Source organism: Empidonax traillii, unplaced genomic scaffold, assembly GCF_003031625.1.
Source record: "Empidonax traillii isolate 1590-97213 ecotype Southwest subspecies unplaced genomic scaffold, ASM303162v1 scaffold475:size860808, whole genome shotgun sequence".
NCBI lineage: Eukaryota > Metazoa > Chordata > Aves > Passeriformes > Tyrannidae > Empidonax > Empidonax traillii.
In genome coordinates this window covers 725,122-860,896 of record NW_020955668.1, presented here as the reverse complement: position 1 = coordinate 860,896, position 135,775 = coordinate 725,122, and the positions used below count along the sequence as shown (strand labels likewise).

At 41.2% G+C, this 135,775-nt stretch overlaps 6 protein-coding genes across 6 annotated transcripts; 4 read left to right on the top strand and 2 right to left on the bottom strand.

Annotated features, from left to right (window-relative positions):
• Positions 1–534: 534 nt before the first annotated feature.
• On the top strand, positions 535–7,329 carry GHITM (growth hormone inducible transmembrane protein). The gene is made up of 6 exons (XM_027895928.1): positions 535–764; positions 2,069–2,210; positions 3,300–3,408; positions 4,417–4,605; positions 5,166–5,337; positions 6,105–7,329. Exons 1-6 carry the CDS (start codon positions 550–552, stop codon positions 6,190–6,192), a joined length of 915 nt encoding a protein of 304 aa, XP_027751729.1. The 5' UTR covers positions 535–549; the 3' UTR covers positions 6,193–7,329.
• An 8,012-nt stretch (positions 7,330–15,341) lies between these two features.
• Positions 15,342–20,817, top strand: LOC114063575 (protein GPR15L-like). Its single transcript, XM_027895931.1, has 3 exons — positions 15,342–15,538; positions 17,691–17,753; positions 20,312–20,817. Exons 1-3 carry the CDS (start codon positions 15,469–15,471, stop codon positions 20,407–20,409), a joined length of 231 nt encoding a protein of 76 aa, XP_027751732.1. The 5' UTR covers positions 15,342–15,468; the 3' UTR covers positions 20,410–20,817.
• A 12,938-nt stretch (positions 20,818–33,755) lies between these two features.
• On the top strand, positions 33,756–75,863 carry CDHR1 (cadherin related family member 1). Its single transcript, XM_027895930.1, has 17 exons — positions 33,756–33,927; positions 34,702–34,797; positions 43,043–43,188; positions 44,054–44,104; positions 45,129–45,218; positions 45,702–45,788; positions 47,479–47,595; positions 49,190–49,333; positions 51,743–51,821; positions 54,689–54,789; positions 56,139–56,342; positions 59,190–59,342; positions 62,499–62,663; positions 64,853–64,920; positions 67,490–67,718; positions 68,617–68,871; positions 75,000–75,863. Exons 1-17 carry the CDS (start codon positions 33,867–33,869, stop codon positions 75,555–75,557), a joined length of 2,604 nt encoding a protein of 867 aa, XP_027751731.1. The 5' UTR covers positions 33,756–33,866; the 3' UTR covers positions 75,558–75,863.
• A 3,926-nt stretch (positions 75,864–79,789) lies between these two features.
• LRIT2 (leucine rich repeat, Ig-like and transmembrane domains 2) lies at positions 79,790–84,009 on the bottom strand. The gene is made up of 3 exons (XM_027895965.1): positions 83,761–84,009; positions 82,592–83,373; positions 79,790–81,118 (listed from the first exon to the last, which is right to left on the bottom strand). Exons 1-3 carry the CDS (start codon positions 83,868–83,870, stop codon positions 80,307–80,309), a joined length of 1,704 nt encoding a protein of 567 aa, XP_027751766.1. The 5' UTR covers positions 83,871–84,009; the 3' UTR covers positions 79,790–80,306.
• Positions 84,010–91,358: 7,349 nt separating this feature from the next.
• On the bottom strand, positions 91,359–102,337 carry LRIT1 (leucine rich repeat, Ig-like and transmembrane domains 1). The gene is made up of 4 exons (XM_027895964.1): positions 102,216–102,337; positions 99,260–99,726; positions 95,358–95,663; positions 91,359–92,895 (listed from the first exon to the last, which is right to left on the bottom strand). The coding sequence occupies exons 1-4, from the start codon at positions 102,335–102,337 to the stop codon at positions 91,910–91,912; spliced, it is 1,881 nt and encodes a 626-aa protein (XP_027751765.1). The 3' UTR covers positions 91,359–91,909.
• A 13,686-nt stretch (positions 102,338–116,023) lies between these two features.
• Positions 116,024–132,534, top strand: RGR (retinal G protein coupled receptor). The gene is made up of 7 exons (XM_027895933.1): positions 116,024–116,198; positions 118,536–118,692; positions 120,331–120,452; positions 128,975–129,128; positions 129,656–129,773; positions 131,204–131,317; positions 132,191–132,534. Exons 1-7 carry the CDS (start codon positions 116,120–116,122, stop codon positions 132,332–132,334), a joined length of 888 nt encoding a protein of 295 aa, XP_027751734.1. The 5' UTR covers positions 116,024–116,119; the 3' UTR covers positions 132,335–132,534.
• The last annotated feature ends 3,241 nt before the right edge of the window (positions 132,535–135,775 follow it).

The following is a 135,775-nucleotide window of genomic DNA, read 5'->3' as shown; positions in this document are numbered from 1 at the left end:
GTCTGGAGTTACACAACTGAAGGTCTTTAGTCACAACTGTTCTTCAGTTATAAGAGTGTCTATGACTGAGGCTTACACTTGTACCAGTAATTGACGCGTGGCACAAATCAGGCAGTAGAAAGCAATGGTAAATCAAGTGGTGGAGTTACCCATGAGCTTTGGAAATCCCTTTTTTAACTGGTGTGGATATAATTGCTACCAAAAATCCCTTGAGGGAGCAAGCATTAAGGGCAGATGAATGAGAGGAAAGGACTCAATATCTAGATTTTTTACTGTTTTTTAGCAAGTTGAATTGTGAAATCATATACAAAAGCAGCTGACAGTTGAACTCTTCTGTTAGAGATCCTGTAAACTTGTTTTGTGTTGGAAATCCTGTCACTGTAATGAAGGTCAGTAAACCTTGGCACACTATGAGCTGGACTCTTCTTACTCTTTTGTGAAGCTGCATTGTGTTGGTGAGGTGAATCTCAAGTTTTTCTCACGTAGCTCATTGAGAACTGGTAATGCACTGACCTGAAGTTAAGTGGAGCTTTAAGGAGGAAGACTAACATGGATCAGCTATTGCAGATACAGCAAAACTCATGTGAGGATGTTGTTTACTATCCAAGAAAAAGCATTCATGAGAGTGTGGGTTTTTTATTTCTTTATACAGCTGATCGCCTGGGGAAAATTATTGTTGCTGGAGGGGCTGCTGTTGGCCTGGGGGCCCTCTGTTACTATGGAATGGGCATGTCCAGTGAGATTGGAGCTATTGAAAGGGCTGCGTAAGTAAGATGGCTTATTCCTTTAATAAAGAGTGCATTAAGCAAATCTCCCTCCTCTTCATATCTGCTCACCCAGTGTGCACACAGCTTACACTTTTTTAAGCTCTGAACAGAAAGCTCTCGCCTCTGTCTCTGCAGGTTTTTAAAGCGTAAAACTGAAAGCAAAACTAGAATTATCCAATATCCTTAAATGGATATTGATCTGACTTCCTTTGTTTTGCTAAATCTGAAATTTATTTTTGAAGGGCATATAAACTTGTCTTATGAGGTGTGCCCCAGGTAACTTTGTAAGAGTGGCCTTCTGAAAAGCATATTGCTAAGACCCCTTTGCCTGGTGTTCCTGTGAGACTGCTCATTAAACTGTAATACAGCTGTTGGAAAGGGAGTCTCCATTAAACACAGTGTCTTAGCATGAGCCTTGCTCTAATAAACATTTTGCTTAAAACTTTGGTGTGTTGCTTTTTTGATCAGCCAAAACCTGAATGATGGCAAAACTGTGCAGTCAAACTTAAAAGATGGTTAGTGATAAGCATGGGCTTGGTAAAAGTGTGTGCTGGAGACATTTTGCTTTACTTTGTATTTGAAAGTGGCTGTCTGCAGTTATTCTGAATGCTTACTGGTTTTATCTGTGAGAGGCTTTTCATATGTAAGCTGTGTCTGTTTTTTTTCTCTATGAGCCTTGAAGTAATGGATCAGCAGTGTGAAATGGGAAAAAATGTGTGCACTGTGTTTAAGTTTAGTATTACCAGGGAAAGTTTTCTGTCCATGGTGTGAGCAAATGATAGTGCAGAAACTCATTCATGTCTAGGTCTGTTGCTATTGTTAGAGCTCTCAAAATGACGTTTGTGTCCTGTGGTGTCAGATAATCATGTGCACTGTGACTCAGCAGTTTGTGAGCTGCTCAGGAGGCAGTGTGCTCCCTGGTGTGTACGCAGTACACATTCCATAGGCCTTTTTCCTGGAACCAGTTTGTTATATATGCGCCATTCTCTATTTTTCTGTAGTTAAAGGCATTCAGTTTCCCCTATATGCTTCCTCCTTAGAACTGAATTACAGTTAGCATTATTTGTAACTTGTATTTGTGTTTCTTCAGAGTTACATCAGACTATACCAGCAAGACTGAAAAGTTCAGCCCCCCTTGTAAAGTAGACTCACGGCAGAAGTTGCTAGACCACATTACTTTTATGAAACCTCTCTTATACCCATATAGCTATGAATATACTTAAAAACTTGAATGTGTTTTTAGTTATTCTCCATTTGGAAACTGGTAACTGCACAATTGTGTATGGCTGGTTATTTTCCAGTATTTGGCCAGACTACGTGAAGGAGAGAATTCAGTCCACGTACATGTACTTTGCGGGAAGCATTGGCATGACGGCATTGTCTGCTGTAGCAGTAAGCAGAACTCCAGCACTTATGAGCCTTATGATGCGGGGCTCCTGGCTGGTAAGTTCATGTTATAAAAATAAAAGCATTTACTGAGAAATGCCCCCAAATGTGACAGTTGGTGTAAAAAAAAAAAAAAAAAAAAAGAGAGATGTAAACTACTTGGTGAAAAGTAAGGCAAAACACTTACACTGATGTCCTTATCCACAAAGACTCTTCAGGTATCCTAATGATATTTTGTGATTAAAGATTTGGTGATCCTAATTACATGCTAATGTGGACTTTCTGTACTCTTTTGATAGTTTGTCAGAGACAAACTACATGAGCAAAAAAAAAATGCTATGTCATCCTTACCAGCTGTATGTATGCAAGTAAGAAACTCTTACAAATAGCTATCTGAAGCTCATGAAGCTGTTTCTGTTGCTGTCTGTAAATGGAAATGGAGGTCCCTTTGCATTCTTACACCTCCCTGTGCTGTCCTCCTCTTTGAAAGCAGTCTCCTGTTTGCCAAGGCTGAAACAATACTGGTGGGCAAACACTAACAAAATCTGTCTGCTTAGTACATATTCAGTGGGTTAAGTGGAGTGAAATGATAATAGGTAAATGCCAACACCTACATAACTTAAGGAGATTAATTTAATAATTCATCCTTGGTGATAAACCAGAGTTGTATATTTCTGACCAGTTTGGGAGGTGCTGGATAGTTCTGCTTGGAATCCATCGGTAAGAGGAGGTAATGAGGTTAAAAAGTCGTTGGTAGCAAAAGGTGTGAATTGAGTATTGGCTTGGGGTGGAGAAATGTACAAGAAAAAAAGTGAGGCTAATACGTTTTAGGTACTTCATTTAGAATTAGAGTAAGGGATAGAACCATGTGTTTTCCTTCTTTTACTTTACACAGCTGAGATTGTTGCCAACTTAACCAATAAACTTGTATTCTTAGAAGAATGAGTAAAAATAAAATGAAAATTACTGTAAACTAAGACCTACAAAGATTTGACTGTAACCTTACAGGAGTAAAATTGATGAACACTCCATTTATGAATTAGGTTGCTGTTTTCAAAGTTACACTGTTGACTTCTAGCTTAGGAGGTTAGAACAGAGACCACACGTCCTAATACTAACCTGAACTCTGTAATTTTGTTTCTACAGGCAATTGGTGCGACTTTTGCAGCTATGATTGGTGCTGGAATGTTGGTCAGGTCCATATCCTATCAAGACAGTCCAGTAGCTAAACATGCGGCTTGGATGATGCATTCAGGTTTGTGATTTTAGTGTTTTTTGTAGAGATGTCTGTGCTTCAGTGTGACCAGATTCTTACTTTAAGAAAACTTTGACACAGCTGTAGGAGAGTTAAGATTTTTCAGAGACCGGAGAGAACTCCTGAATGTCGGGGAACAGTTCTTACGTGTCCTTAACAGAACTCTAGTGTTTTTCATAATCTTCTAGAAGTCATGCTCAAGTTAAACTTGAGATACGTATATGTCATATGGGATAGAACGAATTAATTTTGTAGCTCTTTGGTTTTGTGACTGCTTTCTGACACTATAGCTTCTGTAAGCACTCTTGTCTATGCTAACCATTTTAGTATTAGTTTACTTCTGAGGTATGTGCCATCAGGTATTTAAGCTGTGAGTACAGATCAGTTTCTCACTAAGAAAACCTACTTCAAATAACAATGGCTATCATTTTTCAAAACTGTTTTGACAGAAATATTTTATGGTTCAGTAAAACCATGTGGATGCTGGTCACTGGAATCATATTTGCCTCTTCCAAGAAGAAATTATGTTTATTGTAGCAATTGTTACTAAGTTGAACAGCCTAATATGATAATAATTAACTAGATAAAAGTTTCATAGAAGACTAGCAAAAAATCTGACTTATTTGCCTAACTGATTATTTTACCAGACATCTGTCCTGCTTTTCAGTGTCACAAGTTGCTAATGCTATTATGTAGTTGATTAGTGTATGCCCGGTATCTCCTACCAGCTCTGTTTCTGAACTGATCAGTATGTTGACTTTTGTTAGTCTTTTTTCCAAAGACCAGCTCCCTGAAGTACTCTCCAGAGCTAGATAAAGATAGGTCATGAAATTTAAGGTTGCTAATTTATTGTGCTCCCTTCTAGATAAGAGCACAGTTGAGTGCATTGATATTTTGTTGTGTGAGTGGATTAGGTTGAGCCATGCCATCTGAATGGAGGGGGGGAAAAATCAAATTGAGACGTGCTGTTCCAAACCTTGCATGTGGGTTTTTTTTTCCTTTGGGTAGGTGTCATGGGAGCAGTGGTGGCTCCTCTAGCCTTCCTGGGTGGTCCCTTGCTGATCAGAGCTGCCTGGTACACCGCTGGAATCGTCGGAGGGCTCTCAACTGTGGCCATGTGTGCTCCAAGTGAAAAATTCCTGAACATGGGAGGACCACTTGGCATAGGCTTAGGCTTTGTTCTTGCCTCTTCCATCGGTAAAATACTGTTTTAGTACTGTAATATAAAGTAGGTTATAAATTTAAGCTACAAAGGTGCAGCTCACATTGAGTTGCAGGCTGGTCTGTCCAGTTAACGTTTGCCTTATATAGCCCTAGCAACGCTAGCACAGCAGAAAATACTGTTATATTTGTTCTTGAAAACGAATGTGAAGTTATAGTTCTGGGAAATGTTACTCTGACAAACACCCACTAGTGGTGGCTTGTATTTTTAGTTACTGCCAGTGAGTAGGAAAGACAGTAATTGTGATCTTAGTTCTCAATCCACTTGTTCTTTGTGTTTCCAGGCATTATTGTAGTCATAGAGACAAGTGCTTTCACATGAGAAAAATACACAGTTCCGTAGGGTGCTCAAAATTACTGGGTCAGTTTGTATATGAGGCATCTTTAGTGTGTGTATTAAAGGTCTTGGTATCAAAACTGCACCACAATTTGAGAATTGAATACTTGCTGAAAAACCTGTGCTACAGTAACTAAAGTTTGACCTAAGAGTAGCAGATAGACAGTTTTCTTTGACACTATTGTACATTCCTCTCCAGGATCCATGTTCTTGCCTCCTACTTCTGCTTTTGGTGCCAGCTTGTATTCAGTAGCTGTTTACGGTGGATTGGTGCTCTTTAGCATGTTCCTGCTCTACGATACACAGCTTGTTGTCAAACGTGCGGAAACTCTTCCCTACTACGGAGTGACCAAATACGACCCAATCAATGCGTAAGTATTCTGTGTTAGCAGAGCTGATCTTGGTGTCTGTGTAAGAATTTACCCCAAGCTATATTGAAGTGTACTGTAAAAATAGCCTTTTGTTGATTGTTCAAGTGTATAGTTGTTAAATGTGAAGGATCACAGGTTTTAAAAATAACAATGAGAAAATAAGTAGTGAAGTTAAAGCTGAAAGCATCTGTCTGAGTTGTGAGAAACAGCATTGAATGTGTGATGTCACATGCCTCCAGCACTACATTCTAAAAAGTATTTTTGTTTTCTAAAGCATTGCTGAGAGAATTTATAGCTGCTTTCTGAAATTACCTGTCAGCATGTGCTGATAAAAAAAAATGTTAACCTTTCCATAGTCATTAAATACTTTATAGTCTGTCACTAAATAAAAAAGCTGCAATGGTGTGATAGTTAGGAAAGAAAGGATTAAATGACTCAGTAAAGAACAAGTGTGACTAATAAGTAACTTCCTTGTAAATGTCTGTCTGGTTCTTTACCTCCTTAGTTCTGTTTTCTTCTAATTAAAGTACAGTATGAAAGCATAGGGCTCCTATATGAGAACAGTATACTGTCTGTTAGGACTTCTGTAAATAGTTCTTGCTGGCAGACGTGGTAGAGCAAAAGCTCTATCAAGCATTGAGGACAATCATAGTTGGGTTTTGTTATAGATGCTTCATGAAGGCTTTTTAAATTAAGTATAATGGTGTGAAACAGCAAATAATACTATTTCTGTTCAGCAATATTAACTTTGATTTCTTGTTTCCTAGATGCATGGGTATCTACACCGATACACTGAACATCTTTATTCGAGTGGCCACCATGCTTGCGGGTGGTGGAGGTGTGAGGAAAAAGTAAACTGAGACTCCTCTTTACAACTGTCTTGAGAGCCTACCTAGTGCACATATTGAATAAAAATTCATGGTTTAAAGCAGTATTGCTCCAAGTGAGAATTTTAAAGCATTTCAGCATATTGTTTCAGTGCAATGTGATTCAGACTTAATAGGTTTTCTTCAAACACTTTCCAGCTCTGTGTTTAAAGTAGTGCAAACTGCTTCTAAATTGTACATTACTTTGGGAAAGTAAATTATTTTTAATATATAAACAGTCTTACCTGATTTTAATGGGTTTCATGGCAGTTCAGCCTTTACCTTCTTTTTTTCTATTACTGTATAGTAAAGAAAGTAATTTCTGAACTGGGATCCCATATGCAGGTAGGGACACAATGTACTTCATGAAATGCAGCTTAGACGCATCAGTTTTCAGTTAAGATTGCATAATTTTATTTCAGTGACATCTTAAGAAAAACTGAATAAATTATATATGGCAGTAAATGCAGTAATGACTTCAGTCTGGGCAGAAATATCAGAAAGGTTTAAGCAGTTGTCAGAAATGTGTTGAATTTGACAGGTGAGTTGACCAAAAAGTGTAAAGGAGACAAGATGTGAAAACTATGCAACATTTGTCCCATACGAACTTCAGTCTCTTTCTGGAGTACACATGAGAATTCCTTGCTTTAATGTTAACAGGATATAATAGCTAGGTTATTTTGATACTAGATTTATAAAATCACTGAATGGCAGTATTTCTTCTGGTGACTGTATTTCTGTACTGCAGATGAAGGTTGTCCTTCGTGCTTATCTCTTGGAACCTTGTACAGTTGGCATAGAAAGAGGGAATTGGGATGGCATGCTGGAAACCCCAGTATCATAAGTTTGCCATACTGATGTGTGCTTTCATCTGTTACCTCTTCTCCAAACTGGGGTGTATAACTTGGTCTAAAAGAAATGTTCCCTAATAGTAAAATGGATTTAATAATAAGATTTAATAAGAAGAAATTTATATTTCACAAACTCTATATGTTGGAATAAAAGGTGAGTTCTTGGGCCAAGAAAGTTTTGACCTAATGTCAACAACTCAGATTTTCAGTTTCTAGTAAATATGCTATGTTTATGTATTGACCTATGAACAATAAACTCTAGCCTCACAAGTTGACTACTCTCACTGTGTTAACAAATATTTTAGTACCCCTGCGCTAATAATTTGGTAGGTTTGTTTGTTTGGGGAATTTTGTTTGGTTTTGGGGTGGGTTTTTTGTGGTTTTATTTTGTTATGGTTACAATTTCCTTGGTAAAAGTGCATATTACTCTGTATAAAAATGTGCAAAGATGGTTTTCAGTTTCGCTGGCTTAGATCTTTTGGGGATGTTTCCCAGACGTCTTCTGAAATGGTGTGACTTGACTTCTGTGGATGGGATTACAGCACTAACAGTATTTTCCTACCAATGCCTAATGTGGGTCTCCAAAAAGGGAAAACGAAGATTAAGAGTTGTTCCTTTACATTTGAAGTCCTAAGTCAAAAACTAAGATTTACCTTTTAAGGCAACTCTGATTTTACGGGGGAAGAAAATCTAAAATCATTGCTACAGCCAGAGCTTCTGTGTTGTTACTTATATGTGTATGAAATAACTGGCACCACCTGCTTATGATCATAAAATTCTGTGGGAGTTTTGGCAGGTCTAGTCATGACTCAATGATATGTAAACAGAGTTTGGTTAAAAATTCCCCACCTTTTACAGGAATACCTTATTATTTGTGCCAAAGAACATTAAAGACGTAAGCATTATGTTTAGCCCGCAATTAAGTTACAATCTGATCCTAAATATTGATTATAGCGAGTTTCTAAGGATTTTTATGATGTTTCAAGTAATTCTGCTTTAAATCATTATCTGTATAACCAGCTGCATAATTTTTAATCATTTACTTTGACTTTAACAAGCATATAAACTGGATATTTTGCTAAGAAAGTGTTCTTCAGTCAGCTAGTATAGGTAAGAAGGCCAGATCTGACTGACGTATGTATTTTCAGTTTGCACAGTAGAATGCAAGATGAAATTTAGATCTCACCTTATGAAAATATGTAATGTAATTAGCTTTGCAATTTTCATCCAGCTTGCGCCACCTCTAATGCTGCTGGCAGCTGTGAGGTAATGTGCACTGATCTTGAAACCTGTATAATAGTTCACCTATAACACAATAACACAGCTTGCCTGGTGTCTTTATACAGTTTGAATTGGACTCAGAAGACAAAGATGTTTCCTCCCTTTACCTGCTGTCATTAAAGAGCAGAACAAATTTTTACCTCTTCATTATTTGAAAATAATGAAGTCGTGCAGCATATTTTTGATTTGAACTTCAGTTTATAGTGGACAAAGAATTTAGAAATGGTTGCCATAAGTTCACTTCAAATTTTGAAATAGACCATTTAGGGGGAAAAAAAGAGGAATGCATTTAAATGTATCTACATTGTAAGTAGGTAAGAATTGGATTTCTGTTTCATTTTTCAACCATCTCAGTGACCTTTGGTCATTGTAATGAAGTAGAGACAGGCTCTTACAACACAGGAAACAGTTTATCAGTCTGTGGCAACCTGTGATGAGGATGCTGTTCAGACCTGTAATCTGGCACTGGAAGGGCAGCTGCTGCAAAGGCTCCTAACCTGGCACAAGCTCTGAGATCAGGCACTAACCCAACATTTGCCCACCTCCGTTCTACCAAGCAAGAAAGCCTCTGAGCACATCACATGGAACTGACATGCTCTAGAAACACAAACGTGTCCTTTACGCTGCCTAATGCGTCTGAGAGTGATGACTTTTAGATCTAACAATCTCTCTTTTGCCAGTGATGAGTAGGTCCAGATAGACGTGCTGTCATCATTAATTCCTTCACTCAGTTTTGACACCATGTGGTCTGTTCTTGCAGAGATCATTAAGCTTCTGAACAAATCTTTAGTACTGCTGTGAGGCATTTCTTCTATGAACTTGTACCTAGGAGCTAAGCCTTCACTGAAAGGTAGTGGTGGTGCTAGGGTTTTTTTGTGCGAATGAGCAATCTTGTAATAAGTTTTGTGTTACATAATTACATTCTTCTTGCTGCTGGTTGTAACACTGAAAAGAATGTCTGAAACTGGAATTTTAGTTACCACAGTTTCATTTAGAGAAAGCTGGCACAAGTAGCTGACACTACATCAAGAATGGAATTTTCTCCTCAAATGCCTCTCTCTGGGAGGTGGCAGGAAGAAGAGAAGTTGAAATTCATACCATTATAGAAATGAAAACGTCTTTAGCCTCTGAATGCCTTAGTCCAAGTTCTGGACTTCATATTACCAACCAATTTTGGTTGGTATGATCAGCATATCCACAGTGTACAGAAGAACTGGGAAAAGGTGACTGTGGCCAACTAACAGCATCTGTGCCCACTCAGGACAAAATTGCTCTGCTATCTCTGCAACCACTTCCTGTCAGATCAGCAGAGATTGGGTGTAATCTATGTTTTTAAGAAAGAGATCAATATGCAGATCAATCACAAAATCTTTCCAAAAGCCCTAGAGGCTGACAGCTGCACAGTGTTTTCTGTTTTGGAGGCTTGCCAGCTGAATTAAACATATTAACCTATTTGGGAAAAAGAAGACTGAGATGCCTGCCCAGACATTTGTTGTTTTACCACCTCGTTTCCTCTTACTAAGTTTTCTGGAACTGAGCATTGGGCAACCAGAGTAGTTACTTTGTACAAAAGACCCAACAGTCTTCATATTCTTCTACTGTGTTTCAGAGAAATAAACGAACAAAAAAGTGCAGAGGGAAATAAGGACAAGTCTTCTAGAACCATGGTAAATTGAAAGAGGGATAACCCTGTTTAGGTGCCTGTTTTTTCCCTTCTCTGGGGGAAGATGTGACACAGAGTGGGAACAAATCTGCCTCCATAACAAGAAGTTTACACAGCTCCTCTCATCGCTCCATCACAGAGGTGTGAGCTCTGGCAGATGAGCTATCGAAAACAGTCTCTTAATCACATCTCGCTTGGACTAGAGAGGACTGGGCTACCACAAGAGGAAAATGTTCCCATCATGTGTTCACACTGAGCAGTGCATCCAATGTAGATGTGGTACTGAACGCCTGGCTCGTTTCAGTGTGCTGTTCAGAAGCCTACAACTACCAGGTAAACCATTCACATCTAAGGCCTTGAAAACCTAGAGAGAACGCGTTAAGAAAATGGGGAAAGGGGAAGCATCTCTTGTTCCATCTTCACCACATTGCCTGCAGGAGGAAAGTTAAAACCAAGCAAGATAAATAGAGCTACAAATTGCAGCTGTGAAGTGACGGGAGTGAACATGGGGACTCGCAGACACACCAGCTGGCAGCTCTGCAGAGGCTTCACCTCAAGGACACAAGCTGAGGAGTAGCAGGACGCTGGTTGAAAAAGCTCTGTCAGAGATGCTTTAAACCCTGCTCCAGGACAGTCTCTGAAGTGATTACCAGCTCAACACAAACTGCTAGGAGAAATGCTAACTGCAGTTTTGCTCTTCGTTCTGATCTTTGTTAGCTGCTGTATCCCAGACACTGTCATACAACCTGTCATACATTCCACTGTGTTCCCTTCTTCAAAAACAGAGGGCTGCGCATACTGTGTTGCTTCACCATAACTTGTCTTTGCTGAATTAAATTAATTAACTTCATATCCTGAAAGTTCTTAATTGCTCCCTGCCTTCTCACAGCTCCAAAGTTAGTTTCATTTATCTCTAACAAGACCATTTGCTCCGTTTTATTCTCCTTATGTCACAAACAGCTGCTTCAGCCACCTTAGAAGAAATTTTCATATACAAAATGCAAATTCTTCTTAGAACGGCATGACCTTGAAAAAATATTAATGAATCTTATATTAGCATACCACTTCTAGAAGTAATGACTCTATGACGATTGCAAATTTAAGAGCTTATCTAGTTTCTCTTTGGTGAGCACAGAGGGACACTCTGGATCATGCCTGAATTTAATGTTAAGAACTCAAACTACTTCAAGATTTTGAGAGAAATCCTTTGTGGCTTTTGAATATGATGTATTAATGGGCACATAATGCAAATCTCAGAATGCATCATCCCTCATGTCCCTGGATTATTCAGAAATACCTCTGCACTCAATTTTCTTCCCACCTCACCTGGAACAGCAGTAACAGCCTTTTTTCAACCGCAAGATGTACAACTGCTGCTTCTCCTTTCATGAAATTAGTGACTTAAAGGAGACTATTGTACAAATGCCTCAAACTGCCAGCTGACAAACTCTAAAGTCACAGGTGGCAGGCTACATAGTAATCTGGGTTTTCATTCCATCTCTCTCCACCAATATCTTGACACAGTTCTGTCCTATTTTTTTGTCTATTCTGTGACCTTATTTGCTAAAGACTTGTATCTGGACAAGTCTGAAGATAGTGCTGGTTTATTGCTTCTAGTCTTCCATTTTCAGTTTGCTTAACATTTCCTGTAACATTAACATTCACAGAAGAACATGAAACAGGGCATTAAGAATTAGAAGGTTTAACCACAGCATTGATCAGCTTTTACAGTCTGAAATTTAAGATATAAAGCACCTAAATTCCTTCTGAAAATATTCAGTTTAGGAGAAAAAACACTCTCTCAACTCTCAACTGTATTTGCTCACAAAACAGCTAAGCAAGACATACTGCATGGATCCTAATACCTACTCAAAAGAATCTCTCAAGGTTTACAATTGGACCTCTCTATTGATGAAAAAAAATGTTTACAATATCACCACCCCAGTAAGATCTGTTGATAAATCTATACAGTACTTCAGTTGTAGAAAGTTTTGAAGTTTTCTTTTTGCATTCCAAGAGAAGCCTGACAGCAAGCCAGCACAAGCTCCCAAAGAGATGCTCTCCTTGAAAAAAATGGGTACCTGTTCTTATGCCTGTCAAACCCTTCTGTGGGGATTTCGGGTGTGCAGTGATGAGTGTACAGGTTTGCCTCATTTCCCATCATAGTAGGTGGAATACTTGGATTGTTCTAACAGAGGAGACCAAGTAGCAGCCTGTCTCTTCCAGCAAGTGGGGTATTCAGGTAGCACGTGCTGCTCTCTTGGGATTTTTGGTAAAGTTGCAATGCAGATATGTACCTTTATAAAAATGAGTCTTTGTAAACACTTCTGTTGCCAATATTATGTTGCAAATACTTCAGAAGAAACATGTTTTGTTTTTTGAGGTAGGTGTTGGCCGCACCTGTAGAGCATTTAACGTTCCAGCATTTTTTTGTTTAAATGAGCACAGTTGGAAATGTCAGTAGCCACCATGTGATGAGGTTCTGTTACGCAAGTCATCTCCCATCTTACCTGGTTACCTTTGTCTTCTGTATTCATTTTTTATTTTTATGCACCAAGGAAGAGGAGTTGATGGTTCTAGTCAGTGCTAAAAAGACATAAAAAATTATCTGGGTATCGTTGTGGTTTAACCCCAGTTGGCAATTAAGCCCCACGCAGCTGTGTCATTCGTGAAGGCTTTAACCATTTATCACTGGAGAGACTGTGAATTTGATTACAAATCAGGTTTTTAGTTCTGAGTTACCATTAAAACATTCCATTTACATGGTTGCTATTTAAATATGGTTACATGAAGCCGCAAAATAGACTTGTCAGTAAAGCAACACCCGAATTCCCCACATAATGAAGAATTTGGCTTAGAGTTAACTTGGTAGAAAAAGGCTGACTTTACAATATCCTGAATTTTGGTCTTCTTAATTTCTTAATTGCTAAAATATGTAGAACAATTAAAGACTTCAACATTTAAGTGATATTTGTTTCAAGATTTAAGTGTGCAGTGGGTTGAGCTCTATGGAATTAGGAATATATAATTTTTTACTATCTTAATTATCACAGCCATACTGAGAATCTCTATTAACTGCTTATATCTAGACACCCTTTGCAACGATAATTATAGTCTTGTGTAGTGTCATCAGGTGTACACGAGCTTGCCTACAACATTCTCAGAAGGTATAACGGAGATAAAATACTTTAGTCACCAAGATACTTGCTTCAGTGCTACCACTACTCAAGACACCCTGATGGAATGCTGCAGAAAAATGACTCTCCAACCAACCCTTCATGTGCCTTATTGACATTGGAGGTCTTCTGCAGACTTTTGTGAGTGGGCTGAGTAGCCATGGAATTTTCCAGCTCCATTTTACACAGTTTAAGTTGGAGTTCTGTTTTTGTTTTTTTTTTTTTTCCTGAGAAAGATCATGTCTACTTATTCTCCCCTGTCTGTGCATTGCTCAAAATCTCTCACTAGCTATTTTGGGAAAAAAAAAAATGTAACAAAACCAGCAGAAAACCGTCTTCTATCTTTTTTAGTCACCAGTAAGAAGAGGATATCAAGGGCTACATGCTGTACTAGTCATTCAGCGCAACTTGCCTGCCTATACCTTTCCTTCTTGTGTTTTGTAGTAGCTTTGCTGACACTGAATTACCATTTAGCCTGTGCCATGTACCTGGTACAATTGCAAGTTTTAAATTCTTCAGTAAATTTTAGCCATGGTCTGCTAATACAGAAAGTGTTGGTGATGGAATGGAAAAGATTTTTTCGGGCAAGCCAGACTGAAGAGGTTCTGCTGTTACCAGCTTAGATTTCATCCTGTGCTCAAAGCTCTTTGGGCCAAACTTTCTTCTCCATTTAGAGTTCATCCAAAGCAATACAATGTTGCTGTTGATTCACTGAAGCTGTAAATTTGGTTCAGTTAACATCACTTCAAGTCCCTTTAATTTTAATGTCAAATATTATGCTTCTAGTTAACTAGTTCTAGTTTATATATTTTATGTTACTAGATTTTTTATTTTAAAAAAAGCAAAATCTAGTTGGGTAATACTAATGATTGTTTTCCTTTTTAAGGGGAATATAGAAATTCTCTCCAAATTAAAGTATTGATTGGATGTTAACCAGCAAAAATGTTGATTTTAAAAGTACAAGATGAGGCCTTACATCCATGTTTCAATATTCAAAAGAAGCCTGAGATTATAAAAACAGACATCATCGTTGCTCTGTTCCATTCATTTTTCTGAACTGTGGAAGTCCTCCCTGAGACGCTTAGCGGTGATGTGAACTGAAAGCCTTGCTACAGTCTTAACAGCTGAGGTGTGCTGGTGGTGAGGCAGGGCTTTCATAAAACACTTCGAAGATAATACTGTTTGTAGCAAGTGCTGTTAGTCATCTGATTCTTGAACCTTGTTAATGTCAGCCTTGGCAAACAAGAGGCTGTCAGGCGTTAGCAAGCTTCACAGTATTTGGATATTGCTAGGTAGGAATGTAGAAATAAGCCTTCAAGGTTAAATTTGGTAGATAAAGGGGTGACCCAATTTAGAAGGCTGCTGATCCAGTGCAAGAAACAAGCCAAATCCCGAACGTGAAATATGAACCCTTGGAAATTGCGGGGCAATATACAAGCATCAGAGTGAAGCCTTTTGTCCTTCTGTAATTCCAGTCTGGGTGGCTTGTAGATACTGCTTCCACCTTTTAAGGCCAGGTAGGTCAGAGCACAGTCTGTTGTTTGAGACCCAACTTTTATTAGATTAAGCTGTGAGAATCAGATGTTGCCAAACCTGAACTTTTACCTTTTTTTAAGAGATTCAACTCTGCAGTTGATCCCTGCTTGAAGGACCTTTTTTTTTTTTTTTTTAAAGCACATTCTGTGAACCTGATACCACATTGAATTTGATGACTTCTTAATCTCGATTGTAATCTGAAGTCTCTGTAACTTAATTATATAGATATAACAGATACTGAGAAGTTAATAATAAACTCAGAAATCTCCTCCTTAACCAGCTGTCTTGTTAATTATGTTAACAACGTGCTGGTAAATTGCTTTGATTAAAACACGCTGGGTTTGGCTTGCCTTTTCAGGTCCAGTTCACTGTCTGTGCACATTCATTTCAGCTGTGCTCTCTGCCTTTCCAAGCACGCGGAGGAGCACACCAGGTCACCTAAAGAGGCTGCTGTGAAGCACAGGACGAGCACTGCATTGGAGCATCCCTGTATACTCCAATACTCATGGCAGCTGCTCCTGTTTAACTGGTAGGACACTTTGTGCAGCCAATTGCTGCCTGATTTTGAGTAAACTGCTTCTCGTGATAGGAAGTGCTGATTTTTTTCATCTGTTGAAGTGCAATACAAAGGCCAAATCTCCACCCATTCTGAACAGAGCATTCCTTCCACTGTACCTTATAAAAAGGTATGGTTGTGCCGAAGGAGACCAGAACACACCTTCAGCCTCCTTGAAAACATCTTGTGACCAGTTGGAAGGATGAAGCTCCTGGCACTTTGTGGCTTTTTGTTTGTCTGTCTCTTGTGCCTCAGTGCCTTTGCTGCAGAAGGTACAGTATATATTCTTCTAACACAACTTTCTCTTTTCCCGTTCTTTCCTTTTGTGATATAAAATGCTTATTCTCTAAATGGTTTTTGATTAAAGGAAACAAACAGAGCTTGACAACTGAAAAGGGGGATTGAATTTAGGAAAGGGCTTAGACTGCAGAATGTGGTTGCATATCAGTGCTTTGGTTTGTACCATAGTGTTTCCTCTGTTATTGCCTATTGCCTGTAGTATAGCACAATTAACCTTTACCTTAATCTGTGTTCCGAAACCCACTCCTGTGGAAAAAAATCCTGTTATATTTTTCCTGTAGATAACCATCTGCCAATGTAAAAATAATGTATTTTCTGAATAGTGGGAAATATGTTAATAGAAAAAGTTTCTACCCTTATGAAACAAGGGAACATGCATTAGTCAGCTCACTAGAACTGGAAGAAATAAGAAGTTTTTTATAAAACAGTGAAATAGGTGAGAGTAGCTCTTTTGACCTGCAATCTGTCTTTTTTTTCCCTTTGTTTTTTTTGTTGGTTGGGGGTTTTTTTTGCCACTGATATTCCACACTTAAATTGTATTATATTGTGGCACCTAGTTACCATTTTGCGATATTCCAAATTTAGAGAGCAGTTGAAATCTTAAGAACAGATGATTTTCCATCTTTCTGTAGCCACATTTCTGGAGATGTCATTCTGTGTTTGCAGGAGGACAGCTCAGTAGAATTTCTAAATTGAAAGGGGTAAATTCTAGAGCTACCTGTGCAGATTTGATGTTTGACGTTGTAAATCTCTCAGACCTGCTGTGATTTTTCGGTGTGTATTTTATACAAGATGTAGAGAATTAATATGAGATAAGGAAAAACAAATAAGCTAAATGTTCAAAGGTCAGGAACAGCAGACTTGTTAGGCCTGATATTTTCCACTTTATGTGGAAAAATGAGCATGGAGAAACATATAGAAGTTGTCTTTCAAATTGTTCAAGTCAGCTGCCCAGTTTTCTCATTTACTGGGGTCTGCTCTGAATGGTAGAGCTATTTGCCAGAATGGTGGTAACTGAAGTCCTTCTGCTCCCTTAGCCTTTTCTACTTCTGTTAATTCAGGTTTTCCATGCCCCTTGAGGAAAACTTAAGGGACAGTGCAAAGGAAGTTGAAGAATTTCTAGATGTGTATTCAGGACCACAACAGAACCTGTCCAGGAAGGACAGGAGAGAGAGCAATGCCAATAAAAGGCAAATGAATACTTGCAAGATCCTGTGATAACGTTCCCCTTTTGTTGATGCGCACCCTAAGGGTTTGGTGGTTCATTAAGGCAGAGGGTGGGGAGGAAGTGTACAAAGGACACTGTTCCTTATCTGTAAGTCCAGATGAGCAAGTAGAAGTACCTGGGTGTGAAAGATAAATGTATTTTTCATATAGAACTGAATTATGGTGGCAAGACACCTCAAGTCTCTTTGATGCTAGATCAACCACCATCACTAGCCATGACTGTAGAACTGTGCCACAGGGATTTCCAGAAACATTGAGCATTTGTCAGATTTTGCTGATGACGAATCATCTACCTCTATCCTTTCTGTTCCCCCTCAGCTCCAGAGTCAACCCTTCTTTTCTCTTTACTGTGCCCAGCAAATATTGTGTTAAGTGCAATCAATAGCTCAATTATTTAGGTCTAGTAGGGAGGGAATAATTAAATGGCTTTGCTCACCCAAAGCAATTTAAACTACATTCCTCTGCATCTGGACACAGAGATGCTCTTTTTTCCTCTTGGTAGTCTTTTTTATTTTCATTAAGTGATGTGACTATAAAAAGAGTGCAGAATCTTTTCCCTAGGTTGAAATGGCTGGAATTTGCTGCTTATATTGCCTGCCAATGTGATATTTCAAAGGATAAATAAATCTTGGCAAAGTGTGTGTGTACATATATAAATATATATGTGAGCAGTGATGGAAAGGAACAAATTAGTTCCTGTTCCACACTAGGGACAAAGCTATGTACAGATTTAAAGATCAGTCATGACAATCCTTTGTTTTACAGATCTCTTCATACAGGGATTTTAGTGGTAAATAAAGTAATCAAAATGTCTGTGGACTCTAACACATTTAGTATATATGTACAGTTATTTGTATTGTCTGTCTCCACTGGTAACAAATTGTTTTTCACCCTTAGGTCAGAAGGCTAGAAAAGTCTGCTGCTCAATAGTACCCAAGCGCAATAAAAAAGCTCATAAAGGTAAAAAGGTTTACAGCTTTGTTACATTAATTAATTAATCATTATAGGTAAATCACCAGCTCTTTCCATCTGCAGACTTTGCAGAATTTTCCATCCAGGTAGAATTACCTTCATTGTACCACCAAGAAATTGTTCTCTTTTCTCCTGCAACTGACTGAGTGTTTGGATTGGGAAGAAATAAGATCAGAAGAGAACCCATTTAATGCTCCCATTGTAAAGCAATCAAGAGAAATATGATCTAGTCTGATTAAAGGAGAGGAGTATCATGACATAGTTCCGCATTGATAAGAACAGAGGTTGCAAAAGTGAAGTATTATGGTGACTTTGCCCTGCTGCATTCCATCACCATCTATATATACCTGCATCCATCTTCATGTTTTTAGAGGTGAACCAAAGTGTGATTCTGTAAATTCCTAAAAATCCAATTTTTGAACCCACAGCTCTACCAGGAACAGGAATTAACTGAGAATTAATTTGTCCTAAATATGTGTGTGTAAAGACTGTCCAAGTGAAAATCCACAGTATCCCTGGTTTCAGTGAGACCCCAGTGAAAAAAAAAAAAAAAGCTAAACCATGAACAAGTCTAGGATAGAAGAATTAGGTATGCTCTTTAGAATAATAGTATCTTAAATCTTAATGCTTCTAAATTCAGCAAAAATGTCTAGCTGATAACTTTTGTTAAATTCTAAAGATACAGAATTTGATTTAAAATAGTCTATTTCCTATTTCTTATCTTTTCATCTTAAAATTACTAATTTGGAATTCCAAGCAAATTCATTCTAGCTGATAAAATACCTTAAATGCTTTATTCTTTTTGCATTTTGATAACCTAGGTGGAAATCCTTGTGTTTCTCTACAGTTTTCCATTAGCTGGTGCCTTTTCTTCCTTCCCAGTCTACCAGTGCTGAATCACGGGCTCTGTTTTACAGGCAGAGTCTCACTGGTATCAGAAGCAGTGAACACATTGCAGAGTTATTGTGGGTCAGGGGTTTATTGCTGCCTGGGGCTCCTTCTTATTTAATTGGCAGGTGTAGTACCAACTGAGGACTTCAGCTATAAAGGATCCACAATACTAGCAGGTTCCCAGTCCATCCACAAGGACTGTGGAGTGCAATGCTGGAGGCACAGAGGTGGCTCCTGACACTCCTGGCCTGAGGGGGATCACATGTGCTACCTGGTTGAACCTATACCCTTTCCACGGTACTGACACTTCATGCAATGAGCAGAGCTGTTATTTTTCAATCTGAGATACCTCATGCTATCTGACAAAAAAGCAGGTGTTTCAGGCTTCTTTACATGCAACAGGCATGAAATCTCTCTGGAAAAAGTACTTCCAAAGAGAATGTTCCACTGAAAGCAGGCTGCTGTTTGCTGTGGATAAAGTACAGTGATGCTGGTCTCATGGAGCAATGGGAAGTACTCTACTTAAGGGGAGAAAGGAGCACAAAAGAAGCACTCAGTTAAAACACGTGAATTCACCACAAAGATCTCCTACAAAGGGAATCTGAAATGCCTTTCTCTGTTGCAAACCCAATAATACTTTATGATCTTTGCATGCCCCCTGTTAGACTCTGCCGTGGTTCTCTGAGCGCTCCAACATCTTACTGTAACCTTCTCCTGTCCTTACCTGCAGCCAAGCCTTTTTTAGGTCAGGGATTGCTGTTTATTTGCTTCTTCATAGGGTGCACCTGTCTGCTGCAAATCACTTCATCAGATCTGCTTGTATGACAATCCTTGATGTGAACTGGTTTTTACTCTTACTGAGAGGCAGACGTAAAATCTTGCACCAAATGCAGCAACTGTGAAACTGCACCACTAAACAGTGTTTTGTTTCATGTGCAGTTCTGGACCTGAACTGTACAATCTTTGTATTGCTGCTCTGGGATTTCTGGGTGACTTGTGCTTCTATGTCACTGTCCTTTCCAGGAGGATGTCACTTGCTTTATTCTGTCTGCTGGCAAAGTGCATAGACTGTTTTTCAGCGCTGCTCTGCACTGTTCTTTGTGCTGGGCATGTGCCATGGGGAAGCTGCAAAGCCACTCAGAGGATAACTCAGTGTACCTTAAGGAGGGAGTCAATTTAACCATGCTGGCTACTTCTTCTGAAGTAAAACCACCAATTTCCTAGAATGCTGTTCTTCCATCAGAAATAATTACTGTCCTAGAAAGCAAATGTTTCAAGCCAATGTCAGCCTGTGGCTTCTGTCCAGGAAAGATGGAGAATGTGACGATAGTAAGGGGACGATACCGTTATATGTGTCAGTTGTGGAATTTGAGCTCTGGAGAGACAGCAGTACCATCCCTGTTTTTAGGAAGACCTCTCTGTCTGACTGTGGAAATGTCCAGCAGCAGCAGCCTAACTTTCAGTGACTGTGTATCCTCAGCAACCTAATGAAAGGAAAACAAATTGTTGTCACATTTTTATTTCAGATCACTGCTAATCTAAGTTTGCCCATACAAACTTGACTGAGCTTCAGGTATTAAAGTTTTGTGCCGTTTTCCACACTCCCAATTAAACAAATCTCTCCGTTTTCTCTCTTTTCCATCTTTGTTTTATAGGTGTAAGTTTCAAAATGACTCCAAAGAACATAAAGAAATACTGCAGGCCTTGTCCTGAGGTTCTGGTGGCTCCTGGACCCCTTCCACAGCTAAAATGAGAACACTGAGAGGAGGGGGGAAGGCATCTGCCCATCAACACATCTCACAGTGCTTCACTTGATGGAGGGCCCTCCTTTCACAGACAGCACATGAGTGTATATTCGTTTTGTTTTGGGAAAGGCTTTAGTACTGTTTATTCCTTTTTCTTGTTAATACTGACCTGGCAGCTAAAGTCAGGCAAAGTTTTCTGGCTGCCACCAGACTTTGTGCCAGTTGCATATTCCTCCACACCAAACAGGGATTTACCTCCTCAAGTACAAGGAGGAGAAGAACTGGTTGAAGAGGTGGCTAAATCGTGTTGGTTTGCATTTCTGGGTTATCTAAAAGATGGTAAAGGGCTGATGCTATTGTTTCTAGTTATGAGTGTACATGTATACTTTTTCTATGAATTATTTATGTTATATTATCAAAGGGGTTTTCTTGTATCTGGGCACATGATGATTTTTCAGCCAGCCTTTGCATGTGGTGCTTGCAATCCAGTTAGTAGTAGATTTCTACAAATGAGAAAGATCTCATCACTTAAAAAGAGCTGAGAAACTAGATAAGCAGGTTGCTAAAATAATGGTAACAGACCAGATTGAAGTAAGCTGTTCAGTACATCTTCTGAGGCTAAATCTGACTTGAAAATCAAAGTGCCTTGTTCTTTATCTTCCTATAGAGTGTCATCAGGTGGTTATTAAACAGCATACTGAAAAGGTGTTAAAGCTAAACAGATTTCATCTCTTCTTCTGAAGCCAGAAGGCAGCTGTTCTTTTAAGACACCTGAGTTGTGTGATCAACTCAATAAACAAAAGTTACTGGAGCATGAAATAAGTGCTAAGAATAATACCAAAGGGCTGAATAACAGAGAAACTGAAGCATCCTCTGACACTTCACTCATGTATCTTTTGTCCTTTCCTAACTGTTCTCTGCATATGCTGCTATTTCTCTGCCCGGGGGAGAGTCCTTAAAACAGAATTACTTGGTTGTTCATAAATTCTGTCTTCCTTCTGGTGAATATGAGGAGGAGTAGAAAGCTTTTCTGCTGCTGGGCAAATTGCAAATAGTAATTTTCCCCTCAGTACTCATAGTACTACTCTTTCTCTTAACATAATTGCCAGTATTATAGAAATGGTCTCAGTGCCCTTCACAATTTGGGGGAGTTGAATGGGAACAGTCAGAGTTCTGTTGTAACACACACAGACAAATGCAATTCCCATGGGTCAAGTTTATGGGCACTTACTCATGGTCCTGCTCTTGTTGGTGATGTTTCTATTGTACTAAGCAATTGAGCCTATTTCTGGGTCTTCTGTGAGCTTGTTATTACTTTATTTTTGTATTGGTTTTGAGATTAGATAGATCTGACACTCAGCTTCCTGTTTTTGAAGAGCTGACCATGCATAGCATTTTTATATCAACGATAAAGGAGCTGCCAGTCCTCCTCACAAGATCTCTGAATCAGGAGTTTGGAAGAAGGAACTGTTTCATTGTTCTGTTGCTGGTCATGGGGCCAACATATTTTATTTCTATAGTCTTCTATACTCGCAGAAGGATCTCTAGAATATAAATGACAAGTAAATGTAAAAGCATTTTTTGTATTAAATGTGTTTGCAGCAGGGTTTAACTCTGTCAAATATGGCTATGTGTTTACAGCTCTGTATAAAGCATTGCTAACAGGTTTGAAGCTTTTTTTTTTTTTTCTCTAATGTGAACTTAAGCCCTTCTCTTTTATATCTGAAAGTGCTGGATGATTTTTTTTCTCTCTGTCCTACACCCTCCAACCAATGTTTCACGCTCTCCAATCCTCCTTCAGGCAAAATAATCCCTCTGATAATAGAAATGTAAACTACAAAGACCATTAACACTGTTACAGAAATACTCTGGGTGTCTGCAGAGATCCCAGGACATAATTTAATGCACTTAGAGAAATACTTAAGTTACCAGACTGGCCTAGTCTTGGCTGAACAAACTAAAGCAGGAATCTCCAAATTATTTCAACATGGATTGTGACTGCTGCCCAAATGCTTTTTCATTTCATCTAGGAGATATCAGGATGTTGTGTGAAGTAGTTCCTCAGCAGAGTTTGACTCTTGTGTACCAGGCCATTTCCCCATGTGGTAGAACAGAGCTACATCTGATCATGGTTTCACTTGTAGGCATCTGTTCTTCCTTTGGTTTTCCATTCACTGCTATGCATATTTGTTTGGCATTACCGTAGGAGAAACATATTTGCTCAGTGGCTTTTCAAAGTACACAAGCTGTATGCTTATATAAAGTAGTAAATTTAGCTTATCCAAGCTGACAAATGTATTTTTTGTATCTTGTGTTTTTGCATGAATTTGGCTGTCAGGCAAGAAAATTGCACAGCCCTTAAGTTCCAATAAAGATGTTTCTGAAGTATCTCTATGCCTGCCAGAACAGATGTTGAATACTGGTCTGACCTTGTCAATTAAGTGAGCCAGGTGGCTCCTCACTTTGTTTTCAGCTTAATACCACCAGCTAACACCAAATCAATCTGTCATATTTGGCACTGTGAGTTGTCAGGAGCACAGGAGAAATGATCCCTGCTGATGGGGAATGTTGCTGTAGAGGCAGGTTTGGGGATCTCTTTTTTCCTAAGTGGGTAGTAGAAGAAATAAAAATGTGTATTCTTCATACAAAATTTGATCTGAAAAGGTGGGATGGCGGCTCTTGATGTTGGCTTTTCAGCCCTCTAGACTGGTGGGCCTGATGGAAGGGCTTGGGTATCCTCTAAAAATTCAGGATTTTTGTTCTGGAGTTGTTCTGTTTATCCGAAGTATGGACAACAGGGGCAATTTCTCGTGATTCTGTTTGCTGAGAAAAACTAAAATCCTGTTCATGGACAATGTCATCTCAAATAATAAACTCAGCTGAAATATAAAAGCAGAATGATAAATACTTCCTGTTTTAGAGATAGAGCTAACTCTTGCCCAAGCTGAGTGGAAGACTCCTGATGGCTTTCGTATTCATCAGATCAAGTCTGAAGACCTGCTGCCTGATCCTGTTTTTTGTCCAAAGTTGCTGCTAATAACTCCCTCATGAGTAGCTTTAGGAAAATATTGTCAGACAGTGGAGGCAGATCAGATGCTTATGAACTTTTTACTGAAGTTTGTTCTGAGAAGAATTTATCCAAAGCTTGGCACTTTTTCCTTTTGTAGATTGAAGGTAAGGGGAAAACCGTCTTACACATTGGCCTTTTTTTGCCTCAGATCAACCAGTTCCTATTGGATGTGAGCAATTGTTTCCACCATAGCTAATTTCTCTGAAGGACTCATTTTTTTTAATTGCTGTTGGAGAGCAAAGAGAGCTCCCTTGTGCTACATTAAATGACGTGGGCAATGGTGTTGGTTCCAATCCGTGTATGTCTGGGGTTACCAGGAGCCCTTCAGTATTATTTTGGCAGCCACTGGGTAGCCTACCTTGGTTTTGAACAGCTAACTGTCCCATCATACTATGTCTTTTGATTGTAGATCAGGGCTATTGGTACAGAAGGAATCCTCCCAAATTACTTATGTTTTCAATGTCTTAATTATGGGGGTCTCTGCCAGAAAAGTTCAGTATTTGGATATGGATTTGTTTAAGTTGTCTTCAACCTTTGTTGTGTGTTTCAGATGCACTGACTGTAAATATCTTCAAGTGGTGGGGATTTAATTCCACATTTTCAGGCTGATGCTCCACAAGGGAGCTAAGGATAGAGATTTGCTGTAGGATAAGCACCTTACACTTCCAGTGCCATCTGGTCAGCTTCTGAACATGATCAGAGAAATCAGGTCAATATGTTCCTATGAGTGATCCTCAACTGAACATGACTTGTCTGGCTTCTGCAACCTGACACAATCACAACAGTCTCTGTTCTCACAGGAAGCTGTCATAGCCAGCCTAGTTACTGCCAGAGACTCAGACTGCATCTGGGATGTTGGCTCAAGAGCTGATCCCTCCCGGCTGGCAGTACAGCACAGGTGATGATTTAAACCTGGTCTGGGAGACATTCAAGTGCAAGCATTCAAAAGTTCCATGCACACAAAAATGCCTGTTCATTAACTGCCCAATGGGCACTTGTACAATTGTTTAACTATAGTGTTGGGCACGTGCATTTGTGAGAAGTGTAGTGCAGTCATAGCAACTAATATATCTTGGCTAATAGGATGTCCTAGTGCAAAAGCTACACAGCAGCAGGTTTTCCTTCACCTGACAAGCACCATCCTTAGGTCAGTGAGGAAAAGTGGTTTTCTGCTGTCATATTGTTTAGTCTTCAGCCCTCACAGGGGGCAAAAAAATGTGTTCCTGAGGCACCACTTGGTGCTTGCCTGGTCTCTGAAAATCATGTCTCTGTAGCATGCTGTTACAATTGCCTCCCAAAACTGAAGTGCACTGGAAAATGCTGTCTTTGCTAGGTGAGTTCTCCACACAAAATTTCCTGTTTGCATTGTCCCAGAGCCCTCTGTCACAGGCAGTGCCAGTTTTGTGGCATGTTGACCAAGCAATGCTAAAATCTATTTGCATCCCAGAATTTTCCTCAAGAGATCAATATGCCTGTGAAGAAAGATGTTTTCATACAGAAAAAAGCGTGAAGAAGTCCATCTGTTTACGAATGCTATCAGAGAAAGAGTGAGATGGCTGAAAACAAGATTCTCTATGAGCTGAGATAATGCAGCAGTGTCTGAAAGTCCCTCTTTGAAGCATTCTTTTAATGGCTTTCGTGTTGTTCATTTTCCTTTCTTAGGGAGCAATAAATGATAGCAATTGTCACTGAGCTCTTATCTTGAAGTTGTTTGAATGTACCAAGGTTAAACAGTTCAGCATTTTCCTTTTACTTAGTTAAGTATATACCAATACTGCTGCTTTATTCTGCAAACATCTTCAGGTGTGTGATTAAAGAAAGGAGAGATTAAAAAAAAAATCTGAGCTGAAGATTTATCTGTCAAAGCACTATGTGTGTCATTGACCTTAACCTCATAAGCTCCACCTCTGATAGTCTTTGAAAGGAACTGCTCTTAAATTTAAGTTTAAATCGACTCAGCATCTTTGAATACAGATCCTTTAGTCTGTGAAGTTGAGCTGCTCTTCATAATTTTATTTAAAATTGTGCTTTGCACTTTTTCCTGTGCATTGAACAGAACTTTCCTCTCCCATCCTCAACATTCTTTCACTGCTTTCTTTTGTTACTAGACATGATTTTACAGATTTCCATGCCATGTCTTCCTCCTTGTCTGTTTCACTGAATAGAAAAGTAATCTTTTGTCTCTTGGCTTGATGGTCCCCCACCCGTTCTTTGTCTATGTGGGATCTTATCTCAGAGAAATTCTTCTGCTGTCTGAATTCCCTCAAGATTTTCTCATTGTGGTGAACTGCTTTATCTCCATGAATTTCCACCCATGAGTATGACTGGAGTGTCTGTTGTAAAAAAAGATATGGTATAAAATGGTGCTGCGTTGCATTTGTTGTTTTCAGACATTATTTTTGTACCAAGGACAGTTACAGGATTGGAGCATCTCTGTTTCAAGGCACCATATAATCATCCTACAGTCACAGCATGAGAAGGGATTTTTCTGTCATTTAATTTGTATTTCAGCCTTCACTGCAATAAATTTGGATCATGTAATCTCAGTTAGCAAATGTGGAAGTTTCAGATATCTTATTAATTCTTCTAATTAATATCTACTGTTTAGATTCTTGCTATGTAGTTCTATTGATTTATTTTATTGACAGATTGTCGCTAAAAAAAAAAGGCAAATAAGTACAGTATTTCGAAAAAAAGTACTAGAAAGTGTTGGAGGAGGCAATAAGAGCAGGGTGCTCATAGAGCTGATCTTTGGGCTCTAGCCAGGTTAAACTACTTGTTTTGAGAACCAGCATTATGTGCAGTACTACACTACTGACAGTAGAAGTCTCTGCAGGCAAAGACTAGACAGGTGATGGAAAATTGGAAGTGGGAGTAGAGTGAGAGTTCTGCATGTTTTGGAGGTAAAATAAATTACCTCAGAGCTGCATATTTAATGCCCTTATAATAAAAAATTTGTTGAAATGTATGTTGTTTTCTAGGTTTCTAGCGCCACTTTGGTTTAAGGCTGCCTGAAAACTCAGGTTTCCTCTTGATACAGCAATCAGAGGGAAAGGCTGAGCTATGCCCTGGCCAGTTGGATATCACATATCCTAAAAAGGTAATTACCTTGGCATTTAGTCCAGTCTGAGAGTTGCTGAGCTGTGGGATTCCCTTCTGAGAATGGTTAAGGTACACCCCTGCATTTCCAAGAGAGGGGTAGTAGGAAGACCCACCTGCAACCATAGTGTCATTCATTTACCTGAGTAAAATCCAGCCCTTGTGGCCAAAGTGCTGCTGTGGTCTAGAGCTGATCCCTATCGAGGGCTTTAGTTCACCTGTAGTCTTTGCATTCATGCCATTCCTGTACATTTCTGAACAGCTGAGTTTGGTTATACATGGCAGCAAAAGGAACATGTTCAATTTGCATACTTTCCCTGGTTCAACAAGTCATTTTACTCTCTTGTGAGCAGGGTGTCTATACAGAGATGTCCACGGCACACACACCAGTCAGGAGATTTATGGGGAGAACACAAGCGTTTCTTTGCTCTGCCTAGACAAGTCTTGTCATTTTTCTCAGTCACACTGAGTAAACTATAAAATCTTGATTTATTCGTTACTCACACCCCAACTCTTGAGTTATATGTATAATTTTTACAGGCAAAACAATGAACAATACTAATTCTTTCATAAATAACTTGGACTGTCTGCCTGCTGCTAAACGGCATCCTTCACGCGGATCTCCGTCATGCTCCACGGCACCACATGCATCACAGATCATGCTGCTGAAGTGAATGTGGGCTATCTAAATATACCTGGATATTCTAGGGACTATTTGTTCATTTTCTATCCCTGTCAAAAGAAAATGAGGAGAGTGATTTGTAACTTCCAATGAAGTAAAGTTACTGAATTGCAATGGATTTTGCAGTAGTCTTTTAAAGCCTCTAAGCTAGTAAAATGGATAGCAGGAACTTTAATTACTTAGCAGCTGCAGCAAATTTTCCCCTTTTCCCAGGTACCTGCAGCATCTTTTTTGCAAATGCTATAAAACACTCTTTGGCAGACTAAAACCAAGAGAAGCCGTATCTGAGATAAGTTACTTCTCTTTCCCAGGAATTCACCAAACTGCTGCTACCACCCACAGTTAATGACAATAACTCATGATAAATCATGCAGGCAAGTGCTCTGAGATTTTTGTTTTGTAGATGAGTATTTCTGATGGGATGAAAGTGCCACCTCTTTATCTCTGTGGAAAAATTGTCCACCAGTTTGTTTGGAAAGCACTTTGTTGTCTGTTTTGAAGTCACTGTGGAAGTGCTGAAATTACTGGATATTTGGTGTCTGTTCTCCCTGGTTTTGTGCCATTGTAATTTCTTAATTCCTTTGGAGATAAGGACATCATAACTGGATGCTTCCATTCTTGTTATCCAAATGAGGACACTCCAAGGAGTTCAAATTGATGTAATGCTTGTAGTCATCTCTCTAAATCTTGGTTTTCCTTTCCATGAATGAGGTGTTTTTTTCTTCTTCTGTTTGGTGGGGTGTATCTTCCTGAATCAGTTGAGTTACAAAGTCTTCTTCATGCTCTCTGTTTTATCAGACTAGATATAAGGAAGACATTTTTTGTGATGAGGGTGGTGAAACACCAGAGAAGTCTGTGCAGAGAAGCTGTAGATGCCCCATCCCTGGAAACATTCAGGTTGAGCAGGGCTCTGAGCAACCTGATCGAAGATGTCCTGCTTATTACAAGGAGTTTGGACTAGATAAGCTTTAGAGGTCCATTCCAACACTAACCATTCTGTGATTCTCCTGCAGGCTGCTGAGGTTTAGTGGAGCTGCTCAATGGAGCTGCAATATGAAAAATTGTGTGTAGACAGCTGAGTTATAACTCATGTTTTTCTTTAAAATCCTCAAAACAAACAGTACAGTGTCACTTTCAGCTTTCTATTACTGAGCTGAGAAAGGTTTACAAATATTGACCAAGAGCATTAATGATTGCATCACTATCTTTCAATTACTTTTATGTGAACTTAATGATCTTGGGCTGATTATTTACAGACTCTTTGTGATAGATATGGAAACTGAACTTAGACCCCCGTGAGTTAGAATGGTAACAACAAGCTCATTTTCCTTTTAGATGTAGAAGTTATTCAATTAATAATAAGAGAATAACAGTGAGAGGGAGAAAGAGGTGTCTACTGGTTTGCATTTTAATCTGTCATGACTACAAAAAAATTCAAAGTAATTTTAACAGATTTGTATATCCCAAGTGATGGGATGCATAAACTCTCATATAGGAGGTGGCATATTTGTTCTGGCAACAGGGAGGATCAAAGTCTGGTGATCATGGCCAAGTATTCAAGCACACATCTTTTATTAGAGTTAACCACCAAAACACTGTTTTGGAACTGTTTCTTTTTACCATTCCTACTGTGCAATCGTACTGCAAGTCTGTTTCTCTCCCATAGCTGGTAATTCCAAACACAGAGATGGATGGTGAAGACTTCTGAGGGACTTCAGTCTTTTCTGTCCTGCCATCAGACTGGCCCAGGTTCCTGCAGATTCCTCAGCACTTCCTATAGTTTCTCTCAGCATCCAGACAGAAGGTATGGTGCTGTGCTAGGAAAATGCAAAAGATAGGTCCTGTAAAATTCTTCACCACCAAAACCAGTCATCTGAAATGGTCATCAACAGTTGTTCCTGGTTCTGTAGTAATGGAAATTACATGCCCCAAGGTAACTCATCTCACAGTCCTTGGCAGGGAGATTTTGGTGGGAAAGAATGATGTAGTTTGGGCAGTCAAGAGAGTTTTGTTTGGCTTGTGATGGAAACTGCATGTTTAACTGCTCTGCTGAGACAAAGAGCTCTATGACCCCTCCCAGGTCCCAACCAAACGCCCAGGCAAGTGTGGTTGTTACATTTATACTACCTCGCCATGTCCTGCTGCTGTCAGGGCGTTTGGAGATCAGCTTTGATAATTCTTGCTCTTGCCACTCTGTGGGACTTGCCACTGAACTGACCCTTTGGTGTGCAAGGAACAGCTGTGGTTACAGCTGTGTCACACTCAGGGTTGTTGGGGTGCCTGTCTCACCTATGGTGTATGTCGCAGCCCCATCCTGTTCCCCTTCCTTTGTTTTCAAGGTTAAATCAGAACTTCTCTATCACATTCAAAGATGTGAAAATAGAGAGAGTTGTAAGAGGGTCCTGAAAATGACCAAAGCTCCTATTCTGTCCTTCATGATATTGCATCAAGCAATTCTGACTGAATTGTGCTGTGCTTAACGCCTCCAGGTATCAATGGCAACTTCCACACCCACCTTAGCACGTGATTTACAACAGGAAGGAAAGAGTGTAATTTGGACTTGTTCTGTACATGCTGAGGTTTATGTAAAGTGTGCAGCACTTTTTCTGTTGAATTTATTTACACACAAAAAATGCACACACACAAAATGCTGAACATTCCTCTCCAAGCTAACACTTAATGTCTTATGCACCCAGAACTGGAGGATGAGCATACTAAAAGAAGTAGCTTGAGCTGTTGTCATGAGTGAGAACTTCATTGCTTATCCGTACCGTCCAGACTCAAGAACAGAGGAAAACAAACATAAAATCTGAAGATGGTACCCAGTTATTATAAAGCAAACAGGACAGTGGAAAATAATATCTGTTGTTATTTCTTTAATTTTATTTTTCTCGCTATTTTTAAATAACAAATGTGATATCAGCACACGAAAACTTATTGAAGTGCAACTCATGCAAACCTCACATTTATATGACAAGCAGGCATTTCCCAGGTGGGCAGCTCTAATGTGATCGCCCTAAGGTGGAAGGGCCACCCACCCACGATGTGGAAAGAGTAATTTATCTCTGTGCTAGCTCAGCCCGTGCCCTCTGTGCTCAGCAGGGGCAGCAGCGAGTGCCATCTGGGATGGCAGTGACACAGCAGGGCACAGCTGGTTATGCTGTGATCAGGCTGCCTCACAGCCCCACTCCTGCAGGGGGAATCCTGAGCCCACGGCAGCATTGCTGTGCTCCTGGGGAGGTTTTAGGTGCTGTTCTAGTGTTGGCATCTGTTGTCAGTTCTAGTCTGGCCAACATTTTAGGCTGTGCTTTGAGACTGGGCTCAAGAACAGCTCTCTTGGGTGGGCCCACGATTGCCCTGTTCAGAAAAAGTGCAGCTCTTGGAACTGATAGAAGCCATTTCTCGTCAGCCATACTTGGTTAAGGAAGACTACTGGTCTTAGGCTTAAGATTAAGCCTAAGGATTAGGGCTAAGAAAAGGGAACATATTGGGACCCAGGTTTTTCCAATATTCTCAAAGCTCGGAGAGATAAGAGGGCAGGAGTTGGTAGAGGATTGTGCATGGCTGGTTTTATGTCTGGGCCCTGTGTCCAAGAAGTTTCTAGTTTTGGTTTGGGGAGTGGGTTTTTGCTGGGGGGAAAGCCCCATAGTTCAGGGCATCCCCAGGGTTTCACAATGCACAATCCAGCAGTTACAACTGTGCTGCGCTGGCCCCAGTACACCCCAGCTGCTGCCAGGATGGGGGAAGTCTGCAAAAACCTTCATTGCCTTATTGTAGCAGCCTTCAACATTTAAAGTTTTACTGTGTAAAAATGCAGATTGTCTAAAAGCTTCCTGTAGACACTGCTGATCAGTGACCCAAACCTAAAACTTCTGTTCTGAAAATATTGGACCTTTCTGAATTTGTTTTTGTACTGAATAGTAAACAAACAGCACTCTGGGAAACTAAATGGTTCATATCAGATTGGTATATTTAAGATCAGATGGGTACATTTCATTCTTCTTTTATGTTTCTTTCTACTTGATATGCTAAAAATATATGAAACAGAAATTTCTTCTACATAGAGGGATCCTTCCATTCCCAAAAATTTTGGAACTGAAGATACTGCTCTCCTGAAACCCTCTGCTGCCCCTCTTCTTCCAAAGGATAAAATTCATCAAAATAAGCCTGGATCCATGAGCTGTGTTGGCTTTGATCAAAGATTATTTTCTGGCATATATATATTTCTATCTAATGTTGTTGTGTTAAGTTTGAATCTGACTGTGCATAGATGCATATTAGCTAGATTTTCAAACTGTAAGGGGATTAAGAGCTCAAACTTATTGAAATTCAGGAGTGAGATGTTTTGCTTCCTTGGAGATACAGGCCCAAGAGATTTAGATCCCCAGGGGATGCAACCAGGGGAACAGACAGCTATTAACTTTGACAAGAGCTCTCTGTCACTTATTCTAGGAAAAATATTCAGTAGAAAAACAGCGTGTTGTTAGCTGTGGATTGAGGAGAGAGGTGAGAGGACATTCAGGTGCTATTTATGTTTTCTTTTGGGCACTATGCAGGTGTATTTCTGTGATTTTATCAGTGGTTTAATATTACTTTTGACAGAGGTAGCATGATTAAATCTGTAACAGAAACTAAACTTATAACCATCTTCTAAATGTGTATCTGCTCCCACACAGTTTTCAGCTTTGGATCCCCATATAATGAATTTAAATGCACTAAAAATACATTTGTTTTTCTTAGTTGCCTGCTGCAGGTTTCCCTCAGCTTTACAGGCCCCTGCTGCAGTCACACGTTGGTTCAACGTTGAGCTTTTGCAAATGCTGCTCTACAGGAAGAGTCATACAGAGTCACACTAAAGGTCTGATCTCGTTCAAGATGACAAAGAGCTTCTGGCAGGGGTAGTGCCTCGCTGAGCCAGGGTTTGCATCTGTATCATCGCATTTGCTAGTTACCAATGAAAATAATAATCTTCATTATTTTGTCTGATTCATTTGGAGCCTTTTTTTGGTCTTTTGCTCTCTGTACCATTCTCTGGCAAGTTCTGTTATGGGTGGCAAGTTTTATTAATATTGGGTCAAGCATTTCACTTTTCCCCTCCCAGCTGATGTGTTCAGCAGGCAGAGGAGTCCTTCCAGCAGCACTGTAGATCCGTGGGGATCTGCAGGTGCAGCACGCCCTGCCCGCAGCACAGGAGCATCCCAGCACTGCACAAAGACCTCTCCCACAGTCTCCTCCACCGTTTGTTCCCCCCACAAAGGTCGGGAGTAATAATGTACACTGCAAATGTGTGACGGGATGATCTAACTGCCAGCTCCCTCTGTAGGACAGATACACGGGAACTGCCCAGCCTGTCCCTCTCCCCCCTGTATGATGAAAGCTACCCCTGGAGTGCTGCCCACCTTCGGCTCTGCACCCCACAGGCAGGGGCTGGCAGGGGAGACTCTGTGTGGGGTTGTCTCCCCTGGTGTGGGGACAGGCTGTGGGGCACCAGCGGCTGCGTCCACCGCTCCAGTGCCAAGGGCCACTGCCAGGCAGGGTGTGCAGCTTCTGCCACGTTCTAAAGCATTGCAGTGTGGAACTCTGTGGCTAATTAATTTATTAGATGTTTCTACCACGCTGGCTGTTAATTAAAAAGCAGAGAACTCCATTAACCCACCCTTAAAGAGCAAGTGCTTTACCGCAGGTCAAGTTTAAACAGCTAAGCCATGATGTAAACATATCCTTCCTTAGAAGCTACATATTTCCATGATGGAGCTCCTTTTAAGCAGGTTTATCTGTGAACGCCTTCCCAGACTGGCTGATTTTTAACCCTATAATATGTTGGATAATATATACTTTAGGTTAGTGCAAACACCTTTTATATGACAAAGAAAGCAATGAAAAAAAGCTACTTTGTTAGCTTCTCTGATGTGTTATGTTGAAACACACGTTGGTTAAAAACTGCCTACTGAAGGTAAAAGGTGCTTTCAGCAATTCATGCAGTTTAAGAATTAAATGATCAGGCCAGCTCATGAGAAGAACATTTTAATTTCTGCATTTTTAATTGCAATTTATGCAATGCTGTGTTTGTTTGGGTTTTTTTTGCTATCATAAATATGATTGTTTTCTTTAAAATGTTAACAATCACGTCTACTGTTTGTTGCTAATATTAGATTTTCTTTCTTTGTTGTTTCTCAAGATTGCCCGAGCTAAAATAAAAAGAATCCTCTTTTAACTCTCAAGAATAGATGACTGGCTTTGACAATAAAGACAGAGTTTAGCACGAAAACAAATTTCTGCTTTACCTTCTCCCTGACTTCTGTGTTTGGTCAGCACAAGTACAGTACTAACAGCAGAACCTATGCAAGTTACACTGATACCTCCAAATCTTGTGTCAGAGATGAGTCCCACAGCTCCCTGCAAAGTAATTGGTCTAATTAGGTGGTAGGAAGGAGCTTCTTTAAATTCCTCAGAAATTAAGACGTGTCATCCGCTTAACATCTTAGCATCTGTTACTGCTGCTTGCACATTTCTGCACTACATCAGGCTGAAGGACACTTTCCTGGACATTTCAGAGAGAGAAAAAAAACCCAAGCCCCTATAATAGAGGAGAAATTGGCTCTTTCTTCAGTGGGATGAAGCATGTAAGGCATTTCAACCCCTCCTTATTTCTCAGTTTGGTGCATGTTTGCCTGGGTGAGTACAACAACCACTTTGTTAAGTAAAAATATAGGAGAATACAAACAGAACCTTAAATCCTGTAGTAATCCTTACTGATGTGGTAATGTTGTCCTGAAATATTTTCCTTGCAAATGATCCCTGTGCAGATGTTATCCTCTGTGTTTATATATTTGGAGACTTGTTTCAAATGGGCTATTTTGAATCTCTAACAGTCAGTCAGTAGAATGACAACTAATTTGTTGTTTCTTGTTTTTTTTTTTTTAACTTTGCTGTTGTCTGGCAGCAAGTAAGTAACTATTTAATTATGGCTAATTGCTCATGCAGTAGGTTTAATTTTAAGACAGAATGTGCTTAGAACACTGGGTAAGAATACTGGCTAAGGTACCAAAGCACTGGAGAGTTTCAGACTTGTATGTATAGAGTAGGGGAGAGGTGTGCAGTCATGACAAGCTGAAAAGGTTCATTTTTCAGTGAAGCTGTCTGGAACTGATTGAGATTTTTTAGAGATATCTTGCTACTTATTTTATTTCTGTTGGTTTGGGGTTTTTTTAACATACACTATTTTCTGCTGTGTGAATACTGGCACAGTGGCACGTAGAAGTAATTTTATTAAAAATATCCATACAGATACAGTTCTGAGAGTCCACTGCAGCAACTGGGTGTGTTATGCACTCATAGTATTCCCAAAACAGCTCGTGTTTACTGAGAGTCAAGTAATTAACTGAGCCAGCCAAATAAGTGCCACCTATAAAATGCTTTTTTTTGGCTTCTGTTTTGTTTTAATTGCAGTTCAGGCAAACTATGCCCCCTATTTCTTTGATAATGGAGCCAGAAGCACGAACGGGAACATGGCACTTCTCAGCCTTTCAGAGGACACACCTGTTGGTCAGTATTAAAATTAGTATGTTTAATCTGTGAAACTGGAGTTGCTTGCTCTTATGATTAACACATATATTTTGCTGTAAATTGTTGTTATAACCTGTGATCCTGCATGGTTTTCTCTCAAGATTCTAATTGGCCTCAATTTAAAATTACATGTTTGAATTGTAGCTACAATTTAAAACATGAATTTTAGTTCTCCTGTTTTGGTCCACCAGTCTATTCGCAGCTTCATAGCACAGACCTTTGCGGTCACAAATAAATTCATGGTGGTGAGAGGCTTCTTACCAATCCTGTAAATGCTTACAGGAGAAAGCCTAGTTGCTGGTAATTTTATCAGCCTTGATAAAAGTAATCTGTACACTGAAAAGTAGGTTTTCTTTAACAGTCATCAAATTGTTCATGTTTACAGTACAAATGGTAGAAAATATTTCCACTTACAGTGAAAATTGCTTTGTCTAAACAACTGATGCTTTTTAAAAGGTTTAGTTTCGTTTTAGAGAAAATTCAAAAATGGATACAGCTTTCAGATTTCAGCATTTTGATGCAAGTCTATCCTCTTTAAACTGTAGTTCCATTAAGAAAAAATAAGAACAAAAGGTGATTTATAACCTCTATTTTGCATGGGAGAAGAATAATTTCCTAACATTTAAAAAATTACACGTAAAATATATTATGGTGGTGAACACCACCTTTTCTTCAAACTTTGCACTGAGGTTTTGCTTAGGATTTTCTATTGATTGTTGGTAGCTTTTACAGGCTAAATCAGAAAAATGTTTAGTTATTGCAAACTGAGTACCAGGGGACCCCTTTACTAGCTGCCTCATCCATAAAGGAGAAGGATGGCTGTGTAGGGGGTGCTCCCAGGGCTTAGGCAGGTGGGGGAGGTGAGGATGAGGGAGGGATCAGAGGGCACAGCCTCCTCTGGAAGCCTGACACTGCCACCCACACCTTTCTAAACAAAACCAAGGTCACTCACTGCTTTGGGAAGCAGCTGCCTGGGTTTGCTCAGAGTCTCCATTTCTGACCCAGTGGTGTTAATGCCAGACAAGAACCATGCTGGGGCTTCTGCAGTATGGGGAGAGGGTGACTGGGAATTCTCCTTTACCTGCTTAGCTTGAGAAGAGGAGGGAGAGAAGGCAGCACATAGCATAGAAGTGACACATCTTGCTGATGAACTTAAAAAGAGCTTGCTTATGATGCAGCAGGAATTTGCTATTGCTTAGTCAAGTTTAAGTGCAAACCTCATCTGAAGGCCAACAGTAATGTAGTGGCACTTGGAAGAGCCAGAGGCAGACCAAGGAGATGCATTTTTTGCTGTACTTCTGCCTGGATTCACATGGAAACTACACTTGCTCAGTCTTGGCAATTCCTACAGTTCTGCTGATTTCTGGGGTACGATTAGCCAGTGGAATCACTTGTCTAAGCATAGCTGAGGCTTGTAATGCCAGACAGCACAAAATGGGACCCCAGCTCAGTTTGTTTGGGGTGGTGCTTGCCAACTCCTCCACTGAAACCGCAGGCAGTGCAACTTGCTTGCCATCAAACTCCCACTCCCTGATGTGGTGCCAGCTCACAGACACTTACAGAGCATCAGCCTCTCCCTGCCACCACTGGGAGACTCCAGCCACCTGCATGGGAATGGGGAGCTAAAGATGGCACAGAGCCACAACACAGTCAAAATGTCCTTCCTGTCAGGACTGCAGTGCCACATGGTCTCTCAGATGACAGCACTCTCTGCAGCAGTGAAGTACAGCACTAATTTCCACCCACTGCTTCTGACTGGGGACTCCAGCAGCCAAAAAAGGAGAGGGTGCATGCCTCAATAGAAAACAGCAATGTGAGAGATCAGAGCTGTGTTAGTGCTCCTGTAACTAGCCCAAGTAAGAATAATGAGAAATACCTGATGGGCTTCTGCATGTGCTTTTGTAACATTAGCAACTAGACTGGGTACATAGATGTCCCTAAAGAGTTTGTGCTTTGGTTGCAGCAGTGATAAAGCTCAAGCTGCTCTGTCTTCAGTCCTGCTGTGCATCATGCCTGCTAGCTTCATCCAGAATGTGTTTACATGTGTTTAAATTATCTGGCTTGTACTTCTAATTTGATGTATAAATGTGCTTTAAAAAACAAGAGAGTAGTAGCTTCTTGCTGAAAGCTCCAAAGGGCCTGTAGAAACCCTTGAGAAAGGGAGATAAGGCCTTACTTTTGAGAAGTCCAAGTGTGGTTGCTTTGCCATGCAGCTGCCAGTGCTTCTTTGGGCTAATTGCCAGAACACCGTGACAAATAGCTATGAGTACTGCAAAGTCCTCTCTTCTGAAAGCACTTTTGGATATTCTGTGGGAGTGTGCTTGCTTCGGGTTTGCTTAATGCAAACTGCTGCTCATACCTGCTGCCTGTGCCAGCACAGCCACTCCTTGGGAATGCTTTGGCAGAGAGGCTCCCAGAGGAGGGCACAAATGGAACTGACACTTTGGTTCTGCAATGCTGGGTGTGCATTCAGCTTTGTTTAGTGTGTTCTCATGAGACCACAGTCACCTTAGTGCCAGGGCTCAGTGAGGGCTCACACACTGCCCCTGCTACCAGGCTGGCCCTTTTCTGTGGCCCCAGTGAAGGGTATCACACTGCAGAGGAGGCTGTTGTTCCTCAGCACTCTGCCCCAATCTCCTCCAGAAGCAGGAGAAGGAGTCTGGGCTCCCATGGCCATGTGCAGTCCCAGGCATCCACACTCCAGAAGTCATCTTTTATTTTGAGCAGGATGATCAGTGACAAAACAGGGGAATTAAAACTTCCACATGTTTGATTCTGGATAGCTTCACTCAGGCTTATGTTCTGCAAAAATGGGTAGGTTGCTATTAGGTCTTCCCTGTCCTTACGTAAAAATTGGAGTCATGGGCAGGATGCTTTTCTTGGCAGCAGCTGGTATCTGATCTGAGCAATCCCGTGGACAGCAGCTTTAATGAATCTCCAGAAATTTTACAGTCTTTGGCCCTGCTGAGATTGCAAGCAGTTGGCAAAGTGGTATGTGTTAGTTATATTTCCAGGCATCTGTAGGCAAGGGACAGGCAACATTCTGGAACACTGAAAGGAGATGATGGATTCCCTGTGTGACTGTAGAAAAAGAAATTGCAGTGCTGCAGCTGCATGGACACATCAAATTCATTACCATGCTCATATCATCCCTAACTTGACCTTCTTTTCCTTTTTTCCAGTTTTGTTTATTTACAGATAGTTGATATTTGTTTACCAAGTTGCGTACATTGTACCATAAATTATCATAAAACCAGCAAATACTATTTCTGTGTGAATGCTTGAAAGTATCTGCAGATTTCCAGGTCCTAGTTATTGCTGCAGAGCATGAGACCCCTTAAGGTAAAAAGGGCCAGGACAGCAGCCCTTTCCAGTGCCAGGCTTAAGAAGACTTGGAAAAGTTATGAACAGCAATAGCAGTTGTAGTCTGTGGCTGTTTGGCAGGGCAGGTGGGTAGTTAGCTCTTTGTGGAGAGTCGCCTGTATACATGCAAAATGCGTGTGCTCCTAATCAAGGTCTTAAGCCATGAGTGGGATGCTATTTCAGGTTGTTTGTTTCATCTTACCTCTTAATCCCTGTAAGACCTCATTGTGGGGACAGAGTGGGGCTGGGAACAGCTGCAGGGCAGGGGATTGAAGCATACTCAGAAGGCCTAAGTTCATTACTCTCTCAAAGCCCAAGCATCATCAGTGCTCTGGAGATTTCTGCATACCTCTTATCCTTGCATTTTCCTTTCTGTTTTTGCCCTTACCTACAAAGTGAGCACTGCCCCCCCCTCCCCCCCCCCTTAAAAGCCAGTTTGCAGTGGCAACTCTTTGATCAAAGCTACAGCTGCCAGCCACCTATCACTGGCTGACCAACCCCTTCAGTTCCCTCCATCCTTCAAGTTTCCCCTGTTCCTACATGCTCCTGATCTCATTTCTTCATGTCAGTCACAGCTGACTGTGTAGCACTCCCCTGGTCCCCTCAGGTACCTGTCATTCCTTCCTTGTTTTTATTTCCCTGATCTACCCCTAGGAAAGCTGGGAGGCTACCAGAACAGAAGTGTTAAACACAGCCTGCCTTCTGCACCACTGTGACAGAGCAAGCAGTGCACAGAGTGAAGCCCCCCCCAAAGCCGAGCACTGCACAGAGATGCAATGAGGACTTGCAGGTGTTACAGCCTCCAATTTTGTTTTAAGTCTTCTGACAGAAGCTGCAGATACATCAGAAAATTGCCCTCAAATGGCTTCTCCTTGGGCTTGGTTGCTGTGGGTGCTGCAGGAACACATTGCTGCTGTCCATGGGGTGAATGAAGTTTCAGGCCCCACGCTGAGTGTTTGCTGCTACATCTCCTCTCCCCATGGCAGGCACTTGCAGTTGCAAGGCCTGTTTCAGCTGCTGCTGTAGCAGCTGTGGATTTTGAGCTGCTGATCCTGGCCATGTCCTCGCTTTACCAGCCGGCTGGTGCATCAGGGTGCAGGGCGGAAGCAGGAGTTGCCCGGGTATGCTCTGGAAGGAGCGGTAGCTGGGAGTGAATGGGAAAGGAGATATTTTTGAGGCACCCATGGTGTGTGGTCCATGTCCTCCAGGACCTGTGCTCCCTTTTGCTTGGGGTGAGCTTGGAGTGTAAAATAGCCATCTGTAGGCTTTGTGTTAACTGTCCATTTCCTTTCCTGATGGGGAAATGACCCTTGGCTAGGACGTGGAGAGCAGGCTTGTAACCCCAGGCAAGGTGGTATTTGCTGTGACATTGGGAGGTGTCTGGTCCTGGGAACATGGCCATGGATATCCCTCTCAACATCTTGTTAACAGATGTCAGCTGTGGTGTCAAGGACAGTGGCAGGACTAAGCATGAGTCCAAAATGTGCTTGGCTTGTTTAATTGATGGGGGGGGGGGGTGGCATTTGATTGCTGAGTGTTGCACAGCAAGAAAGGAGGAGTGTATATTCAGTGAGAGGGCAAAACAAGCCCCAGAGCTTGTGGGCAGAGGCTGGCTGTGATTAAATTTGAGTTCAAATTGAAGTAAAATGGAGCAATGGCATCATGAGACAGCCATTTAGCCCGAGTGGCAGGAGCAGAGAGCAAATGACTTTTTAAGATGGAATAGGAAAACAGAGTAAAGCCTGGCATTGCTCCTGGGAAGCAGCCATAGCAGGAAGCAGTGAGTAGCTCCCCAGGACTCCCCTCTCCCAGCCTGCTGCACCATCCCATAGGTACTCAGGCCATCCTGCTCTTCCAGCTGGGGCCCTTACATGGCATTTGCCATATCCCAAATAAAGACTCTTCTATTCCTGTATCTTTCTGACAGGGAGAGGCTGTTTACTTGGTATTCACTGATTAGATTTTATCTGTCTTTTTCATTTATTTCCTTTTCAGCAAGTAGAGGCAGCACACTGAGAAGAGATTTTTAATTGGCATTAACACTGTGCTGAGAAGTGTTCCCGGGGGTGTTAATAATATGGAGAGTACTGTGCAGTGAAATTACAAATTGGAAAAAATAAGGAATTATAATGAGTTAGAAATAAATTTTGATCCACAATGAAAAGGCACACAAGTGTTCTGTACTATAAAAAATGAAGTATCAGCTTTAGCTAAAAAGCAAACGTTCCAGTGTAAAGATCAGTGATGTTCTTCATTACTTGCTCAGTAATCTGTCTGTACCAATATTAATGGTTTTTTCTCACATTTAACAGCAAGAAAATTCCTGTTTTGCTTATAAGACAATTCCTAGGTAATATAGGAAATAAAACTGTGAGGTTGGAAGAACAAGCCCTAGTTCAAATATGTTCACATAAATTTTCACAGTCTGTTTTTTCTCCAGCCCTGCAATCCCTGGGGAGTGGTCTATAGTTTGTGTACTGTCAGCATGGGTATTTCAGGGCAGCCACAGCACTAGACTTTGTGCCTGTTCATTGCCCACAGGCTCCAAGAGACCTCAAATGTGATGTCCATCCTGTTTTTCCACTGCATAGTGAGCACTGGTCAGCAGCTACCACAGCTAGCTACCTGAGGTAGAAACAGGCAGTATTAGAATGAAAGGCACAGGAAAAGCTAATAAGAAGGGCAGAAAAGCAAGTAAGAAATAGAAACAACTAATGATCAAAAAGAAGGCTACAGAAAAGCAGTGTATTGATACCAATGTTACTCAGGTGCTGACAGTTGACAGCTGAATTCTCTCTTTGGCCCTAGCTGAGAAATTAAGACAAAGCTTTTGGAAAACAAGAATAAATGAGTCAATGCTGGTGTTGCAGAACCTTTAGAAGTCTTCAAATATCTGTCTCTTATGTAGACAGCAATACCAGGAGGTAGGTGCCCTTTCAGGACACTATTTTAAACCAGCCCCAGTTTATTCCTCTCTTTGCATTTCCTTGTACTTACACAGTTCAGCTGTTGCAGTCAGAGAAGCCTCATCATACCGATCATTTTGTTTCCCTAATAATTTTTGGAGATCACCCTTACATTGTGTTGTTATTCTCTACTCTGTTTTGTGGGGAAAGTCAAAGTAAAATGGGGAAAGTGTTTTGTATTTTTGTGAACTTCTTTTGCAAGTCTTGACTATTTGTTGGCCAGCTGAACCACCTCGTAACAGGGTCTGTTGTTTGTGCTCTTGTAGGCTCATTGATCTTTGCAATGTAAACATTTTTCTGTACAAATTTGCCCAAATATTGCCCTGGTAATTATCATAAGAGAGTTTGCTCATAAGTGAGAACTGATTCCACAAGGCTTGGTATAATCTTTTGCTATGCCAAGAAAACAGCCATGTTTTCTAAATATCACCACCGATTCCTGGATGTTGCATGTCCATTAAGCCACCAAGCAGCTTCACAGTTTGCATGCCAAGGAATAAGCAAATGAGGTCTGAAACGTTACCTTGAAAAACTGAAGAAACATTTGAGAAGCTGACCTGTGAGTGCTTTGGGCACAACATCAGCCAAAGCCCTAGAGCTAAACAGAAGCTTATGGATCAGGTCAGGGGAAAAACCCACTGCCACTGCAGAGAGGAGATGAGAAAAAGATTGTGATCTTTGAGTATAGAATTAAAAATCTCTGAAACTCAGGGCCAGAGCAGTCTAAAACTAGAGTCCTGTGGTTTCCCTTTAAAGTGTTCTTCCTTAGCTTTATGCTAATTTTCTTAGCAGAGATCCTTCCATCAAATATTTGGTTTGCATGCATGAACAAAACTCACTACTAACCAGTGAGTCACTAGGCTACAGTATTTCCAATGCAGAGGACTTTGTTAGATGTAAAGCACAGTTTCTATGCTTAACCTCTACCACTTGAATATCTCAGGTAATTTATCCAAGGCGCAGCGGATTGGAAGGAAACAACAACAGTGTTTTATGTTTCAGGTTCAGTCAACTGGTATTTGTAAAGTGCTTGAAGTTATTTGAATGAAGGTATTAATGCACAGTAGGATGACAGACATGGAACTTAAAAAAAAAAAAAATAATAAAGACTCTTACCATGTTTTGAAAATATGAGTGTTATAACTCCCCCAGGAAGTATCATTTATGATACACAAAGTCAATTTACTAGAAAAATTGACACCAACTTCTCAAATGTTTAAAAATAGAAATAACAATCTCTATCCACAGGTTGTGAAGGAAATATATTGATGAGTTGAAAAAATTTTTTATTGGTATGAGCATGAGTAGAGAATTTAATGAGAAAAAACTAATGAGGGGGAGTGAAGTAGGAAAGAGGAGCTGGGCATCTATTAGTTCTGAAAGTGAGAAAGTCTGAAAATGTCCTTGCACCTCCTGAGTTCCAGAGCTTGGGTCCAGTCCTGCAGGACCACTTTACCTTCATTTGCCAGATTCTCTGCCTGCTAGTTTGCAGTTCTCTTGTTCCCACAGAGCAGAGTTGTGAGGGCCTTTTGGTACTGCTGAGATTGTCACCCAGTTGTACAACAGCACCACTTCGGCTCGCGTAGGCCAAGAGTTAGTCAAGAGCTTGCCACCTATGTAAACATTTGTATGTGAACAGTATTGATGTAGATTCAGTTCCACAGGAAAGGGCCTGAAAGGACAGAAACCAGTACTCATAAATTTGATTTAACCAGTTGGATAAAAGGTCATCAGGACTATTAAACTGGCTGCTTATCCATACTTCCCAGTAAATGGGTTTGATTCACAAAACCTTTGCCTGCCACAGGGTAGATAAAATCCTAAGGAAGAGACAAGTGAAATATTCACTGATTGAAGTAACCACAGGGAAATGCTGTTGAATGTCAATTTTTCAGGTACCCATGTGTACACTCTGAATGGAACTGATCCAGAAGGGGATCCTGTGACATATGACCTGACCTATGAAGCTGGATCAAGACGCTACTTTTCTGTTGACAAGGACCTTGGAAATGTGACGCTGATCGAGGAGCTTGACAGAGAGGTACAGTCAAATGGCATCGCTCTAGGTTTTTGTGGAATTTTTCTCAGTTTAATTGGGTCTGTGGCTCTGAGGGACAATGCCAGCTTATTTCCCCCAAATCATGTCATATGCTTTGCAATTCTAAGACATGATACTTCACTCATCACAGAGTTTTCCGGTTGACTTGTACCACTAACACTGCTTTCAAAATTTTCAGCTGCTGTCTGTCCAGCTTTTGTCAAAAGAGAAGTTTATTCTTTATTTCTATCTTCCCCCACCCACACTCCATCAAGAGCTTAGGGGCAGTTACAGTCTGCAAATCCTCAAACATGTGACTCTCCTGTCATTTTGAGGAAGTAGAGGTTTGTGTGAACAGTGTTTCAGGACACTTCTCTGGTTCATCACAGCCCTTTAATCTATGTAATCGTGGTTTAAAGATATTCCTAGAAATAGTGGCCTAAAGGCAGCCTTATTCTGGGAACACTGGCATTGAGCTCTTTACATCTCCTTCACAGAGAAAGGTACGCAGTACTTGGTAAATCCTTCAAAATACTGCATATTGAGACAGAAAAATTTTGAACCAACCATGCCTTTTTAGGGAACATTTCTTGAAAAAGATGAGTGATTTTCCTTAGCACTTTACAGAGCAACAGGGATTCCCAGACCTGTTGTGTGACAACAGGTCACGTTCTGTGACAATAGCCACAGAAAGTCCAAGGAACCTGCAGATGGAGCTTCTGAGGGGTCTTCCTAGCCTGTACTGAAATTGCTTTGTGGGATTAGTTGCTACTGTCATCTACTTACCTAGGCACATTTGAATCTGCAGTCCCTTTTCCAATCAGGGCAAACACCATCTCTCTAACAAAGGAACTATCTTGATTTACAGAAGGAAGATGAGATTGAAGTTATTGTCAGTATTTCAGATGGCCTGAGTACAGTAAGTATTTATGCTGTAGCTTGTCAAACTTCTGTCCCCACATACCTCCTCCTATTAAATTACCTTCCAGGGACTATTTCATTTTATCAGAAAACATAATCTCATTAGAGTTTTACTTCCTTTTCCAAGAGCCACTGAACTCACAGTAGCTCAAGCCTTACTCCATCTCCTTGATCATCTATTTGAGGATAATTACAATGTAATGTGAGCTGAAAGGCAAACTTAGTGGTCTGTAGAATTACTGAGGAATTGCAGCAGCTTCCTATGAGGTCTCACTGCCACTGCAGTAGGATTCGTGCCTAAGAAGGGTCCGTAGGGTTTTTGGAGGAATGCATGATATTATAGGATCTAATGCTGGGCACCCAAGAACTGACTGTCCCTCCACCCCCACAGTGTTTCTTTAGTATGACATTAAGAAGATTTGCTTAGGCTGAGGTGGTGGGAGTTTTCTTGTCTGCTGCTGGATAAAGCTTTGATAACGTCTAATCACTAGGAACTTATCTGAGGCATCGCACAAGCATCCAGTCCCACTTCCACAAATTTTCTTGGCATTTTCAATTTCTGGATTGATGCTGTTACAGTCAGGGTAGTAGTCTACCAATAGGAGAACGTGAGCTTCATCACTAGAGGTGCCACAAAAAGGGTTCCTTCTTACTATCAACAAGACTGGATAACTCTAGAGCCCCTCCTCATCTCAAACAAATTAATTGAGGTTACTACAAGAAATGTTTGCAAGGTGCCAGCATCCTACAGACAAAAACTTGAAAATCAGCCCCAATCTGTAATTTATAAAATACTCTGAGACTTCTTTATTTTGGAGGTATCTGGGTGCTGTTCATAAAGAAAATTCTTCTGGATTATAGGATTTTCTGTATTCTTTTACTTGTGCTCAGTTTTGGTAGTGCACAGATGTTCTATTGCAACATAGTTTGTCATTGCCTTTGACTACACTTGAGTAGGCAAATAAATGGGTACATGTTGAAACAGCTTGAAGTCATAATTTGTTCTTTATATTCTACTCCAGGTTTCTGAAAAAGTCAGGATCCTTGTAATGGATGCTAATGATGAGAGCCCAGAGTTCATCAATACACCTTACATAGTTGGAGTTCCAGAGGTTGGTGAAATTCCTTTGCATACTGGAAGTATATTTCTATAGGATGTAAAGAGGAGCTAGTATGTTTTCAGTAAAATAATAAGATGTGTGAGACTAACTTGTATTCTTTTGGTTTAGGGTTAGGGTAGATATTTATTATTCACTTCAAATTTAGGGAGTAAGTTCGTAGGTATTTAAGGTGTGCTGTTTTTGGAGTAAGTTCCAAGACATGAGTCACTGAGAATTTTTAGAGTGGACTACAATGGGAATAGGATACACTCTGTCTTAGCTAAGATTTTCTGTTATTTTTATTCCATAAAGTATTTCTTCCATCTACTTCTCCACCTCTTCTCTCTTTCCTTTCTGCTCTTTGTTTCCCTCAGTGCTCTTACATTTTTTCTACCATCACTCTCTTTTTCTGCCTCCTTGCATGCTTGTTTTTCACTTCGTCTAACTCACCTGATTTTCTACTTCTGTGTCACTGGTAACTCTTTCTGGTCACAGAACACTCCCTCCAGCAGCAGTATCTTTAAGATTGAGGCAGTAGACAAAGACACGGGTTCTGGAGGAAGTGTCACCTACTTCTTGCAGGTAAGGTATTGTCTGTACCTTCAAAAATCTTATTTACTGAGATCTCAGAAAGCAGATTAAAAACAGATTTTGAGGGTTGGGCCTGTGCTAGTGCCTATTGGATCACTTTTTTATTGTGCATAAGAAAACAAGCATTGACAAAACATGTGGTTTGACTGCGAGCAGCCAAGGGCAGTCCAGCAGGCAGGAGGGGGAGTTGGAGTTGCCACTGACACTCCTGTGCTTGCCATCAGGACTCCTCATGGCAGGGTCCTTCCTTTGCAGTGACAAAGAGAGAAAGATCAGCTGGTCATTTTGTATACTTATGGGATTTCTAAAGCATGAAGTGGTTATCTTTAGAAAGCAAAATGCACTGGAAAGGCAAATGTGCCCTTTAGTGTAGCAGGCTGGTGCGTAATTGATAGCTGGATCCCAGTGTGAAATATGAAGTACTAAGTGTTCTCACTGACAAAGCTGGGACTGCTTGACACCAGCTTTAAGTTATGGCCCACTGCTGAAGAATTGAAAGGGCTCCATATTTAAAGCTGATTTTTTGTATTACAGACCTGCATTCCAAAAGGGCAACTTTTTGCATTATATCCTTAATATTCCTTCTTCCTACAAGAAACTTCAACCAGATTAGCTGCAGTTCCTCTTATTCAAGATGCAACAAAAAAAACCAAAAATAAACCCAAAGCAAATTTGTTGCAATATTTATTTTGGACACCAATATGAGAGCAAATTAGAAGATATTTACATAGCACTAAAGCTAATCCTGTTAAGAGCTTGGGCATACTGTGAAAGAACACCTTGAGTGCCTTTTTGAAATTTAGCTTTGATTTCACAAATTATGATCCAATAATTATGATCTGTGCAGGATTCAGTTTAGCATAGGGCTTTTTCCAGTGAGCTGATAGACTATGAACCAAGGAACAGCAATTTCAAACTTCTATGTCTAGTTTACATATTTGTGTGGTGAAAAGGAAATACGTGTATTGGTTGAAAAATACCTTGCCATGTCTTTTGGCACAGTCTCTGAGAATTCTCAAGTTGTACAGAAAAAAACTCTCCCCAAGTCTGGTGTGGACAGATGGTGATGTCTACTGGAATGGCAAAGGTTATCTGACAGTGGCCACTGGGTATGGATACCGAACAGAGGTGTTTGTATGGATATCTGCAGTTCAGAAGAAAGGAGGGAGGCATTTTTTAGGCCTCTTTGAATATCAAATGTCTTGTAGACTTTGCTTGTATATGGCAAAAAAACACCAAACCACCACCATATTGACAATAATCTACACATTCAACCCTTCTACTTTTCTTTTAAGATTGTAGAACTTTGAAACACTAAGGGGTAACATCTTTTATTCTTTTTCCTTTTCCCTGCATCTTTTTTTCTGTTCAGCCTCCTTACCTCTCTCAATGCAATGAACTGTGTTAACCAAAGTTTAAAATTTCACAGTGAAATACTAAAAGATTAAAAATATCTACATTTGAGGTAACTGATTTATTCTGAATAATGAGAGACTTGTGGTCGGTTCATGAATTGTTCATAAACACACAGAGGTGAAATTCATCAAATACATTATTCACCCAAACCCATATCATTATTCTAGTCTTCTACCTTAGCAGATGAAATAAAAGATGAATCCCTACAGCAATCTTATTTCCATACCTGTAATCTCTTGCTATTTCTTCTTTTCTTTTCTTCTAGAACATCCATGCTAATAAGTTTACAATAGACCGTCACAGTGGAGTCCTGCGCATCAAAACAGGGGTCACCCTGGACTATGAGAAATCAAGAACACATTTTGTTGTCGTCGTAGCCAAGGTATAAGGCTTTTGTCTGAAACTAGAGGAGGGTGGGGTGTTGTGTTTCAGTAGGACTGATAAGTTCAAATACAAGAGTTGTACGCTGAGGCAGCAGAGTTACTCCCTCTGTAACACCTGGAGGTGTGGTGAGTAACATGGAAAAGTGAGGGAGGAAAGGTAACTGGTGTTTGCTGCTGAACAATGTCTGGAGGATTTGGGGGTGGATTTCCCACATTTCATTCATGTCGTCTGTGTTTTGAGAGTCACCTAGAAGTGAAGGGTTGGTGTAAGCAGCCCTGGCTTCAAGAGGTAGCAGACTTCAAGTGCAGCAAGTGCTCAGGGCTCCCTCGTGCTCCCAGGGCACGGCCCTACCACCACAAGGACAAACCCCCAGCAGGCAGATGGTGCAGGTCACAGTCATTACCCACAGTAAGACACAGGGCACAGCTGGACCCAGCACAACACAAATGATGGACTCCTTTTCTGGAAGTATCTGTGGGTGTTTCTTTCTTTCACTTCTCTTTTACCTCATGGCAACAGCTTATTCAAATCCTGCAAATACTGCTGCACATCCCCCCTTGCCACTGTTATTCACAACAGTGCTGTGCCTGTGAAAGAGGATTCATAACAGGCATTAAAAGTTTATAGATTCTGAAGTAAAGTCTTTCAGGATCCTGTGGGGATCTGTCACACAGACAGACTCACATGGGTTGAAAGAGGACAATTTTGCTGTTACTTACAAGTTTCTCATATTTTATGAAAAATGCATGAACCTTTTTATGTATTTATTTAGCCAAGGTTTGTTTGAGGAGAACTAAAAAATTTGTCTTAAATGCTGCCTTTGGGGCAGTAAGAAGGAAAAAAATGAGCTTATCTTTTCCAAAAAAATGGAATTTTTAGAATTGGTACTGCAGACATGTTGAACAAGTCTCACCCTTACACACCAGTATGACTACGGACCTCCAGCTGGTGCTCTGAGACTGAGGGTGTTACAAACTTCTGAAATTGCGAGTCATCTTCCTAATTGGCTCTGCTGTATCAGTCATGCAGAGCTGGTTGTAGTCAAGTCCCCAGAGACTGTTTATACACCGTGGCTGTCTCACAGTTCTTGGCTGCACAGCTCCTCTGTTCTTTCACTTCATCACATAAGAATCCCTAAGAGACTTTGAGCAAGTGCGCTGCTTATTTCCCCACTACCTTGCTCCTGTGCACTGTCCTGTGTTTATGACAAGACAATATATGGGATGAAAAGCTGTAGACCTTAGTCACTAACTTTTAGCACTGGTTTCTAGCATTCTTTTTTTTCCCACCAAAAAATTTGAATTCCCTCTTCCCTGTTTTGTTAATAAAATATCATGAATGACTCTATATTTTGGCCCATCCACTTTTAATATAAGAAATTACTTATGAGACACTGTAAACTGTCTTCCTAATCAGAGGGGGAACAGGACAAATAGAAAAAAGAAGGGAATAGGGCAGCATAGATCAATTGGTGTGTTGAGAGAAAGACTCCTGGAACTGAGCTTCTGAAGGCTCATGAGGTCCATGTCATGCCCTAAGCTGATTTGCAGACATGTTTCAGTAGAGGCATCTGATGATGACTTCTCTTTTAGGATGGTGGTGGGAAGCTCAGGGGAGACAACAAAGTGTTTTCAGCTACAACTACAGTTACTATCAATGTGGAGGATGTTCAGGACACTCCTCCCATGTTCATCGGGACTCCCTACTATGGATATGTCTATGAGGATACACTCGCAGTAAGTGCTGGTTTTTATCTGTGGGAGAACAAGTATAACCTTCTCCAATTCAGTGAGGATGGCCCTATGGTTTCTAGCACAGGTTTTATTGGATATGGGACCTTAACTCTGATTTGACTCCTAGGTGAAATGAGCTGACCAAATCTCAGACTTGTTATTTACTTCTACTGTAAATTTGCCATGCAAGGCTTCCTTCTGCCGTCATTAAAGTCAGAAAGGATTCTGCCCATTTATGCTGGTCTAAGCCCAGGCAGTGACTAAGAGCTCTTCCATAGCTCAGACCTCCAGAGGCACTTGGCTTAAGCAGGCTGCCAGTTGCCTCACCTGAACACATCATTCTAGAAGCCTTTGTGTGTTTGTGTGCTGTGTGGTCTCACAGTGCTTATATTTTCTGTCTGTGATCACTGTGCTACCAACAGTTGGTTGTGTAAGATGTGGGGAGAATGTATGGCCAAATGCTCCAGACTCCTTGTGTTGTCCTGTGGGCATCACCTGGGGAGAAGCAACCCTGACACCTCCAAAATGGGGGATGCTTTCTGATCAGTCATGGTTGGCGAGGCGGAATGGGCCAGGAAGTCCTTGCAAGCCTAAAAGCCACCCGATTATCAATCAAGCAAGGACATACTTAGAGGAACTAGTTACGTATGGCTTAAAAGTCCCCAATTGTTATGCTTGAAGCTGCAAACTAATGAGTTTTCTCTATATCTAAGCAGTGACATGATACTGTGTATGGATCAGCTTTTGCCCTGATACATAAATTTAATTAAAATTTTCTTCATACATAGGACAAGAAACAGTATCTACGCGTGAAATTACCCAACATTAGGCTATTGATCTGTTTGGCAGTGTGATGGCACACTGTTCAGCTGATCTTCCCTTGAGTTTCAGGAACAATCATGTCCCTACTTTCTGTTCTCAGCTCCAATATATACTGCAGCCCTTGCATGACTGTATACTGCAGTTCACTGCAGAGGCTGTTACATTTCAGCAGGGCAGAGAAGTAATGCTTGTGTACTTTGCAGGTGTTTAGAATCAATGATATTATGTATATCGATTTATTCTGCATAGTTACATATAGATCTTGAAATAACTATCAGGTGCACACAGGAGTTAGTGTTTACTATGGAAATGGGAGTCGATAAATGTTAATTACATCCAGCTTGAGCTCATAACTTACACCATTATGATATAATGATGGAAGCACCAATCGCTCCTTCCCAGTGTGAGTTTTGCTATTAGAATGAACTCCACTGAGAGAAAGGCAATAGCTGATTTTAGTGGTGTTTGCACATTTGGTATTAATTTTGTAAACTTGTTTCTTTTCTCCTTGGTGGAGTAGTCAGGATTTACAAGTACTCTGTCACCTTCAAAGGAACTGCATTGTATTTTGCCCAGTAGGCAGATTTTATTGCTGCTTCCAGCATAAATGATAATAAATACAGTTCTGTATTTCCAGTTGCTCTAACAAAACCTTGCTCTAGTTTGAAAAATTCACTCAAGGGTTGTCATGAAAATGTTCCGTGTTGCCATTTGTGATTAACTGACAGTTACTTCAATGTTCCCTGTTTTTGCAGCCCCAAACAGTAACACTTTAGTTCACAGGCCTGAATTGCACATCTCATTGCCAGTTGGGTGAGCATTTTAATGTAACAGTCATCATCACTCTGAGCTGATAGGAATAGTCGTACGAGCAAGCAGTCCCCAGTACACAAGTTCTGTACGTATGGCCCATGGCCACATTACTTGCGCAGAGAGAATGACAGTGAAGGTTTAAGGGCAGTTAAATCACCATCATTTTCATCACAATTTTATGCCCTAAATGTTCTGTGGGCCAAGTTGCTTTGTGATCTCTGTTTTCTTTTGCTGCCTGTCTGAGCTTAATTAAGTAGGACCAAAGTGACTTGATGACTCCTTGGCAGCTGCCTGTATTTCAGCACACTGTGTGCCCTGTGGGATGCAGGACCCTACACATTAGAGACCAAAGGGAATCTTGGTAGTGACCCAAACTAAACCTTGGGTTTCAGATGGGTTACTCCAAATCCCCTGTCCAAGTCTGTGGCTCAAGTCAGGTGTCCCTCTGGCCGTGGCTTCCGACTGCTCCTGAGACCGGCCAGCCCTGTGGCCACATGGGGTCTGCAGCTGTTTCACAGCTGGAACAGTCACTGGAAACAGCTTGATCTGTTGGTGTAGGAACAATGCAGTTAGTCCAAGATGCAGCATTCTGCAAAGCCAAGCACTTGGGTGGGAGTCAATGGCCCTTTTTACATTCCCCATTACAGGACAAGCACCCACTCTGCCCCCAGCACCTCACTGCAGAAAGACTTACAGAAATTCATTTCATTATTATGCAATTGCAATTTCATTGCTCTGTTCTCAGCACACAGACTGTGATTTCCCATTTCTCCCCAGGGCTCTGAGGTCCTTACTGTTGTTGCTCTTGATGGAGACAGAGGAAAGCCTAACAGTATTCACTATTCCATTGTGAACGGTGAGTAGACTTGTCGTGTATGAAATCTGAAGGGCACTCAGAAGTAGATCTGACATTAAATTAGAATAGGATATGCTAGAGCTTAATAAAACTGAGAAAAAATCTCATGAAATAATGTCAGGTACCTCAAACAACTCCAGGGCCCTGTCTACCAGAGAATAGCTAAGACACAATTCGGTGACTTTTAGTATCTGCTTCACAGAATTGTGCTTGGAGCTGTTAATGTTGCTGATTTGTTAGGCATCAATAGCCTGCTTGCCGTTTCAGAAAGCATAAAGGGAGATGCATGCATTCACTGCTACTGAGCATCTCTATCATTTAATCTGGGAGGAGTGAGACCTTTTGGGAGACCCAGACATGGAATTTAGAGGCATATTTTTATTAATACTGTGATTGAAGTGGCTAAACAGTCAAGCCTCTGATTTCTTGGGAGAAATTATATTTACTGGTGAAGCGACACTGGCGTACGCTGCAGTGGAAGAAAGCAGTGTTATCAGAAGATTAATGCTTTCCATCAGCTATTCTTAAAGTGTCTGTTGCACGTCTTTTAATAGCATAAATGTGAAACTTAGCTGAATTCATGATTCATTAGCAGGTGAAGTCAACAACTTAGCTCAACTAAACTCCAGGCTACAACTTAGGTTTTGTTTGTTCTCTCTTCCTCCAAAACAAGACTTCCATTTAGCAACTTCGCACCCCAGTTCCCAAGTGTGAGAGATCCCAGAACTTCGTAAGAGAAATCTGAGGTGTGGTTGCAGAGCTGTGGAGTAAGAGCTTCGTTGTGTTACGTGATATAAACAGCCAGGTCCAGAGAAAACAGAGAGAGTTGTGACCAAGTTTTTGTGTCGCTGTGAGATGGGACCCATGCTGAGGTTTCTTCTTAATGCAAGGGAATAGATAGGATAAAGGAAGGTAGAAACACTGAGGAAGAAAATGTTGCAGAAGACAATAGGTGGAAAAGGAGAAAAGGTGAAAAGAAAGGTGTAGAATGAGCAGTAAAAACGAACAAGTAGGATGAAAATATGATAAACGAAGGAAATTAATGAAGGAGAATAAATGAGGGTGTAAAAACTGGATAAAAGTCAAAGGGAAATAAGATTAATGTGAAGAGATATTGGATTTCCAAAGAAAATAGAAAAGGATCAAAAGGGTTCTCTGGGATAAAAAAAAGGTAAGTATTCAGGAAAGAGTGGAAAATGAAGATGGAAGGGGATGACAGATAAGTACAGAAAATATGAGGAGCAGGCTTTCCTTGTGTACATTAATGGAGGATTTTGTTTGTGCAAAATGGAAAAGAGGGGAAAGGAGTATGGCTTTAGTGCATAGAAAGTTGAAGAAGCAGAGAACAAAAGATCTCAATAGGTTTCTACCCCTGCACCTCAGACACTGGCATTATTTGTTACAAGCCATTATTCCAATACCTGCAGGCTGGGTTGTCAAAGGGCAAGAAAATACTAACAGCAAATAGGAAATTTTTTGTTCTTAATAAGCATTTCATATCCAGAGAGTGTGAGATAATAATAGAAAATGCTCCTTTCCTCTGAACGTGCTGTACAAAGGCACACACATACTGCTACATACTCCAAGTTACCAGTTCCCTGAGATAACTAGATAATAACATGAAGTATGGTGGCTTGAAACCACTATTGACTTAAGCTTCTTCTCAGTCAGAATATGCTTTCCAGTCCAATGTATCTTAATAATTGGCCACTGTATGAGTCAATATCTGTTCAATGTTGTATCTAATGTGCTTTAATGAAGTTACAGTTATTGTAGGTATTAGCAAAACCAGGATACTATCGGATGGTTTAAAAATCAGCACTGAGACAAAGAAAAATGGCTGGGCCTTTAGGTCATCATCTTTTATTTCTGAAGTCTTGATCTCCTTCATTTGAAGGGATTTTCTCTCTTTTCCTTTCAATGGTAGACTCTGCCACAACACTTTGTTGTGGTCAGTACTGTACATGAGGCAGTGTGCAGGGATGGCCGCAGCCCCTCAGCAGAGCAGGGCAGGGCACCCTGAATGGCCAGCTGGTCCCCTTCCTGGGCACCAGCCTGCATTTGGCTGTGATGGCAGGATGGGTCCTGACATCATGATGAATCACTGCTGCCTCTATTCAAGCTGGCATTTGCTTCAGCACAGATTTACCAAGTCTCAAGGGACTCTGGCCTGTGACGGATCTGTCCTTCAGATCGATGGAAATTGGGTGGTGGTAGCAAAGTCAGCCTGCAGCCCTGTCCTGCCTGTCAGACTCTGCCTCAATGCAGAAACTCTGGGGTTTACCCCAGATACTCCAAAAAACCCTTTTTGTTCAGGGCAGCCTTGCAACAGGCCGAGAGGTATTTTTAACAACTGAATGTTTAAGACCAGAAGATGCTTCTCCAGAGATGCTGTCTGCAGAAAGAGTGACTATGTTTCTTTGAGACAGATTGTCAGACTTCTCACCTTAGTTGATATTAGTGAGAGAAATGTTCTTGTTTCTCAGAGACTTAATTATGCATTTGCTAATTACAATGATAAATGTCTATTTTTGTCTAAACCAGCATATGAAAAAAGACAGCATAATAGAAAGAAATAAAAAATTTGCATGCCTGGTTGCTGAGGCTTGAAGGGAACCTGACCGGGGTGGGGAGAAGAAAGTGACGACAGCTGCCCATAGGGACAGAAGTCCAATGAGCCATTCCTGGGGGAGGAAACCCTTTTTGGCCCTCATCTGTGTTTTCATCTCACTGTGACCAGTCATAGAAATGCTTCATTTTTCAAAAGTGGCAAAGATATGCTTAATGAAGTGTATAGTTGGTTGCTCATGCTTGTTTCAGAGAAAGAGAGTGTAGCATGTTACTAGAGCATTGTGGTTTTGTTGCAGGAAGTGAAGATTCGTTTGAAATCAGCAACACAACTGGAGCCATTTCTGTGATAAAAAGCCCAAATCAGCTCAAGAAAGAAGTGTATGAGTTAAAAGTTCAGGTATGTTCTGTGACCGCTTTAAGACAGCTGACCTTCCTCTTTTAGAAACTACCTCCTGTATTTGAACAGAATGCATTGTAGTAGTATAAAGTAGTATAAAACAGAAAAAATTGCTTTTGTTCCTTGGACTATTTAGTATCTTAAATTACTTCTTTCAAATGAAGTCACCTTGTCCTAATTTCATCTCTGAGTCTAGAAAATCAACATCCTTTTCCACCTGTGGATACCTGTTCTCCGTGTTTCCAGATTTTATTGATAAACTGGGAATTAATGTCTTGTAACCTCTATATGATGAGATAGGTAACTGTCAAATCTGTTACTAATATTAGGACTGGGACAGATCATGCAATATCATATCAGCATGCGTTCCTGCATGATCAACAATGTACAAATACATGCCAACGTCTCACTGAGCTAACACCTTGATGAGCTGGTATCCCTGGGACAGGCTGCATTATTTTAAGCAATTTCTAAAGATGAAGTATTTAAAAATGTAGAGTTAAATTGTAATCCGTTTTCTTCAGCAAATGTATATTATTGTCATGGTAAGGACAATATTATCTAAAGACAGCTTTGAGAGCTCGTGCAGGCTACCAAATCTACTTCAGGAATCAAACAGGTGTTGTATTACCCAGTAAAAAGGCATGTTAGAGATAGATGTTGCTTTAAAAACGCCAGCCAGAGTCTCTGTCCTGACAGAAGAAATGTCTTAGGCTCAATCCAGTGAATCAGGCTGCATGTTGGAGTTGTTGAAACCCAGACGGATTTGATATTTTGGTTCAGAAAAACAACTTGGTATGCCTATCTGTCTAAATTATATCCAGTTTAAATTAAGCTCATCTAGAACTGTAAATCTAAAAAAAGTATGTATTTTACTTTTTTCAAATATTTACCTAAGTAGCCCAAGTACAGTTTTTCTCAAAGTATTCAACGCTTCAGTCCTTGCAACAATGTGACAATTAACTACCTGTGGTACCATAGTAAATTTAAAAATTGTCTTCCTTTTCTATTCTGTCAACACCTTAGGCAAGCAATTACCTTGCCTCTATTGGATTATTTGTTTTAAGAGAACTATTTTCACCTAGGGTGAGTTACTAAGCTCATAAAACTAGGAGGAGGTTTTTCTTTTTTCACTGGGGCTTTATTGGGACTGGTTTATTACCATAATCTTCTAATCATCATGAACTTCAGTGTGAAATGGACTGAGATTTTAGAGAAATATAAATCTGTGAGTCTTTGTACAAGATAGTGTGTTAAGGTGATGCGTGCATGTGGAACAATGCCTGAACATGTATCTGAGGAAAGAGAAAATACCCTCATCATTCCTTTCTCTCTCCTGCCTGCTGCAGGCATCAGAAGTCAGTCAGGAAGGTGACATTTCCGAGCACGTTTTTGCCGTGGTGACTATACGTGTGGTCGACCTCAACAACCACCCACCAACGTTCTACGGAGAAAATGGTCCCCAGAACAGGTTTGAACTGACCATGTATGAGCATCCCCCAGAGGGTGAAATCTTAAGGGGATTGAAGATCACAGTCAGTGATTCAGATCAGGTAAATGGAAACTATGTGGACTTTCACTTTTCCGTCTTATTTTCTCAAAGACTAGAAAGAACTGTCAGATGGGGAAATGTCATTTTAGGAATTCGACATTTTAGGAATACGACATTGTACTCCCTTTGGTGATTTACTTAGAGGTTCCAATCCCTTTAGTAACTTTAAGTACAACTGCTGTTTGTATCATCTCCAGCCCCTGCAGGAAACAGTACAGTCTGTACCCTTACGCTGTTTTCATTACTATATGTTGCCCTTCTGGCCCCTATGTTACAGTCAGGGTCTGCACTGCATGCCTTGATAAATCATTCCCACTGGACTGATATTTTTAGGCAGTCTTAAAAATTATGCCAGAGCCAAACTAACTCTATCCAGGTAAAGAAAAAGGAAAGAAGACTCTATCCATCTCAGCCTGCTGTCGAACTGACCTGTGTTGCTGGTAGATACTATGGTGATGGTTGCTATAGGGATCCCTAAATACTGTATGAATGACATTCATCTGAGTTAGCCTGAGGTTAGGTAGTGACAAGAAAAAAAGCTTAATGCATCTGAGAACTATATTACTATTGGAAAGGGCTCTCTTCTGTAACTGTGCTCAGTATTGTGCTGGTTTGATGGTTTTGTACTTTATCAAGCCCACTGGCTTCTTCCCCCTCCCTCCTGCTGCTCTGCAGCAAGCAGATAAATGACTGCTTTCAAAGCAGTGCTACGTCTATCCTGCTATTGTCACAAGGGATGCTGCTGCAGAAGGAAAGAAACAAAACCCATCTCTTCTATTTAGAGACAAAATATAGATCTAGGCTGACAAAATATTCAGGCTACAAGTTAGGCTGTAAAATAAGCAGGAAACATTGATAAATACACTGTATAGATTTCCTCAAGAAGCTTCCCAGTGCACTGTAAGGCATCGCTCTAGAGGGGCTGGGTTGCTTTTCTTTTAAGGCAGAGAATGCAATGCTTTCCCTTCCACATAAGAGTATCTAGAGAGGAAAAAAATTAAACATGTCTGTTTCTGTCACAGCTATTAGTGACTCTTCCTTTTTGGGGGAGTGGAACACAGGTGAGGAGGAGGAAGCTGTGGGCAAAATCTGGCATAGGCCAGATGGAAATGCCATGTTTACATGCAAGAAAATCAGGCAGAAATTTCTCCCCCAGACCTCTTAATCAGACAGATCTTAAGGCTCAGTGCTGCTGTTCCTTCAGTCCTTCCTGTGCCCCATGGCTGTCTGCTTGGAGACATTGTCTTGCTCTGAGCAGATCTAGGTTCAGTGGACATCACTGGCAGAAATCACTCAGCTGTTGGAAGGAGATAGTTCTCTTCCCATTCCACACCACCCTTCTTCTAGTCTTGTACAGTCTCAAGTGCAGAGGACTTTGTGTGGTCAGACTATCCACTCTTGACATCAGTAGTCCAGGAGCTCTGGCTTTCTGTGTCTGGCTTTACCGCCCAGAAAAGAGAGCCTGTTGTCATCTCTGCAGCTGGGGACTGGGTTTGTGTGACCAAACACAGACCACTGAGTTTGGATCCAAGGTCATTCTGATTCCCTTAAGGAACTGCTGCTGAAAGATTTTTCTCTTGACATGAACTGGGGCTGCATCCAGAGCTGCTCATAACAAGCCCTCCAGGGATACAGCTAAAAGTAAAGTTGTCCCATTTGCAAGTTATTATTAGAAATTTTTCATCTCAAGATTCATGCTAGGGGGAGAACATGACACCAACCAGGCAGTGAATCTGTCTGTCACGGTGTGAACATGACATTGTTTGAGAAACTGGTGAACTCAGAGTTTGGTGTGATGGGCTCAGCTCATTTTCCCATCTTCCATGTAAGGCAGAAATATGAGAATCCCCATTTCATCTTCTCTCTTCCATGCTCTAGTTTGGTTTAAAAGCATTAGTCTGGCCATCTTGCTCTGGCTCACTCTCCCCAGCTTGCACACAAGTGGTGGTAACCTTTTGGATACTGCTGCTTCCCATGTTCTCTCAGCTAGAAAGTATATAATGGGATTTGGCTTCTCACCTTTCCTGGAGCTGTCAAATGTGCGTGTAAGATTTTATCTGCACAAGTGGAGGTTCTTTCCACCCCCTAAATGCATCAACTTGCAGAAGGTTTAGTGTCTGCAACTCTGGACTAGGTTAATCTAATCAGCGCAAAATGTGGTGTATCACCTCTGTTTGGAAATTGCATGTCTCTGCCACTCTGCATCTTGATCATCCCTAAAAACAGCCTGGGGGCTGTGAGTTCTTAGGACACAGACCAAATGCTGGAAGTGTTTAGGGCCTGGTGCATGGGACTCTGAGCAAGCTGGTCTAGTGAAAGATGTCCCTACCTGTGGCAGGGGGGTTGGAATGTGGTGAATTATAAGGTCCCTTTCAGCCCAAGCTGTTCTATACAACTAGGTTTTTTGGGGTTCCACTGTCCTTACTCAAGTACTTCAGTTGTCTTTCTGTAACAGCAACCAGGAAGAGGCAGGACTTGCCTGCTGATGTGCATGTGGTGTCATCTCTGTCACCTGCACTAGTCCACAGTGTGTAGCACGAAGCCCAGGGCTGCTTGCCACAAGATCCCTCTCTCAGCCAATCCTGCTGCAGGGTTTTTCCATTATGACTGAAAGAATAACCAAGCTTGTCAATCTATTTTAAGAAAAGCTGCGTCTGTCTTGTGACCAGGGCTGGAAGGATTATACAACTAAGCTTCTTAGCAGTCTCTTGCCCAAGGGATGGAGAGCAGAGGGCTCTAAGCAGTAAGACCCATTCTCATTTTGTACAGTTTGAAGAATCAGAGCAATCTAGGCTGTAAGAAATGCATCATTCACTGAAAACCATGCTGTATCTGCTTTTGTTCACAGGGAGCCAATGCTAAATTCAACCTCCGTCTTGTTGGGCCTGGTGGCATCTTCCGAGTGGTTCCCCAAACTGTCCTGAATGAGGCTCAGGTTACAATAATAGTGGAAAATTCTGCTGCTATTGACTTTGAAAATTTCAAGGTGTTAACCTTCAAGGTACTTGTGCTTTTCAGGTCCTCTTTGTCAGTGTATACGTTGTGTGTATGATGGCTTCTGTATCTGAGGTTATTTAACTTCTTAATCCATCTGAAGCTGTCTGATGCATTGCCAGTGACATGATATTAAATGTAAGGGAAACTCATTTCTGCCTCTGGTTCATCACCTTCCCAAAGTTTAATGGATGCATCTGGGGACTGATTTAGTGTGGTCAGTGCACAGTGTTGATTTTTATCTCTCTCTGGAAACTGTACATGTTAGTGGCTCTGAGTCATTCTAGATTGAACCCCAAGGGTGTTATATCTGCTCTCACAAAAATAAATTCCCGGGATGAAATCCTGATTTTTCTGGAGCCAGAACTTTACCTGCTTAGTGCTAAGTAATTTGATGCATGATCATGCTTTTGAATGTTGGCAGGATGAAGACTCCAGCTGACTGGAAGATAATTTCCCAAAATTGCTCACTGCCTTTGTCAGAGTCTATCTATCTCTATGGCCTTTTGCAGGCTGACCTGAGGTTCACCCATGCTCTAAACCAGCCATGCAAGAACCAGCTTTCATCCAAAAGCTGGAACCTTCCATTATCACCTTCCCTGATGGATTCTCTGGCTCATCAACAAGATAACTAAGTAGTCTGGTTTTATGTCAGCTGCCTCTGAACATCACTATAGATGGTTTAGTTCTAACCACAAAGAATTGCACAGACAATCAGTTTTTAAAAAAATTGCCAAAAATATCTAGTTGAGCATTAATATATGCTAGTTTTGTAATGCACAGAAAGTGGAATTTTTTGCACAGTTCAGAAGACAAAATTCCCGAATTTAGTTTCCCCCATTCCTATATGATTCGCTTTGTGTTTCGCTGCAGTATGCTTCACATCTCCTCTTGTAATGTTCCTTAGCCATTTTGGGCGGTATAGGTTATAGATGCTACAAAAATGTGAGGCATCATTACTGTATTAAAGTGAAAGATTCTGAAAGGGCCATAAAGTACTACCAAAACTAATTATAATAAGTGCACATTTACTCAGGTTAAACTGCCAAAAGACTAGTAAAGGAGTTACACATGACCTCCTCATGAATACTAATAGAAATCAAAGTAGTTAATGTGATTGCCATGAATACCAAAAGAATTAATTACCAGGAAAAAGGATATATGTTTTTTTTGTTGCTTAAGCAGTAGTTCACTTTTTTTTTTTTTTTTAATGAAATTATTTCTACTGGAGAAAGACTTTCAGAAAATATTTCTACTGGACATCATTAGGCGTGATTCCAAATGAAGAGGGTGCAGCTGGATGATATGGTAGCAATATATGGTAGCAAATACTTTATAAAAACCTCATTGCTGTCTTCATTTTCCTGAAAAATTCAAATCACTTCCTACTCAGTTTCATTTGCCATTGTAGTAATTCTGGTTAGAATTTTGGATGAAATATTTTAATATTTCTATTTAATGTGTATCTTACAGCAGCTTTGAGAAGTTATTTTCAGGCTTTTTTTTTTCTGTAAGCAATGATCCCTCTCCTCTGATTTGTTTTTGAAGAGTAAAATGCCAGAGAGGAATTAAAGCTAATTTGACTGGGGGATGTACTGAAAAACTTCCTGACGCAAAGGCTACTAGAGAAATCTATCTTCCATTTAGGGCTGGCTCTTAAATGGAGTTGGTAGTCAGGACCTCCTTCATTTTCAGCTACCTAAGAGCTCAAGTGGGTTTCCCAAGGCATGGCAGCTACGGTAATTCAAACGCCTCCAGCCTGGCCTCTTAGATCTCAAGTTCCTCTGTCACAGGCGCCAGATATTGCTGTCCCATCTTGTCATGGGCTGACATGCTTTTAAGGACAGACCTCCTGCCTCCACCTCCTTCAGCTTAGAGTACATCATGCCTTGGCAGGAGCCTGGACGTTCTGCAGACACTCACATCTCCTGCAGAGAGGGACTAGATGAGGCTGCCGTTATCTCCAATTGACAAATCAAACTCTATTCAAAATTTTACCTTCCACTTTTAAAACTGCATCTCAGTTTGCTCCTGTGTTGCAAGTTGGTATGTAGTCCTGCAAAGAAATGCTAATTTTTTTATCTCTGCGTAAAACAAACAATACAGGTCTGCTTAAGACACTGCAGGCAAGTAAGCTGACAAAAATTCCTCCCCGAAGGAAGATGTTGTCAGCATGTTTACATAGCTGGACTGTGGCTCCTAAAAGGGGAGGAAATAAAAATTAGTGTAGAAAACAAAGTAAAAATACTAAGCTCTCATAAGGTATTCTAAGATGGACTGATTCCAGCAGCAAAGTTTATTTCACTGCATATATTATAATTTAGATATAGCTCCACATACACAATAAGCACTGAGATTTTACCTCTGTCCTGCTTTAGGAGCTGAGATTCCTCATGAGGAGATTTTTGTTGATGTGTGTATAATTGTCCCTTCAAAGATTTCTTTAGCTGTAGCACCACCTGAGACTCCCAAACACAAAAGTTAGCACAGAGATGCAGTGACCAGGCTCGCCTTTGAGAGCAGATGTGTGCTGCAGTAATAGCAAGCAATCCTTCAAGATTAATTTCTTCAAGTACCCTTTCACACTTTATTTCTAACCACTATAAATGTTCACACGGCAGGAACAGCCCTAGGAGATGATACTGAGATAGCCTTTTCCCTGTCTGCTTAAACTGCTCCCCAACCTCCCTGTCACCTCGAGGTGATACAGAGGCCTCCAAGTCTAGCAGAGCAGGGACTGGAGCACAGTGTGTACCCCCAGGCCAGTTATCAGTGCCACTGCTGTTGAGCATCACATGGAGCTGTGCCGTGGTGAGAGAGAGGCTGAGCGCCTGGTGAGCCATTAAAACCCATGCAGCCAGATTTTTCAGCTGAGCCTGTCATATCTCAGTTATTATCCTGCTCACCAGTCTGTTACTGGTGTGCTGTCCCCAGCAGGCTCCTAGAGCCCACCTGCTTTGTGTTATCTAGGTCTCTGCCCAGTCATGGAAACCAAACATTATGTCTAGGACATATGCTGACCTAGCTCATCCTCTCCCTGGGTTTGAGCTGTCTGGTCCAGCCAGGCTAAAAGGCATCAATGAGCCATGAGTGGCAGAGGAAGCTCCTTAAGGAAAGAAACAATAGTTGCTTTGTAGTGACCTTCTGTTTTTTCTCTCCTCAGCTTCTTGCGATAGAGGTGAACACACCAGAGAAATTCAGCTCCACGGCTGACATAGTGATTCGCTTGCTGGACACCAACGACAACGTCCCTAAGTTCTCCTCTGACTACTACATCGCCAGGATCCCCGAGAACTCTCCAGGGGGCTCAAATGTGGTTGCTGTTACAGTAAGTTTCATTCACTTCTTAAGAAATGCTTTCTTTTCTGGGTTTCTGTGAAGACTGTTCAAGTACCTTAAAAATCGTGAACCGAGGCAAGTAGCAAATCCTACTCACCATTCAGCTTCCAGACTGAACTCTAATTCCTTTCCAGAATCCACGCACAACAACAAACAAACAAACAAACAAACAAAACCCACACATATGCAAAAAAAAAGCATCCCTGGAAAAAAGGTTTCAGGCAAACACAACAAATTTACTTTGGTTTTTAATTGAAGGCCATCTGCTTTTAAGACAAATCACATGGCTTCTGAGTATTAAGAAAGCCCCGGTCAAATCAGTGTCCAGCGGGAAGATTCAGTTATGGCTAAGCAGAATTGGATTTACTGGATTTGCTTAAGTAGGAGTAAAAAGAAAACAACATGGCTGCTTAGTAGGTATTAGTCTCCTCCTCCTGGGAGGAATCTGGCTGCTAAATGCATAATTAAACAGTTAATGAAGGCAGGAACATAACATTAAAATGTTTAGGGCTGGGAAAAACATATCCCTATGTAAGTATCTTCTCACATGGGAAAAACACGCCTATAGATTTTCCAGTATCTCACATTTTCATAGAAAGAAAATCAGGGTGTTACATGGGCCCTGTGTAGTGGAGGAACATTTCGAGCTGTCAGTGTGAGCTGTATCTCTTTAATGCAGCTGCTGGGACTGGAAACAGATCTCATGTCACACAGCCAAGAAAGCTTCTGGCCACTTGGGGCTCAGTGGGTGATGCAAGTCACCTTGCAGAGGTCTCAGAGGTAAGGATGGTGGAGGCAGGTTGCCAGAGATCTCCAGCACAGACTGGTTACAAGTAAGATAGAAAATTAAATAATCAGAATAATGAAGTGCTGAAGGCATATTTTAGGGATGGAAGAATCAAAAGAGAAGTTGAACATAAACAATGCAGAAAAGATTATTAGAGGAAACTAATAGGAAACCTTTAGAAAACAGAGACTCTTAAACATCACTATCTTAGAGATAAGAGGAATAAAAAATTCTAGGAGGTGGACAACAAAAAAAAGAAATTTAAAAAATGTTTGCAGAAGCAACAAAACTAGCCATTCTGAGCCAAAGTTCACAGGACAATGTAGCTGAGAAGTCTGTGTAAAATTTAGTCATGTGCTGTCAACCTGACCCAGATTCACAAATATACTTGAAAAACTAAGATGCTCCAGGTATGCAGAACGGCAGTCCTGGAAGAAGCCCCAGATGTGCAAATGTTTTAGGAAAAGTTAGACAGTACTAAAGTAGGCTGCAGTCAAAATTGTGAGGTGAGAGAATCTGACAAGCTCATGCCAAAGAACAAAACAACCTCTATCAGTAGGGATGCAGGTGTGTTATGTTAACCATGCAGGAATCAAAGACATTGTTCCAGTTTTCAAATATTTAAACAGGCAGATGAGTGAATCAGCCACTACCCCCGTGAATTTTGATGGGCAGGTACAACAGTATAATATAACACCTCTTCAGAGCTATCAGAGAAGCAAGAACTTATGGAAATAGCTGCTACCAAATCAATAACTTTCCTAATCCTGAGGTAAGAGAGGAAGCCAACAAGAGTATGAAACAAAGGTGTCAGCTGGCATAGTATTTGCATTACGAAAAGTCACACAGGCACAAGAGTGATTAAAATATGAACAAAGCTGAAATATTGTGTATAGATTGAAACATTTGGTATGCATTACTTTAAATCGAATCAATTAAACAAGCAGAAGCTTAAAAATAGTCTATATAAAGTAAATAATTTTGCCTAGGGAATATTCATTAATGTTTAACTGATAATTAGCAAGGCTTGGGAGCGGGCAGTGTGTTCACGCCATTGAGATTATCTGCATCTCTATCAAAGGAGAGTGAGGTAACTGTGGATGGATGGATGGATGGATGGGGCCATCTAGCGTCGATCTCCCTGACAGAGCCCCCGGGCACCAGGGACAGGCGGCATCTGAACAGCATTCCTGCGACTGGCAGTGACATTTCCTGGTGTTAGATTGTGCACTTTCCTAGTGCATATTTACTCATGCGATTTCCCGCTAAAGCTGTGATAACAAAAGGAGTGAAAAGCATTTGGGTTTTTCATGGCCTTTTATTAAAAGAGAAATGAAACGTTTGGGTTTGCATTTTAGTAAAGGATGACTCTCTGTTTTCCTTTTCTCAAGGCTACAGATCCAGATTCAGGCCTCTGGGGAGAAATCAAGTACTCTATCTATGGAACAGGAGCAGATCTGTAAGTAATAAGTAAATAAATGAAAATACATAACCTCTAAGCAGAGTTTTTAAGGAATTTTTAAAAAAGCTAACATGCTCATTCTAGACCTGCTTATTTCCAAGGACATTTATGCCATGTTCTTTGTGAGTTCTCTGAAAACAACAACAGAAGAACTAATGTGATCATTAAACATCTGCTTCATGAACCCAAGGAATTTTATCCACAAACCCCCAAAGAGACATAAGGCAGCTGAAGTATCTATATACAGGAGTTGTTCAATCACCATTTGAAAAACACTTGTAAGAGAAAGTGGAGGTTTTTGGTCTAATTGTGAAAAGTCAGTTCTGGGGGAAAAAAAAACATCCCTTGTTCTTTCCTCTTCCCTGTCCATATAGCTGTACAAATAGTGCAGTTTCACCTCTTGTCAAAATAAATCAAAGAAGATAAGACATTCAAGAATATAAACTTCATTGGATGTTAAAAGCATTTTATATATTTAAACATGATTGTCCTGCATCAGGGAAGAAAGAAATCTAATCTTACTTGATTTTGTAATGATGCCTGCCTCTCTCTCACTGTCTTTGGGGACAGTTCTGGATGTGGAACATTTCTGTCACTGTGTCCATCCCAGCACTGTCCATCCCAGCATCTGGCCCATTGGCTGGGGCTCCCGGACATGGCTGGCATCACTGACATGGCTGTCACAGATATTGCTGCTGGAATCTGCAGCTCCTGGACATGGTGGGGCTGCAGGGCAGAACACTGGAAATGAATGAGCTTTTCAGACGCTCATCCCCAGAATCCGTTTTTCTCTGCATATTACCCACCCGGAGCTAAAGCTGAACTCTTCTTGTAAAGGTGAAAGCCATTTAGGAGACACAATCAAAGTCCAAAATCCAAGATGTTAAGGGTGAGCCTCTTCTGTAGCCAGAAGGATACACATACAGGAGCATTTCCACGATGGATTATTTTGAGCTCTTCACTAAGTCTTTAAGCTAGCTGCTAACTGCAGAGAGACAAGCAAGCAAAGGTCATGTCATGCAGGCAGACCTCTTAGGTTTAGAACATAGCAGCTGCTGCAAAGAAGCTTGTGAAAGCTGTAGACAAAGGATTTAGGAAAAAAAAATATAAGTGCAACTTTATTTTGATTGGCATTATGGGGATGCTCCGACTCACTGTTCTTATGCTGTTCAATGAGGAAATCGTATTGTGAAGACTTTTTTTTTCCTTCTGAAGTATTTTTTATTAATTTTCTTGTGCCGGAATGGCATAGCTCTGCAAGGCTGGATTGATTTTCTAGTTCTAGCACCTCCAGATCTGCTGAGCACACAATTTGATGCAGATTTGAGAATTTCAATTAGAGCCATGATGTTTTATGTCTTGGGTGTTACATCAGTGGCTGTGCAGTTACATAGGCAGAAAGATGAATTGTACTGGAGTAAGATAAATAGTGTTAACTGTTGAAGATAAAACCATTATGCTGATAATCTTACTTTAGTAATCTCAGCTGCCAGTGGGAGTGTTTCTATTTTTCCACTAAAATGGGAGTGATGGGTGTCCTCTCTGTGTGGTTAGACTGGGTTGGAGGCACTTAGCACAGGCACTGTCTCCTACCAAGAGTTTGCACAGCTATTTCCACCTCCAGGTCTTGGCTCTCATCAAAATTTGTGTCTGTATTTAACAGGGTAATGAGAACAACTGATGATTCTGGATTACTAAGTGCCCCTTTTATAATCACTTTCAATTGGATTCACAGTTGGAATACAGAAAATATTTTGTTATCCTGTACATTAATCAAAGGGTATATAAAACCTTTCATCTGTTAAAAGCCCTACTGCTTGGAGTCTACATTGGCAGTCCATTTTAAAAAGGTACTGCACTAGTATCTTCTCTAGAAATCCAAGCTTTGGGCTGACACTTTTGACAGTGTCTCAGTAATTACAAATGTGTAGAATTGAACTTGAAACAGATAAATCTGAACACCCACTCCATCCCAGTGCCAGTCTATGGAAAAGTGATTATTTCTGGAGAAGATCATTTGCCCTGCAGTTTGGGAAATTTGAGAGCAGACATTTTTCTCACCCATTCTGAGAAGAGAGGAGCTTAACTATGATATGCAGTACACTTCCCTTAGCTATCCAGGTGATATAAATCAATCTTAATTTATGCAGGACACAATCTATAACATTGTACTTGTAAAGTGAAAAAATAAAGAAGTATAAGTAGGCTTAATGTTTTAATGCAAGGAAATCAATCTGGAAGAAGGCCATCACACTGAGCATTTACTGAGGACAAAGAGTTTTAATAAAAAATGCAGCTAAAATGGCTAATGGATAACAGATAGAAAAACATGAGACACTTGTTCAATGTCTCTTGAAAATCAGTTCCCTGATTTTCCAACCTAAAACAACTAGACAAAAAATTGGTAGAGCAAAGGATTTGGAATCATCAGCCAGACAGCAGTTAGGTAAAGAGAACCAGTCTCTGGGCACAGCATTTCAGTGTTTACAGCCTGAGGCAAAGTTGGGCTCTAAGCATGCATTAAATGACCAAAAAACCCAAAAGTCTTTTCATGCTTCTTTTCCAGGTTCCTAATCCACCCATCAACAGGCATAATTTATACCCAGCCCTGGGCTGTGTTAGATGCTGAAGTGAACTCAAAGTATAATTTCTATGTGAAAGCAGAGGACACAGATGGAAAATACAGCTTGGCTGAAGTGTTTATCACTGTGCTAGATGTCAATGACCACTCTCCAGAGTTCAATGAAAACATCCAGGAGAAGACGATGATCATTGGGTCACCGGTGAAGATAGAGGTGAGGGACGGCATGGTGTGTCAGCAAGCAGAGTTCTTTGGAAAAGCCCCAGCTCTGCTGTTTATTCTGAGGGGTCACGACGAATGTCTGAAAGTTGGCTTTTCCTGCAGCTTTATTTTGCACATCCATTTGGATGTAACAAATGGATTAGAGTGTGAATTATAGTATTTACAGGCTGCTGAGAAGGAGAAATAAATTCTATAGGCAAAATATAAAATTCTGTTACAGTATTTGAACCATCAACTGGTGGAGGATTATACAGTGGTCGTAAGAAATCCAAGGAGATGAGTGAATGAAAGTACAGGGTTTTGAATACTTAACCTTCCTGACATCCTTTGTGCTCAACCACATGACTTATTTCCCTTTGCTTTGTAGAACTGTATTCATTGATCCAGTGTGGAACAGAAGGTGAAAAAATGCAATAACAATTCACAGGCAAAGGAGCAGAACATCCTATGTTACACATATTTGAATGCTTATCGTGAAGCCTGATTGCATGACGTATAATGCTAGTAGAATAAATACCACAGCACAAAAATTAAGGCAGCTATAGTTTATGGCATGGAGCTAATCCCGCTGTTCTCTATCACTTCACATTTGTCCCACACACTCTGTAAGACGTTCCCCAGCAGTGGACCATTTGCATTCTTGCGAGATACGTTATGGTTCAATTTTTTCTCTAATTTTATTTAATCTCAAATAGAAGTCACTTATACAAAAAGAACTTTAGTCCAACCGTTTTTCACTAGAAAATGTAGCATAACCTCCAAGATAAAATAAAACCAGTCCAGTCATGACACCAATATTATCAGAAGTAAATACTCGGAAACTTTTTGTCCTCAGGCAAAGATACAAACAATAACAATAATACCCTTGTTTTTTACACTTCCCCCACTAGGCTATAGATCAAGATGCAGAAGAACCCAACAACATCGTGGATTACTCCATCATGCAAGCAGACCCAGCCAACGTGTTTGATATAGACCAAAGCACTGGGGAAATCAAGCTGAAATCCTACATCCGTTCCCTGGACATCATCCACAACATCACAAAAAACAAAGACTGCATATGGTCATTGGTGGTACAGGCCAAAGACCGAGGCTCCCCATCCTTCAGTACCACAGCAGTTCTGAAGATCGATATCACAGAAGAGGTAAGCAAATGTTTTAGAAAAATCCTCATGTGAGATAGTTCTTGAGAGGCATCAAAGGTCAGGCATTGCTTGCTCCTTTTCTAAGACTTTCTTGCTAGCTCTGTTTTGTAGAGTGTTTCCAGAACCTTGTGGTGAATCTGGATTCTAAAGCCACAAATGTAAAAGACACTTTGATCAGAAATATTGTGAAGGTACAAAGGTAGGAGCATAATGTGATTGGAAGATGAATTTCTTATATCTGATTGTTAGAGAGAGATGTAAATTAAGGACTATAGACTCCTGAGAGTAAAGGTAAATCCTAACTGCTAAATTTTTGGGGGTTTTTTTTGCATTTAGGAGAAGAAAAAAATAATTTTCCTTACAAAAAGTGAGTGGGAAGTAGCTGGGGCCAGAATGAAATAAATCAGGGCACTTGTGCAAGTCAACATAAGTGACATTTGAAAAATTAAAAAAAAACTTTATAGAAATGTTTTAAAGTATATAGAATTTTGGATGTGAGTTTAATAATTGAAGTATTATTAGCGTATTTAAAAAGAAGGCTATAAAAGATAGCCGAACATATAGGCTGAGAGTTTCCTTTTAGTCCAGCTTTTACATCAGCCAAAGAACAAGCGCGATTTATGGTGTGCAGCACACGCTTGCATGATTTTTATTTATTGTAACCGCCTTGCCATGCCTTTAAGTGGGTACCAGCAGGGAGGAAATGGGCTTTAAAGTAGATGAGAAACACATCATTAGCCTGACAGTCTCTGGACCACACACATACTGGGCAAAGATGCTAATCTCATCCTACAGACAGCAGCTGACCATCTCTTTGTTTGGTCACAATGCTCCCACTGCTCCTTTCTCTATTACAATCTTCCTCTGCTTTCTCCATCTTCTCTTATTCCAGTGTTACTCCTTATGAACCACATTCATATGATTGTTCTTGTATACAGTTCAGAGCCTGCTGGAAGGTAAAAGTTGTCCGCAGAGATCACTTGTGCTCATCAGCAAGATAAACTTAGCCACTAGCAGTACACGAGTATCTCCCGGTCCCTGATGTCAGTGCCTGTCCCACCAGGACTGCCAGGGGACTTGGGTCTGCCCTAGCAGGGGAGTGCCTGGCGTGGGGGCTGGCCCTGTTGCGGGTGACAGAGCTCGGCATGGGCAGAGCGTGTCACTGCAAGGCTCTGCCGCGTGGAGCTGGGGGGCTGTGCATGCAGGGTCTCTGTGATAAGTCCAGAGATTTAGTCATTCCTACATATAGAAAGGAAAAAATCTGCTTAACACTTCGATTTCTCAGGGAAACATAAGTTGTGGTGGGGTTTATACGACAAATAGGAATTGCCGCCCGCAGCCACCAGTGGGAGCAGTTGCCCTCCCTTCCTTGCTTCCAGGCTTCCCCGGGTGCGTATTTCAGGAGTGCGTGGCACCGGGTGGACCCAGGCACTGTCTCTGCTATTGGCCCTCAGCCTTCCCTTCCCTCCTGGATAAGCTGGTAACCTCTCTATCAGCGTGTGGGGCTAAGGGACAGGGCTGATGGGTGTGGAGTGGAGGGAGGGTGCCCCACACCTCCTCTGCTGGGGGAGAAGATGCGTCCCTGAACAGGCTGATGAAGAACAACTGGAAGGCAAAGCTGATACTTTGGGATAAAGAATTTTCTGGATTTCCTTCTAGTGCTTGAAGCAACAGCAGCACCTGATGAAAGATAGTGTCTTATATGAAGTCTCCTCAGTGCTTCCTCTTCTCGCCCTCCAGAGGTACATTTTTGCTAGGAAGTGAGGGAGTGCCCCTCCTGATAAACTCTAAAGGGAAGCAGAGAGTGCTGGGAAGACATGAATTCCTCTCATACGCAGTTTTTCCTTTCTTCCCATGTTCTTCCCAATGCCAAGTCCCAACACAGAGCCTGAGATACCATCTTCTTTCTTTGAGTAGGTCTCTTCAGCAGGATCTGGACTACTAATCTGATATCACATCCTGCATAAGCTTTTGTACGTGTCTCTATTACATCTTCCATTGCTTGCAATGATTTGTGTTGGTTTGGCTTGGTTTGGTTTGTTTTTATCCAACAGCATCACATCCTTTTGCAGAAACAGATTCCAGTTTTCATGTGTGTGAGATGCAGTTCCAGTGTGCAAAAGCCTTGCTCACTCCCTATGTCCCAGGGGCAGCACAGCCACTGCTAAAACTTTGTGAAGAAAACAATCTGTTGGTGTAGGGATATTGCATAACACACTCTCTCTCTGAGGCTGTTACAAATGTACATGCACTTCATCCCTCTGTGCTCCAGCTGTACAAAGGCTCTTATTTTGCTCTTTGGTGGGCATTTATATATTACTGATTTTGGATAAGGAGGATATTTTTGAATGCATCCTTTAGAGGTTTCCTGCAGTGTTAATCACAGTAAGTAATTAAACAGGCATATTTTCTGATTAACGTTTACCATTGCAATTAGCACAAGACTGTGCCCTTTGAGATGGATGCCTTGTGGCTAAGTTCAGCAGTATTGCACACCAAAAGGACCTTTTTCTCCAGGAACAATACAGTGATAAAAAAATCCAGAGGCCTTTTAATTTAACTGAGTCTGATTTTATGGAAATTGGTATTGAGTGGCATCTGTTAATTTCCTATTCTTGCTCAACAGAATAAAAAACATATTCTGGAAAAGCCCTCTCTTTTCATCCTTATGTCTTACTCAGAAATCTGGAGCTGATTCCCACTCCTGATCCTGAAGGTTGGCCTCCTGAGGGCATCCTCTGCTCTTGATGACTCTACTCAGGTTCTGCAAATATAGGGGGGCGTTTATTTACACCTCTTCATGGACTGAGGCTTAAGTCCACATTTAGACAACATAATCTGTAGTTCTTAATAGCTTTGGCCACTCATTTAGACTTCTAAATATAGCTGATGAGTCTCAGTTTTAGATTCTCCTAATTGAAAGGTTCAACAAAAATCTTCTGTGACTTAACATGGAGATGTCCTCCTCTCATACTGACTCTGCAACCATGGCAACAATGGTTGATGACCCTAAATAGCCACTGCCACATTTGCAGAGCAGTTAGGGTCTCCTTTCCACAGTTCCATGGACTTGAAAAAAGATTACTCTGGTCTGAGAAGTCTTACCCCATGCTGGTGTTTGCATTACAAAGTGAAGCAAACGCAACTTTCATATATGGTGATAACACTGCACTTTGATATAAACACTGCAGGGGCAGCTTGTGTTCTACCTCGGATCAGGAGTCACTTCTAAAGCAAATCTCCTCATCATCCCAACGTGCTGTGGCATAGCCTTTGTCTCAGATAGCTCCAAGCACACAAAATGGATTTCTTTCAGATGAAAATGTACTTGGGGAGCACACCTAGTGTGCTTTGGTGCTAATAGGCACTCCATCCCTGCAATAAGGCTGGAGCAAAACCCCAGAAATGCTGAATATGTGGATGTGGGGTCCTCAGAACCAGCTGGCTCATTGTACAGATCCACTTGCTCAAGTCCATGCAGCCTGAGTTGTAAGTAATAGAATCATAGAAATGTTTGGGTTCATAAAGAACTTTAAGACCATTGAGTCCAACTGTTAACCCAGCACTGCCAAGTCCACCACTAAACCGTGTCCCTAAGTGCCACATGTACAATAATCTGGAATAGCTTGATCTCTTAACAGCTTCGCCTACTTACTTAGACTTCTAAATATAGCTGACGAGCCTTAGCTGCTCTTGTGGTTGAACAGCTCAACCACACACTCCTGTTGGGTCCAGCTTTTGGATACATGACCCGCTTGCTCTGCACACTGCAACCCATGCATTAGGACAGATTCTTGAGAAGCTGCCACAGCAAAAACCATCAGAGCATTTTGTGAGCAATGGTATTCTAACTCCTTTGATGCCTGTTACGAAGGAAGTGTTTCTTTCAGGTTCTGGCCTACAGAGATATGGCAGCTTTCATTTCATTATGTATCTGCTTTTGTTTTGTATGTACAAGAGAGAACAGTACTCTTCAAAATACAGTATGCCTCTCATGAAAAAACAACAGCTTCAGCAAGTACAAAGTGACACTATTTGTTGACCCAGCTCTGTTGAACTGCTGATAATCCACACAAGGATCTGAAGGTGTTTTAAATGTGTAGGGTAGTGCTCAGGGCCAAACTGCTTCAACTGACTTGTCCAAATGTTCCCAGACTTTCACTGTCAGAATGTGCCCAGAGCTCTCTCAGACCCGTTCTGTGTATTAACTGACCAGGCCACGGTGATGACACAGACAAGAACGCAGTTCTTTGGTGACAAAGGCACTTCCCGTAAGCCTCTCTGAAGGCTGGCTAAGATGACGAAATTCCTGGCTTGGTTTGCAAGTTATTCCTCCTATTTATCCTGAGAATGTCATGGTCATGACAAATAGGAATTCTCCCACTGTGTGCTTACAAAATGCCTGATGTTTCTATGCAGATGTCACAGAAGAGTTGTTATTCAAGCTAATTCTAGACAAACCTTTGTATAGTACAGGTCCAGTAACTAGAATAGAGACTGAACCAGCTAACTGTTAATGGTTTTAGTTTTGGTGTTAATCATCTCTTTGTCATTTGAAGCTCTGAACAGGGGCCAAACTTGCTGAGACCAGGGAGTTGAAAGAAGCAAAGTGCTGAAACTCCCCATACAAGTTTCATCAGTTTTTACCCCTGCAACTGTACAACACTAGCAAAACATACTTCTGTCTCATCCCATTTATTCAAAGTTTTTAAATAGCTAGTGAATAATCATCAATGAGATACAGCATCTTCTTGAATATATGTCATCTTTCTCCTTGTGTTGGTCCTATACTCTTCAGCCATCAGTGTCTTGCTACAAAACAAATCTCGACAACACTCATAACAAGTGGACTGATTTCAGGCCATGTACTTAGAAGGTTTTATCTGACACTTAATTCATCTGGCTTTCATGTGAAGTTAAGTAAACCAGGGTAGAATTTCTGTCATCTGATGGGATTTAAGTGCAAAAAAAATCCATGAAATGCAGAACCACAAAGCTGATGTGAATCTAAGCTCCACCAAATCATGGGCTGCTCTGCTTTTAGTTTCTAGGTCAGGTCCATTCCTAATCTATGTGCCACGCTGCTACCCTTTATTCCCCAATCAGCCAGGTGTTTATATATGCTTCCTAACTTCTTTTAATATTTCTGGATTCAGTTCAACATCATTACAACTGCCTCCTCTCCTGTGCCTAGTTCAACACTTAGCTCTCTTTATTTTATAGGCTCTCAGTTCTGCACACATTTCAGTCTAGATCCCCAGCTGTATTTATAATAGATACTGGCCTCTTTCAAATATAACCATGTGAGGGTTGACCATTTCTCTTATTTTTGATATTTCCAGATCAAGTCCAGGGTAAAATCCTATATTTTAGGCCTCAAGAAGCGTCCATGGACAATATTTGGAATATGCATGAGTGGCGTCCTTTCCACCATTTCTGTTACAATGGTGATCTCCACCATCATGTACTGGAAAAGTGTGAAAAGATCCAGGCTCCATCCGCAGGGCAAAATCCGCAAAATTATACGGGGACCTCCGAGACGTACAGTGTGCTAACCTGGAAAGTGAACTGGCCATTCATTTGTCCTTAATATGCCATATGTAGTGTATGTCATTGCTTATTTCTTTTCTTTCTGAAAACAAAGCTCTTTAGCTCTACTCATCTCCCCTACCTCAAAGAGTTTTGTTATGTCTGTAAAAGAGTACTTGAAAACAGAATGCAGCACATACCTGCTAACTATTCATTTGTACACTGCCATTTTATAAAATGAAGTTTTCTCATAATCTTTTCAATGCCATGCTCAGTAGTTGAGCCAGTTATTTTCTTGCTCTGTTCTTGCAAGTTAAACAAACACTATGGTGACATGCAGGAATCTGTCCTAATTTAGTGGCAATACTTCTATAAGCTTTTGTGTTCAACAGTCATCTACCTCACAGTACTGTAATATTTGCTCAGTCTCCAGCCCTGTCTAAATTCTTCACCCTTGGACCGGCTCTTTGACTCCATGTTTCTTAGAGACAACTTCCACCAATCAGCCCTGCTTGTTACATATTTTGGACAAATGAAATTTCTAGGTCATTGTCTGTCCCCTAGAGTAAGTCATGTGTTTTCTTTGTACTCCTTTACAGACTCTTCACAAAGGGCCTATGGCCGCCTTTTTGATGCAAACTAAAGATAACCCCATGAAAGCCTTAGGAGTGCTAGCTGGTGTCATGGGCATAATGGTGCTGATAACTATCATGATCTCTACTGCCATGTTCTGGCGCAACAAGCGGTCCAGCAAAATCATGCCGGTAAGAAGGATCATTAAAAAGAGACAGATCCCACCATCCCGGACAGTCAGGATGGATTGGCTGAAGTTCAAGAGGCCCAGCAATGCTGCGGAGAAGTTTGTCGTTGAGGATGATGTCAAGAGCCTATCTGAGAACAATGAGAACAGCAACAACAACATCCAAGTTGCCCCTGTGCCGCCATCAGCCCCCTTGCCCCCGCCACCCCCTGCCCTGGCTCCCAGGAGCGATGCCCCAGGGTGGCGGGTGCCAACCGTGTCTGGCTCCCTCACCCCCAAGCATATAATCAAACCACCGAAGAAGAGAGGTCATGGCAGCACCCACAACGCCCTCGTGTCAGAGCTCAAGATGAGGTTCGAGAAGAGGAACGCAGCTACTGGGGAGCCCCACATCTAGGTGCTCTCAGCAGCCCCCAGAGACTGCAGACTGTGGCTGTGCATGGATGTATTTACGTGCTGTGCTCTTCCCCCTGTCTGTCAGCACCCTGTGAACCGAGAGCAGCTCCTCACTGTGATAGCCACCCCTCACCTTCCACAAGGACCACATGCTACAGTCACCCCACCCAGAGAAGTGCTGCAGTCTGTGTCCAGTTGCATCTGCAGTTCCTTCAGCACGTGTCCCACTGCTGCTCCCTCCCTGCAGCTGTCTGACCACGGTACTGAGTACACCAGCCACAATCTCCCCAGGTGAACAGGGATTCAGGTTGCCCCCGGTTTGGAGGTCTTTACCCAGAGCCTGGGTTTTCAAACAAGATGCTCTGCAGTCAAGGCCACCCTGGAAGATGCTGCTTCAAAGCTGGTCTGAGCTGGGTTTGAGGTGTCCAAAATCCCACCACTTCAAATCCCAGACCCACTTTTGAAGACATTGGCCTGGCTGTGGCTTGAGCACCAAGTCAGTGTGCAGGTCTCCTACAGCAGTGACTCTGCCCTGTCTCAGGCTGTAGCATGTTTTGCAACAACTTTGGCAGAGTGATGTGCTCAAGGCATGAGTACCTTCATTCCCAAAAGGTAAGCGGGCAGGTTTGGAGAAGTTCTTCATTTTCCTGCAGCTTATGCTGGGTTTTACCAGATTGCATTGACATGATGCTGCGCTTTGCTTCTGCCCCGGACTTGCCTGCTGAGGACGAGACAGGAGGGGCTTTTGAGCCTTCCCTAGGCCAGCTGGGGCAAGATTGGAGCACAGAAGCTCAGAAGCAGCACTCTTGGTACTGCCTCCTTCTGACACCCCAAAAAAGGAGGAGCCCAGCAGGAGAAGGACATGAATAAATCTGCAGGGAAGACAAGGTAAAACTGAGAGTCAAATGATAAGTGAAAAACACAGATAAGTGCTGGAAAGTCCCATATGTTGGTCAGGGAAGTGTCTGGAAAGATCATGCGGTGTTGTAAACTGCTACCAGAAGGTGTCAAGGAATATATTTCATCACCTCTCCTGGCTTGTTCCAGGGACTGGTGAGTGCAAAATGAGGTTTCCATAAAATATTCTGGTTTGCCCTATCAGTATTTTTGAGTGAATTATGCAATAGTTAATGGGAGGGGGGCAAGGAGGGTGGGAAAGTAGCTGACACTTTTTTTTTCTGTTAAGTGACAGTAAAAAGCCCCTGAGGACAGAGCACTTTTTTCACTGGATCTACCCCATGGTTTCTCCCTCATTTTTGTTTCTGAGGAGATGCTTTCCAGCTGGGCATCAGGCTGTTTCCCATCCCCTAGGAAGAAGGCAGCACGGACTGGGCTGGTGGGGCACCCTGCACCCTCTGCCTGAGCTCTGGCCCTGCAGAGAAGCTGTGCTGTCATGGATTGACACTGGGAACATCAAGGTGGGGACGAAGCCCAACAGGATAGGACACTTAATTCAGAGGGTTTCTGAGAGTTGTCCAGCTGTCATTTCAGTTAAACAAGTCGACCTGGCCCTCCAGATGATCTCTTACTCCACTAGCTGGAAAAATACCCTTTTTTGCACTAGGACTTCATTAGTTTAGGGGATAGATTGTTGAATAAGAAGTTACCCACTTACAGGGAAATCCTATATTTTTTAACTTCAATTCAATCCACCTAGAAGCCAGAGGGTGACCATGGCTCGTTACCCATGGGCTGAGCCAGCAGCTGTAGCCAAGAGGTACAGCAATGTCCCAGCTGGGAGCCATGACAGCAGCACTGCACCCAGAACCTCTCCTGTCATGTCTCGCCTTTTCTCCACAGTTTTCTTGCTTATCCCCCATCCCTGGGGCAGTGTGGCCTGAGGCCCAGGTTCTGATGTTGTGTGCAGTCATCTTGTCCTCATCCCCTGACCACGAGCTGGTCAGAGGAACCCCTCTCTTGCTGCCCTGTGCAAGAACACGCCTTCTGCTGGTTGTGTCTCCGCCAGGGTCTGCAATGTTTCCTGAGGTACCAAAAGTTTGTTGTTTATTCCCCATACTATTGTCTTCCTAATGTTGTTTTAAAGCCAGTATTCAGTGTGCATTCTCTAATGAGGAAAGCCTATAAAGACCATTCAATTAAGTGAGATTTAATAGGAATTACAGGCTTATAGTCTTAGAGATTATATTTAAGAGGCAATAAAGATGTTTTATTACTATGTTGTAAGGTTCTTTCCAAGTTACTCTGTATTTCCACTTCAAGGGTTTTTGTTAATAAATTAAAAAAAAAAAAAAACAAACACCAAACTGGAAAAGGTGCTTCTGTGTGTGGTGTGTTTCTGCTTGCAACGATGCCTTGTCATTGCCTGTTATATGATCAAAAGGGCACAGGCAGCCAGGCGGCTTTCTAGGATGGCCAAATGGACCCTTTCGGGGGCTGTGAGTCAAGAGAGGGGCTGTGTGGTTTTTGGACAATACCAGGCTGGAAAGAGGAGGTGAGAAGCAGGATGCTGTGAGGCACAGGGGATGGGCAGGATCCTGTGGTGCTCTGCAGTCCACTGCAGCATGGCCCTGGGGGCAGGAAGGCTCCTCACAAGGCAGCATATTCAGCCTAATGCCAGTGGGTATGTGATTTGTTATGAACTTTCTATACCTGGTGATGGGATGTTTTCTCTTTCTCTGGCTATTCTCTTGCTGTGGTTCAGCAGCTTTCTCCAGTCTCTAGCATGTGCTATTGTTTCTCTGTGTCAGCTGCGATCTGGAAGGCCAGTCATTACAGACAGTGATTTGTTTTTTCACTCCCCTTCATCCACAGCCCCACGCTGGTCCACAACCAGCATCAGCTCATGCCTCACTCCGTATGCACTGTCTACATGGATAACTTTTCCAGGTCAAGGTTTCCCTGTTTGATTGGCTGTTTCTGCCCCTTCTTCACCACTCTAGACCCTCTGTGACATGTGCTGCAACTACCTGACCTCCTCCATCCCTGCAGCCAAACCCTGGAGCTCCCTGGCATTCGGGTTTCTTTGCAACTTGTAACTGTAAAAGGCTAGAGATGAAGCAGAGGACATCTGTGTATTCTGAAAATCTGTCGTGTTTATTGCTTTGACGCTAAAAGACTGACAAGACTAGGAAGTCCTGTGAAGTATTCACACCAAGAGTCAGCAGTGACAAAACAGTTCTCTGTTCAAAAGCTGCACAGCACGTTACAGCAGAAAGAGGCGCTGGGGGAGGAAATGTGGGGCCTGAGGAGACACAACATGGGAAACACACACCAAAAAACAAAATACAACTAGAAAACCAAACTACCACAACATGAAGGTCACATTAGGTTCTATCTCTGCTTACAGCTGGGGTGTCTACTGTAGATTTATATTTTTAGACAATCTATAAGAACACATATGACAACGGCCACATGCTTTGGTTGTGCTGGAAAGAGTGAGGTCAAACAAAGAAAATTAAGTCACATGTCCTCAGACCCCTGAGAATCACAGCAGTGAGCTGCTCTGCAAGCAGGAAGCAGTTTCTTTTAGGTGCTTATTAGGGCTTTTTGCCTCTAGCAAGGAGGTGAGCTTTGGTTTCAAAGCAGTGGGATGGGCAGGCACCCATCTGCATTTAGGGAAGGTGCCTGGGTTGCACCTTCAGCTCCCAAACCCCTGCTCCACCATGTTCTCTGCCTCTGTCCACTTGTCTCACCAGCCTGTTCATGATGAGCATCCCCATCAACCCCTACAGCCATGGGACCATCCTGGGAAAAGGAGTGCAAGTGGTAGGGAGTGCGGAAGGAGAAACAGTAGTTCAGTGTTTGCCTCTGAAAGACAAATTGTTCATTTTTCACCGGCTCTTGTTCCTAACTTTAAAGAATATATTAACAACACTTGTGTAGCAATAGGCACAAGTGTGTGTTAGTGTTAGAGTGTGTGTGTCTGTGTATCTGTGTGGGCAAGTTAGAGGACTGTTTTAGTTTCAGACTGAGATATATTTGGACACAAGTCCGCCCCTTCTCTCTAGTACAAAAAAAAAAAAAAAAAAAAAAAATCCTGAAATCCTGTGCTGTGGCTGTATTACACTGGAGTGTTCGGTAAGCATTTGCAGTTTTCCTGTTTGCAGTGCAACCAAAGCTGTGAATCTCCTAGGGCTGCGTAAACCTTAAGGAGGAGTAAGAAAAAAACCCACAAAACAAAGCAAAACAAAAAAAACCACCCCCAAACTCAACACCTCTGGTCAGAATAAAAAAGTTTTTCTCCAAGTAAAAAAAAAAACTCTCTCCATCGTGTTCACCCAGTCCTCCCCACCACTTGTTGCTGGCTATGACCACAGCCCTGCTGAGCTCCCTGTCCATTCCCAGGAGGTGGCACACAGGAGAAGCTGGCACCTGGCGCTGGGCAGAGCTGTGAACAAGAAGAATAAATAATTAAAGACACGCCTGTGTGAGTGAGGGGAGACCTTTGACCTTTGTTCAGAAGCATTGATATTGGTTTGTGGGTTGTTTTTTTTGTCAATGCTGGTTTTCTTGGTGTGTCAGTGTGCGTTGCTCCATGGCAGTGCTGCAGGGGCAGCCCAGGGCTGCGGAGGCACAGCTCCACACCCGCGGCCGGACACACCGGGCATCTCCATTCCCAGGGCTCCCCAGGCCTGCTGCAAACAACAGTCATGCATCCCACCGTGCCCCGAGTCCTTGCAGCACAGAGCCGCCCCGGCGTGGTCCTTCGAGAAAACCAGCACGTGCTGTGGCTCGGTGGTCTGTGAAAGGTGCCACTGTGGCTGCACTCACAGGGCGAGCAGGGGCTGCCCTAGTAGAGGTCGGCGCTGTTCCTGTGGGGCGGCCGGTTCTTTCCAGGCTCCTCACGGGCGGGGGGCCGCCGGGTGCTGTGGATGTCCTCGGGGCGGCAGAGCCCATCCTCGCTGCCTGCGGGAATGCTGTCTAGCGTGCTCTCCTTGCTGCCGGCAGCCTGTGCCTGGCCCCCGCGGCGGCGGCGGGGGCAGGCTCTGGGGCAGCGGGCCAGGCAGCCGGGCAGGGCCTCAGCGGTGCAGGCGTACATGCCGGCCGGCACGGCCAGCACCATGGCGCACACGATGACCACGATGTGGATGAGCTTCTCACGCTGCTCCATCTGGCTGACGTCGCTGCCCGTGACAAAGACGACGCACTGGCCCTTGCGGGGAGCCTGGTTGCGCACAGCCACACAGACCTCGTATTTGGTGGCAGGCAGCAGGTCGGTCACCGAGTAGGTGTTGACCCCGGGGCCGATGTAGATGGTGTCCTTCTGGGCGGCATCATAGCGGCCCACCAGGAGGGTGTACCAGGTCTCCCCCGGCTCTGCTGCCGCCGCCGCCGCTGCAAACCACTCCAGGGTGATTCCATAGACCGTCTGCTTGGCTATGCGCACTTCCACGTGGGCGCCCGGCTCAGCGGGGGCCATGGGAGCCCAGCCCTGCGGGGTGGTGGATGCCCAAGGGGCCACCACACGGAGGTTGATGGCCACTGAGGTGTTACCCAAGAAGTTGGCGGCTGTACAGGTGTAGTTGCCGGCGTCTGCTGGCCGTGCCGCTGGGATCAGCAGCTCAGAGCGGACAGTCTCCTCGCTGATGGGCTCAGTGGTCACTGCAGAGGGGCAGAGGGAAGTTGTGTCAGCAGGTAGGGCCCCTTCCTACCCGTGCCAGCAGGGAACCACCATGCCCTAAGACCAGTGTGGGATGGGGCACTGGCAGGACCTGCCCCGCCCAGGGAAAAAGGAAGAGGGGAAACAGGAGTGTGCCAAACCGCACAGAGCACATTGGGAAAGTGTTGTCTGTCTGAAAGGCAATACACTGGGACACTCAGGAATGGGAGACAATGGAGTGCATCTGACCCCAGCCCTAGCACAAGTTGCTAGGGAGGCTGATGTGGACAGAGGCCCATGTGCCATCTGTCATCAGCATTCTTAGGTCAGGGCAAACCAGGGAGAGCCACTGAGGACACAGATACATTTTGGACATAAGTTCCATCCTCTCTTAGGACTGTGTGGAAAAATATCAGACTCAAAAGGCTCAGGCCAAAAAGAAGTGGATGGAACCTGGAAATGCTGGGCTGGAAGCGAGATGCAGTTTTAAGAACAATATGAAACCCTGTCAGCTACCCAAACAGGGGCATAGGTTGGGAAAACAATGTATGTAAAAAATTCAGCATGTGCTTGTGGAAAGGCACTCAAGTGCTGCTACAGCACTGCAATTGAAGCAAATATCAACCCAGGATTAAGGGCTAATGCTATTCCATTTAGCCTGCTGGCTTATTAGGAACACACAGAGCCAGTGCAGTGTCTGTATGCCTATTATCTTACCTGATGAAAATAGCAACTCACCCTATTGAAGACTCTTAGTAAAAATAAACACGAAGGAGGATGGATTAAGAGGAAGAGGAAAAGCTTTCATTTTATGAGGCTATCGATGAAGAATATAAAAAAGCAACACTTAGGGAGAACAACAACCTCTGTTTCAATTGGTAGAACATGAATGGACATCATAGGCAACAGAGCTGCATTATTTTGTGGTTTATGTGGTATTTCTTGAGGAACTATATGGAAATAATATAGGAACACACAAACCTGTGTATATGTGTGTGGGTTCATACACGTGCACAAAAATATAATTATATAGAGTACATGCATATATATATATGTAGTATATAATATATAGTGTAAATATACATGTATATTTAAATAACTACATATTTATTGAATATGTACAACTGATATAGTATTAATAGTTCCTACATCATATGTCATGAGGAAAGAGCTGCTACATAAAATCCATCCATACATAAGATAATTGTGTGAAAATGAGGACATGCTCCTTTCATCTTTGACTGATACCCTGCATGAAGCAGCTCTTCCTATGCTGGTCAGATGTGACCAGATACATAGGATGATTAAAACTATTTGGATTATTGCCACCACAATAACTGTGGTGCTCTAAAGGGGCTGAGAGTTGCTGTGGTGACTGTGATGGCCTGCAGACCTATGTAAGTAGAATAGCAGAGCATAAATTTTTTATGAAGAAAAAAAACAAAAAAAGAAGAAGAAGAAAAAGCTTTGCTTACCATTAAATGCCCTTAAAAGTTTGAGTGCATAGGTCCACCAGACAGCAGGGGATGGGCTGGCTTGCACAAAGCAGGTCAGGGTGATGTTTAGCCCCGCTGGGACTGTCAGATTGGTGTCAAGGGCTGAGGTCAGGGGCTTCATGCAGCTGTTAAGCTCCACTTCATGGAAAAACTTCCCTGTCCTGAATTTTGGGCTTGAGCACGTTAAATAGGAATTCATCAGAATAATAGGTGGGCCAACCGACTTGATAAACTGGACAAATCCCCGCAGGCGACAGTCGCAAATCCAGGGGTTGTCGTGGAGGGCCAGAACGGCATTGGAAATAGCTTCTATCTGCCCCTCTGTCCTCTGGCTTCTCTGGTAGACAGGCCAGTTGTAGAAGACATCCCTGGATATGATGGTAAGCTGATTTGAGGATAGATCTAAATAGGTCAGGTTGGGCAGATAGCGGAGCGCGTGTTCTGGAAGGACATCCAGCCGGTTGTGCTTCAGATCCAGGATTTTCAGAGTCGGGGTGTCTTGAAATGCTGTCCATGGCACTGAACTTAATTTGTTCCCTTGCAAGCGCAGCTCCTGCAGAGCTGGCAGATATTCCAGGCTCTTGATGTGCATCACCGTGATGTTGTTAAAATTGAGCCAGAGATACTCCAAGGCACTAACATTCTCAAAAGACCCACGAGGCAATTCTGTTAGGTGAGAATTTTCGATTCTAATTTTCCGGATGTCCTGAGGGATGTTTGCAGGGATCTGCCTCAGCAGTGCAGACATGCAGAGCAAACTCCTAAGGAGGAAAACAGAAAATTCTGCAGGTCACATACCACGTTTGTGGCTAACAAACCAGTTCATTATAGAGGACAACAAACACCTGAATAATTACATGGTATTGCATATAGGGCATGCCTAAGCCATGCATCATTCTTCCATGGGTTTTATACCAATTTTCCCATAAAAAATGAGATTAAATGTCTATGAATGCAATTATAAAAATGTCTGTGTATGCAACTGCATATATCTCAGGCAAATAAGAGAAACCTCACTCTGTGCCCAAGCTAATACAAGTGTTGAAGGAGGCACTCCATGCACCGATCTGGTTTTGATGCTCACATCATTGGCAAATATATATGAGCTGCTTTGCTGGTGCTACAACAGGGGTAACTAGCGTTCTTACCTTCCAAAGCTGTCTTGAGAACAAGAGCATCCTGTGATACAAGACGAAACAGATGGATTTATCTTGTGGAAAGCCAGAAGAAGAAGAAAAATATGACAAACAGGGTCCATATTCTCCTTTAAGAAAGCACTGTGCAGGGGTTTGCACCAAACATGCCAACAGCCTCCAAGAAGCAAATCCTATTAGCTGTAATCTTCCTTGACGCAGAAATAAATCCTGCTGGGGACCCAACCCTAAAGAAGACATGTAGTATGGTTCATAGTCTGTGTTGAAGTGCTAAAAATCACCCCCGGGACCCCTCTTGGCATTTATCCTCTAGCTGAGGGGATTCTGACAAACATATTTATTTGGTTGGTAATACAAAGATGGAGCCAAAACCACTTCTATTGCCATTAATAAGGCCTAATTACCTTTTTTTTTTTTCTTTTTATTTCAAGGAGTCTATCATCTCTATCTGCTGTATTTTAATGGCATTTATCAAGGCAGAACACTACAGTAAGGGTCAGAATTTACAGCTGTAATTTGTCAGTGTGCAGTGCTGTGTTGCCCAATCCATCCAACCCCAAACCCTGCCCACAGCGCTGTGCAGGGGAGCATGAAACCTACTCCCCAAACATAGATGTTATGCCATGGAAAGGTAAGTATGGAACCTTTTTCCACTGAAACAGCTGCACCCCTCCCTTCCCCACTAGCTCAATCCTTACATGTTGGTAATGAAAATAATAACACAGTTCTGGTCAGTCTGTGGGTTTCTCTGAGAAAAGAGTATCTGGTAGTCAATCTCTTCTATAAATACAAAATTTCAGTGCTATTCTCTGGCTTCTCCTGTAAGATGTTCTGATTGCTTTTCAGGCACCTTGAAAAACTCAGTCTAAGTTCTGTGAGAAGGGATTTGGATTAACCAATTTCTTTGATTTCTTTTTTTTTTTTTTTTTTTTTTTTTTTTTTTTTTTTTTTTTTTTTTTTTTTTTTTTTTTTTTTTTTTTTTTTTTTTTTTTTTTTTTTTAAGACAAAATAGCAGGTTTTGTTTATTATTTCCAAGGAGTTCTGCATTCTCCTGGGGCCACCTAGTGTGGATGGGCTTCACTACAGCCTACAGAGGAGCGTGCCTTGGAAAGGGGCTCACCTCACTGCACATTTGTGTGATGCTGGGTCACGAAGCAAGATTAGCCTGAACCTACTTAACCTCTGACCTGTGGGACAAGGATAGAAAAATATTTATAGCGTGATGGCTTAGGGCTATACCTGGCTCTCAGGGTGTGTGCAGTAGCACAGTTGCTGTAAACCTACAGAAGACATAGGCTTGATTCTGCAGCATTTGAATCGAGAGTTTTTATTTCATGGCAAATCAGCACAATGAACTGGTGGGGAAACTGCTGGGGACTGATGCAGCACTTTGTGACTGCCCCCTGTGTATAAGCAGCAGGTCATGAGTGGCCCTGTGGAGCTGTTACTGTGCCTGGCATCTGACCATGAGCATACAGGATTTTTATGGATTTTTTTAAGTGAAATGTTCCTATTTGTCCATGGTGCAATACTTGTTTTTTTCAGCAGTTTAAACATGTCAGTGAGCAAGGACTGAAGGATAAGGCTGCTGGTTTGTAGCATAGCAGATGCAGCAGCTATATAAATTCCCCACCTGTCATGAAAATATTACCTAATAAAACAAAGATATAACTATTTTATAATAATTTTATATTTTTACACTTTAGTATAACTGGCAATAACAGTAGTAAACTACTTCTGATGTAGTTAGTTAGAAAATAGCTGGGTGTCAGTAGCAAACCCTGGAGTTTGCCCATGTGGGAGCTGCAGGTTCTTCAGCAGAAGCAAAAGGCAGAAGCGAAAGAAAACAAGTCTCTTGATGGTGTTCAGCTTTAGAGGTGATGGCAGGCCTTCCTGTGATGGGATAAATGGCTGAAGTCCACCCAGATCATTGACTTGTTCAGTCATCCCTGCCAAGTGTTCATGAGGAACAGACAGATCCACCAGTGCTTGGGATTCAAGGGAAATGCAATAGAAAACTACCCTCTTTTAGTGAGCTGCATACATTCCCCCAGCGAGGTCCCTGGGTTGGGATGGTTTGGCTGTCCCAGCTGCACCAGCAGGGCAGCAGGAGGGATTCACTTTTGGTCTTTTGAGGCCCAACTTTGAAAAGACTCCTTCCTTGACACCTTCACACCCCTCCTCCACGGCACAGAGGGAGAGTATTACAGTGTGTAGCAGTTAAGTCTTCAAAAAATCTTTCAGGAAAAATGAAGTGCTATTTATTAACAGGTTTATATACAGAGTAAAAACCACTGGTGATTTTCTCTCCATGTACATCCTTGGGCATAGAACAGGTGTAGAATGCCCAGTGTCCTGGGATGCACGTAAAATGATATCCAAGGTTCTCTGTTAGACATATGTTAATTTAAATAAATGTGTTGTTTAAGAGACCAAAAAAAAAAAATAATTGCAGTTATTTTCCTTTTCCAGCGTGAGAATTCCTCCCAGTCGTACCTCTCCTCTACAAGGCTGGAAAATGGCTTTTCAAAGAGTGTTGTTAGTACCATGGGCCAGTGCTCAGGCTGTTTTCAGGTTGATATTTATTTGCTGCTTGAGAGGCCATTTATCTAAATATTTCCAACTCCAAGTGCACTCAGAAGGTTCATTATTAAGCTGAGAGACTAGTAGTGAATTACTTATCAAAATCAGACTAATTAATGGGTAGCAAATCTACCCACTATCTAAGGCAGAGAGAGGCAGGGAAGGAAAAGAAAGGGGTAGGGGGAAGTAAAGGAAAATCCCCTGGTGTTAACCACAGCCCTTACATTTATGTTCCCTACTGGAGTGGGATTTTGCCTTTTTAATTCAGCTCAGTTTATGCCTGCTTGTAAATTTAATGGTCACTATTGTGACAGCAGATGTCCACTCAGTTCAGCTGCTATTTAACATCATGTGGCATCCTGGCCAAAGCCAAAATGCAGAACAAGCTGTCTAAAACCCGAGCTGTCAGAATAAATCTCCATAGAGACATTGTCTGCTAAACCATGGGAAGTGGAGTTTAAGAGGCTGCACTGATTGCCAAAGCAAACACCAAAAGGACACCCGTCGTGTGCCCCCAGCTATGGCCAGGGAGTCAAACTCCATCTTGACAGGCACACACGGGCCTGTAAGAAATCATGTCTGGGCTGAAGCTTTACAATTAGTCCCTCTGCCAGGGCTTTCAGTGTTAGAAATCCCCACAGGATAGGACACAAGAGCTGAAGGTTGCAGTTGGGTGTTTCAGATACGGTACTGTACAGTGGCAGCCCTGGCTTTTGGGAAGTATGGGCACTGCTTCAAGGCCCACGGCTGCTCTGAGAAGCTCCTTCTCCTGCTCACTGAGGAGTACACCCTTATTTCTCATCCATTTGAACCATTGCGGGCAATTGCTAAATTCTTTATTTATAATCTTGAGTAATAGGAAAATAAAATGGGAAAGAATCCTTTTGCTCTGTTTTGGGAAATAGTTGTTGCCTTCTGTTCATGGACTTTTAAGCTGGTGAAGCTCACACTAAGCCACAGTACTGCAGCAATGACTACTAATTAATTACATCCTGAAACTGTACAGGATTTCCCAGTCAATTCTGACACTGAGGGACTTGGACATCAGCTTCTTTAGGACCTTTTTAGTCTTTAGATTTTATTTTACGATTGGAATACTTTCAAAGTCATTCCTCAATGTCCACTCAGTTTTTAAAATATCTTGAAAAATATATTACTGCCCTTCTTGATGCTTTTGTTAATTTCTTTTCTCAAATTTATGTCTATATATTTATGCACACTTTTGTGTCCTATGTTTTTTTATCACCTAAATACTTTTTAGTCTATTCTTTCCAGGCACTTGGAAATAAATGTGAAATTTGCCACACTTAATGCGATTATAGCCTTCCAACATGCTTAAATCACATTGTGGCCAGTCTGAACATTACTTTGCGCTTGTGGAATTTTTATGCATATGGGGCATTAAAAATATTTGCAGAGACTCTATAATTCAGATCCAATATTAGCCTTTGTCTGGATCTACTCACCATATAATTTGGACACTTTTTAAGATGTTTGGGAAAACATATTTCAAAGCCTCAACACGTTTTTGCATTTCTTCTTGTACTTCAACTACTTGCAGGACTCAATGTTAACCATTTTAAGCACATTATTTAATTTATGTTCTGCTTGGTTGCCTCATTTTGATAGCTGTTTTCTTGCCGATCCTTTTAAGAGAATGAAATAATAAAAATTTTTAGGTACAGTTCAGAGCTATTTGGATTAATTTTTAAAACATTATTTTAAATTTTATCCTTATTTTTTCAATTTTACACTACTCTGATTGCCAAAATAAGTGCTAAAAGATACTATGGAGGGAGGAGCTTGTCTTTATTATACATCACATGCAGTGCCCATCGAGGAGTGGCTCATACTGCTCTCCAAAGTCCTCAGCCCAGGCTGCTGGTGCAAACCTCCTTAGTTTATTCAGAAGTATTCCTGACATGGACCAACACTTGCGGAGGCACAGAAAAGAAATGATTTTTACCGATGGAAAGAAGCCTACAAGAAATATTAAAAGGACTCTTTATTTATTGCCACGGACATGGAACTTATTTATCCGGATATTTATGGACAATTTTAATAGTATTTAACGTATTTAATATTTATTATAAGAGTTATATTTATATTTATATTATAAGGTTTTATTCCCCTCACGAATTACGAGTTTCTGATTGGTTAAAAATCGGTTAGCTACGATTGGTCAGCTAGTGCCGCAGTTTAGGCGGGCATAGCTGAGGCAACTTGTTATCTTATTGGTTATTGTTATGGCGCGCTATGGTTGTACGGGTTTTATTGGTTGTACCCCCTGTCATTCATGTAACTCCTCCCTTTGTTCTAGTCCCTTCTTCCCCAAACCTACATAAGTCCCTGTTCTCCCCTCGGGCGGGAGCGACATTTTGTCCCCAGAGGGTGTCGCAGCGTCCCAGGAGCCCCCATCATTTTTCCCTGGGAATAATAAATTACCAATAATTCATCGAACCCTCGTGTCGCTCATCTCCTTCTCCGCTCTCGGGCTGCGACAAACACTCATCTGAGAGGAAACTTTAAAATAGTAATAGTAGAGAATATCATACTCAAAGAGATTCCAAAATACCTCACTTAATGCCAAAATATTTGAAATAGATCCCAAAGAGAAACAAATTGGTTAAAACCTGACACAAAGAGATTATTAGTGGAGTAAATATTTTCCAAGGGAAAAACTGAACAGGACAAAGTGTCAACAAACAATAATAATAAAAAAGCTACTAATGCAGTAATTCCAAAAGATATTCAGATGTTCCTTTTGGTTCTTACAGCACATCTTGAGAATTGATTTTAACCAAGAAAGAAATTGTTTGCAGAGATGAATATTCTCCTTACCCTGATGAAACTAGGTAGCTAACAGCTCTTCTATTACAATGGCAACAGAAAATCCAGTGAGATATTTATCTTTACGTGTCTGATACTACTAAAAATCTGACTCAGAGCCTTGAAGTCACATTCAGCAGAAAATCTACTTAATGCTTTGAAATTACATTCAGAGTTTAGCAAGTATAGGGTTTCTCCTCTGACCCATGCAAGATGACACAGAAACTGTACAAGTCTCTACCTATTGCCTGTTTTGTACGAGTCATCAGTGCAGTAGAAAGGCTTGTTTTGAAGCAGCAGCAGTTGGGATGATAAACTGTAATGCCTCATCTACGAGACAGTGAGAATAACCACAGGAAAGAGAAAAGAAAAATCATGTTTATTCTATTTGGGATCACTATTTATTCATAGTGCAAAAAATATCCAATATTCTGTAAAATTTAACACATCCACAGTGAATGTCACAGGATGATCCCTCCATCCTCTCCTCCTCTCAAGCAAAGAGCAACAGTGCTGGCCCAGCTGGTGCCTCTTCCATTGCCAGTTCACAGACTGTGTGTCATAGCAGGTGACAGCTGCTCCTCACCAAGGCTGGAGGCTGCAAATTACCCACCTCATATCTCCAGTCAGCTGAAAAGTAAATACCTATGGTACCCAGTCAGCTCCTGTAAACCTGACATACAGGTAAGTCCTTGGGCAGAAGGTCCACTCGGTTAACCACAGGAGAACTTTTGGACAGCCTTGATTCTTCAGGATTTTAGCCATCCAGGGCCATGGCAGGCTGATTTCTGCACAGCCCAGTGGCTGCAGATGTGGGCAGGAATCAGGGTGACACACAGCACTCCTTGTAACTCATCACAAAAACTGCCACTGGAGGAATATTTTTCTTCTACGTTGGAGAAGAGGCTAAAAATGTTCAGAAATGCAACTGTATAAATAAGTAATAAATCTATTACACACCACATATTCCATCAGTTAATTTGTTGTATTAAAATACATCATTTTACAAAACATTATTTGCAAACCTAAAAATCTACACAGCCCAGTGATAGAATTAGCACACATTATTTTATACAGGGTGTATACAATAATAATTTATACAAATTCTCCCAGTACAAGAGAAGTTCTTTATCATTAATGTAAGGAATACAGGGAGTCTTATCAGAAACTACTGCAATGTACCCCTGTTCAAAGTATTTATGTTGAGATCAAATGACTTGCTTTTTCCATCAGGCCAAGAAATCTGCCATAACTGTAGAAGGACTTGCAAAATCCATACATGGCTCCGTTCCAACCCATGAACTTAACCCTGTACATACATGTCCAGAATTTCAAAAAAAATTCAGCAATTACCACTTCAACTTGGTTAGATCTCTCCCATTCAACGTTTGGCAGAACATATATAATTTTCTTCATGAATAATATTTATTACAGAGAGAAAAAATATTATATACAGTATTACTACATGAAAGAATTGAATGGAAAATTATACATCAGCGAAGTACTTTGTGATAAGCACTTAGATCCAAATTCCAGCGAAGTTGCAGGACTTCAATGACTGATTGACTTACCCTGACTATGAAAGTACATTTAGATTAATATTAGACAGGTTTTTTTTCAGGGTTCTTGAACTTGTAAAATGTTTTTAACCCACAAGTCTGCCCTGAACCTCTGCCACCATTGAGTGCATAGTCAGTTAGGGCTGACGTGTGCGTGGCCAGTGATCTGTCACAGCATCACATTCTCCTGCTCTGCACAGAGCAAGTTATTTGCACAACCAAGTCACAAGTGCCTGGTTGACCATGTGGGTCTTCACTATCAGTTTTGCCAGGAGCACAGGCAGCAATGACAGGGCTGGTTTGGGAGACTTTTGCAAAACTGTCCAGTGCAGGTTTTCCAGTATGATTACAAAGCATTACAACACCACACACAGTGTGCTAAGTAGGTTATTACATTATTTTTTTAATCTAGCACAGCTGATATAAAATATATTCTACTAATTACAATACAGCTACAAAATGCCAGCTAGGACCAATACTGAAGGACCTGTGCTGTACTGTTGTTTAGTGTTTAGGGCGACAATGCAATCAGAAAATGCTATTATGATTCTTAAGAGTAGATTGGGCTTTGTCTCTTTATTTATATCTCTTTGCACATTTCTATGAATTCAGAGCAGAGTTGTTATTATGTTGGACACAATAGAAAAGGTTGTATTTAGTGATCTACTAAGCATCAAACTGCATTTTTCATGCAAACACAGGAAATGTCAAAAGTGAGACTCTCAGTCTTCACCTTCATAGATATTTATAGTAGAATTACTAAACAGTCCCCTGTTTGTCAACCAGAGGAATATAAAAAGAGCTGGGAATAAAATACCTAGTATATTGCAGAGCAGGTACTAAACAACACCAAGCAGAACACACTCAGAAATGTTGCTTAATGTCCTCACACTTAGTGTGCATGCTTCATTTTACAGGGGGAAAAAAAAAAAGTTGTCCAGAAGAACGAGGCCATTATCACAGAAGTTTTTGACTGGGTACAAAACAGCAAACCCCAAGTGGTGTGAGCAACATGTTTCTGCAAAGCTTGGGCACCATCTACCCTCTTGAATCCTCTTCCAGAACATGTTGGAGACAGAAGCATTGACAGGCTGGCCTGCATTGCTGGAGCACAGTGGTATATACAGCCACATGCTTTCCACCTGGCAAGCTGGCAATCATCCTAGCTACTATCAGCAAAAGTATTCATTAGGTTGTCCCTCTATCTTTGGTATCGCTTCAGAGTCCACACTGGACCGGGCAGACAGCAGCCTGTTGGACTCATCAGGAGTATGTCTAGTCAAGTATTCCCCTTCCACACCTTTCGCCTTGGCCCCGGGAGACAGGCTTTCAAAGGTGACATAGGATTCCTGAATTTCCTTGGGTTTTCGCACGAAGCATTTTTTGCAGCGCCTCTTCAGTGCTCCACAGCAGACCACCAGCGTCAGGGGAACAGCAATGACACAGGCCACGCTGATGACAACCACGTTGATGAGCTTCTGGGTCCCTCCTGCGCTGGCAACTTCATCCGTGGAAAATATGATGCACTGCTCCTTCCTGGGGATCAGTCCTTTCACACAGACACACACGATGTATTTGGTCTTGGGAAGCAGCCCATAAATGGTGACCTTGGTCTTCCCCGGCTCCACGTTGATCCGCCGCATGTCTCTCTCCCCAAAGATGGCATAGAGGACACTGAATACCGTCGTGTTCTTTGCCAGAGGTGCCTTCCAGGCCAGGGTGATGCTCTGGTCACTGTCTCCTATCACCCTGACACTCCTCACCATTCGCTCTGGCTCCTGCTGACCGGTGGGTGGGCTCACCAGCAGGTTTCTGGGGTTGCTGTCTTGTTCCACATCCGAGAGGAGGCCCTCTCCAGTGCCCACTCCAGCCCCTAGGGTAGGCACAGTGGAGGTGGTGATAACGTACCTTGCTACTAGTTTGTCATTGTAGGCAGCTGCTTCCATCCCACTCGCTTTCCCATTCCATGTGCCTTTGCCATTAGAAGAGTTTGGGTCATCCGTGCTTTCAGAGTCTGTGATGATGAGAGATATGAATGCCTCTGTTGCTCCCAGAAAATTCTTTGCTTTACAGATGTACTCTCCAGAGTCAAGGTAAGAGACTACAGGCAAGCCCAGAATAGACCAGCTCATCCCATCACTGGAAATCTCTTGGTGAACTGCAAGGTAGGAAAAATGTTAAATAAATAGGCAATAATAAATAGAATTAATAACGTGCTTGTAAAATATTGAGATTCTATCAAAAAAAAATCTGCTTGACACAGTAGAATCATCATTTCTGATTGCCACCAAGAATGTTACAAAATCCAAGTAAACCTAAGAAAAGGACAGTAACACTAAAATTAGGTTATGTTGGGATTGAAACTGCTTCAATATGAGCAATATGTGACACTGTTTCCTCCAAATTGATGTACAGTTTGAAAACATAACAGAAAAGGTTCTTACATTAAAAAAAAAAAAGCTTTAAAATTCTTTTATAGGTACAACACTTAAAAGAGTGGAAGGAGCCAGCAGTGACATGATCTATTTGGACACTAGATGCAGTCTTCTGAGGGACAGAAAATACAAACAGCAGAAATTTTATTCTAATAACCACATATGGACTAGTCCAGAGTATATGGAAAAACAATTGAAAAATAATAACTCTTTTTCTGCTAAATTATTTCAGGCTTTTATACTTATACAGGTCTGATCACTTACCAATGAATTATATGTACACAGTTGAATGCTGATTTTCTTACTTGGTTTACCTGGTTTATCTGGAGGCTAAAACAAGGGGTTTTTGCCTTTTTTAATTTGTGCAGGAAAATTAAAAAGTTAGGATTCTTTAGAAGGATAAAGCACCTTCTTCATTTTTTAAGCAGCCTCCTTAGGATGAGAACATACTATCTCTGCCCTTTCCCACTGCAAGGGAAACCAGGGAGATGTCTGAAAAGCAAAGGTAAGACAGGATGCAAACTTCTCCCAAGCCCTCATGGGGTCAGGATCCAGCTTTGGTAACCAGGGTCTGTTCCAATGGCAGTGAAGTTACTTTTGCAGTTTAATTATTTACTAAATGGGTGTATTGGAAAACATACAGATAGCCTACCTATGGCACTTCCCCTCACATACAGACTGTGAGATGTTTCTCACTCCTTTCTGCTCAGAACACCGATATTTCAAATAGTCACATTACAGCATTGGCACAGAAGCTGCCATTGCTGAGAAATAATGTATCTTTTCAGCCAACTGTTTATTGAAAGGTGCTAAGGTCTGATTTAATGAGGCACAAAATACATCATTCTCAGTTGTAGCTCAAAGTAAACTCAACACAGGCTTTCAGGAAACCATTCTCTGTTTTATTTTTTTTTTTGTGGTGGTTCTCTTTCAAGTGTAGGAGGGATGTTCACAGCGTGATGGGTAGACATTATCATTATGAGGAGCATGTCTGCTTTATTCTGCACACCATGCACAATAGAGCAATGACTTGTGCAGGTCCCAAAAAATGATATTTACTACTGCTGTGAAATAAAAATGCTCTCTTCCCTGTTGTGTGCACCAAGAAGCCCTGTAACCCTTTGAAGATCAGACTCCATACTTAGCAATTTATCTGCTGAGTTTAGATCTGCTGTGAAAGTCAGGGCCAGGCCTGGAATACAGTAGTATTCAGGGGAGGTAGGAGGGATAAAGGTTCAGGTCCTAGGGCAAAAGGCTAAGGACAATTGTCTTCAACACAGCCAAAAGTATCTTCCCTAAATTCCCCATACAATAAAGAACCAACACTGGAATTTCAGCTCTAAACGTTCTTGTAAATGAAAATGAAAACATGATCAGTCACAAAGCCAGTGGCTGTTTGAAGACTTCCCCCACAGGAGGGGTGGGCACAGAAAAGGTACTCAGACCAGGTGGTCTGTGTTTCTCCCACAGAGCTTTGTCCTGACACCTTGTCAATCTATCAGAAATTAATGATTTCTTGGAGACATTGCCAGTGCAGAATTGTATTCTTCAGCAGTTTAGTGGCTTTTTTTTTTTGTTGTTTTTTTTTGTTTGTTTGTTTGTTTTTAATATATCAGCAATGTTGTATGTTTGCAGCCTTTTCTTTCCCTCTACAGCAGATCTGAATCCCAGTTGAATTCACATCAGATCTCTCTCTGTCAGACATGTTTGCTAACTGATTAACAGTAGCTATTCATTAGTCTCAAAGACCCATAGAATAATTTGGTAGGAAGCCTTGGCTGAATAACTAAATAACTGAGAACAGCCTCTTGCTACTGTTGGACACATTTCATTTCTTCAGCTCCAACAGATTTGCAGAAAACTCCTTGACTTGTCTCACCAACATAATTGCTATGAAACAAAACCAAACCAACTTTTACACATTATAGTATACATTTTATCTGATGATATTTTCATCAACATGTAAGTAATTTTATAGTAAATGGGAAAATCACATTGTAGTAGTGGATTACACACGATACTACTGTGAATTACAGTGAATCCTGATCTTGCACCACTTTCTTTTATCAGTGGGAAGGTTCTGTTGCCATAGAAGCTCCCATTTGCTGAACAGTCTGTAGAAAATAAACGTACAGGTTGCTATCACTCATTCCACGTGTACCAGAAAAGTTTAAACCAAGCCCACCTGTGCCATTCAGCTGAGCACCGTCAGCTCTCCTCCAGCTGAGCTCAGGGATGGGCACCCCTGTTGTCCCACATCGTAGCAGCACGGTGCTGCCCAGGATGGTCTTCACTTTGGCTACAGACGTGTGTACAACGGGGCTTTGACACTTCCTTAGCTCCACTTGGCTGAAGAACACTCCTGCAAGGCTCCGGGGCGTGAAGCACTTCAGCCTGGGCTCAATGAACGCTATGTTAGGAGACTGGAAATTTAGGAAATGGACCATTTCATACAGACTGCAGTCACATACCCAAGGATTGTCTTGCAAGCCTGTCAAAAGAAATCAGAGCACCAAGTCACTCCAACAGCACCTGTTGTTTCTGCCACTTTCACCTCTGTTTTTCAGCGGGACAAACCGTGATAGGCTCCCAAACTGCTCTGTAAGAACTGTCTGTGCTTATGCAGGGGCAATGTTGGGGGTGGTGGGGGTGATGTCCCGACAGCCCCCTGATGCCGTTGGCTGAGCCTGATGGATCCCATGGTTGCCTGTTAGTAGAATGGAATAAACATGGCTTGCTAAAGTGTCTCAAAACCTGGATCTGGAATCATATTCTTTAAGTTCAGCACAGGATTATTCATATTATGAAAACATTGCAATTTATGCACCTAAAGAAGCAAAACAAGAGGTTATTATAGACACATTTGGTTTCAGGATGATAAAAACAACCATGGGAGAAGGGAGGGGAATTTTTTTGGTATGAGGTGACTGTGATGTCTCTTCCTTAGACAGACCAGGAAATTCTTCTCACTGAACACTATTAAAATATTAACCATTTTGTCATGCCAACTTTCACACCTGCAATAGGTGTAGGTGATCCTACTTGACTGTAATAGTTCTCTTCCAGCCCTGCTATTCTAAGTTACTTTCATTATTTTAGTAATCAGCTATTTTTTCTGAAATACTAATTTAACATGGGATAAAAGAACTGTTTTAAGGATTAAATTGAAGAATATTCCTGTTATGGTATATAAAAGAATATAAGTAGACAATTACTATATTAAGAATATACACTCCGAAAGGGGTCTATTGAAGAGCACACTCCTGTTTCAGAGTCCCAGAATGTTTCTCCTTTTTTTTTTTTTTCTGCTATCCCAGTTCATACCTATTGAACTCAAATTCTGAAAAAAATTCTATTAAAAATAGACCTGTGAAGATAGTACTGAAAAAGCAAATTTGGAACTAGAGCAATGCATATCCATGAACAGAAGTTGCTCTGCATTCTGATTAAATCTGTGTCATCCTACTTACAAATATTCCCATCCAGCTGTTCTGTGGACAGTTTGTGGTCTCTAATGGTTTTAGCTAGAAGAATTGGCACTAGAGACATTTATACCATCTAACCCAGGCACACATTTGAAGCCTAAGCCAGGAGTGTGGTTCCCAGGCCTCCTGCCTGCCACAGGAGTGGGTTCTGCTTCCTCTAAGGGGGCTCCACCTCCTCTTTTCCACAGGCAGCCTTGGGGCCAGCACCTGCCTCAAAGTAAAGAGTACTAACATTTCCTCGATTCCTGGTGGGAGGAAATGACAGCTGCCCACCCTACAGTGCCCACCCTCACTGGGCCCTGGAGCCCTGCAGCAGGAGTCGTGCAAGCACAGGCTTTCCAGCCAGAAAACCAAATTTTGACATATGCACAGATGGTGCACTACAAGGCTCCATGAGCATCAAGGGGCTTCTTGAATTTGTCACAGTAAACAGAAACACAGTGCTGATCAAAAGCCCCCAAGGTCTCAAATAAAGGGTTTTAAAGAGGCTGCTGGAAAATTTCTTCTGAGATCATTCCATATCATCTTTCCTGAGCTTGGAAGAGAATATGAAAAAAAATGGGTCTTGGCAGGAGGTCAATTCTTATAAACTAATGCATTAAAGTGAAGGAGACTAAATAAAGGAAGAAAGTGCAGGTTGGCTTTGTTGGTTTATGGCATTTTTGCTAGCATACTTCTTTGCAGCTTATTTCTGACCTCGTGCACTAGATAACCATTTATCCCAGATTACCTGGGAGGTGCACCAGCTCCAGCTGATGCTGCAGCACCCCCAAAGCCCCAAAGTGAGCTGTTTGCTCCCCTGCACAGCGCAGTTCCATGGGCTCACGTGGGCAATCCTCACGTGGAAAAGCTTGCACCCTTGGCACAGGGTATTAGCCAGCAACTTACCACAGGAGCTACATCTTGAAGTAGTCTACAAACAAGGGCTCTGAAGAGAAGTCACAGTGATGCACTGCAGACAAAGAATGGACTGGCCTGGCTCGGCTCTTTTTTATTCATGGCTTTTTATGCCTCCATGAGAGACAGTCATGAGCAGAGTGAAACAGAAACAAGCAGCTGTGTTTTCCCATTCTGCTCCTGTAAGGGACATGCATTTTATCTACCTGGTCCCTCTGAGTGTCAGCAGGATAAACCTACAAGCTGGAGTGGCTATACATTACTGTATTAATTTTAGCATTATAGGCATTTGCCTACATTAATTTTTTAGGATCCTGGCACACTCAACCTATGCACAGCTGGATACATAAACACTCAGGTTGGCCAGAGCATCGAGGCACAATCTGTTCTTCTCAATAAAACACTCTACTAATATATATTGAATGGAATAACATTTTTACATGTAATTTGATGCTAAAAAAAATAAAAAAAGAGAAGTATGATCTAGGCAGTGTCTTGCCACGAGTGAAATGGGCAATCCCAAACTGCCAGCTTTGGTTTAAAGAACTTGTTACTGCATCTGGCAAAACAGGATAATGAAACACCTGCTTCTCTCCTGATGCTAATGAAACCTTAAACAACATCTGCTAAGGACACAAAAGCTTTGTAGGTGGCATTTTGTATCTTTTTTAAGTCTTGTATCTCTTTTAACTGCAATCCTTTTTAAAAAAAACTTTAGCCCCCTAAATTTATCAAGGGAACAAAGAGTAGCAGGTACTTGCAAGAGCAAGAGGAAACTTGAAATGTCTCTGCTGAGATTACCAGGAAGTGCCTGAACTCACATCCGTGGCTGCAGAGGCAGTACACACAGATGCACACACCCCACAGACCAAACACAGTCAATGGAGCTGGATCAGCTCAAGGCAAGGGAAAACAGCAGATGGCAACAACTCTGAAACATCATCAACCTACTGTGGATTTGAATCAGCACTCAAATATTAAAACACTAAGTAGTAATACTCTGAACTAATAAACATGCTGAAAACCTCTCCTGGGGATACTGAAACGGAGAGTCAGCTGACACAAAAATGGACAATTGCCCCAAAGCCATAGCTCTGAGGAGCCCAGCACTGACACCACAAAGGGGGATTCTTGTAGCTTTACAACTGCCCTTCTAGGCAGCACTGCCTTGGTGGGTTTAGGTAGACTAGGGTTTAATTGTGTGAACACACAAACAAATCTCTGTTAAGAGACAATCTGGCAGTCCTGACCCAGATTTTATGCTCAGTCACAGTGCTATTCCTCTTAAATTTGGACACAATAAATATCCACCTTTTTATTTTATGCTGTTTAAAAATGAGTAGATTCCGTACTAAGTGTTATTAAAAAAGACCATATGAATGATGAGGAGCTCTAATCATATTTGTATTTTGGTCCAAAATGGCAGTGTCAATAAATAAAAAAGCCTTGAGCAAGAGTCACCAGGTTTCTGCTACAAAGATTCAAGCAAGTAATGAAATTTATGGTGTAATAAGCTGGGTTTGATGAGCCTGAGGTGAATTTGTTAATATTTAAATGCATTTACACACTTTATATGGGGTATTAAATTGTATATATATAATGGCAATGTACTTGCTATGGTAACCACAGGGGGTGAAAATGCTGCAATAAGACGAGAAACTCTTCCCATTTGTGTCGCCTGCAAAGTGTCAGGCACTTCTCTTACCTAGGATGATCTTGGAGTTATCATTGGGGAAGTAAGGAACAGCCTGGAGGTTTGCCCAGGTGGCAATAAGAGCCTGAGGAAGGGTCATCAGCTTATTGCTAGACAGATCCAGGTATGTGATATTCTTGACATAACGAGCAGCATCTGGAGGGACTGAGGTAAGTTCGTTGTTGTGTAGATCCAGAAGCCTTAGCTGTGGCATGCCAGCCAGGGCTTCCCAGGGGAAAGCTATTAAATTGTTCCCATCCAGCCTCAGCTCCTGCAGACGACGAAGGCCCTTGAAGGTGATTCCGCTGAGGCTGGCCAGGGAGTTATAGGGCATCCAGAGGTACTCCAGGTAGTGAAGTAGGTGGAAAGCCTCTCCTGGCACCCTGCGGATGGCTGTCTTTTCTATCCGAAGCTTGATTGTGTCTACGGGGATGTTCACAGGGGGGAGGGTCATCTCTGGGTCATTACACAGCACTGTCCTGGTGGGGAAAAGCAAAGGTGTGACTTTCTTTTATTTTGAAAAGGTTTTGAAACTTTATTTCAATGTAAGATTTTGATCTGCTTTTGTTTTTTCACAAGATTTCTTCTTGTCATTTCTTACTTGCTGCTGATCTCTGCATCATCACCGTAAGGACATCAACATTCATATGTACCTTCTGACTGCAGAGACAGCAGTGTTGTGCTGCTCCTGGGGTGATGTGAGTCTGAATCTGGCCCATATAGTGCTCCTGCTGTTTTTCAGGTTTGTTTGGAGTACTTATGAGAGACAGTAGTGACAACATTCATGCGCAACAGAGGATTCTGGTGCAAGTTAAAACAAAATGATCCAAACACTGAACAATAAAAGCCATACAAAAACAAGCCTTACTGACATGTCAGAGGGCAAGAAAGTTTAGAGATTAAATAGGACACAGGACCTCTGGTTTGAGAAATGAGGATAAGAAAGTCAGCTAACAGCTCACTGGAAATGCACTAGAGCAAGCTCTGCTTTACTGTGAAGTAGTCTGGAAGGTGTGTAGAGGTGATAGTCACTGCACCACAGGCATGTATAGTTATGAGAGTGAAAGCACAGAAAATTAACTCTTTGGAAAATTCTACACTAAAAGCAAGGCAGATTTATGTGTTTTAATCGTTCTCCCCATTCCTAGTCTCTAGCGGTCAAAGCATAAAAAGTCTGCTGTATTTTTGCAGCCTTCATACAAAAAAATTGTGACTTGGGACTGTAGATAGCCAAGAGAAATGAAGGGAGGCAAAACTGGTCTCTCAGACTGCATTTTAGTTTGCCTATCAGCAGGTAGAGAAAGACAAGTTCTTAACAAAATGCAAAGCCTGCTACAAAAGATAACAGGTTAAATAGGTGTGTTCCACTCCACATGCTAAACAAGATACTGCAAGAAATGTAATGTGATCAGTGAAGTAACATTTTCTTATCACACTACCTCTATAAACAGAATATTGCAAAACTGCCAAAACCACATTGGTTTTGGCTGAAAGCAATTATTCCTCTAGTATCAACAAAAACATATAATAACGTGGAACTGCCCATGCAAACCTCCCAGAGTTAAATGCTATTTGAGCCTACAGTTAAATTGTTAATTTATAATCAAAACAGAGTACATTACTCTCATCCAACACTTTTATTGTGGCATTAAATCCTGCCCACCCTCAGCTGAAAATTGAGATTTTGAGGAAGAGAAAAATCTATCAAATAAGAAAAATCTAGAAATCCTCTTTCAATAAAGCATTTATTTGTGTGTAGCCATGACACAAAATGTTTGCTAACAGAAACACCAGGGCAGTAAAGCAGCATGCTTCTCATAGTGTCCTTAAACTATGTCAGTGATCACTAAATATTTAATCTATGAGATAATCTCCTTCTGCTAGTGAGAAATATGAATCATAATGCAGAAAAAAAAAAAGGTGACATTATGCTCCTTAAGGGAATAATGGGTATTTGCATTATTATGTCTCTTACTAAAATGCTCAACAGCTTTTTCCAGTCACTGCAAGGAAATTCCCCTGGGAACTTTGACATTTATGAAGCAATAATTGGTTCTCACGCGACTGCACTCCCTTTTAACAATTGCAGACTACTTGTGTCTCTACCATCCTTCTTATTGGCAAATTTTCTGGTATTAAATCTATAGCACCATAAAAGAGATAAGAAAGTAGATCTATTTCATAGGGATCCAAAATATTTAATTTCAGTACTGTGCTCTTGTCTAGAAAAAATTTATTCCAAAGGATTTTGCAAATAATGTATCTCTACCTCCTCTACTGTGACCCGCACCTTACAAAAATGTAGCCTCTATTTCATTAAGTCAGACAATTACTTTGGGATTACACTTCAGAAGGGTTATAGAAAACAGTCCTCCAAAGAAATGTGCATAGTATGGCATTGCATTAAAAAATGGAGGTCCTTCTGGTCTTGTCTTTTTCTCAACAAAGCTTCCAGTCTGAGAATTCTTTTTTTTTTTTTTTTAATGCCTTTTGTCTATTTTTTGGTTCATTCTCATCTACAGTCTATTGCTTTGCCTAAAATCTGCAGCTGAAGGATTTTTTAACCAAATCGAATTGCCGTTTTTGTTACCACAACATAAATCAAATCTAGTCACACTTTAGCAACAAACCAGCAGAGCAGAATAAAATTTCTTAAAACTAGAATTTTCATCACAAAGGTAAAAAAAATAAAATGCTGTTTAAATTTTATTCTCTTTTAGCCCTTGCACCAGCAGTAATTATGTCACTTCTCACACAGATGCCGAAACGCTTTCTCTGAAATCAGCTTACTGTGTTTTCAGAAGCTAATCCTCTGCAAATATAGCTAGAGCGCACAGCGACTGGAAAAAATAATGGACACAAAGTCTGGACACAATATTTTCTCCTCCAAGCATCCCTACAAAGGAGAGAACAAAATCCCCGGCACCCCGAGAAAGCGCGGCAGCCCCCGAGGAGAGTCCCGGCATACCTGGCTTTGGTCCCTTCACTGAGGCTGTGGAAGGCGCAGCTGCACTGGGATGGGCACGAGCCTCTCGCCCCTGGCAGCCCCCCGAGTGTGAGGCAACACAGCAAACTCACCACGATCCTCATGGCTACCTGAGCATGGAAGGACACCTGGGCTCTACGCAACGTGGAGGGCTTCGCCTATTGTTTTATCCATTGACTGGTCACATCTTGTTAACTCCCTTTTGTTTTCAGCCACACTGTGATCTTCCAGCCCTCGCTGAGTCCATCAGATAAAAAAGGATAGGCAGGGATTAAGGATGGGGACTTGAGTTATTTTCATGAAGGTGCTTATTGCTTCCTGGAACAGTACTAACAGCATTTCTTCCTTCAGGGAGCCCCTTCAAAACATTCTCCTTAGGAAATTTGTGGCTCTTGTGGAAGGAAAAACAAACATACTTTCCGGGGACCTGCATCACAGGCAAGGTAACTGTTATCTGACCAGGAATTAGCAGTCATGTACTTCCTCATGGGGATATTGGGAAGATTTAAGACAGTTGTTTGTGCTAATGGAATGTAAGCCTTCTATACAGGAATGTTAATATATATATATATAGTGATGCTATTAAAAGGCTTCATTTTCTTTTAAAAACTCCTACTTTGATCAAGCAATTACTGAACTGTCGGCAACATACTTGATATCAATAAACAGTTAATAACCTCATAAATATGCACGTATTTCAGTTTGTATCAGGACTAGCACATGCCTGGAGGACTGACCAATGTGCTCTGACTTGCTGACAGAGAAAAGCTCAGATAAGGGACCAATTTTTGCTACTTGATAAGGGAGCAGAATTCTATTCATACTAACAAAAGACATCTCATGTTTATAAAGACTATTATTTTCCAATGAAAGTGAAAGTATATAAATTACTTACACCACAAATGCACAGCACTCTTACAAAACTAAAATTCTCAAATGCTTTGGAGAAACTGATAATTACTTTCAGTCTGATCAGATTGCCACTTTCCAGACATACTGCATTATAGCTTCGGCAGGAAAATCAACCCCTGTGCCAGACGCAAAACAGAAAACACAAGTTAAAAGTTTACAGAAATGAGGAGGGACTGAATGGCTGAAAGAAGAGCTAGTAATAAAGCACCAACCGGACACAACTCCAGCAGAGATGCTTTAGGGAAATATTTCTCTTCCAGTTCTGGAGCTCAGAAAAGCTTCAATGACAGCAGTGTTACAGGGGAGAGTCTCAGACATCCCACTCCAGCATAAAACAGGAGCAATTCTACTGAAATCCTGGACCTGGCCATCTGCTTCCCCCATAGAAATAGGAGTGTGGGATAAAACATGGCTGATTGAGGCAGAAGCCATCCAGCATTCTGTTGGCCTTTCAGCACCAGTCACCAGCTTTCCTTTCCCTTACCTAAGGTCAAAGAAGAAGGGGAAATGAATTACAACAACAAAGGTTTCTCTAAACATTAGGTTTTCTTGGATCTTAATTATAGTCATATTGATCAGAAAAAGAGTGCCCATCCCACTCTCTTCTATCAGTGTCTGAAGTTGCTGCGGCTCTTCTGTCCACCTCTTGTAGATATCCATCTCAATTCAGATTTCCCTAGGAGAGAACTACAGTTCTGTACCATTTTAATAGCCTGGTTGTATCTACAGCTGCCCTTGTGCAGAGATTCATGTAAAATTCACATCATATGAACTGCCATAAAACCAAGGAAGAAATATGAACAATCTAGTACAAAAGGCATTTTGGAGGTTAGAAGAAAAGATGGGGGAAAAAAGTAATAAAGAAATAAATAAGAGACAGACACAATTGGAAGAGCTGTTATGGATGTTACTCCTTAAAACTCAAATTTCTTCCATGCTTGTGCAGCCTTGTCAGATCTCTGAAAAAAGAACAGCAAGATGGTGCATAGGATGTTCCAAAATAAGCGTAATATGGGCAACTTGAGTTGCCAGTTGCTGAAGCTGGTCTCTTTTCATGTTGCCAACACAGGCAATTAAGTGAGCTCAGTTCTCCAAAAGTTCTGCAAAACTAAGTGCAGAAGGCTACATGGTGTAAGTACTCTCACATCTCCACTGCTTCCCCACTGCCTCCTGTTCTCCTGTCCAGGCTGAGGATCCACCCTTGCCAGGAGGATACTTATAGGATCTACTGGCTGAGGTAGCTCCAGCTCTAGAGTTCACCCTTCTTCACCTCTCTTTTCCAGCATTCCTTCTCGTTGCCAGTCTGTGGATTTTGCTTCTCCTTTCAAATACGTAATCAGAAGTTAGCAGTCAGAAGTGCAGCAGTAACATACAAACCGACTGAAGTTTAATGAGCATGCTAACAAAGGTTGCTCACCAGGATTTCTGGAGCATTGCTGTTCTCATGCAGAATTCATCCTGTGTTCTTCAGCAGAATGAAATTACACTGGCTATTTTTCAATAATTCTGAGTAATGAACTCCCAGACTTTCAAGGTAATCTAGATGTGGTTTGGGGCTAACAATTAAACAGCCATTTTATGGCGCCATAGTTTCACATAAGCTTGTTTCACAAGTTACTCCAATAATTAATTAAGGCTTGTAGCAATCATTTATAGAGGGGATGGCCCAAAGGATTACTTTCCCCCTGGTACTTCCACATTCTACTTTTACTGTTGTTCAAAGAGAAATTCAAGTGTCTCATTATTTATTTCTGATGAGATGAGAAGATGATGCAGTGCTGCTCATTAAATATCCATGGTCATTCTCTCATTGACTTCCATTAGGTCTCATTTCTACATTTAATGATTTTTCAGTTCCCTTAATAATCTCCAAACTGAGACCAAGCTTATCGGGTTCTTAGTGTACTCATTGGTCAACTTGCCTTGCTGCCTAGACTCTGCCTCGGCTCAATACTCTCAACATTGACTGAAACATCTGAAGTTAAATTCTAATTGAAAAAGCAATTCAACACAATTAACCTCTTGCCTCTATTTCTTTTTTTCAATGCATCTGATAAAGTGGTTTCCCTCCATTGGATCTCTGGAATAGAAAACTTGTAGAAAGTAGTCAGTAACTGTATGGTAAGGTTTGCTTTCATGAACCTCAATTTTGCCTCACTAATGAAACATTTAAGCTACAACTAAATGCCAGGAGCAGTAGAAGTAATCTTAATTTTTAAATCAACAGCAATCAATAAAGCATGCCTTAGCAGCAGCTAATACCCTGCACTTTGTCAAGAAAGCTGCTATTTAGTTAACATGACAGACTCACTTCTGAATGAGAAAGACCTGGAGGTAGGCTGAGAGATTAAGAAAAGAGGTAACTTTAACAGGTTTCTCACCTTGGAGTGCATTAATAAGCATGTCTCTGAAAGGAGAAAAAGAGAGGGGAAAGGACCAGTCAACTAATTACCCAGTTTTGTTTTATCAGCACTTACATCTTTGAGTTTTTCCTGCCTGCTGACTATATTATCTTATAATCCCTCATTGATACATCACCACCAAATGTTACAAATGATGGGTTAGGCAGGAAGCCACAGATACAGCCCTGTTAGGCCTGATCTGAATAGTCAAGAGAGTCAGACTGCCCTCAACCTGAGGAAACTCAATAAGAGCTTCATCAGTAGGCGAGGGAAGCAGCTCAGGTAGACGAAAGATGGAAAACCGGAAGCAAAATCTGGCTACTGTGTTCAACAGACCATGAATTCACTTTCACACACAATTCTGGTTTGTCCTGAAGCACTGTTTGCAGTGCAATAGCTTTCTAGATTTTCATGGTATTTTTAAGGCTTAGATGTATTACCTCTTCCCAACTATTGAACTGTTATTCACACATTATGCTACTTAATGTTAAATGAACACTCATTAGATAATTTCCCTGTAAGTGCAGGTGATATTTATTTGAGACTGTAAAATCAATATCAACTTTTGCAGTGCAGAGTAAAAACTATTTTTTTCATGGCAGACAATTCCATTCCATAATGAAACTAGTGGGAGTCAGGCTCTCCACTTACAATTCTGCACTCCAAATCATACAAATTGTGCTCCTTGCTGCTTACTTAGGAAGGCAAGTAAACAGTTTCTTCTCTGCACCAAACTAAAAATATCAGCTGGAGAAAAAAACATACAAAGAAGCAGTCAGCAAGTGTCATTCACCTGAAGTGCAAGAATTTTGTTATGCATTCTCCTAGAATAAGCAGTCCTCTATTTATATTTTGGTGTAAGTAAATACAAAGCAAATGGGGTCAAAGTCTACTGTCAGCAAAGTTCAGCACATGGCAATCTTTCTTATCTTTCCTAGGTGGGGTATAATTCAGAGAAAAAAATTGCTTTGTGTTTTATAAGATGAAGTTAATTATCTGGCATAGTTTTCATTTTTTCCTATACAGATTTTTGAAGCCAGAAATGTTTTATCAGAAGATTCTACTCACAAGCTCAAAAGCAAAGCCTGAGTGACAAACTCAATATGCTCACCTAAGTCACTAATTTTTAATATAGCAATTGGACAGAATTTATTTCTACTTCTTTCCCCCATATGCTTAGAAAAATATGGCATAAAGCAAATCAAACAGCATATTTTAGCATAAATGAAAGCTATAAAATACCTTATTATCATGATTTTGTCTGAAAGGTTTTATTAGCAGGCAACACGGGCCAGACACTAAATCAGTTTGATTAGGTAAATGCATCTCCAAGAAGCTTCTTGTACAGTGGAAAATCCTTCCCACTGATGCAAGTCGAGAGCACGCTGATGCATTACGTCATTCTAAATTGGATCTTGCACTTAATGCTGATGAAGACAGCTCCCCAGACCTATAGGGCCAAAGCCATTAATAGAACTCTAGACATGCTGAAAAAATATAATAAACTCAAAGAGGTTTTGGCATGGAACATTAAAAGTCTATCACTGGTATTTCTTTTGTGCACACATTTACCTTAGCATACATTTACAGAACCATAGTTCTTCTACACTTCTTCTCCAAAGGCCCCACAGCAACAGACAAATTCCACTGGGATTGGACATACAGGACCCCAGAGCAAAATTCTCTGGGACAGGCTCTTAGTACTCCTTTGCAAGAGGGAAAGCAAAAGACAAACTCCCTCTCTTAAAAGCCCTCTGCAAACCCATCTTTGAGGCTTAGTCTTGAGCACCAATGAGAGAATGAATTTGTGTTGCCCTGTAGATGGGAGCTGGAAGATGCTTCCACCCACAAACAATAACTGCACATGAAATATCATAGAATCATAGAATCAGATAGGTTGGAAAGGACCTCTGAGATCATCAAATCCAACCCTTGATCCACTATCATCACAGTTACTAGACTATGGCACTAAGTGCTGCATCTGGTCTCTTCTGAAACACCTCCAGGGACAGAGAATCCACCACCTCTCTGGGCAGGCCATTCCAATGCTACCCTCTCTGTAAAGAATTTCTTCCTAACATCTAACCTAAACCTCCCCTGGCAGAGCTTGAGACCATGCCCTCTTGTGCCACTGCTGGCTGCCTGGGAAAAGAGACCGACCCCCACCTGGCTACAATCTCCTTTCAGGGAGTTGTAGAGAGTGATGAGGTCTCCCCTCAGCCTTCTCTTCTCGAGGCTAAACAATCCCAGCTCCCTCAGCCTCTCCTCATAGAACTTGTGTTCAAGTCCCTTCACCAGCCTGGTTGCTCTTCTCTGGACCTGCTCTAGCAGCTCAATATCCTTCCTGAAATATGTGTAATTCCACGACAGTAAATATTTTAACTACCATAAAAACATCCACCAACTTAATGTCAAAAAAACCTACGAAAAACATGAAAACCATAACTGAGTTGCAGAGTAAATCTTTTTGAGTATACTGATGCTTCTGATTAGTTTTGTTACACAAACAGGACGACCTTTACAGCTTAAAACAAGTATCACCCATACATGCTGCAGTTATCTATCAGCTTTCTGCTCTGCCAACTCTCTTGACATTCCAGCTGCCAGAGAGAAGAAGAAAAGGAGGAAAAGAGAAGCATTGCAACAAATCCTCACTGCTGGAATGTACAGCTTGCAAAGTGCTGACTACTTCACACTTTTACTGAAACAATGCCCAGGAGCTCTAGTAAAGCATAGGCACCCTGAAAGTTTTTATCAAAGACCAACCAACACCTGTGTGTCTAATGAAACACAGCCAAAGAAGACATGACACAAAGATCAGAGAAAGAAACAGATAAACAAATCAAGTGTATCATTGACTTGTACATATATATAAATGAAAGATCTAGATGTAAAGCTTAAGTTATCATGAATAGAAAAACTAATATATATGCTCTGCTACTCATAAGCTCTTCACTGATTTCTGGCCAGAATAGTAGCTAACAGGGAATTTTTACAAGTCTTCTGAAGAAGGGAAGAAAACATACAGTAAGACTGGAGAAGTAGTTATATGACTGTACACACATGCACATACCCACAGTGACCAAAACATGCATCTAGAGCAGCATAAATGTATGTCTGGCAGCATCATTTTCACAGAAAAAAGTACTATTCTCTTCTGAGATGCCTCAGTCACATACCACAGTCCACATGCACATAGTCCATTTTGATGGCTGGACATACCACAGTCATATCTGAAATATGTATTTTAAATTAGAAAAACTTTCTCAGGTTTATATTCTGGCCCCTCATCTCTATTGCACTTTCATTCCCTAAAATCCAGTAAGTTTCCCTCAGTTCAACAAAATCAGCTAACTTTGGGCTTAGCATTTTCAGCTGGGTGACAGAGGGGTTCATGCAGTAATATTGCTGACTCCAACAACCTTTTCTGATTTGAACCTTAATAGTATTAGTTTAATCCCTGCAGAGTCACCTCTGCTTAGGAAACAGTGATTGTTTTATTTTGTTTCCTCAGGTATGCAAGAGCTTCCATCACTATTTATCTGGCTCTGGAATGCAGGTGGAGCATAATATTTTACACAGCAACCCTCTGCCCTCTTTCCAGCCTGACAGTCACCAGCTTTCCTACTCTGGTTCACCTGCCTACAAACCTGAGATTTTGCAGCCCAAGTATATGCCCTTGTGGCAGTTCCAGGAAACTTCTTGGAAGCTGCAAGTCTTACACACAGGGACCAAGAAAAAAAAAAAAAAAGGAAGAAAACAGAAGAAAGAAGAAAAGGTAGGAAGAAAGGGAAAAGGAAAGCTTTTTCCTTGTGTATTTACTTTCTTGATGTTACTTTTTCTGAGCAATAAGCTCCTCTCAGTCTGTTATCTTCAGTGATGCAATGTATGTACATATATGCATGTGGTGGGGTCATAATTACATCACCTGTGCAATTATTCTTATTTTTATCCTGATTATTCTTGGATAAATGCTTTATTACATACATTTTTGTTTCAAATTATTATTCTTGAAATGTGAGAGGGGGAGTTTGGGGAGGTAATAGCAGAAAATCAGGGCATGTCTTAGGTAGCCTCTGACCCCACAGCTGTCCACAGGAAGCAAAAAAAAAAAATGTGCCATGCTTTTGTCCTTCTGATTTGCTTTATGGCCCATTCTTCATATATTCAACCCTTGAAGAGATATATCTCACTGGCCTAAATTTGATGACCTGTCCTTACAAAAAGAAGAGTGAGAAAGAAACCTGGGAGGATGACGGTAGACTAGGACTGCAGCCTGCAAGAAACGAGTAAGGAGATGAGGTTTTGGTGAGGGCTTTCCCTAAGGAATTCTCACAGAAGCGAAGGGGTGAGCAAGGTCCTTGGAAGATCCCGTCATCTGGGGATCACCTATCATAACGGGCATTAAGCTTTTTTAACAATAAATTGGGAAAAAAAAAGAAACAACCAAGCTTCTCATTTTCTTGACAATTTGCTTCTCAGTGCTTATATTTTACCCTCAACAATTCTAGGCATTTTTACCTTATTAAGTAAATGCATCCACTAAATTTTTTTAATTATTGTTTTGACTTGTTTTAATGTTTTACATAAAGTGACTGGCAGGTTACTTTAATTTGCTGGAGGACCATAAGCAAAACGATTTGTTTTCTTTGCATTCCATCTTATTCCGACATGGTAGATTACCTCTAAGATATCCATGTAACACACGGCTCACATTTTTGTCTGCCTAAAAGGCAATTTCCTCATCAAGACTCTGCTTTATGGCAAGATTCTGACTACCAAAGATTCTATTTAGAGACTGATTGGGGTTTTTTAATGTAAAAAAATAAAAAATTACCAGGACCAAATTAACTGGAAGCTGAAAAAGAGAGCCTGGAACTATAATTTGGAAATGGCTCATAATGAACATTCCTCCCCTCCTTCATTAGCTAGCTACAAAGCAAACAATAATTCAGCAATGTTCTTACGTCAGAGATGACAACAAAAGTACAACTGAAGGCTTTGCCTTCATCATGATTAATTCTGTTTTTGGAGATAAAATAATGTAGTTTTTACAAGTTTCTTTATTATACAGAGCAATTCAGCCCGAAGAAATTGCTTGTTAACTGAGCTCAAAGGATTGGATAACAGAGGTTAAAACAATTAGGCAATCCTTAAAAAACCAGTAATGTTTTGTGGAAATGGGAGGGAAAGCCCTGGGTAATTCACAGGTGTAGTTTTTAAACAATTCTGTTGATTGTCCCTGAAGTGCACTAAAAACTGCACTTGGATAACACAAGAGGCCTTGATAGATCTATTGTAAACAATGTATATTTGATCAGGTTCCCATAGGAGCCCTCAGGAGAAGAAAGAAGCCTAAAGGAGAGTGGAGCAGGCAACGACTGTGGTTAACCTCAAGCTTCAAAAGAAGTGGAAAGCCACAAATCTTTTACATTCTCATACCAACAATTGCGCTGCTCCTTAACATGGTCACCTGAAAGGTAAGCATCGCTCTGAAGCAGTTTTTGGACTTTCTCAAGTCAGTGAAGAGGAAGATGTGTCTCTAGAGCACAGTTTGTCCTGCCCTAAGACAGGTGATGCTTGGGAGCTGTGCGTTCCTTGCAATAACAGTAAAGAAAAAGCCTAGATAATTAGCACATTTGGGTTTTATATGGAAAAAATTTAGATGTGATTAATCCTTCCCAAAGTAAACGCAGATCTTATACTGAAGTTGAAGAAAGCTATGCTAAAAGCAGACTTAGGTAACATTTGCGAGGGAAGTATCAGCAGAAAGTTTGGGGAAATCCCGATGCAGAGACATTGGTAGAAGACTGCTAAGACAAGCAAAGATATACAATACCACAGTGAGAGAAAAAATGAGGTGCTCTTGTCATACATGGTCCAGAAGTTCATTTGTACACATGATCAGTAGCACAGACTCATTGAGGAATAGTTCAGAGAGTACCACGTTGTTTCCTTACAAGAGCAATAGTAAAGAGTTTTGCACAGCAGGAGAGCTGGTGTGCAAGTCCCCTTGTAGTACAAATAAAACCCTACTTGAAAGCCCCTAGTGAGTTTCTTTTGAGAACTGTGTACTGGTCTTTGAACTGGAAGAGTTATCATTCTGCGGTGGGAAGGCCTCAATGCCAAGGGGGAAATACACTAACAGTGTTAGGTATATCCCATATTCTGTAGGACTGCCTTCTCCTCCACAGTTCTGAAATACATCACTGTTCAGCAGAGAGATAGCATATTTCATTATATTGTGAATATCTATATAACCCTAAACTAGTAGGCTAACTGAAGCAAAACATTTATGGGTATCTAAACAGCATTTTGAGAGACAGGTAACAGATCAAGGCAAAAATTATACATATTTGATAATGATCATGATTGGCACATCCAGCAAAGAAGTCTAGGATGCCATTAATATTCTAGTAACTTTACTAATTTTCTAGCCTGGATGGATTCCCATATATTTATCAAATATGTGTTCAATTTAGTATGATTTAAGCTACCTGCCTCTGCAGAGGTAACTCAAACAGTAAAGGTGATGCTTCTCAGCTCTATAGCAAGTTTTGACTCTCTAAAGACACTGTGCAGGAAAGCCAGCCCCAGAGCAGAGACGAGGCCAGGGCACAGGTGTCCCACAAGTGAACCCTTTTCTCTACCTTCCTCTGCCGAGGCTGCACCTCCCACCACCCTTTCCTCTCTATCCTGTCCACAGAAAGCTCCAACCCTGCTCTGGAGCCCCTCATGTTCCTTCCCACCAGACCTGGGGCTGCCACGCTCACTCCCCAAAAGCACAGCCATTGCTCCTACCTCCCCCAAGCTTCCTTGGCTATACCCAGGGCTTCACCACATCTTCCTACAACAGCCCTGGAGGCAGCTGCAGAGAAAATCAGATGGAGAAGAATGCTACGCTGCCAGACTGTTGAGGAGAACAGTTATTATGTGGCCACAGGCTTTTCCAGAGGGCTGTCCACGTGCTACCCTGAGGACTTACTCCCTGCATCGTCCTTCCCATGGCCAATGCCAGGTGCAGATTTACAGTCTGGGGCATATTCCAAATCACTCCTACCAAAGGGAACAACTTTACACAACTGCAACTAGACGGTCCCCAGACAATATGCTTTCTGTTTCCTTTCCTAGATGAGAAGCATTTCCCATGAGGACCAAGATTACCACTCGCTTCAGTGATACCAGACTGAAGTCCTGTGTTGCTGCATTCCCAGCCTGCTTCTGCTGAAATGCTGCAGTTTGTCATTTAAAGGCGTATTTCAACAAAAAACCAAATTTGACTAAACCTGAATCAGAAGAAAGGATTAGGAAGGCAGAGGAATAATAATATATCAATTTAAGTTCTTGCTGTGAATATAAAAAAGTGGGTCAGTAATCTGCATTGATTGCTTGAAGAAAATTCAGAGGGCGTGAGTGCTCAGTTATCTTTGCACTGCACCTTTTTTTCTTGTGCTTGTACCAATGCATATTTTACAAAGATTAATATGGTCCCACCAAATCCATACAGTTTTATGATATCCATGGGGATATCTGGCAAGAATCTATCAGATCTTTTTTCTCTGTATTCCTTGCAAACACATTAGTAACCAGTGAAGTATTCTTAAGTGAGAAGCTGCTGGCTGGGGTTAAACCACAACAGTTGGAAAAAGGAAATGGATATTTTATTGATGCAGAAAGGAGATCAGTGGGAATTCAAAATATAAAGTTGCAAAAAAACATCAGGTTGAGCAAAAGACCTTTCCCCTGAATTTGGAAACAGTAAGTAGCTATTGAAAGAGTGCATAAGAAAGAGCTCACCAAAAACTTCATAATTTAAGGAGTTAATAAATGTCTTTGGCAAACCTGTTATCATTTGCATGTTTTCCCTGGCCTCACAGGAATACATAATGTGAGGTCATGTCTTACATAAAAAGGAGAGAAAGGAAATGAATGTAGCTTTGTTTCACCAACTGGAAAAAGAACTATCATTAGGAGATTCTTTCAAACTCAATTATTTATTCCCTATTTGCATTTTCTCTTGGCTTGAAAAACCCATTTATAACCTGATTTTATAACTTAATTTAGCAGCCATATTGGACCATGTATTATCCCATACTATTCCTATATAGCATTAGAAAACCAGATTAACACAGCATCAAAAAAAGGTATTGAGGGACTGATGCAAAAAGGTCCTGTTGACACCAATTACACTTGAGTCAGATGCTGAAACTGGAAAGTTTATCTATGACTGACTTGTGTTATTAGACTCTGCAACAATAAAGTAAATAAGGTTTAGCCATGGAAATTATTAAGATACTTGAAGAAAGGCAGCCAACAAGTTATTAATATTCAGTCCAATAAAGATCTGTTAAATCCAAGGGGGTTGGGGTAGTAGCCTACTTTCATGGAAAAATTAGTTTTGGAATGAGCAAAGTCTGCACCTCAGACTTTAATACACACCACAAAACTACCAGGAGTGTACACATTTGGGAGATTTGCTTGGGAGCAAGGGGGAAGTACTTTTGGCAGGCAACCAAAAATACCTGAAAGCCCTCCTGAGGTCGGTCCAAGTATCTGTGTCTTTTATCCCCAGTCTAGATGACTGTGCAGCTCCATGGTGACAAGCGTTACAATGAGCCACCCATTTTCAGAACCATCAAACTTAAGAGATTTACAGCACATTTACAAGATCTAGCACTAATTTTTTGCAAGAACATGCAATGATCACTATTAAAACACAGGTTTAGATCAATCATTTTCCCTGCGAGGAGGAGGCAGGTCTGTCACATTCTCTGTCATCAAGACATGTAGGTGAGTGAAAGGCAAACATAATGATGGATTTCTGTGGTGCAATGTAATTATACCCTGCTTAAACCAAACATCTGTATAGCCTAACAAATATCATGCCCGCCTGAATCCTACTTCAAAATCCAAGAGCATATCCATCAAGACAATAACCTACCTCAAAAACAGCTGAAAATTGAATGCCAGAGATGAGAAAAAGCACAGCAAGATGGTATCACAACAGCCTTGAAGCTCTGATCAGTTCTCCTGGGCATCATAGCCTGTAGGCACAGCTTTCAGAAAAACCACAAAAAATCCACCACTATCTTCAACCAACTGACTGTAAATTCACTTCCACCTTGTTGTCAGGAGAACTGAACAGACTCTGGCCATGTCTGGAGCAAAGTCACACTGCCTGACCCCTCAATCAACCGAAAGCCAGGTCAGCACAGTGTTGGACCTGAGCTGGGGAAAGCCAATATCCCTTGTGCTTCAGCTCCCTTTTTGCTCCCATTTCTCTGTAGAATTGTGGGGATGAAGAAAGTGACATGTCAAAGTAGTGCCACTATCATGCTGTGGCAGCTTGTTAAGACAATGAGTAGGTCTGGGGAAAAGTAGTAAGGACTGAGAAGTGAAGAAAAAGGAAACAAATGCACTAAAAGGGGTAGGATAAGGTACCATTAGAAGAAAACAACCCAATATAGTAGTTATCATAGCTATGGCTACTCTAAATGTAGGCTAAAAATTCAGAAGTATGGCCAAGTTGCTCGCTTTTAATGGACAGGCATTAAAAATTACATAAATAATAGTTGTATAGCTAAAAAACTATCATTTGTTTCCCCTGGAATCTGAAACCTGCTGTCTTCCATTCTGCATGATCCAGGCATTCAAAAAGTTAGCTAATCAATCAATAGCACAATGAATGAAAGGAAAATGGTTGAACCTGCTGGAAGACGACACAGTCTCATGCACATCTCAAACCCACCGTGTGGTTTGTTTGTGGTGGGAAGTCAGCTGGCAGATAGTGAGCTGGAGGCTGGACAAGTTGCATGTAGCACATACTCCAGAGCCAAAGAACACCATGACTGCAGTCCTCAAATATCTCTAAAAGGACAGTAAGTTAATTCCTGTGTGCACTCACCACTGGGCAGCTCACATACGCCCTTGTATGTTTAAGGCTCAAAATCAGTAATTTGTGTTTGCCTTTAATCAGGCTGTGGTACTGTGCATATTAATTTAAGCCTCAATTACAAAGGGGAGATATGTTACTATACAGAACATTGCTAGAAAAATGCACCGGCCAGTTCCTAAAAAATGGGTGAGGGGAAGACCTACAAGCTGCAGAAATTATCGGTTCATACTTTTCCTCTAATTACCAACTCAATGAGTGCCTCTTTATTTTTCAGGTCACTTCCCAGTTATATATTACATGTTTCCTTTGTTCCACAACCTTTAATTCTTTTCCAGTCTTGCAGAATTAACTGGACAGGTTTTTTTAATCTTGTCTCTACAAAGAACTTGTTGTAATTGCAATGAATGCTTTCATTTTGCTGGTGTCTGAAATACGATTTGCAGGAGAAGGGGGAGTGCGGGTTGATGCTAGTCCCATCATTAATAACATTCTTGCAGGGATTGTAGTGGCGGGAGTAAAAACCCCAAAGCTTTTATATAATAACAGCATGTGTCTGCACGTGAGCTGCTCCTTTAAGAAGCCTTGGGCCACTGGAAGTAGAGACATCTGGAGAAAAGACAGCCCTACAGCTATAACAGAGGGCAGAGGTTAAATCGTTTGACACATTTGCCATAAGAATGGTCACTCCACACCCTCTCCCTGAAGGCTTCACTGAGATAGAGGTGTTTGCCATAGGCACTGCCCTGCTGGTAGAAGGTAAGTTCAATGTGGGACCTCAGCAGCAGTTAAGATTTTTTTTCCCCTATTATTTGTGATGAGAGGAGGAAGAAAAATTGAAATAAACAGCAGTGTTTGTGGTACACTGACCCGGGTTACTGTGGCCACATCACCAGTACTTCTGCTGAGTATATCAGGGTGAGCTGCAACCTGTTTGCAGTGAAGATCTGCATTCTGTGCAGAGTTGTGTCAGCGAAGTACTTTCTTCTCAAGATGTTGGGATTTAAGATTTTGTTGTTGACTTTTAAAGACAATTTTATCTTCCTCGGGGGAAGGATATTGAAATGATTGATAATCTCTCAATAAAACTGGACTGAAAGTTTTGTGGGCTGTGAGGACTCTTATGATCAAACATGATAGGTCCAAAACAGCCTGTAAACTCTTAGCATGGATACAGATTGCATTGGTAGAGCTGCAATTGATGGCTGCTGGGTAGAATTAAAGAAACCATATCAATTTAGTTTAGCCAATATAGACTCTTCTTAAGGCATAAGCCACTTCGTTGAGAGACTGCAACAAAACTGTGAATTTATATCTACCTGGCAGCTAGCAAAGGGGGTGCCAGGGATCTGTGACTGTTGAAGTTAAAACAAAGTAAACGTCACCTAAAACTAGAAGTGGTCTAAGACATTTATGATTTACTAAACACAAGTATTTTTTGTAGGGCTTTAGGCAGAATGTGCACAGCAGACTGGCAGTAAAAGTCCATCTTTGTCAACAGACTTGTCAGATCAAACTCAATAATTAGAGATCAATTCATTTTCTGAAGACTCTGAGAGAAAGGTGATGAAGACCCCACTTTTTTTTTTTTTTTTTTTTTTATGGCAGCTTGTAAGTGCTGTTTGCAAGAAAGTTGTGGGGAAGAGTTGCATTTACTTTATTAACTGGACACACTTGCTGATCTAAAAATGAAAATTCAAAGCTATTTTTTTTTTTACATTTAGGAAGTTCTCTATTTGTACACTCAGGCTGACCTTCAAGAGAACAGAATGTGGTGAAGCCTGAGGCTTCCAAAAACAGGGGAAAGATAGAAAAAAGTTGATGTAGTAATAACTCTTCCGCTCTACTCTAAATATGCTCACAACATATCTCTCCTAAAGGCTTCTCTGCATTTGGGAGAGTTGACAGCAGTTTTACCCTGTGGGTGGGAGGTAATCTGGCAGGGAGGAAATAAGAACAGCAGAACTCAAATGGCTCCAAATATTTCTCCTGAAAATATTTTGTTATATGTTGTGTAATAAAAAACACACATCAGCTGTTGCTATGGTTATGCCATCAGCCATTAATGCAATTAAGGTAGAAGCAGGATTTTAGACTAGAAAAAAATCATCCATCTTATGTAACTGCAGAATTAAGACAATGAGCATAAGTAATTACACTACTTTGCAGAATTAGGGGATGTGGAGTTTTTCTGTGCTACATAATTTCTTTTTCCAAGAAGAACACAAAGGAAAAGACACAGTGCCTCTCATCTAACTGAAATGTAGAGACTGGATGTTGAGTCAGAGCCTCATCAGGGCTAAAATAATTCAGGTCACCTTGAAAAGGTCATTAAAGGACAAAGTTTGAATTTAAACCAGTGAAAAATGGGTTGCAGGGTGGCACAACTCTGTGCTGGGTGAATATCTGGGGTTGCTTGGATGATCCTCTCTGAGGAGCAACATGAATTTATTTTTTTAAACCTTTCAGTGACTGCTTTTCATAATTAGATTATTCCTTTCCATGTATAGTCTATTGACGAGGGGCAGTAATAAGATTGAGCCGATGTGATTCAAGCGCTCTATGCTAACCTTAGACAGAAGCCCAGAGGGAGCCAGGCTGACTGAAACACAGCTGAGGGATTTCTCTGCTTAGACACAAAAGAATGTTACAATTCATATTGAACACAGTCCATTTCTCTATCAAAGGCAGGCCTGGAGATGTGTGCACCAGCAGCATGTGCTGGCTGTCAGCCCCCCAAAACTGTCTCCTCTGCATCTCCCTTGCTCTGAACCATGTGTCCCTGGATGAAGCCTGACAACCCAGTTTCTCTTATTATAACGAAAAGCAGAATTACAAGTAAGATCAAACCATTTCTACTCCATGTGACTGGCCATACCCCTGATGCAGTTTGGAGCACTGACTTCAGCTGTCAGCTACAACTTCTCTCCTGAAAGCCTTTGTAACTTGCATGCAGACTGACCAACTACACATTTATTCCCTGCATGCGCTTAATTTTCCACTGTAATTATCGTTCCCTCATTAAAGAAAACAACAGTATCATTGTAGATGTTTTCCACTTCCAGTTGAATCACATCAAACAATTCTGTCTTTCAGCCCTGCTTGGTTTCTGTCTGAATGGCTTGACAGTTCTCTCTTTCCGAAAAATCAAAGAACTCCGAACACCCAGCAATCTGCTGGTTGTCAGCATTGCACTGGCTGACTGCGGGATCTGCATCAACGCATTCATCGCTGCCTTTTCCAGCTTCCTAAGGTATATCTTAAAGGCTTTCCTAAGGGATGCTCAGAAGAACCACGTGAAAATTAATAGCTTAATTTCTAAGAGATCAAAGTAATTAAACAACTCTCTCTCTCTACCACAACACATAGCCAACCTTCTCATTCTCTCAATTTGAAACAGCAAAATGAATCTCTATATAGTTCTACCAGGCAAGTAGAAAAGCAGACTTTACTGTGTATAATCACTGACAGAGTATAAGATTGATTATACAAGATATTTAACCAGACAGCTTTGCCGGTCATTATGGAAGCTACTTGAATATCAAAATACCATTTCACTAAACCTCTAGATTGAACCCAAATTTATCTGCAAGTCTTTATCTGTTTGGGGGTTTTTTATGAACCTTTCCATTAAAGCACTTATTTGAGAAGTTTCTGGAAAAGTAAAATGCAGATCTGTTACCAGGGAGTTCACATCACAGTTATGATACAATTAATTTTCTACATTTTCACACATGTCAATCATTTAATCAGAAGACAGAAACAATATCAAGCATTTTAGTAAATAATTACAACAAACAAATCACAAGCAAATCATGCTCAAAAAACCCACCACCACCATCATATAAAATAGCTGATGAATAATTTCACCTTGGTATCGTATTTTTACACTCTGGAGAGACTTTAATGGAAAACAGAAATGCATTTCAAGCAAGAATGTGACCAATTCATTCTCTCTTAATAGCTATAAAAAAAATATTTGCAAATTAACAAGTAAGTAAGTTCCAGTGGAGCCTTATTCAATAATATTTTACCTCCTGTATAGGTCAGTCTTGTTTCAGAAACTTACGTGCAACTGCATTCAGTAAAGATGCCTTTACTGAACTGGAGCTGAGAAGCCAAGGTCAATACATCAAAATGAGCTTGGTTTTAACCATTGCAGGACCTTTTCTTTAAAATAGGAGCACAAGTTTCCCAGCCTCTCAAGCAGTAAGCTGTCTCCTGTTCCAGGGGTAGTCTCCTTATGTATTATACCGGTGTTCTGTAAATTCATGAGAAAGGAGATTGCTGAGGATTTCTACCTCACAGCCATGTTTATGAGCATAAGAGTCAGTTTAGATGAACACTGAAAGAAAAAAAAGTCATGACTCCTTTTCATTCTGTGTCTGCAAAGACATTGGGAAGTTCTTTTCCTTCTTTTCCTTCTATGTCTGCAAAGATATTGGAGGCCTCAGTCTGGCTATCAAAAGTATTTTTGTTTGTTGTGAGCTTTTGTACTGTGTTGCATGGTGAACTCTGACTTTCAAAAATTCATTTGCTACTTTCACACATTGACAAATTGGCCGCTCATAAAGGATACAAATTTTGAAGATATGGCTAACTGGGCGAAATGTAGATTTCAAATTTAAAACCTCCAATTTTTCAATACAAAAATGCAGGGTTATATTCTCTTCTCAGTATTAATAGTAGAAATAGCTGCTGTTCTGTATCAGATATCACAGCAAGAAAAATGCTAGCATATACCTAAAGGCAATCACAACAACATCTTTTACAATGTCTCTCAGAGAGCTTGAGCACAGTCTATCATTTTACCCTCTCTGTTAATGCAATTTCCAAACATGTCTTCATCTTTCTCTATCATTTTCTTAACGTATTCCTTGTTTGTTGACAGATACTGGCCCTATGGCTCTGAGGGCTGTCAAATTCATGGATTCTGTGGCTTCCTGGCAGCACTAGCCAGCATTAACTGCAGCGCTGCAGTCGCCTGGGACCGATACCATCACTACTGTACAAGTAAGGGCCACAATTTACTGAGCAACCTCACCCAGATCCTGCTACAAGGCAGCTTGCTTAGGTTTCTGAGAAGCAAAGAAAGCACATATTTATTATTTGTGTATCTTATATGTAAGTTTATTTATCTTGCACACTAGAGACAGAGCAAATATAAACAATTTCTCCAAAGGATCTCTTCCCGTACAGGGAGCAATCACCAAACACCTTCAGGAGATATTCCTTCTTCTAGATCACATCCAAGTCATGACCCTCTTGCCATGCTTTCTCCTAATCCATAAGGATTTTCAAAACAAAATCCCTAACAAAATCCAACCCCTTGCATTGAAGAAAAATCTATTCACCTTGGGCTTTCATCCAACACCCTGTTGCGCACCAAACAGATATTTATGCCCACGCAGAGTTTACTAATTACAGATGAATTTGATGTAGCTAGAGAGCTGCCTCTGCAGAGACAGCAGCTGGAACAGAGCCCACCCAGAGGCATGATCAGGCAGACAGAGCTCAGCAGCCCCTTTGTGCGACACACAGGCATTTTGGGGTGCCAGAGTGTAGGGGTGACATCTGTGGGATTTATGTTTCATTCCAGGCCCCCTTATGAGGACTGGAACTTGGTACATTTGTTCCCAAGCAAGGAACAAATTATCTGCAAGTTTCAATAAAAACAGCAGAGCTATTTTGAAGTACTGATTGATAAGAGCAGGAATATGTTCATGTGGGTTTTTTTCCTTAGTGAAGGCCATTTTTTTGTTTGGTTTATTTTCTTGCAATTTAGTTTTTAACTAGCTCTGACACCTTAGCTGGATTTAATGGAAATCTAATGTTAGACAGGGATATCAAACTATGAAAATAAATTTGTCTTTTTTTGTCAACTTATGAAAGAATATTTTGGTTTAAGTGAGAAATAGAGATTGACAGGATTGACAAACACAGAGATTTGTTTTCTATCACAAAACTTCCTCCCAGTATTTGGCAATACTACATTTGTGCATTCAATGCAATTCAGGAGTGGAAATTTCTGCTGAATTAGGGTGCTGAGTTGGATTTTGTGTCTGCAGAGACAGCTAGGATTTGTGCTGGGACTCCAAATGTGCTCTAGCCACCACTGTGGATACAGTAGAATAATTCCATCCTCTTAGCTAGCCCAGAAGTTAGGAAGCAAAGCAAAAGGCATTATCATCAACTGTAAAACAAATTAGCAGCCTTGCAAGCACTGGAACTGCCAAAACCTGCTGTCTTGCAAATAAAACACAGTGCACAGGGATGCTATTCCTTGTGTCTAATAGGATAGACCCATGCTGACTGCTCTGTGGGTGCTTTCATGGAGACTCACCTCTCCCCAAACATCAACGTTCACAGTAAATGCAGCAACTTAGTACCTGTCAGTCCCCACTTCCCCCTCCAGTTTACTTTAAGTAGTCGGAGTTCTCAAAAGTTTTTGGGAAGAGATTGAGTGGCAAGCACAGGGCATACAATTCCATGCCCTTCATTGTGAAAAGGCAAAAAGACACAATATGAAATACAAACCTATTCTGAAAGGACAGAGAACCTCTTAAAGGTCTTTTCCAACCTTACGTGTTCTATGTTTCTATGACATCCTGGCACTCAGCAATGTTTGAAATGCCCCAATCTGCACCATTTGGCCATTTTGGCAGTCATGTGGGAGCTCTACCACCTGGGAGAAATGGATGAGCTGCAGATATGCAGCTTTCATATTTTCTGCTAAAGCCTGTTTTTCTTCTAGAAGAATGAGGAATCCAGAGCACCTCATGTAACCACACTGTTCTCAGAAAAATCTGTGTGTATTTGGCAATGTTGATAGACAAATTCAACCTTCCTTTTCTTGTGATAAAGCACAAGTTGCTCAGACCACTTCACAAAATATTTTCTAAAGGAAATTGTAGAAGTTTGTTGGGGAAGAAACTGCTGAGCTGCAGTGCTTCAATGCCCTCCTCTGTTAGCACCCACACAGCCTTTCAGGCACAGCCTCCATATGATTAAAGCAGCAAATGGTGAAACACTCCCAAACAGCACAGGGAATATGTTCAATCTGATGATCCTGTTGAGGTGAAAAGGCTGCCAATTTTTTGTTCTGCAACTCTTGCAGGAATTCAACTCAGGCAAGGAAATTCTTTTTTTTCATGTCTAGATAAAGGACCCCAAAAAAGCAGGCTGTAAGCTAAATCCATACTAACAACCCTTGGACATCAAAATGCGTTTGGAGCTAGAAGAGCAGCATCTGTATTTCACAAGAGAGAGCCTGAAAATAAGCATGTCTTAGAAATACATTTTGCTCTCTGCAACACTGACTTTAATGCTTTTGTGTCATGCACTCCTCCAGTCATGAGCACACATTACATTAAGAGCACAGGCAGAGAGACCCTAAGGGCACAAACTTCTTTACTTTGCTCAAATTGTTACTTACTGATGGCCAAACATGGCTGATATAGTGAACACTTTGGACAACAAAGCCAAAAACCCAGAAGGTGCTCAGGCCCTGTGGCTTTTCCAGTAAAACCAGCCCTTTCTAGTTGTACCCTTCACATGCTGATTGCAAGGAAGATTAAGTCATATTTCACAGATATGCCATACCAAGCCCGCAGGCTATCCTGTGTTCTCAATCCATACATTAAACTCCTGCTGACACTGGGGCAGGTTACATGCCTGTACAGAAGGTACAAAATACCTTTGCCTGTAAAAAACAAAGCTAGCAACCTCGTATCTTCATTCGCCAGGAACCGATCATCCTTCCAGACTCAATTACATCATCCCTGGGTTTTTTTGTTATGTCCTAACAGTTTCCCAAGAAAACCTTTGTGGTAGCATTCCTCAGCTTGACACTTGATCATCCACTATCCATATTTCTGAGGGAGAAGGAGCTGATGGGAATGTGAGAGATGACTATGATGACAGGAAAATTTGGGACTTCCAGCCATTCTGGATGCCAATAACACAAATTTTTTCACCAACATGCTGAAAATAAATGGATTTTTAAATTTGGCAGTCAATACAACCATCAGTGACAAGGCACTAGCCTTTAGAGTGTATTGACAACTAGACAAGTCACTCTTCAGAAGTGAGGTTGATATTAATTGGCATAAGGAAGAAAATAGTATTACCACCACACATGATAGAGAAGGGAGAGTTTCAAGATATTTCACTCTCCCCTCTTTTGTTTTTTTTCCTGTCAGGCAGCCACACTAGGCAACTATCTTTTCATTCCCTAAAATGTAGCTTTAGGGCCTATGAGATGCTACTTTCACAGCAAGGTGAAGAGAACCGAAGAAATAATCTGAAAGTATGCAGTAAGAGGAGAAAAGGCTGAGGAATCTGAAGGGTATCAGTGTCAATCACTAGCAAGATGGGAAACCAGATAACTGTATTCCAAAATTTGATCATTAGGGGGAAAAGAAGAAAACAGAAGTAGTTTTATGTTAGCGCTTGACAGTGAAGAAGGAAAGGGTGAACTCTGACGAGGCTGTCTGTCAGCAGCCAAGCATTCAGGACAGAAGGTAAGAGTTTATATCAGGATAGACATTATAGTTCTCCCTCCTTGGCCATTCAGAAAAGAAAAATGTCCTGAATTATGGCAACATAACAAGGGAGGAAAGAGGCAGCATCCTGGGAGACCTCTCTGGATCTGGGATCAGGCAGGCAGAGGGCAGCTGGTGGAGAGCCCAGGGGATCAGTGACCTGGATAGTAGGCAGTCATCTACCACAGACGTGTCCTTGCTGACAGCATCTCAGTCAAACACATTGTTCATTTTGGTGAGGGTGTGTCACACTGCCACCAGAGGTTTGTGGAGAGGGGAAGGATCCTAGTCAGTTTTTTCCCTTACATTAAGCACAGTCAAATCAGAAACAAATCCTTAACTCCTGTCTCACCTACTGCAGCCACTCTGCCACATTGCCTTCATCTAGTTTTGCACCTGTATCAGTTTTCCCTGACAAAATGCCAATGTTTATATAGATCTTGCATTTTTCACCAAAGCAGGAGGTAATGACCAGAACAGCTCCATGATCACGGAGAACCACAGAAAAACAAAACAAACAAAACCACCACCAAAACAAACCAAACAAACAAAACTGGGAAAAAAAAAATCAGTGGAGTAAAAAAATCCCTTAATTAGGTTATTTTAAAGAGCTTTTTCTAATAATACGTACAAAATAAGTTATTACGCATTGCAGCTTTCGTATTCCTACAAAAATGAATACTTGTGAGCACCAGTGACTAGTGCTTTTTGCAATGCAGATTAAGTGGGTATTAACACCAACTTTACTTATGACTGATACATATTTTTGCTTAAAAGACTTTCAAATATCTTTGACAAACTTGCTAATTTTAAGTGATACATGCCATGAAGTCTGGTACAAGCCATATTGTTCTGAAATATATCATAACTTAATATTATACAGCTACTATAACTAAACCATTTGTAAGAATTGGGAAAACAAACTTTTTTCCATCCATCATAGCAAATCCTGCTCACATTTTGTTTGAGAAATTCCTTTTGAACAGCAGGCTGAAATCTAGTTGAAAGGTAGCCACTGTGTCAGTGATGTATTTTTTGCTCTTCCTGTGACAATCAGCTAAACATTTGAAAAAATCATAGATCTTAAAAAAAAAAAAAATTACATTCATAAATGTTCCCTCAAACTGAAGATGGAGGTATAGATTATGGTTATGTCACCAAAAACTGGCCATCATAATCAAAAGGATGAGTGTCCCATGCTCTATCTAGCACTCTCTAAAATTTAAGCTCTTGACATCGGAATTTTAGTAATCTTTGAATGGTGGGGGGAGGGTTCTGTTTATGAGAGTGACCTTGTTCTGTCCCAGAGCAATTACAGAAGCCATTTGAACTTCCCTCTATTAATATTTCACTGTATGGAAAAGAGAAGCTTTACTTTTGCTTTTCAAAGGGAGAAAGCCAGAGCACAAGAGTGATTAGACTTAATAGGACCGAACTGCCAGCACTGGGCCCTAATTAGGAATTATATCTGTAAGCATACGCTGAACTCCATGCATAGACATTTAATTGAATTAGGACCTACACAGCTATTAAATTAAATTTTATTAGACCCCAAAAAATCATTTAAAGTAAAGCAATGGCCTGCTGTGCACGAAAACAACCAAACTGCTCTCCACCTGGGCTCTTGCTGTCAGCCTTCTCAGGGGAGGACATTTTTGCCATGTGAACCAATCACAGTTCTTTCACTGTTCTTGAACTGAAAGTATTTTTTTCTGGGTAAAACTAAAATAATATCAAGCTTCTTTAATTTTACATTCATACAGTTTGATGTGTGAGTAAATATTTTCTGGAGGGTCAGCAAGAGGCTGATTTCACCAGGTCTGCTTCACCATTAATCTCATTTTGAAAAAGGTCAAAGCCAAAAGGAAAAATTTAATTTTGTTAGTTCTGATTCTCTCTTCTAGTCTCCAAAATAGGATTCCTTAAGTATGAGGAGAGAGAGTAGAGGAACTCAGCCCCAAGATGAGATTTCCAAATATAAAGACGTGCCTGGGGCCAGATTCCATTATTGCATAGTCCTCCATTCTACATCTAAGAAGAAAATGGTGATCCCTAATGTATGTGGAAAAGTAACTAAAATGAACTTTTCCTTACAGTTCTTCATTAAAAAGGCATGAGCATTAAAGCAAAATTTAGGGGAAAAAAAAGAGAGGAAAAAAAGCAAGTAAATGAAAAATGAGAAGTGGCGCCTTGCTGAGCTCCCAGAGCCCTGCCAGGCATGTGGGCTCCCCAAGCTGGAAGGAACTGAGGTAGGGCACTGCCAGCCATAAGCACGGGGTGATTTCCCCTGGAGTGTCCTATGGGCTGCACTTTTCCCATTAAAGAATTTGACATGGAAATCTTCATTAAAGCCACTCTTGATAGACAATACTTGAAAGCCACTTCAGCATGAGGTCTCACAACTCTGTTGTTGCCAGCGTACACCCCATCCTGAAGCACACAGGTCACAGGAAAGATGTGGCACCAAGAGACCAGGCACCACGAAAGATCCCATAGGTGGTTGCAGCCAGGGGAGCAAGAGTTTCTCTCATTTTTCTGTGCAAAATGACAGCAGGGAAGGCGGGATTATATCAGATTAAATCAATGCAAGACCTTTTTCTTACATGCAAAGATCCATAAAGAGCTGGTGTGTGACCTGGACCCAGTGCCACCAGAGTGCCTCAGTCAGGGCCCATCGTGCTTTGAAACCTTCACCATATTGCAGTAGTTCATGAAGTAAAAGTATGGGGCAAAAAGAGAACAAAATTTCTGCCACAAGATACCACAAAAAGTAACTGATATTAACTATTTTATAAAAACTGCTGAGAATCAAAATCCCCCCCAGGATTTAGTTCAGGGTCTTTTCAGAATACCAGAGGGCTTACCACTTACAAAATTTTATTCCCAAAGCAATAAAGCTGCTTTTGGCGTAAGCTTGATTTAAAAGATACACAATTCAGATCCAGGTTTCAGTGCAGCTGCTTTTGATAATGCCTTTAAAATGCTGCTAGAATATGTAAAACACAAAACAAAGCTGACAGCTTATGTAATAAGCTTTGTCCCAGCTGAATTTCAAGTTAGAGCTGTGTGAAGCCAAGCTACAAGAACTGCTATGTAGAACACAAATGGACACCTTGGATGCTTGTTTGAGCATATACCTTAATTGCACACACTTCTGAAAGATACAGCTTAAGCTACACTGCTTCTTTGAAACCAAGAGATTATGAGTAATTACAAGTTACTAAAAAGTTTTACTTGTTTTGCTAGTTCCCTAAATCAAAAGCTATTTTTCTATTTTCATCTATGTCATTCTACAGTCATGTCAGTTTTACAAAGCAGTATTTAAGTCTTTGAACCAAAGTATATCTTCTATGTAGGAATCAAATGAAAGACAGATATCAGTCATTAATAGTTCTTCATTAGTAATTATAACAAAATAATGTTTTAAATCACTACAAAACCAATTTTTTTGTAACTACCATATTAAAACAGAGTATTTACGAAAAGAATATTCTTTACTTTTTTTCCTGGTATTTAAATTGCAATGTGTACACCTGTCCTTTTCCATGACTAATTTTTGAACACCTGCACGAAACAAATTTTCCAAGTTGATTTTTAATGCAATTCAAACTCTAATTCTTTTCCCTGAAGAACATCTGGAAGATAAGAAAAAGCACAGAGGTAGAAACGGCCTCCCTGTAAAAGGGCAGTTTTCAATGACACGCTCACTTTATTTTCCTTCTTTAAAATATACAAGGACGATACCACTTAAAATAGCTACTGTAGAGTTTGTGGTCTTTCCTGGAGCTGCTGCCTTATAGGGATCTCCAGTCTGTGTGGCCCCATGTGCTCTCCACCCTCAAGTCAGCCCCATCTGACCCCATGGCAGGGCCCCACCTCACACACCTTATCCCCAGTCCTGTCTGAGAAAGGTCAGAACTGGCCTGAATCTTCCTGCCTGATGTCATGATGCTGCTCTTAATGGCAGACAAAAAGATTGCTTTTCAACCTCAGTGAAAATTACATCATTACTTCTCTCTAATGGGAGATTTGATTAGAAAGGAGCAGTGGGAAAAGTCACCGTTCTCCTTGCTGGTGCAGCTGGCGTCATGGACTACTCAGCACGGCTGTGACGACAGACATTGGCCTCCTTAACAAAATTACCCAGACCTTTTGACACGCAAGCAGCAAGATTAACACAATATCCTGCAGCAGCAAGGAAGCCTGCCTGCTTCTCCATGAAGAAATACTTCCTGTGTCTTCTGAAGTTTCCAGTCCTTCATTCATCCACTGACCTATTCCTGTGGTATTTTATGAAACTGGGTGAGACAGGAACAAGTGAACATTTTTATTATAAAATTAGGGAAAAAAATCACTAGTGCTGTGCTTCACATTTCCTGTTCCAGGCTAAGCAATGATCTTAAGGGCAAAATTACTTGCCCATTACTATTTTTAGAACAAGATCAGGTTGTGTATATATATTCATATATATATTGACAAACAACAGTTTTAGATCAGAGTATATTTGATATCTGCATGTGTCCTGAACTCCCAGCCAGGCAGGAAGGAAGTAGGCAGGGGCTGGGGAGTGTGTGCAGAGTCACATTTCTGATCTGACCCACACCCTAGAATGGAATTCTAGTTCTTCAGACGCTATTTATTGCATCACCCTGTTTGTTCTACTCTCTGCCTTACCTGAGTCTTTAAACATATTGCCAAAACACAAGAATATAAGGTTCGTAACAGCAGCTGTATCTCCAGTGTGGTACTAAGCTAAGCAGCAATACAGCATTTGTCTTAAGTAAAGGACACAAAAGGGAAGTACAGTTTGCTATTTCCTAAAGTCTAAAAGCTTCCTTCATATTTTATGCCAGACTGATTCCTCCAGACGCAGATCAGCTTCAGGGTACAAAACACAGACAGCTGCTTGTTTCTGCCTGAGCCTCAAGGGCCAGACAGCTTTTCCCAGTGTTTTTGTTTGGGTCATGGAGATTCCCATTTCTCTTCCCACAGGGAGCAGGCTGCAGTGGAGCACGGTCATCTCCATGATAGTGTTTGCGTGGCTGTTTGCTGGCTTTTGGGCTCTGATGCCCTTACTGGGGTGGGGGGAATACGACTACGAGCCCCTCCGAACCTGCTGCACCCTGGACTACAGCAAAGGGGACAGGTGAGGGCCAGGGCCAGCTCCCACAGGAGTGGGGTGGAGGCTGCCATCCCCCGGGGTGGCCTCAGCAGCACACCAAAACTGCTGTCCCCCATCACTGCTGCTGGTGCAGATGTCCCTCCCAAAGGCTGCCTTGACTACCATGTGGGAACAGCTTCCTCTGCGGGAGAGGCTGATGCTCATGTTTCTGCTACTCCCTTGCTAACCTATAAGCTGCATCTTTTCTGTGTTTAGGACTTAAACCTCTTTGAAAGTCGTTTTGGGTTTCTACAGTCCAGCACAAATGTCTGAGTAGGGTTGCTTGGGTTTAGAAAGCAAATACCTGTAGTGATTTTCTACAATATTATCCATCCCACACAACAGTGTGGCACAGCTCAGCTGCCCTTCAGCATACGCTGCACCTAAAGCATGTTGACAAAACTGGTTTTAGCAATTTTAAAAATACATGGTAAATACTTACAGTAAGTTTACATAGATACATTACACAGGCATTAACAACTTCTTTTTTTTCCCCTCCTCACCCTTTCCAGAAACTATGCCACATACCTTTTTTCTATGGCCACGTTCAATTTCTTGATACCAGGCTTCATCATGCTGACAGCCTATCAGTCTGTACACCAAAAGTTCAGGAAAAGTGGGCAGTATAAGGTAAGAGAATTCCCTCAGCCCCTGCAATCACCTTGCTAAAATAGGGCTGCATCCATTAGAGACAAAGTCCTTGGAAAAAAACCCATTTCTTTCACAAAGGGTTTGGTTCAGCTCCTTCTGTGCTGACTCCCCAGTGCTACTTGAGTAGGAGGGTAATGCAACACAGGATGGGGCCACTTAGAAAGTTCATGGAAACATTATTCTTGTAGATTTCAACATTTTACCAGATGGCCACATCTGCCCCAACCTAGGGCTGTAAACACTTCCCCATCAAAGAGGGAGCTGGACCGGTGCTCCTGAAGATTTCCCTCCATCAACACTGGTCCAACTCTCCTCACAAAATTAACACACAGCATGCAGAATATTTGCCAAAGGCATATCAATATTTATCCAGAGAAATTTGGCTCAGGAAGGATTGTCATTTCCTCCTTTGCTACAAGCCCTTATCTTATCACTGAGGAAGTCAGACAGTACTACAGCTCTGAAAGGAAACATGGAGGCAACCATGGGGGGAAAAGGGCCTTACCATACACACTGTGTTTCCACTTGGCTGAGGAAATTCAGAAATCTTTACGAGCTGGAAACAAAGGTTAATGTGTGGCAGTTTTATGGGAATGTAATGTGGTGATTATATGAGGTGTTTCCTTAAGTGCAGGACACACAGTCTGGGCATTGTGCATGGCTGGTGGGCACAGCCCGACCCCTGCACTCAGTAAAGACAATGAGTTCTCAAGGGGAGTGTTATATCAGCAAAGAGACAGTCAGGCAGACTGGTTTGTAGCTGACTGGAATAGATACATGTGTCCTCTACATATTTCTTGGACAAATCTCGGTGATCATTATGTCTATTACCTTTTCTTTTTCAATGAGTTTACGTGCACTGGCATGTGATTTCTTTCTTACAATATTTTATAGCTCTGCAGACAAGTTACAATGAAGAAAATTTAAGGATGACATTATTGTTTCTCTAGTCATTAATATTTTTAAGATACTTGGGAACAGCTGACCATGAATACCATGGACAGGGCCCTAGCATAAAGGACAAAGGAATCCTACTACCACAATGTAGCCATTTCATCCATCTGTTACACTGCCAGAGCAGTGGCTTCATACGGTTTATTTGTCTGCAAGACCATCTAAGAAGTCAACAATTTTATCTAGTTTTAAATTTTCATATTGCTTTATCACCTCAGCAGCAATTCCTGGCCATGGCTCCCATATCTAGAACACACTCTAAGTTAATTGATCTACCATAAGGTATTTTGCCACCCCTGCCACTCCCCACTCATGCCCGGAACAGGGCGTTGTGCCCACTGCACAGGCAGCCCTGAAGGCACATCAGGATGTGTGGGATCACACAAACCTCTCCCATCCATTTGGTGCAGCGTGGGATTGTGAAATACAAAGGATTTATTGCTCTTGTTTTTCAGTTTAACACGGGTTTACCACTGAAGACGCTGTTCATTTGCTGGGGTCCCTACTGCCTTTTATGCTCCTACGCAGCGGTGGAAAATGTGATGTTCATTCCAGCGAAATACCGCATGGTACGTCTGTGCCACCCAAAGGAATCCAGACAATGACATTCTGCTACTCTCCTCTCTCTGTTCCTATGGAACAATGCTGATTTACTCACAATTGGGTTCACTTGCTAAAACACATATATGAAGTAGATCTTTTCCTCAAAGCAGTCTGTTCCTCCACCACTTTTAAGGCAAAGCAGCTAAGCACAGTGATATAACAAGCAGTGCATTACTGCTTTGATCAAGCAGAAATTTGGGAAGTCTGTAGTCATGTTCTGCTTCACACATTTTTGTGTCCTTCTCAAAGTCAAATACCAGCCAAAAATTTTCAGTTTGAAGAGACTGATTGTCTCATTCATATTTCTAATACTTCTCCCTCCTCAAGGAAGCTGTAAATTGATCTCTCCTAAGGTTATGCTGCCTCCTCTTTCCCCTTTATTCTATAAGTCTTGGCTGCAAAATCCCCTCTGGGACTCAGTAATATCATATGAAACCTTTCAACCATTTCCCCAAGAATCAGCCCACTTTCAGGTCACCAAATGCATTACTGTATTCAGTATCCCACACAAAATGCATTAGCAACATCAGCCCACTTCTTCATCAGAAGGTGTCTGTGGCACAGCCTTCACTCCTCCTAAGTGTTTGTGTTCACTCTCAACTGAAATATACCTGTTTCAGGCAATAACAAGCTAAATTGTTTCACCCAGAGACTATAATTTCCAGAGCAAGGACTTCCAGCCCACCAACTTGCTTTTACTTCTCATCTTTCTGGAGGTAGCAAGCTACTGCCATTGGAGGCAGGCAATTTTTTGGTAAAGGGAAATGAACCTAGGCTGAAATCAGCCAATTGGCTCCTCAGTGCTTTTTCCTATTAATAAATATTGTGTCTCACGACAGATTCCTGCCCTTGTTGCCAAGGCTGCGCCAACGGTGAATGCCTTCGTATATGCCCTGGGAAATGAGAACTACAGAGGAGGAATATGGCAGTTCCTCACAGGACAGAAGATTGAGAAAGCAGAGGTTGATAACAAAACTAAATAACTCATTATGGCATTAAGAGAAATTATTGCAGGTACATCAGTGAAAGCAAAATGCTAGAGAAAACTGTGTGCATTCTCTGATATGTATGGGCAAAGGTGGTTCCACATTGGAAAGGCTGTGCACTGGCTACAAGCAATGAAGTACAAAAAGAAAGCCCTCCAGATAACTGTCCAAACCATCAGGAGCTGCTTGTCAAACAAGCTGCCTTAAATCTGTGTTGATTGTCATCAGTCTCATTTTATATGTCACTGAAAATAAACTATGTGCTGGAAAGCGTTTTTTTTTTTCTCCTGATAAAAGATAACGTAAAAGCTCAGAAAATTAACTGAAGCAGGATATTCATTTATCCAGTGAGGCCTCATCAGATCAATCTGTGCAGTTTGTCCATATGGTAATGTCTGGATTACTAAAAGATTAAACTAGTATCCAGTATTACACCACATGTCTGTATAAATACCTTGTTCATCTGAACAACTCATTTTCAATGTCTCCAAAATGGGAGTTCCCAAATTTCCATCATGAATCTGATATCCTAGTTCCATAAAAACACTTTAGCAGGCATGTTACCCCAGAAAGGAATATTAGCTTGGCTCCTATTCAAATGAATTACTGTGTGACATTCAGCTTTATCACACACTAAACTGCATCAGATTTTGCAGCTGCTACTTACTAGGACAATAAAATGCTTATAGTCCATCATAAAAAACATTCATCTTTTTGTTGAACATTGAGCAAAAACTAAAGGGAGGTATGAGTCAGTTTCTGTTCTAAAATGTCATAAGGATAAAAATTAACTTCACATCTGCCATTAAACTCCCCTATGATCTACATGAGTGAGAACAATCACTGAATCAGTTGTGTCTGAGCAATTAAAAAGTCACTTATTTTATAATTAACAGAATTTATATGTATTCTAAACTATTAGAAATTTAAAAACACATTTTAAACACTTTAATTTACTCATGTTGCTCATATTGCCTATGGGATGAAAAAGTGTCAGTTGATGTTGCCTGTTACTACAAGATGTGCCTCAGAAAAACCCATTTGTTAAAAAACATGTATGTGACACAGATTATGAGGGATTGTATGTACAGAAAGCCAAACCTAATTGATACTTACAGGAATCATATGGTTCATTTCCAAGCATTGACAGTGAAATGGCTTTTGAAACTAACCAAAAAAAAAAAGCTGATCTGTCCCTTTGATGCTTTCCAACGTATTAGAAGGGAAAACAGTTGTTTATGGGTTACAAAAGGGTAGATGGTGCAATCCTGGAAGCTCAGTGGGTAGAAGGGACATTCCCCTCATGGCTAGAGATAGGGAATAAATGTCATTTTGACACAGGGATCCCAGGGACCCCATTTAAAGATGTGCTTCGAGACTTTGCAAGGCTCAATCTGGTCACAAACTACCTGACAGAGCACTGAGTAATGCCATGACAAAACTATTCAAAATAATGACATATAAAGCTGACAGGTAAGACTTACATCATAGGTACACATAATATTACATGAGCAGATGACAAAATGTTTGCACTGGTAAGTGCAAAATAATGTGTATGGGCACAAAATTACCTTTAAGTATGTACCTACAGTGACAGGTTCTGAATATGTAATTACCTCTTTCTCAGGAAAGAGACCTGGGTAGGTCTTGCAATCATTAGTTCACTTGTCAGGGAGGTCACACTGACAAGTCCCAGCAGAATGCTAAAAAACACTAAAAAAGGAATAAGTAACAAAAGAGGACACATGGTCACGTCATTTGAAATCCACTTATTCAGACTTATTGAATAGGGTGCATCGTTTGGGTCACTCCAAGTCACAGAGGATATAGATAAACTAGAAAAGGGCCACAGTGATGATCAACATAGGGAGAAGCTTGAATATAGCAGGGATGAAAGGAAGGAGAGTTCTGGCTCAGAAGAGGTGACTGATGAGGAGAGCAAAGACAGCCTTATTGAATGAGGGGTTCGGGAGAGGTGAGGGTGGAAATGATTGTTTGCTGCTTCCAATAGCAGGAATGATGGAATATACAGTTAAATTAATTTGAGATGTGTATTTTCTGAAGTTCAAGGTTTGAGGAGTGTTCTTCATGTCTGTCTACTGAAACACATTATGGCTTATGTAACAATACTGTAAATAGTGTAATAAATAACAGCTTCAGACATTTGGTTAGGGGTTGAGTCCCTATGGCTTAAAGGGAACATACCTCAGGCTCCAGCTTTTAGTCCATTTTCAAATTGATTTTTGCCTTGCTCTTACTGTAAACTTTTTATTGTGGGAGTAGAAAGCAGCAGAGCTGTTTCTTTCTTTGGTTGGACAGCTGCAAAACTAAATGTGCCTTCGCTTAGGTTACTGTATTCTTTGTTCATTAATTACTGAAACTAGTGATAGGTAAAGCTGAGTATTATTACTTAGTAAGTTGATAAGTGGTATTCAAGCCTTGAGACAAATGGGGCTGTCCTGAGCAGCATTCAAAGCTATTCTCTGTGGTTGCACTGAAGAAATGCAAGGTAACAAGATCACTGAAAACTTTCAGACCAAGGGATGGTGCAAAACTTACTGACATACTTCAAAGAACATGGAACTTGTTCATATAGCCCAGTGTAGTGCCATAAATCTTGGACCACGGCACAGGCAGTACAGGGCATTACAGTGACATGAGAACAGGTTGTCCCACCCAAGAGGGGCCTCCCACAGCTCTCTGAAGCAAGACCTCACTTCAGATGGTTCCCTGTGCACTGTGTTGCTCCTATCTGGTCAGAAATCCCACCTGGTTTCACTCTGCATTTCCAAACCTAAAGATGTACATAAAACCTGCATCATTTCCCCGTCATCTATCTCCACCCTAAATATCTTGAACAAATGCTTCTCAGCCAGTCAGGCCCATAGCTGTCCCAGCCTAAAGGTTCCTTCATACAAGTTACAAAGGTTCTTCACTGAGTGAAGAGAGGCAAACAAGGCATTTGAACAAACTGGGTGGACTTAAATACCTCCTTAGTTCTAGTTCCTAATGCCTTGGCTGATTACTTCCTCCACCAAAGAGTGGAGGAAATGAGGCTGCTCGTGGCTCACTTATTGGATCATGAATAATCTCACTCTGAAACAGAAAAGAGATTGAAATAAACATGAGAATTTCCAGTAACTTGTCCCCAAGTTCTAGCTATTACTGACAACTGGTCACTCTTCTAGCTGTAACTAGTTCTCTCCACTAGTTTACCCACATTAAGAAGAACTGGCTGATGACCATAAAAAAGTGGCTCTACAATTGTACTGTGTTTTAGGAAAATGCCTGGAAGCAAACTGCAGTGCATATGTTTGCACTTAATTACACAGTTTATCCTTAGCCTTCACCACAGCACACTGGCCCAGTATCCCACGGCCCTGATAATTGTCCTGATCTTGCCAATGGATATCTGTTACCATCCTGATAACGCCTGTC

Excerpts from the sequence above, each read along its gene's own strand:
- GHITM (XM_027895928.1), top strand. The coding sequence starts at position 550 with ATGGATCAGCTATTGCAGATACAGCAAAACTCATGTGAGGATGTTGTT. Across the intron at positions 3,409-4,416 it reads GGCTTGGATGATGCATTCAG|GTGTCATGGGAGCAGTGGTG; the intron begins GTTTGTGATTTT and ends TCCTTTGGGTAG. Across the intron at positions 4,606-5,165 it reads TGTTCTTGCCTCTTCCATCG|GATCCATGTTCTTGCCTCCT; the intron begins GTAAAATACTGT and ends ATTCCTCTCCAG.
- LOC114063575 (XM_027895931.1), top strand. The coding sequence starts at position 15,469 with ATGAAGCTCCTGGCACTTTGTGGCTTTTTGTTTGTCTGTCTCTTGTGC. Across the intron at positions 15,539-17,690 it reads CAGTGCCTTTGCTGCAGAAG|GTCAGAAGGCTAGAAAAGTC; the intron begins GTACAGTATATA and ends TTTCACCCTTAG. Across the intron at positions 17,754-20,311 it reads CAATAAAAAAGCTCATAAAG|GTGTAAGTTTCAAAATGACT; the intron begins GTAAAAAGGTTT and ends TTTGTTTTATAG.
- CDHR1 (XM_027895930.1), top strand. The coding sequence starts at position 33,867 with ATGAAGCATGTAAGGCATTTCAACCCCTCCTTATTTCTCAGTTTGGTG. Across the intron at positions 49,334-51,742 it reads TCTATGAGGATACACTCGCA|GGCTCTGAGGTCCTTACTGT; the intron begins GTAAGTGCTGGT and ends ATTTCTCCCCAG. Across the intron at positions 62,664-64,852 it reads CAAATGTGGTTGCTGTTACA|GCTACAGATCCAGATTCAGG; the intron begins GTAAGTTTCATT and ends CCTTTTCTCAAG.
- LRIT2 (XM_027895965.1), bottom strand. The coding sequence starts at position 83,870 with ATGGACCCTGTTTGTCATATTTTTCTTCTTCTTCTGGCTTTCCACAAG. Across the intron at positions 83,374-83,760 it reads TCTCAAGACAGCTTTGGAAG|GAGTTTGCTCTGCATGTCTG; the intron begins GTAAGAACGCTA and ends TTTCCTCCTTAG. Across the intron at positions 81,119-82,591 it reads ACTTTTAAGGGCATTTAATG|TGACCACTGAGCCCATCAGC; the intron begins GTAAGCAAAGCT and ends GCCCCTCTGCAG.
- LRIT1 (XM_027895964.1), bottom strand. The coding sequence starts at position 102,337 with ATGAGGATCGTGGTGAGTTTGCTGTGTTGCCTCACACTCGGGGGGCTG. Across the intron at positions 99,727-102,215 it reads AGTGAAGGGACCAAAGCCAG|GACAGTGCTGTGTAATGACC; the intron begins GTATGCCGGGAC and ends TTTCCCCACCAG. Across the intron at positions 95,664-99,259 it reads TAACTCCAAGATCATCCTAG|GCTTGCAAGACAATCCTTGG; the intron begins GTAAGAGAAGTG and ends TTCTTTTGACAG.
- RGR (XM_027895933.1), top strand. The coding sequence starts at position 116,120 with ATGGTCACTCCACACCCTCTCCCTGAAGGCTTCACTGAGATAGAGGTG. Across the intron at positions 120,453-128,974 it reads ATACCATCACTACTGTACAA|GGAGCAGGCTGCAGTGGAGC; the intron begins GTAAGGGCCACA and ends CTCTTCCCACAG. Across the intron at positions 129,774-131,203 it reads GGAAAAGTGGGCAGTATAAG|TTTAACACGGGTTTACCACT; the intron begins GTAAGAGAATTC and ends CTTGTTTTTCAG.